We start from the raw sequence: 144,179 nt of genomic DNA on the forward strand, positions 1-144,179 counted from the left end.
TGCATGTCTCTAAGAATGTAGCGAGCATCGATGGGTCCATTTCTAGTTCCAGTTTGTCTTTACTTCTTGAAGTGGAGGCATCCGTGAAGCTCTTCTTAGCTTCCATGAATGTCTCCTTAGTGTCCTCTAAATCAAATTTTGGTTCCTTTGTTGGAGCCCTATGAACGCATGCACTCTCCTTGGGCTGCTTGCCTTTGTCATGTCCTATTGTGATACCACTTCAGAGCATGATATTTACATTTGGGTCTTCCTTGCGCGGCTCAGATATCATCATTTGTAGGTTCTGAGTTGGGGGAGGTTGGAGTGCTCCTTTATAGCACAACCTCGCTATCAGTGTGGGACAGTCCTTTGTCTCACGATCAAACTGGGTATAATATAAGAATGATGGTCTTTTCAAACTTGTACAATCGTGGGCATAATGACTCGGTCCTCTGCAATTGTAACATATCAATTGTTTGTGACCTCTTCTTGGTCCCATTCCAGCTTGAACTCGTCAGTGCCCCTAAAATATAGGCCGTGCCATCCCTGCATTTTGATCAAGGGCCCATGTTTCAGTTTGAACTCTGTAGGTAGGAGTCTGATCCATCATTAGTTCATAACTTCTACAGGTGCGCTCATCGTGGCCTACTGACCTGCAGAAATTACAGAACAACTGTTGGGAATTTTGCGTATACTTCTGTAATAGATGGTAGTTATCTGTAGCATGCTTCCCTCCTATCTGACAAATCATGCACCATAATGTAGGCACCGTGCTTGGTCCTGCTTGTGCCTCTGATCTCAATGGCATTGGTCTTCCTCCCACTAGGTAGTTGGCGAAGACTGTCCACAACAATCCTTGTCATGTCCCTGGCCTTTGCACCTTAGGCACAATATCTCCTCACGCGCTTTTGGGTGAGCCATCCTGTCCTGTTTCAAACTCTAAATCTCAAGGCACAAGTTTTTCGACTACGCATGGATCTATTGAACTGCTAGCTTAGGATCTTGCCTCGGAGTCTTGTGTAGTCTCATCGTGATCTCTAAGGACACAGCCTGAGTGGTTATCTTTTGCTGTGACAATGCGTTCTTTAGATGCAGTGTTAGTAATGCTACAAACCATGCATGGTGTTGCCCATCCATCAAGATCATATTGGATTCATGAATTGTACACTTCAGTCTCTGATCCAGCTCCTAGGGGCTCTCGCCTAGAAGCATCACAATTTCCTTAAATCCAATGATGCACAGTGTCTCTAATTTTGGCCTGCTAAATTCCTTGTTTATCGCAGCTTGGATATCTACGATCCTTGTGTTCGGATTATCATTGGAATTCTTAATGTACCAAGTCAGTTCGCGATCCTACAGAGCACTGACTAGCATTTCTTTCTTTATATTGTCATCCATGATTCCCTATGCTTCCCATACAGCCCTTACCACAAACTAAAACTGGTCCGAATATTCATTCCCTACTCCTTTGAACATCTGTAACTTTATCGCGCTTGCCATATTGAACTGTGGTGGTAGCAGAGGTGGTGTGGGTGAAGACGGGGGTGAAGATGGTGAAATTGGTGGTGGTGTAGGTGGGGCTGGTATGCGTGGAATTCACTGCTTTATCAAATTGATCTCACTTCGTGAGCTCTTCCTCACTTTCTCATGGAGGTGAAACTAAGGGGCTGGTTTCTAGTTCTGTGTTACCTTCGTTTCTGTAGATCCTCCCACTTCGCATAGCCCCAAACATCAATTTATTCACATAACCTGCTTTTCACATAGTAGCATTTTAATCCAAGTGTTCAAAGACTTAACGTACTTACCTTACGGTCCTTTGAGGAAGCATCGTTTCGCCTTATTATAGATGACTGAAGTATCTACCATGAACTCGGTGATAAATCCTCCTATATTTCGATCGAGCAAGTGATCCACAACACACGCGATCTTATCTTCTGATGCTTTCAATTTGTGTGCTAAATTTGGAGTCCACATAATAGGTTTGTCAAGCCTACACCTTCCTCGACTATCTGCTAGCTCCGTAATCCACTCATACAACTTAGAGGGGAAGGATGCAAAGAAAATTTCGTGGATTTCCGTATATAAGTAACAATCTAACCATTCTTCGTTTGATAATCATGGGTTCCTATTTTCCTGCGCTGCGAAATCATGAATCTTTCTATCCAACCACTCTTCAATTCTTTTCCTTATCGGATTCCAATGATACGACATCAGACATCCCTATGTAGATCCCATTCCTAACAATGGAACCATTTGTTGGCTTATTGAGGCCTGACCGAGGTTAGCCAAACAAATCCTGGTGCTACTTGCTCTTTCAGCAACAGTCTGCGGAGCGCGGACTGAGAATTCACCCGAAGTAGTATGGGAGGGTGCTAGAACTAGGTTTCCTCACCCCAGAGATGTCTGGTGAGTTCATGTGGTCCACGGTTTGACCCTCCACGTACCTTCCCATACCTCGCAACCCAATATACTGTCTTTGTGCAGCCCTACCCAGGGGCTAAACATCGCGCTCTATGCTACTACCCAATACCTTACTAATATTCCAATGTTAGTTGATTATCTTAGCCTACATATGTGCTTTAAGTTATACTTAACAACATAAACCATTCACACACGTGTGCGTAGTAAATAAACAATATATTTTCAAATTATATCAAACATGCATTAACCGAAGAACAAATACATAGAATTATAACAAAAATTCTCTTTATTAATTCCTTCCTCGGTTACAGACTTGACTTCTCCCTACGCACTCAGCTGTAGGGGTTCGCCCACTCAGTTGCGGACTACTAGGCCTCTATGCACTCAGCTGCAGAGCCTTCTCCTACTCTACAACCCAAAGACACACTTCGGCTTATGAATTAGTCACTTAGATTCTTTTCTACTTTTTTCATTATTAGTTAGTTTTCTTTTACAGTTACAGCATCGCTCTATTTATACAATCCCATGGTCCATGGACCATGGGTAGGTCTATCCAGCCAACGTTACATTACGAAACTAGGGCAAAAAACGCTATGACTCTATCATACTTTCGTGCCCCACGCCCGCAATTCGTGAAGCTTTACAACATGACTCAGTCAACACTTGGGATTCGAGCCCCAAAACATGCCTTGAGGGGATTCCATGCCCAATAGTTGCAGAGCATGTTGAAGAGTGCTAAGGTGTGCTAGATAGTGCCAATGCATGATGAGTGTTAGGGAGTAGTGGGACAACACAAGGAAGCACTAGGTCAAAATTAATGGAAGTGAATGAATATGAGGGTGTGTCTATGAGTGCTATCTATCATGCCAAGGAGGGAGTGACAAGGTATACTGAGCATTGGTAAGGCATGCCAAGGAATACCAAGGCTCGTCAAGAAGTGCTAGAGTGTGCTAGGTAGTTCCGAGGTGTGCTAACATGTGCTAAATAGTGGTAAGGCATCCCAAGATATGCCAGGTGCTAAGACATGCCACAATGTGCAGGGTGCCAGAGTATGCCAATATGATTCAAGGAGTTCCAAGGAAAAAATGAATAACCAATCAAAATGGAAGGAAATGAACACATAATAGGGTTAATAAGTCGAGACTTTATATTTCTCAAAAGGGGCATGCTAAGCACACTAATAATAGGTTCCAATACATGCCAAGTGCTAATGTACATCAATGCAATATTATGCCAAGATGTTCCAGGGCATGCTAGGGACTACGGGGCATGCCAACACATGCTAAAGGAGTGCTATGCTATGCTAGGGCATGCCAACATGTGCTTGGGCATCCTAATCATGGAAATGTGTTCTAGGTACAAAGATGTTCCAAGGCATACGGGGTGCCAAGGAGCATTAGTGTGTGCCAAAGCATGTTAAGGTGTGCCATGAGAGTTGACGAGTGCTAGGTCTATCTCATTAATGTAATTGAAAAAGATTGATTATGTATTAAATAGTATAGTTCATACACACACTAGTGGAACTTTGTTTAAAGAGAATTTTCTATATAATAAACCTAATAGAGATGAACCATGTGTTGAATCATAGGAAAACTATACTCTTTTTACTTGAGGGAAATGATACACAGTAATTACCTCTTAACAAATTGATTGAATCTAACTACTATGGCCTTGGACACACAATGAAAATCACTCCACAGCAATGGTCTTAAATCATTATTTTTTGACAAGAAAAATAGTAACAAGTAAATAGCGTCATCAAAAACTCATTGGAATGATCAATGATGATGAACATTTTTTTACCATCACCAAAAGTAACCAAAAAGATCATTGGTGAGGGTCAATAAAATATCGTCACTAGAAGTGTCACCAAAGAGATAATTAGTGATGGGCCTTTAACAACTCTCACCAAAAGTGTCACCAAAGAGAGAATTAGTGACGGGCCTTTAATGACCCTCACTAAAAGTGTCATGGAAAACAGATTTGGTGAAAAACCTTAAAGGACCATAACTATATACACTTACAACAATGTTTTTTTAAGGATCGTCACCATATGTGACATTGGTGATGGACCTTAAAGGTTTGTCATAGGTATGACCATCACCAATGACCTTTTTCCTTGTAGTGATTGTCTCACTTTTTGTGGTGCTAGAATGTTCATAATAACTGCGATATTCATGGGATCCATCATTAATCCCTACTTACAAACTACATGTTCCAACAGTATACCTAAGGGTGCACATAAGATACAATGTTTTAAGTTCAATGATATATGGTAATGTCTACATGTTTCCAGAATCAACATCAAGCCCTCCACATGCTTCATCAACATCCCAAAGGCTATCCAATCGTCGAAGTAAACTTCCAAATTTTTTTGTATATATTCTTTGAATACTGCAACTACAACTCTGGAAAAGATGGTAGGAGAATTCTTTAAACTAAAAGGCACATTGTGTACTAGTAAGAGTTGCATTCTGTAGAAAATGTTTTCTTATGTCTATCCTCTCATGCAATTCTGATCTGATGGTACACCAAAAGGCCATCTATGGAAGAATAGGCCTTCATTCCTCCTACATTGTCCAATAATTCGTATGTAAATGGTGTAGGGAAGGGGTCATGTAGACATGCATCATTTAATTTCCTCAAGTCCACATGATTTTTGATTTCCCCTTTCTCCTTCTTTTCCTAAACCACCATAGGTCTTACCCATTCAGACTCTTTGCCAAGTTCAATGATCCTAGTTGCTAACATTTTGTCTAATTTTTACTTCACCGTTTCCTTATATTTTGGATTCAAGCTATAAGGTATCTTCTCAACAGGCGTCTCATCATGCTTAAGAGGAATCTTCATAACTTCCAAGTCTCCTACTATGCCCTTCATATCTGAGAACTTTGTGGGAAGCAACTCTTAGTAATCATGAAAAATATTTGTTATCTTGTTGAATGTGTCTTCATCCCAGTAATCTCCTATTGTTGTAAACTTTTTCTCGTCTTCTGACCCTATATTCACCTTATTCATATTTAATGGCTTCGTTATATTAGGAATCTCTATTTTAGGTCCATTATCTTTGCAGTGACCTGCATATTCTATGATGTCGATATTGCAAGGGTCTTCCTCCTCTTATACAATGATATTGTATCATTCCATTACATTATGTAACTGGATGGCTGAATCAGGTTTCCAAATGACTGGAACTTCTTTCTCAAAAATATTCTTCTTAATTATCTAAATGGCTTCATCTATATGTGGACAATCATCTTCAAAACTAAATATGATTATAAATCGATCAACCATCTTTACCTAGCCAACAGTACCATGTTGTAGTTTTCTTTCCAAATACCAATTTTGAGGAATTGTTTCTAAGGTATGGTTGAAGCCATGCACCCATTCTTCTAACAAAATTTCTTCCCATGTTGTTATATACAGCTCTATTTGTTCTCTAGGATTAGTTTGACCATCATACTTATCTACCATTTTTGTTTCCACTTGAACAAACCTTACCCACATCAACCTTTGACATCGTTGCCAATATCCTATATTTTTCTTATGTGTAACCCACTGTCTACTAGGAGTAGCTCTTAGGGCTAGATCCAGAGCTAATAGCCTCTCACATTCTAGCACCTATATTTCATAATATCTAAAGAAAGTACTAACATTACCCAAATCATCATAAAAAGGTATATCACATACCCCTATTGTCATACAATGTACTACTTTAGTGATCCTTTCACATCGCCTCGTAGATACTTCATGTAACCTATTTTTTTAGTTTTATAATTATTCTTCTGAATCTGAATTGGAGGAACTATATTTCTCCCAACCCAATTTCCATCAAAAGTGGGGTTGATGCATTCTTCTCCTTTTTCTATTATCTGGTAATTGTTGTCGATGTCGTCTGTGCTACACTACTCTTTAACAGGTTCAATATACGTCACTCTGTTTGATGGATCTAATAGAACAATGAGTCTGAAATTATTGATTTCAAATATCATTTGCCTTTCCTTCAAGTTAATTATAGCCACCTTAGAAAATTCCAAATCCAATCCAAGCAATGCAGGATAGGGATTACTATCATCCACAACTTTGATCATTTCAAAGGTAGTAGTAGTGTGCACTCCTTCAATGTATACCATGATACCTAACAACCTTCCTAGAGGAACAATCTTCTCTTGGTTCGACATCTTTAGTTCGATTAGTGACCATTGCAACTTCAACTTACCCATCAATTCCCAAGTCTACTTCAACAAGACATTGGCATGAGATCCTAGATCCAGGATAACCTGATCCATGTCATATTCTCCAATCTATGCAGTAAGCCTCATTTCTTTTCTAGTCCTCTTCTTGTGTCGATGTAGGTTGTTTACTACACACATATCGCTCTATGGTACTTCCTTAGAAGCACAAGAGTCTATCAATTCCTGCAATCCTTCCACAGCTTTTTGGTTTCTTAACAATTTCATGCAAGTCTGTAGAGAAGACCTCAGAATATCTGGATCCACATCTTGTGTCATAGCTAGTACTATCTTGTAGTTATTCTACTATTTTGGTTGTGAAGTAGAGGTTGAAGCCTCATCATCCATAAAGCTTCACCTCGCCTCCATGAATACTTGCTTTTACTTCTGAATATCAAACGTAGGGGATTTTCTATTAGTTCTTCTAACCCATGTAGCTTCACCTTCCTTTTTCCTGTCAGCTTTATCATTTCTAGTTGCAGCTCTGCTTCTTGTTACAATGTTGATGTGCGGTTGATCCTCCCTTGGCTTAGTGGTCATCGTTTGAATTTTTTTTGCAGGTTGTTGGTTCCTTTTCTCCTAAATATTCGCGATAAGCATGAGAAATTATTCTATCATGTCATCAAAATACTTAGAGTAGCTATAGGTTGTCATAGGGTTCTGACAATCTCCTGCGAAGTGCCCTCCCTATCCACAGTTATAATAGATAATCTAGCCACATCCTTGACTAGATCCTCCTCGTCCCTATCCTCCTCATCCTTTTGAAACCTCCTCGAACAACATGTTACCTGGCTCTTCATGTGTATGTCCTTCAACTTGTAGTTTATAAGAATTAGTAGTGCATTCCATCATCAAGTCATAACTTCGATAATTTATCTCATCATGGCCTGCTAATTTAGAAAAGTTACAAAACATCAACTTTGGGGTCTGTTTATACTTCTATAATAAATAAAAATATTTATAGTGATGGTTTCCTCTCGTTCTACAAATCTTTCACCACAAACTTGATCCCGGGTTTACTGGAGTAGCTGCTCTAGTTGTCAAATAATCTCCGAACACACGGAAATGATCATTATAATGGCCCTCTACTTTGAATTTTGTACACCATAATTCTGATCTGGTTTCCTTACCTTTGATAGTTAGGTCAAATTTTAGAGCTGGATCTAAATCTATTATACTCTTGCATGAGTATCTATGATCAGTGAAGCTTTTAGCTTCATCGCAATCTCCAATGCTTCAGCTTGAGTTGCGATCTTCTGTTGCGTAAGGGTAACTTGACATGTGGCAGTAATGTGTCTATAAGCCACTCCTTATGTTTTTCTTTGGTAATGTTAAGGCTTACTTGTCCCATTAATACCTTGAATCATTTCTCCAACTGCCACATGGACTCAGTAGCCAACTTTTGATTTCCTTCATCTCCATGATGCACTGTGATTCTGACTTCAGCTTCTTAAATTTTGATATCAGAACTTTCTTAATATCATCCATAAAAGTAGACGGATTAGTCATAGAGTACTTCATGTACCATGTTATCTCTCTTTGTCCTAGCCTCATGACAAGTTGTGCCTTCTTTACATAGTCTTCAGTGATCTGTCTTCCTTTACATATTACATCAACTACAAACCATAACTGGTCAAGATCCTCTGGTCCAAGTCCTTTAAAGATAAGTAGCCTAATGTCATCGACTGGTTTTCTTCTTGGGTAGTTAGGGGGAGGGGGATGGGGAGGTGTTGTAGGGGAATTATGGGGAGGGGGATGGGGGTAAGGGTAGTAGATGGATGGGGAATCCCAAAGACACCCTGATTTTTCTCAACTCCTAACTTTGAAGCAACATTAACATGGAAAGGGCAATGCCTCGGGGTTGTGGGATCACTTCCTTCTTCTTCACTCTCAGATCCACCTAACAAGGGTCTATAGTTAGTCTCAATAAAGTTCTTTGGTTTGTGCTCTACTCTATATTTCTTCCCAGTTCATGTAGATCCTAGCTCAGAATTATTCCCTCTTCGTCCAAACATTAGTTTGTCTTCATTCTTAGTATGCCCTTTTCACATAAAATGATTTTAATCCACAACTTCAAAGAGTTCAAATACTTGCCTTACGGACCCTTGAAAAATCTTCGCTTAGTTTCATTGTAAGATACAATCACATCTATTGTGAATTTAATAATAAATCCTCCTAGGATACTGCTAATCCAAAAATCAACCACTCTTGAGATCCTGTTATTGATGTTCTTGAGTGAATGTATCAATTCAGGATTCCACTCAGTTTCATCTCCTTTAAAATAAGTCTTATGGTCGGTCAACATTGACAACCACTCATACAGTGCAACGTGAAACAAACGAAAGAATATTAAGTGTTGTTTTGTATAGAGATACTTCTGCATCCAGGCTTCAGTTGACAATCGCGGGTTTCTGTTTTCCTGAACTGCAAATTATCACTGTTTTTGTTCAACCCACTACTGGATTTCCTTCTTCGACGGATGCCAAAACACATCATTCAAACAAATACCATTCCTCACAACGGAACCATTTGTTGGCTTAATGGGGCTTGAACCAGATTGAAAGTGTACTATGCATGAACAAAACCCTCAACCACTGGCTCCTTCAACAACGACCTACAGGAAGATTGCAGTCTCACTAGAAGCGGTTATGGGAGGTTGCAGAACCAGGTTTTTGGAGTGAGAGGGATATGAACATTTTTGCACACTTGTGTTTACTTATGTTTTATACTTATCTACAACTTCACATACATAAATAACTTCACGCTGATGATTTACTTCACATATTTTCACTTATCACATAAAGATATCATAGAATAATATAACATGTATTCTTTTTCATAATTCAGTAAAAAGACATGCATAGGTTTATCTATAAACAATTATAATGAACACGAATAAACAAAAATTTACCAAAACTTCTTATTATTTATTAAGATAGATCTTCAATACATAAACCTTCTTTACCTATGCAACCAACTGTAGGTGGTTTTCGCACTCAGCTACAAACTCTTCGAGACCTCTGTGCACTCAGCTATGAAGCCTTCCCTTAAGGCCCAAAAATACAAACTAAAGATAGAAAATATGATCAATGATTCATCTATGACTTCTCTAATTCTTAACAAAGTATTAGATCTCCTTATATAAATTTCATTACTACAAGATGATCATCCACATACCATGGATCCGACAAAAAAATGAACTAACACCCCATGCCCGTTACAAAATAAGGGGCTTCGAACCACCCAAATCTCCTAAAAATCGCGCACTGAATATAACTTCACAGACTTTGCATGCTCTGCTTCTCAAAATGCGGAGTCTTTAACCAAAACTGGACCAACTTGGGTTGTGCCCAAAACCCCCTAGCCAAGCTTAAGACCTCTCATAGGTCTGTCTTGCACTAGGATGAATGCTCACAATATGCTAGGAAAAATTACTTATGGGAACACAGTTATGGGACAAAGTTGGAGGTAGAAAGTCTAATATTCATTCGTTGAGGTAAAACTACTATGATTAGACTGGTTCGGGTTATAAAGAAAGGTGGAAAAGCCAAAGAAGAATATTGAATTAAGTATGTAAATGGTTGTTTATTATTAAGTAGATTTTTGAAACCAGCTCATAAAAAGATAGAAAATACAGATCAATGCCTTAGAATTTAGCCTCTTCAAGGGGGAAACCTCCTTTACATTACACAAATTAACAATTCTTGGATGATTCAAATGAAAAAACCTCCTTTCTATATATAGGAGTCTAAGGGGTCACAATATAACCAAGTTGACCTAACAATAATAATATAAAGGAACAAAAATAACAATAGAGGGGTTCTATGGGGCACAATAACAACAATATGGGGACAATAGGGGCACAAAAATAATAATAAGGGATACAATGATAATAGTAATGGGGGAATCACTAGTATTATAGGGACCTAACATGACCCTCTCCTTCAAAAAAGTGTTTTCCTCAACGCTTGAGTAGTTCTGGATGCTTCTATATAAAATTCTCATCCTCCCATGTGTAATCTTCAATGGGTAAGTTATTCCACTTGATGAAATACTCTGAAATTGTTCAATTTCATAGTTGTTGAGTTCTTATTTCTTTGACTGCTTCAAGTTCCAATATGATTTTTCTTTCCTCATCAAGTGTTGGCATTATTGTTTGAGCTCGAAGCTTGTCACCTATAACCTTCTTTAAGCATTAAACTTGGAAAATTCGGTGCACTCGGGAAGCTGTAGGAAGCTCCAATTTGTATGCCATAGCACTTATCTTTTGCAACACCTTGTACATACCATAATATGTTGGTGATAATCTATTATCCTTCCTAGCTTTCTTGAGGGACATTTGTTTATATGGTTGTAGTCATAGGAATACCCAATCACCAAAATCAAAACTTCTTTCACTGCAATGTTGATCTACCTGCTGTTTCATTATATTCTGCACCAAGGTAAGGTTATCTGTTAAGAGTTGGAGAAATTGTTGTTGATGCTCGATGTGATCTTCCATTGCTTGAACCATAGAATTTTCTCTTAAATATGATGTGATGGATGGTGGATGATATCCATAAAGTTCCATAAATGGAGTCATTTTTGTTGTAGTATAGAAGGAAGTGTTATACGACCATTCAACCGGAGGAAACCATTTGACCCATTATGTTTGTTTATCAGATACAAAGCAATGAAGATATCCTTCCAAACATTTGTTTACTATCTTAGTTTTCCCATCATATTGAGGATGATAAGATGAGCTATGAGCTAATTGAGTACCAAGACAAGAAAATAATTATGTCCAAAAACTTCCAGTGAAAATGGGATCTCTGTCACTTACAATAATCTTTGGGTTCCCACGTAGCTTTTGAATTGTTTCCATAAATGCAGTAGAAACTGTAATTGCTTTAAATGGATGAGGTAATGTACAAAAGTGTGCATACTTGGTAAGTCTGTCAACTACCACCATGATAACATTCTTTCCTTAAGACTTGGGTAAACCTGTGATAAAATCCATTGAAACCTCCTCACAACGTTGGCTTGGAATGGATAAAGGTTGTAATAGTCCTGGGGTCTTAACTATTTCAAATTTATTTTGTTAGAAAACCAAACATTCTGCCACATACTTTTGAATACCCAAGTTAAGGCCATCCCAAAAAAATCCTTCTTAACCCTGTGGTAGGTTTTTATAATTCCTAAGTTCCCTCCTAAGGGATAGGTGTGCAATTCCCTAAGAATCTTTTGTTTGAGTTGGGAATTCTTACATAGGTATAATGAATCCTTTTTCCATAACGACTCCTTTTTCTAGCTAAATGTATCAGATATACTGGGATCTTGTTGTATCTTTTGAATGAGTGCCCACACTTCCTCATCATTCTTCCATTCATCCCTTGCTTCGTTTATCCAATATGGTTGGATAATAGAAATGGCGCAAAGAAATGCTCCCACATCCTCATCCTTTCTTGAGAGTGCATCTGTCACAACATTTTTCTTCCCTTTTTTGGATATGATTTCAAATTCATAACCCAACATCTTTGTGACCCATTTCTACCGCTCTTCTGAAGATAATATTTGTTCTAAAAAGGATTTAAGACTATCGTGATCTGTTTTTACCTTGAAGTTTCTTCCCATTAGGTAGGTTTTCCATTTCTTCAGTACATGTAGTATTGCCAACATTTGCTTCTCATAAATAGCTTTGAGTAAATACTTTCCTTTGATTGGACGACTTTCAAAAGAAATGGGTATTTCTTCTTGCATTGAAACAACACCAATTCCATTTCCTGAGGCATCACATTCCACAATAAAGGTTTTTCTGAAGTCTGGTGTAGCTAAAACTGGTGCTTGGCACATTTCCTCTTTAAGATGTTCAAAGGCATTGTTTGCTTGTGGAGTCCATGAAAATGCATCTTTCTTCAATAATGTTGTTAGAGGTGCTGATATTATCCCATAATTCTTAACAAAATTGTAATAATATCCTATCAACCAGAGAAATCCTTATAGATGATTTATGGGTGTGGGGATTTTCCATTCCTTAATGGTTTTAATTTTTCTAGGGTCTACCTTAACACCTTCATGAGATACAATATGACCCAGATATTCCACCTCTTGTACTCCAAAGAAATATTTGGATATTTTTGCATATTATTGTTTCTCCTCCAATAATTTGAGCACCATGTCAATATGTTGGACATGATCCTTCCAAGACTTGGTATAGATTACTATATCATCGAAAAATACTAACACAAATTTTCTAAGGAAGGGTTTGAAAATGGAATTCATCAAACCTTGAAATGTAGAAGGTGCATTAGTAAGGCCAAAAGGCATGACCAAAAATTCATAATGACCCTCATGAGTTGTAAATGTTGTTTCTGGAATGTCTTCAGTCTTCATTATGATTTGATGATATCCTGAACGAAGATCCAACTTGGTGAAATAAATTGATCCATGCAATTCATCCAATCATTCATCAATGACAGGAATGGGAAATTTATCTTTAATAGTGAGCTTGTTGAGATCCCTATAATCTAGACACATGCGCCATGATCCATCCTTCTTGTGAACCAATACTACTCGAGCAGAGAAAGAATTTTGACTAGGTTGAATTATACCAGCCTCTAGCATTTCTGCAACCATATGTTCAATTTCACTCTTTCGGGCATCGAGATATCTGTAAGGCCTGATGTCTGGATGAACACTTCCTGGAAGAAAATTAATAACATGATCATGATCATGAATAGGTGGGAGGCCTTTGGACATATGAAATACCTTGGAATGATTGTGTAAGGCTTTTTGGAGATCTAGAGAAATGGATGATTTCGACGTGGGAACCTCTAGTGAACATAATTGTGCAATTAGGCCTCATTGTTCTTTATTTAGAATCTTTGTCATTCCGTTAGAGCTGATTATCTTTCGTGGTTTCCCTGCGATGCACCTTAATTCAACTTCCTTTCCTTCTTAAGAGAATTTCATAAAAATTTCTTGAAAATTTTAGGCTATTGTACCTAACGATTGTAGCCATTGGACTCCTAGTACAACATCAACACCACCCATTGGAATGGAAAGCATTGGGATATTCAATACATATTCTCCCATGGATATCTTGATATTATAGCACTTACTTGAGCAATTTATGGTTCCTCCACTTGCAACCATCACTTGACACTTTGGTGGTGGATATAAGAAGAAATTCAATTCCTTGACTATCTTGCAACGAATAAAATTATGGGTACTTCTTGAATCAATCAACACTATTACCTTTTTCTTCTTGATATTCCCTTCTATCTTGATACTCTGAGGAGTGATAATTCCAGCTAATGCATTACAAGATATGGTCAGATTCATTTCTTCTTTTTCTAGGGTTTGTTCCTGGTGTATATCCTCTTCTTTTGATGTTCCTTGTTCGTTTTCTTCCTCCTCTTCACAATCTATGTAAAATAATTTCTTCTCGGCACACTTATGACCTTTAGTGTATTTGCTATCACAACAGCAATAAAGTCCTTTTGCTCCTTTTTCTTCCAATTTTTGTGGTGTCAACCTTGTAGGTTGTGGATGGCTAGGGGCAAAAACACTTCCATCTTTATGATTGTGAGTGGTAGGATTCCTTATTGCCATAATTTTGCTTTCCCCTTTCCTTTCCAACCTAAATGCCTTCTCCAATGAATCTGGTTCCCAAAGGCGAACCTCATTTTGGATGATATCTTTTAAAGTCCCTATGAACACATCAATCATATGCTCCTCTGGAATATATTTTACCCTTATATTCAATTTTTGGAGGTCCACAATGTGCTCCATCATTGAACCTTTTTTTTTTAGATTTATCAATTGGCTACAAAAGGTGTTGCTTTTTGTATCCTCATAATGTGCTATCATTTCATCCGTAAAAATAGCCCAAGTGACAATTTGCTTACGAGAGCAAAGCCATCGATACCATACAAACTGATTTGGTTCCAAATATAAAGTTACAATGCGTACCTTTTGTGTGTTTTGCATGTTATGGAGATCAAAAAATTGCTCCATCTGTAGTATCCATGTTCAGGGATCCTTGCCTTCAAACATCCTCATATCGATCTTTGGAACATGTTGGTTCTTTGATCCAATGTTAGAGTCTATGAAATCATGATTAACATTTATTTTTTTCTCATCATGAGTTTCCTTTACTACCCTTTCACCATTAATAAGCATTTCTTGTAGAAAATTTGTCAAATATGTCTTCAAATCTATCTTCAAATCTTCCATGCCTTTCTTTAAATCATCCATCTTAGCTTCCATGCCATCCATCTTAGCTTTTGTGCCGTCCATCTTAGCTTCCACGCCGTCTATCTTAGCTTCCACACCATCAATCTTAGCTTCCACGTCATTCATCTTAGCTTCTACGCCTTTCTTTAAACCATCCATCTTAGCTTCCACGCCTTTCTCTAAACCATCCATCTTAGCTTCTACATCTTTCTTTAAACCATTGATCTTATTTTCTATTAGTTTTTGTGCGAGTGAAATTTGTTGCTTGGTCTCGTAATTTTGATATATCATGCTGCATTTCTTCCTCTTCTTCATAAGTCATGCTAGAGCTTACAGGTTGTTTAGTAGGTCTTTCCATTTTCCTTCTTTGGGGCATCAAGTATTGATAATAATTTTTCACTATGCCCTTTGAATTCCTTCAAACTAATTTTTCAAACCAAGTATATCCAAAAATTTAAAAAAACTACACACCTTTTTTCACTTTGTAGGAGATCTATATTGAATGTGATGTATCTATATAATTTTCGATCCCTCAAGTCTAAAACTTCTTCCTATGGTAACCCTATGAGTAGTATTTCTAACCCCGCAAGTCTGGTCGAGATTGGATTCTCCAATGAAGAGTTATGGAAAATCTCCCATGATGACCTGAGTATAGACTGGTTCAGCAGAGCGAACTTGTATGATGTTCCGCGGGTCACTGTTTCAACCTTAGGTTTAGAAAATGATACCTAAAAAATCCACAGTCCATCCTCTTTCTATATCTCCTTATGAAAATTCAATCTGATGCTCAAAGCAAAAGTTATGACGATTTTCCCAAAGTGACCTTTTCGGAATGTCATTTGGGCGTCTAGAAAAACCCAAAACTCCTCAGATTATATCTCTGAAAATATACTGAGATAGGATCTGAAATTCATAGCAGAGGTTCTGAATGATTTCTTCTCAAATGGTTTTTTTTAGCTTCTGAAACTTTGTAGCAAAACAGTTATAGCAAAAATTCCACGATGACCTGTTTTAGATGAAATTCTGGAGCTTCCAAAAACCCTAACTTCCTCAAATCATATCTCCAAAAATATACCGAGACAAAATCTAAAATTTGGACTTGAGGTTCAGAATGATTTAGTATCAAATGGGTTTTTTTGTTAGCTTCTGAAACGTTGCAGAAAAAGAAATTCCACGATGACTTGTTTGGAGCAGTGAAACCATAGAATCCAAAGCTATGATACCAAATGTTATGAAACCAGCTCACAAAAAGATAGAAAAGATAGATCAACACCTTAGAATTCAGCTTCCTTGAGGGGGAAACCTCCTTTACATTACACAAATGAAAAATTCTTTGATGATTCAGATGACAAAACCTCCTTTCTATATATAGGAGTTTAAGGGGTCACAATATAACCAAGCCGACTTAACAATAATAATATAAAGGCACGAAAATAACAATAGAGGGATTCTATCGGGCACAATAATAACGATATGGGGACAATAGGGGCACAACAATAATAATAAGGGATACAAAGACAATAGTAATGGGGGAATCACTAGTATTATAGGGACATAATAGAAAATGATGAGTATTTACTAGGGAATGCGACACCGAAAAGCACACTCTTGCGAAATAAATTAAAGATAAAGCTCATTGATAAATGAGATTTGATATTAATTCATGATAAGTAATCTAGAATAAAATTCTAGATAAGATTAACAAATGGGAGAGATATCCATTAAGTTTCTTAGCTAGGGAAATATGCTAAGCTTAGAAAAAACCTAAAAGCACCGCGGGAGAGAAAGGTGGGCTTTTATGGAAAATCCTAGGCAAATGGATAAGAATATCCACAAAAGTGGGACACCACTAAAAGGAAACATTATCATGAAAGACAAGTATTTTAATACTTGAGAAGGGGATCAATGGAGGATCATTGATTCATGGCAAGGAGATCTCATCTCGAGGGTGAACTGGAGGAAATCAGTTCTAGGTTGGGTGGAAAATGGTGTTAGCTTCCCAATGTTGCTCTTACCACAAGGATTTCTCGTTAGAGTGTTTGTTGTTATTTTTTAAGTTGGTAATGCATAAAATTTTGAATAGATGCTACAATTGTTTCGAAGGTAGCTGTAATATTTCCAATTTAATTGAGAATTGATAATATGATTATAGTATAGAATAAATGTTATGAGGATGTTATATATAGTTGTAAGAAGAACTTCGGCGTAAATCACATGAGGAAAGACCTTTTTTGACGCGTTTTGAACCAACTAGTGTGGTTCATCATCAGGACAAGTTGAAGAAACAGATCCAACTATGCAAGTTAAATAGTCTGAGCAGAGCCCCCAACGGCTATCTTGACCAACGGCTAATTTTGACTTTGGGACCAGAGTTAAAAAGTCATTTTTATAATATAGTTATATTCGATGACCATTCCTTTAAAATATGAAAAAAAAAAAAAAAAAAATTAGATAAATAAAATAATTTAATAGGTGCAAATAAAGATTACCTTCTCCCTGGTCAGCAGCGCTATTCCTATTGGTAATCGAGCAACTTCTCCCCAACTGAATTGGAGAACCATGAGCGAGGTTATGCAGCGAATTCTGATAGTTGTGAAAAAATAGTTAATAATGGCTATGCATGAAACTTTCATAAGTGAATGGACGAACATAAAGGTATTCAATGGAACACTTGAATGATAACTTAGATATATAGGTAACCTGGTGCGGATGATTTTTGTGACTGTGATAGTTTAATCACACATATTATACAAAATCTAGAATCATGGATATAGTAAATAGAGAGGTTTCAAGGGTATGGTAAAGGATACCAGATTATATCTACGTTGAACCTACTTGGCTATCGTATTGATCCACTTAATTTCTATGATAGTGGACTCATAATGAATATGGGGTAAAGTGGTGGGATGAAAACAATTGTGAACTTATAATAGAGTCATGCATGTATTTTTTTCGGTAGTCATAGAGACAAAATTTAAATTCTGATGGCTCAATTACCAAGAAAGAATTTCAAGGTCACGAGCACCAAGTATATGGAGGGTCATTTCACTGAATAGTCTCCTACGAAGGCCAGGATCTATTCCAAATTTTTATAACATGAATGCTCTTTTTTCCCATGTTTCTATCTCATAGGGAGGAAATCCCACCCCTTAATTCTCTTCAATTGTTTTCTTCTGAAGGACATTAATGTACTTGGTTGCAGAAATTTACTAGGCCACAGCAGGAACAAGAGAATTGTTAATTGGAAGTAAGGTATAAATCTATATTATAAACCCAAATGATGGTTGATTCTCTGTTAGCACTATGTCACAACGAGTATCTAGCATAAATAATAAACATCTTGTTCCTCCGTGTATCCTTGATACCACAATCTAGTTTAAGTAGCTGGATTAAGAGTATTAACAAGTAAAAAGCACATGAAGATAATGTTAAAATGGAGGAAGGAGAGAAAGAGGTTGAAAGTGATTTGCAATCATAATGGCCCATATATGCCATCTGTATATTCTCTTAGGGCTATAGAGCCTTAAATACAATTGGTGAATGGAGCATTCGGATACCGAAATTTGTTGCAAGCGATTTTGTTATGAATATCATACTTGCAAATGTTGTTGAAGTAGGCTATATGCAAGCAGTTAAGTTTCCCGCATAAATAATTGTTTACAATATTTCATGTATGTATACCTTGTATTAATTGGAAAGCATGTCTATTTGATTCGAGTTTCAGACAATCTTGAATAGTATGTTTATAATATATATAGAACGAATCAAGTCTTTTATCAATGGAGGTGTGGAACCAAATATTAGTCTGTGGAATACATGTTTAATAAAAAATTATATATAACCATTATTGTTTCTCTTGGAAGTGTAGATAATAAGATCTATGGAAATTCTTCCAATTTGTTGATGCTTAAATTATATGCTGCTATAGAGAGTGTGGCAATGTTTCTGGCTCCATGCAATATGGTTTGCAATATAACAATGAATTAACAAAAGTCAAATTAAAAGTGACTTCCCTCTCCTGTGTGGCTGAGAAACTGTGACACAACAGAGAGATATTCAAGGTGAGCATGTTACCAAATCTCTTGTCCTATTTGAGAGATAGTCATGCCATCTTTGATAATTTCCCTCAAATATAGCTATTGCTTGTCATATAGCTTAGGAGATTAACAAAAATGCCCACGTCATTGAGCACTATGGCCACTCTTTTATCTTGGCTCTAGTAAGTTTGTTTTGTTGTTAAATTTAAAGAACAACATCACATTCCCTATTTGATTGATGGAGAAACTCACATTATTGACTTCTTTTTCCTTTCAAGTCCATAATGTCACTCTTTTTTATTTCCTCATCCACTAGTCTAAAGGTGTTTTGGGTACAATAGCTTATCAAGTTACGCCCCTGCAGCAGTACCAAATAATGAAATACCAATTTAAAAAGCAATTACATTCCATAGAATATTATACCTCCGAAAAGAATTCAATTAGATAATGTTTGTCCATATTTTCATATTGACAATGCATTTAAGCTTCATATTTCCTTTACATTGGGATTCTGAACACATACGTTATGTGTATTCAATATTGACACGATTGTTTAGCCAATTAATCTGTTGGTAGATTATTTAGTGTAAATACCACCTATATTCATTATGTTATTCTATCTAAATTTTACTGGCATCTGGTTTTACCTTCTTTTGTGACAGAACCATGTGAGGTATCATCTTTGTTTAGACAATCCTTTTGAATTCTTCCACAGGTGATTGCATTCGCTAGGGAAAAGAGATGGATGGAATTTGTTGATTTATTTGTACCGATATTGGATAAGTCCAAGGATTATTTAGCTGGAGAAATTTGTGTATCCCACTTCTAAAATTACCGGGGAAAATATAGAGAAAATACAAATAAGCACAACAACTAGATTTTAGGATCAACCCATAATATAAAATTACACTATGTTTTATTTGTTGGTCTAAGAAGGGTTAACTGATAATGTTGGGTGAATTCACTTCTCTTCATTGATTAGGGTTAGTTATGTTTTTAATTAGAACAAGATTTTTATTGGAAGCTTAATGTTGTAAAGGCATTTGCCTAAACCCGCATATCTATGTAAAAGAAATGGATTTAAAAATCCTCGGTGTAGAGGAATTCAAAAATGAATATAAGAGGGATGGTATTGAGAATAGCTTCCTCATGGATAGTTAATCCAGTAAAGGTGATAAATGATGATAATGCATGGGCAGGAGGGGAAGCATAACTTATATCATGGGTTGGTCAATAATTCATGTCGTAAGGTTTTGAGAGGCCTGAGTTGACCAAGCAAGGTCTGACCATCCCGTTAGCCTGCAATTGGTAGGGTGTCATTTGGAAATGAGGTATTTTAAATGAGCACAACCACCACTTCTCGAATGAAGTGACGACATAGATCAGTGGTTTGGATACATGGAAACCAAAATTTTGGGATAAATTGTTAATAAACAAACCACACAATGGTCTCCACCATGTAATACGTGTTGACAAAACCTCCAACCATTGTGCCAAGTAGTTGTATAGGTAATAATTTAAATGTTTTGGCTCTTAGTTATCTAGTTATCAATGCCATGGGATTTATATCAAACATACTTTAGATGGCTAGCAAGGGTTTCAACGGAGGACTATAGATGAACACTGTGGAAAATATTGGCACCATAAAAATGGTTTTGAAGGATTATTTGAAAAATCCTTCAATTGTTCTATATGAAATAATTTTCAAGTCATATTTTACATACATGTAAATACCCATTTGACATTTGTACAATTGCCTTGCCCCTTCCTTGAGAAACAAGTCATATACTTTGAAGGTATTAGAGGCACTCAATCATGCCCCAGAAGATTGATCACGCTAGGAATTTGTAACCTACGTTCTTAGGGATAGGAACAAACTATTGGAAGATTAGACTTAAATTATGAGTTGTACGATTTCTATGCATAGTACATCCAAGGACATAACTTAATGGGATACAATTAATGCTTGTAGTGATCTTAAGAAATGATGAAATACAAAGGGAAGAAATGTTGAAATCTTATAGATAAAAATATTTCCTTCTTATCAGATAATCTATATGTACAGTCATAAAAAAAAAGAGATACTGGTCTAGAAGAGGTACATGAAAGTGGTATCAAAGCATAGATTCAACACTAGAACCTATGTCTACCCACAACTGCAAGATAGAAATCATTAACAACTAGGTTATATTTGAAAGGAATTGGTTATGGATTGGAATAGTTAAATCGGAAAAGATCAAGATCAGTTGTGATACACATAACAACACAGTAAGCTGACCTGAGAATTTAGGCGCAAACCTGTCATTTTAATCATTAGTGGACATCTGGAGTAAAAAAAAAAATCCATTTAAAATATAACTTCACTCAAGCTATGGACTACCCCCGCATATGGTTACGAAGTATATGGGCATGACTCTCCCATGCTAATAACTAATTTGGCTACCTTGAATTTTGTTGTTTTAGTGATAGGTTCCCTGTTACATATCCCCAAAGAAACTTCGTCACCCATAGATATCTCTATGTAATTTAGGGTCAAATCAGGTGGTTTAAGAGGACTTTGATGAGGTATCTTAAGGTAGACATTGTGTCATTCTGTGATACCAATCAACTTCATGCTGTGGCAGTAGAGCTCTATTGCATCTTGGATGCAGGGGTTAACCATGGCACTATGCATAAGTTGTATGTAAGAGACGAGGAAGGTGGAGGTGGGGGTTATAATTTTGTTACAAAGCAAGCTTGTGTGATGGGAACAAATTAAGTATTTGGGGACCTAAGTCGGGATTGGTTTAACATGCTTGGAAATAACCAAGAGTAGTAAGAATCATGAATCCAAAAAACAAAACCAGGAGCAACACCTAAAGGATTTTTTATACCTAAGAAAATTTCACTATGGTGTACGCAAAATTCCATTAAGGTTGAATACTTGATCATCACCTTAAATAATATCTTCAAGCATTTGTTGCACTACTATGCATGGCTCCACTGAGACAAATTAATATTGAGCTCCAATCCTAATGGCATTTTTGTCTAGCACCATCAATGTAGGTGCATTATTATGTGTCTTGGGTTCATCAAAAAATCATTATTCATATGGTGTGTGTATTGTATAAACGATTCCTAGAATTATAATGGCTTTCTTATTCATTAGTTTGAGGAATATTTCCCTTATTTGGCACTATTCTTCATGTAGGTGTAGTCATGCAACAACTATGTGGATGGATGATTTTATATATACACAAATATGAGTTACAGAAATTCGATTATCCTCTCTCATCCACTAGTAAGATTATAGTCTCCTACGAATACCCAGTCACGTTAAAAAAAAAAAGGGTAACCACAAGTGTGGAAGAAAAAAAGTAGGAGGGTTCCAATTCAAACATTTCCCAAATTTGAAGGCAATCTTCTTTGATTATATTAGGTAATGGGAAATAATCATGGGATTCCATAAACAATTAAAAAGTTCATCGCTATGCTCTAGTGCACCAATTTAGAACATCAGTTGAGTTGGGTGTACAAAATTTATGTAAGAATGAGTTGATATATCCTCAAATGAGAAAACAATAACATTTTTTTGGGAATGTCCATAAGTCTCATTTGAGCATATAATGTATGAATCTTATAGCTACAAAATCACACACCATGCGATAGGTACCTCGAGGATTCATTCACACTCCACTAGGTGTACAGTTGAGATGGTTGAGCATACATTTCAAAAACCCATCTTCAACATGTTCAATACTGTTTTTTTGAGGATCAAAATTCAATTTTTAAGCAGACAAGGGAAACCTAAGGAAATTAATTTGCAATATAATGATGGAATATGGTTTATCATAAGATTTTTCGCATGGCAATAGTATTTCATATATTGGTATAATAGTATGTTTTGCTTTTTTAAATTCATTGGAATAATTTTTTGTTTGGTCATATCAGCAAGATAAGACAGTTCTTGGGTGAAAGAGTTGACTGGGATGTTGTTACTGGAGGATCCTTTCAATAAGCATTAGGCAATTCATCAAGCAAGGTATTCTAGAAACCTACCACCTAGTAACCATCGTTTCTTTTTTTATTTGTCAACCATGGTTGCAGTGACTAAAGCACTTATACTCCTATGGTACCAATTATGAAACTGAAATATTTTACCTTATTCAAAAAAATAAATGTCACACAATGGTTGTGGCTCTAGTTCTCATCAAAATACAAGTGGTATAGTGTAACTCATCCAAAAACACTATGAAAGGTAGCGAAGGATAAAGATCTAGGTAGCTAGCTAAAAGACAAGGTATTAGTATATGATAAATACTAAAGCTCAGAAACAAAATTCTTAAATAATCAGGAGTTACAATAGATTTGTTTGCTACATTATTTCCCCAGAAAAATGTTGACCCTATTATCTTATTATCAAATGCTAAAACAAAAATTAACATATACTTATGATCTAGCATCGCTAAACTAAAAACTAGATAGATGACAAGGAAAGAATACTGGTAGTCATAATTGAAAATAAGTCAATAATGAAGATATAATCATAAGTGACAAGCTACTAAGGGTACCTACTTGATACTTGAATTTTATTTTAAAAATTATTAAATAATGATAATGTATAATGGTACCACAACCTTAGTGGTGAATCAAAAGTATAATGAGTTACTGATAGAAATTGTGAATGTCTAACTGCTGAAATTGGCTTTAATGGTATAAGTTATTGAGGAAATCACATGTCTTGTTTATACTCTTAGTACATTCAATACATTAAAGAAATTACGAATGTGTATTAAAATGATATGCCAACTTCATTAGTATATTAATGTGTCCATGAAATAATAGTGTCCTTTTAAACATCTACATACATACAAGGGAATGAGATAAAGATAAAAAATATAGAGTGATTCAAAAAAAATGTATAGAATTGTATAGATACAAATAATGTTATAAACTCTATATTTTAACTACAACATATAAAACTCACAAAATTTGTGTGAAGGATTAGATGAAAAGCATATGAGACATAGTATTGTTATAATGTTATACTAGTACTAATCTTGTTTAGATCTGTGTGAATAGTTGTTGAGTGTGGATGGAATGCACATAACAGCAAGTAGCATGTGTAAACACCTACCAAGAAACAAGCATGACATATATGGAAATGAAATATATATGTTCAAAGTGAAGCAAGGGGAAACACTTGAGACCCAAGTGATCCTAGGATAGTACTAAATAAAATACCACAGATGGTATTGTCAACAAAAGTTCATGCTTTTGGGTATAGGTGTAAATTAGCACTACAAGTTGTGAACCATGTGTAATGGGTTGTTGCTATGAACTGTATTAGTTAGAATTACTAGTGATAAGGTAATTATAACATTTAATGTATCAAAACTTAAGAATGCATGTACATAGTGGACCTTATGTGTGTGATTGATAAATGTTGTAGGGGAAACCCAAGGGGGAGACCTGCGAACATAACTTTCCTATCTCCTGGAGGAGAAGGAGATAGTATTTTTCCATCGAAAAATAGTTCAGAAGTAAGTACGATGGAAGTATTTAACATTCAATAGGGATACTTGGCAGCATGAATAAGGAAGGCATGAAAAGGAAAAGTTACATAGAAAAGTTTAGGAACAAGGAACTGGACTACAAACACCGAGCACAAAGTTAACAAAAGGGGAGGAGAATGTAATATCCCTTCATTAAGGTATAACCACTCTAGTTAGACTGGTTTGGGTTAGAAACAATGATGGAAAAGGGAAAGAAGAATATCGAATTAAGTATGTAAATCATTGTTTATTATTAAGTAAATAAAGGAGGAGTACATAGATGGGAAAGAGACACCGAAAACAAGACTGTTTCCAAATAAATTAAAGATAAATCTCATTAATAAATGAGATTTGATATAAATTCATGATAAGTAATCTGGAATAAAATTCTAGATAAGCTTAATGGATGGGAGAGAGATCCATCAAGTTTCTTAGTCACTGAAAGATGCTAATCTTAGAAAAAGAATAAAAGCACCATGGGAGAGAAAGGAAGACTTTTATGGAAAAGCCTATCCAAATGGATAGAACATCCCAAAAAGTGGGATGCTACTAAAAGGAAACCTTACAATGAATCACGTGTATTTTAATACTTTAGAAGGGGATCAATGGAGGATCATTGATTCCTTGCAAGGAGATCTGAGCTCCAGGGTGAACTGGATGAAATCAGTTCCAGGTTGGGTGGAAAATAGTGTCAACTTCCCAATGTTTCTCTTTCCCAATGGATTTCTGTTTAGATTGTTTGTTTTTCTTATTTAAGTTGGTAATGCATAAAATTTTTAATAGATCCTGCAATTGTTTGGAAGGTAGTTGTAATATTTCAGATTTAATTGAGAATTGGTAATATGATAATAGTATAGAATAAATGTTACAAGGATATTATGTATAGATGCTAAAAAATAGTTAATAATGGCTATGCATGCAACTTGTAGAAGTTAATGGAGGAACATAAAGGTATTTAATGGAACACTTGAATGATAACTTAGATATATAGGCAACCTGGGGCGGATGATTTTCACCACTATGATAGTTTAATCACACATATTATACTAAATCTAGAACCATGGATATGGTAAATAGAGAGGTTTCAAGGGTATGGTAAAGGCTACCAGATTATCCTTATGGTGAACCTACTTGGGTATGGTATTGATCCACTTAATTTCTAAGATACTAGACCCGTAATGAATATGGGAAAAAGTGGTGGGATGAAAACAATTGTGTAGTTATAATATCATCATGCGTATATTTATTTCGGCAATCATTGAGAAAAAATTGAAATTCTAGTGGCTCAAATCCCAAGAAGAAATTTCAGGGGCACGAGCTCCAGGTATATGGAGGGTCATTGCACTGAATAATTTCCTATAGAGGCCAGGACCCATTCTAAATATTTATAATTTGAATTCTCCTTTTTTTCTAAGCTTCAATCTCATGGGGTGTAAATTCCATGGCTCAATTCTCGTCAACTGTTTGCTTGTGAGGGACATTACTGTACCTTGCTGCACAAATTTACTAGGTCACAACAGGAATAGCGGAATTGTTAATTGAAGTAAGGTATAAATTCGTATTATAAACCCAAATGATGGCTTATTCTCTATTAGCACTGTCTCCAAACGAGTATCTAGCGTAAATGATAAACATCTTGTTCCTCCATGTAGCCTCAGACCGAAATCCGGTTTAAGTACTTGGAGTAAGAATATTAACTAGTAAAAAGAACATCAAGATAATGCTAAAATGAGGGAAGGAGAGGTAGATGTTGAAAGTGATTTGCAATCTAAACGACCCATATATGCCATCTATATATTCTCTTGGGTCTACAAAGCCTTAAAAACAATTGGTGAATGGAGGATTCGGATACTGAAATTTATTGCAAGTGATTTTGTTATAAATATCATACTTATAAATGCTGTTGAATTAGGCTATATGCAAGTTGTTAAGTTTCCCGCATGAAGAATTTCTCACAATATTTCATGTATGTCTACCTTGTATTAATTGGCAAGCATGTCTAAGTGATTTGAGATTTAGAAAATGTTGAATAATAATTTTATAATATATATAGGATGAACGAATTCTTTTATCATTTGAGGTGTGCAACCAAATATTAGTCTGTTGAATATAGGTTTAATAAAAAACTATATATAACCATTTTTGTTTCTCTTGGAAGTGTATATCAGAAGATCTGTGGAGATTCTTACAAGTTGTTGATGCTTAATTATATGCTTCTATACAGAGTGTGACAAAGTTTTTGGCCCCATTCAATATGGATTCCAATATAACAATGAATTAATGAAGTCAAATTAAAAGTCACTTCCCTCTACTGTGCACCTGAGAAACCATGACGCTCCAGAGAGATAGTCAAGACAATGATGTTACCAAATATCTTGTTCTATTTGAGAGAGAGTCATCCTATCTTTGACAATTTCGTTCAAATTGAGTTGTTTCTTGTGAGATAGTTCAAGAGATTTACAACAACCCCCGCATCATTTAGCTTTACGGAATGCTCTGTTATGTAAGCTTTTGTATGCCTGTTTTATTGGTAAATTTAAATCACAACATCACATTCCTTGTTTGATTGACAGAGAAAATAACATTAATGAATGTCTTTTCCTTTTCGATCCACAATGTTTGTCTTCTTTCTTACCTCATCCACTAATCTAAAGGTGTTTTCAGTATAATAGCTTATGAAGTTATCCACCTACAGTAGTACCAACTAATGGATTACCAATTTCGAAAGAAGCTACATTATGGGGAATATTATACCTCCGAAAAAAATTCAATTGGATAATGTTTATCCATATTTTCATATTGAAAACGTATTTTAGCTTCATCTCACCTTTGCGTTGTAATTCTGAACACGAAGGCTACGCGTATTCAAGATCCATTCAATCGTTTAATGAATTAATTGATTGGTAGCTTCTTCATGTAGAGACTACCTATATCCATTATGTTATTCTATCTAAAGTTTATTGGCATTGGGTTTTAACCTATTTTGTGAGGGAATCATGTGATGTGTCATCTTTGTTTAGAAAAATCCTTTGGAATTCTTCGTAGGTAAGTGCATCCACTGGGGAAAAGAGATAGATGAAATTCACTAATTTATGTGTGTCTATACTGGATAAGTCTGAGGATTATTTAGCTAGAGAAATCTGTGTATCCCACTTTTGAAATCACCAGGTAAAATATACAGAAAATATAAATAAACCTAGTAACTAGATTTCAGGTTGAACCCATAATAGAAAAATTACTCTCTATTTTGTTTGTTGGTCTCCGAAGGGTTAGATGATAATGTTGGGTGAATTCACTTCTCTTCATTGATTGGGGTCAGTTATGTTTCTAATTATAATGGGATTTCTATTGAAAGCCTAATGTCATAAAGGCTTTTGCCTAAACCCACATATCTATGTAAAAGCAATGAATTTGAAAATTCTTGGTGCTGAGGAATTCAAAAATTAATCTAAGAGGGGCAGTACTGAGAATATATTCCTCGTGGATATTTAATCGAACAAAGTTTGATCAATTGTTATAATGTGTGTGCAAGATGAGAATCATAACTTATATCCTAGGTTGGTCAAAAATTCATGCTGTAAGGTTCTGATAGGCCTCAGTTAACACAGAGAGGTTTGACCATCTCGTTAGCCTGCAATTATGTACGGTGTGATTTGGCAATGAGGTATTATGAATGAGCACAACCACTGCTTCCCCAATGAAGGGATGACATAAATCAATGGTTTGGATACATGGACAACAAAATTGTGTGATAATTTTTTCATAAATAAACCACACAGTGGTCTCTGCAAAGTAAACCATGTTGACACAATCTCCAACCATTGTTCCAAGTAATTGTATTGGTAATAATATATATGTTTTGGTTTTTAGTTATCTGGATATTGATTCCATGGTATTTATATCACACATAATTTAGATGGCTAGCAAGGGGGTTAATGGAGAACTATGGATGAACATTGTGGAGAACCTTGGCATCATAGAAATGGTTTTCAAGGATTCTTCGAAAAATCCTTCGATTATTCTATATGAATTAATTTTTAGGGTCATGTTTTATATATATGTGAATACCGATTTTAATTTTATATAGATTAATTTACCCTTCCTTGAGAAATAGGTTAGATGCTTGGAAGTCATTAATGGCACTCAACCCTGCTTAGGAACATTTATCGGGTTAGGAATTGGAAACTTATGTTTTTAGGGATAGAAATGGACTATTGGAAGATTAGAGTTAAATTATGAGTTGTACAATTTCTATGAATAGTCTATCCAAGGACATAACTTAATGGGATGCAATTAATTCTTGTATATCATAAGAAAGGATGAAATGCAAAAGGAAGAAATGTTGAACTCTTATAGATAAAAATATTTCCTTCTTATAAGATAAACTATATGTATAGTTATAAACAGAAGAAGAGCCTGGTCTAGAAGAGGTACATGACATAAAGAGATGATGGAGGAGACTAACATTGAAGTGGTACAACTGCCCTTTCTTGCACATCAACATAGCGAAGCAATCAATCACATGCATTTATCCATTGATCTTTAACAAAGTGAGATAATCTAAGATGGAAAATTTGATTTGAATTTAAATGACACATATATTATGCCATAATGCTAATAAAATCACTAAATGGGCTTCTAAGATACATAAAGCAAATTTAAAGCAGAACAACTAACATTCATGTATTTGCAAGAAATTATAAAGACAATATTTTTGGGCTGAGGTTGTGAATCCTTCCGCTCATTCTCCCACAAGAGAGGTGATGTAGAGGCTGAAATCATAAGATTTTATAGCTCAATCTCTATTGAAAATAAATAAACTATTTACTTTCTAGAATCAAGAAGGAACATAAGTAGAAAATAGTTACCAAAGTCTATAGGTTGGGGCTAAGCCCATAGGTCTTAGCCCTGTGAAACTAACTCAAATGTATCTTAATATCAAACTCCTCATTATAAAAAATTAAAGGTCTCATACATCACATAAAATCTCAAAGTGACAATGGCAAGCTTCAAGCTCAATAGTTATACCTAGCTAGACAGAAACATCAAATCCTAATAAGATTTTATTTTTGTTTATGTATACAAAAGGGAAACTGATAGCATATCCCTTGAAAATAGGAGTTATTCCCTCCCTGATCTCAGAAATAATGGATCTTGTCCCTCTTGAGCTTCACTTGGCTGAGGAGTCACTCGGCTGCTAAATAATTAGAGCTGGTGAGAGAGCAAGTTGTGATCCCAAGCTGAGGTAGGGTGTTAAGGAGGTGGAAAAACCCCCTAGATTCTCTCATAGTTGTCTCCATCAAGCCCCTACATAGTAATCTCCTCAAAAGTGCTTATTTTTTCTATACCACATTAGGCTTCATACTATTAAAAATATCTTTTACTTCTCTTACTAAGAAAAATATAACAAAAAATGTTAATTAATATGAGAGAAGGATAGTTTTAAGGCTGGAGGATGGCATAATGATATTCAAAATATATCTATTGATGGCACTCATCAACATTATCTAGAAAAATGAAGAGATAAAAATTACAATAGATCCATTGTAATTTCCACTTCGCTCTGACACAACCTCCTCTCTCTCTCGCTCAAAATAATGCTACGCAACCAAAATACAATTACTTCATATAAACTAAGGGTTTCCTTATAGGGAAAAAAACCCTTAATTAATATAACTTCTACCTTCAGATGATCCACCTTATGAATGACCCAGATTGACTACAAAATTACAATATTTTACAAGGAAAATTTTCATCTATGTTTACCACCCCCCTTGGACCCCCCTACAGGAGATTAAATAAGCAACATTGTAGCCATGTTTGGAACAAAGATCTAATGCAGTTGAACAAAAACCTTTGAACAATTAGGAAGATAATTAGGCCCCACACCCAACAATACCATTTAAAGAATTATTTTTTCGTGAACCATTTTACAAATACCTTAAAAGATATTGGATCTATTTGTCTTGGGGAATGCGGATTATTTTCTCTCTTAGAGAAATGTGGTTCACAAAAATACGAATGGGTTATGCTAAGGAATATATATGAAAACATGCAACCACATTTTTTTGATATGCAATACCATTGATATGGTCTGGAAGAGGACAAAACTTCCTTAAGGTGGCATAGTTCCTCCAAAGGAAGTGGTCTTCAAAAATGGAAAAGTTTATTGGTTTTATGTACATGAATATTACAAAGATTACCATATATATGAGTACATTATATATTGGTTTCCTCTTAGGAATAATATGTGGGGTTTCTCATTCATTCCTATCAGTGACATACGATGCATGCCATTGGTGTCATACAAGAACCAACTAATTTCTGGCATTAATAATGGTTCTACTTTTGTTCGTTTAATTAAGGAAGTCGACAATTTTCAATTTGGTCAACCTTGCAATGAATGATGCCTCGAGTGTTTTGAAGATGATTGGGGATTCTGATAAAGGTTTTTGGATGATATTTCTACATATATTAATAATACATACCCTTGATTCCTTTCCCTTTATATAGTTCAAGGAAAATTACTTATGTTCAAATATGTGTAAGTTCCATTCAAGTTATATGATTTTTTACTGGATTTTGTGCAATGGAAATTGCAAATAGGATATCCATCTTGGAGAAATAAGGGTTCCATGTGCCATTGCTTCAACATTGCAATTCTCTAATTGAAAGTGGAAATGTTTTCAAATGTATTCCAAATAAAAATTGTATTTGTGGAACACAACCACTTCCTTTGGATATCACGCCTTAACATTTAAGGCTTCTAAAATTTTCTCTTATATATTCACAAATATGTCATATTTCTTTAATATTTTTCTAAATATACTGAAGATTATTGTTTCACCAATTCGAAATATAAACTCAAAAATATAGTCATATCAATTATTGATATGTTTTCTAGACATTACATACATTATTCTCGTACTTGGAGATGGAATGAAGTACTTGATATTTGATTGTATATTACGATGTATTGAATTTTTCTTGCATTATGAACTATAAAAGTTATTCAATGGGTTTATTGAGTGAAGTGATGAGATCCATTATATGTCAAACTTAATGGTTTGGATTAGTATACAACTTTTTTAAGAATTAAAAATTAAAGTCCTAATATTATTTAAAGCTTTTGTAGATATGCGAAGTGAATAAATAAGAAACCTTATTTTGAAAAGGGTTCATTCTCATCCTTCACGGGAGACAACAAATGAATATCAGAGACAATGGTATTGACAAAATGAAGAAGCAATAAATAAGTGAAGGAGAGTTACATACCACATAAGAAAGAGATATTCAACAGGTGTTAGTAATATTGAATTTGTTAATCATAAGAATAAAAAATTAGTTGATATAATGTGAAGAACATTCCCTACAAATTTTCCTTTCCCTTCACATTATGCATCTAAAAAATTTCTTAGTGTGGGAAAACATCCAAACAAAAGTCTTGCTTGGGAACATTGTTTTTATAAAGAGAACTTGCATAGAAGCGAAAACTATCAATCTTCTACAAATGATGGAAGAGAAGCGAGTTTGGGGGACATGTACATTGATGAAATTCAACAACTGAAAACATCTACTTTTTTTTGTTGGTAGTAATATGCTCGCCCAAATGGTTGACAATTTACAACATTTTATTACCAATGTGGAATCTTTCATTTGTTTGCAAAAATCTATGGGTAATATTGTTGGAACAAAAAAATTAGTGCATAATTAATCTCTTGGAACAACACAGGTTCTAATAAATTTCTTTTCATGGTGTTTAAGGATTTCCATGTACTGTATTTATTGTTTCAGCAATATCTTATTTTCTCCCTTTTACAGAATAATATTCAAATGAATATTTATCAAGAAATAACTTCACAATGAGTACAACGCTCATTCCTTCCTGTAGTTGAACCTGGAACATATAACTGACAAGAGAATGCAAATATTGTATGTTTTTAATGTATTATTCTTTTCAAGAATTGAAATTATCAGTTTTTTCACGCGTCATTGTAACATTAGGATTTCTATCATCGTATGAGAATAACATAGATAGATGTAACCTATTTACAGGAACGGAATCCCATGATATTATGGAAACACATGTTGAAAATGATCACTAAACAAGAGAATGTGCTTCATATCATCGTAAACCTAGAGTAGTTGTTGATATAACAAACACAATTAGTTATATTCACTTTATTAGAGTGATGATTGTAGTTCATAAAGAATCTTGCTCCACAATTGATAACCTTTTTATTATCCAAATGTGCCAAGTATGCATTGAATTTTATCCTAGTAAACAAGTTGTTAGATGGCATGAAGGCCTGATTTGTAAAAGATGTAACAATGGGAAAGGATCAACCATTTCTCCCATTCAAAAAATATTATCTTGGTTAACAACCTAATGTTCTAAGAGTTCTTATGCAAGTTGAGGAGATGCTAATAGTGTGGGTTAATCCAGCATTACAAGTGATGCATACTAATGGTGGGAATTATAAATATAGTTGGGACACAATAAGTTTTCCTCAAGATATTTATTTGATTGCAAAGAAGCTTCCATGATGTGTTGACCAACGTGACTTCCTAATTGTGAGGAGATATTGTGTCTAGTCCAAATCTTTTTTATGTTTTGTGAAAAGACAATGGGTGATGGATGTGTTTATTTAAAAATTCATGTGAATAAATATTACAAGGATGTTGAAATTGACATGCAATTAGTTGATCATGTCCCTAAAAGACCAAGTTATGTGTTAATAAAGCTACAATTTGTAGATTTTGATATCGATGAAACATAGATAAGTGATGAAGGAGACAAAATGTGGGTGAATAAGTCTTTGCACTCTCATAATTCATATTTTGTTAGTCACCAACCCGATGGATGGAGGGAAGTGGATCAAATAAGAATATTGTTTGAAAATGCATATTCTACATCTTTTCACCCATTAGATTGGACAAACATTGGTTCATATCCCATCAATGAGTATAATACACAAGGATTATTAGACATCAAATTTGTCACTATATTTCCCATTGGTGATATTGATCGGTTGCGTTCATGTATTTTTAATGTTGATTTTAGGCCAGAAGTAAGTCCATGAATGAAATTTTTTATTTTCATTAAGAGACAATATGAATATATAGAAGGATAGGGAGGCTATTAGGTTTCATCTACAAATGTCTCTTCATGTTTGAAATTCCTTTATTTTTCTATTGATAATATTTACATAGATTTTCATAGTCCCAAAGATTACATGTCAACATTCCCCCCTTAATCTGAAGGGTTTTTGGTGAGTCCAAGAATCATTCTAAATACTTTAAACTTTTCTCTACCAAGCACTTTGATAAACATATCTGTAAGTTACCCACTTGTGGAACAATGTCCTAGGTGGATTATGTTGGCCTCAACATGATGTTGAATCATATGGTATTTTGTATTGATGTGCTTCATCTGATCACATAATTTTTGGTTCATGGCCAAATTCATTGGAAAATTGTTATCAATCAAAAGATGAGTTGAATGCACCTGTTTATCCTACAATTATTACAGAATTTTTGTGAGCCACAATTTCCTTTTTTTCTTTAGCGACTACCACAAATTCTGCCTAAACTGTGGAATTTGGTGGAACTGACTATTTCTTTGACCTTCAAGAGACAAATCCTAATCCAAGACTCATAACATGGCCTAAAGTAGATAATATTATTTCTTTATTTCCATTGAAATCTAAATCAGAGTATCTAACCAAGATAAAGTCATCCAGATGTGTATACTTGAATCCAAATTATTGAGTTCCCTTCAAGTATTTTAGAACTCTTTTTGCAGTAGACCAATGAACCTCACAACACTTGTGTAAACCTATAGAGGATTCCAACAAGAAATGAAACTTTTGGTATGGAAGTAGTCAGCTAGTTGAGACTTCCTACAAGTTGTTTGTACTTTGTTGCATGCTCAAATTCTTTTCCTTTAGTGGATGTAAGATTTAAATTTTGTTCCATTGGAGTAGTCAAAGGATTCCATTAAACCATGCCAAACATGTTGAACATGTCTCCATTGTACTTCTTCTGAGAGAGGAATATAAACTTCATATGTTGAGTTACTTCAATAGAAAGATAGTTGCAAACATAGCCCAAATTTACAATTTCAGAACTTTTCCTTAGTTCATTATTTATGGATGCAATGTAGTTCTCATTGTTCCATGTCATAAGAATATCATCTATATACACCATAAGATATAAAAATGTTTTTCTAAATTTCTTGACAGCAAAATTTTCATCATCAAGATCATAAGTTTTGAAATTGAGTTTCGGAAGATGCTCAATCAATTTCTTGTACTAAGCTCACGGAGCTTGCTTTAATCCATACAAGGATTTTACAAGTTTTCATATTTTTACTTCCGACCATTCAGAACAAATCCTTTTGGTTAAGACATAAAAACATTCTCTTTTATATATCCATAAACAAAGTAGTTTTTACATCCATTGGATGAACTTTCGAACTATTATGGGTTGCCAAGGCAACGAGTGTTTGGAAGGTAGTCCATTTTTATGAGGGGGAAAAGGTCTCCTCATAATAAACACCTTCCTTCAATGTAAAACGTTTTTCCACAAGCCTAGATTTATAATTGTCAAGTGATCCATCTACTTTATACTTGTCCTTGAAGACCCACTTGTAGCCTATTGGTTTGGTTCCCAATGGAGGATCAACTAGCTTCCATGTGCCATTCTTTAGCAAAGCATCATATTATTTTTGCACCACTTCTTTCCATTCCTCATGATAAGTGGCTTCTCTGAAGGAAGCTAATTCAAATTTGTGAACAAATTTATTTCATAATCATACGAAAAATCCGTATCAACAAGTTAATATTGATTTTATACACACCTCCATTTTATCTAATAAAACTCCTTCCTCATGTCTTTATAACCTCATTAGGACAAACAATTTCAAGTGTCTTTATCAACCATTTTGGAGTTCCTTTCTAAGATGTCCTATGTTTCTCGGTTGACTAAGATGGGGCTGAATCAAGATTTAGCCTCCCAATTTTGTGAATCAAATCATTCGAAGTGCCATTTTAATTAGTGGTTGGAGATTCATGTTGGGGGGAGAGTGCTTCAAAAAGAGATTCCATAGATTGATCTAGTATAGGGATCCCCCCATGATGCAGTGGAATCTCATTGTCAAACTCTTGAAAAGACTTTTCCTCTCTAAATATATCTAAGAAATCAAGCTGCCACTCAACAACATTACTAGTCTTAGAAGATTCAAGAAATATAACATATCTATATATTATAAAATTCTTATTCACTTCATCATAGAGACAATATGCTTTAGAGGTTTTTTAGTACCTGAAGAAGATATATTTTTGACTCCTTGCACCGAGTTTGTTTATCTGTTCGTTAGGTATCAAGGCATAGTAGGTGGAACCAAAAACCTGGAGATGTCACACTAAATGAATATGGCCATACCGCGTTTCATAGGGAGTCTTGTTTTTAATAGCATGAGATGGACACATATTCTTTATATAAGCATCACATAGAACTACATTAACCAAAAACTTAGCTTATCTTTCTTGAAAAACATATTCAAATGTACCATATTTATGATTTTCATGTTTATTCTTTCAGCTACTTCCTTTTGTTGGGGATTATAAGCCATGGTTGTTTAATGTTTGATCCCATGCTGAAAGAGATAGTTTTCAAATTCATTTCAAGTATATTATTTTCCATTATCAATAAGAATAGAGCCAATATGATATTGTGCATCATTTTCAATGCATGCATGAAAGTTATTGAATGTTTCAAAATATTTGTATTTGTTCTTCAATAAATAAACTCATCAAATTCTGATGTAGTCATCAATAAATATCATTATATATTTATTAAAATTTGCAAAATGAAAAGGCATTGGGCCCCATAGATCCAAATGAATGATTCCAATTTCTCTATGCGCTCTCAAATAAGAATCATGAAATTATTGTTTGTTGTGCTTTCCTAAGAATCAAGCATCACATTCCTTAGGTTTCCTAGGAATTGAAGGTAAACAATTAACACCATTTTTCTTCAACAAACAAATGTTTTCATGTCCATGCATGAAAATGTAACATTCCATAAGAGTCTTCATGGAAGTGTACCTTCATCATGGTGATAAATTTATGAAAGGTTATGTGCACGAGAACCCGTTCCTTGAAACTTCAATAGTCTTTCTTCTTCTATCCTAGTCATGACAAGTGAGTGATCTCAGTCTTTTTTGACATCAACCTTGCCATCAAATATGTGAATGGAGTGTAGTTTTTGTTGGATGTGGACCAAAGACAACAAGTTTATCCTTAACTCTGGGAGGTATATAACATCATTTACAAGAAATTTTGCAAGACAGTTCAATTTAAGCCTGGTGGTGCCAAGCCCTAATGGCTTGAGTTTTGACTTGTTTGTATAGTAGGTTGCTACATAAAAATTATGAGTGAATTATTCAAATAAATCTCTTCTAAAAGTCATTTGGCAAGTTTCTCCTAAATCAAGCAATCAAAAGTATTTCCATGAAGCAAGTGAAGCATTGAATAAGTATTTAGTTACTCCAGTGTTGCAATGTGCCATAACATAATGAGTGATATCGGCTTCTTTTCCTTTTACCGGGTATTTTACCTTTATCTTCATTTCTTTCCTCCTCGATTATGTCCCAAGGAAGCTTACATTTGGAAGCATTATGTCGATTTCCATAACATCATATGTAATGAATATTAGACCTTTCTCCTATGAAATGTCTCCCCCCCCCCCCCACCTCTAAAATTATTCCTCCCTCTTACTCTTCATCCACCTCTTCCTCTAGAAGAACATTTTGCATAATTATTCTCTTTATATGCAAGTCACACAACTTATTCAAAAGACTGAGGATATGTATTCTTCCCAAATTCCTTCTCTCCCTCAACAAACTTCTCCTCAACGGAGTCAAACGAAATATCCTTAAGTTTTCCACTTCCTTGCAACAACTCAAGATAATGTGAAGAAGTGGGATATAGTTCCTTAATGTAAAATATGAGAGGAAAATCTATTTCAATAATACTTGATTTCATGTCATGCATAATTGATCTTATTTCTAATTATAATAAAAGAGGGTCGTCATTTTTTAACTCAACATTGAACAACTTGATCGTCAATTGAACAACTTCAAGCTGAGTGTGTGAGTCATATAATTATTTCAGATTGCTCAAGGCTTTGAAGGAATTTGAAACTGGAGAAATATGACAACTCACCTCTTCATTTACTATCACTTCAATCAAGGCATAAGCCTTGTTGTTCTCATTTTCCCTAATGGAAAATTCTTTGTCTGAAGTAGGCTTTTTAGGTGCATTGTCTCCTTCTCCTTAACAAACTCCTTTCCACAACTAATTGAAAATCAAGGTATGTTTTTATCTTCTGGTACCACTCATGATAGTTTTCTTTGCCATAGAGAACTACTCTCATAATGCATATGAGTGAATGCATCATAAAATCTAAATTAGGCCGAAAATACTTGGAAAAAAAACTGAAACGTGTTCAAAAAATCTTCGACTAAAAATAGACTCTAAATATACCTTCATGCCATATGACATAATACTTACATACCACATATGGTATTTATAAATTAGATGGGAACATGAATATGTTGTATGGTCAATATATATTATTTATATATATATATATATATATATATATATATATATATATATATATATATATATATACCATTTATGTTTATAGAAACACATTAAAGCACAAAATTTGAAAACCTCAATGCATGCACCATGGATACCATACATGTCTCATATTTAAAATCCAATGCACCAAGGCATTCAATGCATACACAATTCACACTACATCACCATATCATTCTATACTATACGCTCACCATACTAATAAATGAATGTCATTCAACCAACATATAATATGAACAGTGCATGCATTCAACACATTATAAACTGTCATACGAACATACCAATAAACATGGTTATTGCAATGCTACATATACCATACAACCATTCAATGGAAAAGCCATGGTCTCCATTACACGGTCTCCAACACCATATGTAACATTCCACTCATAGAATGAATTAGTACCATAAAAATCTATTCACCAACTCGCATATCATTCTCTCTATATATGAGGGATATGTTTCAAGTTTTGACTTGTCCCTCTGTATACCACTGAAACACACATACAGTCTTCAAACTAGTTGGAATGATACCTGGTTACAAGGAATAAGTTGAGTTTTGAATAGTGTTCAAGTTAATGTACAATAGATGACCTTCAACACACAATCATCAAGAGTTCAAATGCACCGAATAGAAATTCAATTGCATGTTTTAAACAATGCATAGGAGATAATTAAATTCATAAGAAATATAGACTTCATATCGATTATAGTGCAATGAGAATAGATTATAGAAATGTAAAAGAAGTTGAGAAAATTGGATAGTTATTAGACAACCAGAGGAGTTACAATAATCAAATATCTAAATTTGGGAGTTGGCTCTCATACCATGTTAGGACAGGAGTATCTCCACGAATGAAATTTTGTATTTGCATTAAGAGATAATATAAATATATAAAAGGAGAGGGATACTATTAGGTTTCATCTCCAAATGTCTCTTTGTCTTCCAACTTACATTACCTTTCCATTTTCGATATTTCGATATATTTTCCTAATCCCAAAGATTAGGTGTCAATGATTGAAATGCATGAATACATTTTCATATCCAAGGGACAAATTCCTTCTTTTTGAAAAATAGTATCCATGGAAATTCACCTACAACTATTTGAGGACTTGCATCAACAACTTCGTGATTTACCTTAGAATAAGTTAGTTGAGAAATTAATGCATTTTGGTTCATATCTTAGGGGCACAAGGTCCTATTAGATGCATTTTCATATAAAACTCAGTGGTATGATTCCCCAATTATGTTATCAAACTTTTTTTTTTACCTTAAGTGTAGTGGACAGTAAGTGGTGTGACTTGCATAGTCTTATGCCATCAAATGTGAATTTTGGTCAAGGAAATCTACATGCAAAAAAAATGAAAATTATATTAAGTATCTACATATAATTTTCATGTATATGCAACAAATATTTATTTTATTCCATGTATTATTTCTTTAAAAATATCTTGGAGCTAGATAATTTGGGTATAGGTTCACATTTATCCCTTTTGTATGATTCTTTATCATTTTGGAACAAGTTTTTTATTGTTTTGATTTCTTCTGATGTGTTGACTATACATTAATTTTTGTTAGGTATCAGTGGAAACATATAGGTTCTTCCCACATCCATGGTTCCCTACCTTTTCTAGGTGCTCTAAACATGGAAACATTAGACTGGTCTAATCCTTCAAATGTCCATCCAACAAATAGTTTCTTTGACAAATATGTGACATCTTGGAATCCACATGACATCCATAACAGAAATGTGATGATTCCTCAAAGCTTAAATGATGATCCATGCATTTTCATAACTTCACATATTTTTTCTTGCAATCCTCATGAATATTATTGGAATTCCATGAACTGAATGTAGAGACATAAAAAATGTAGTGTTGATTCTTGTTTATGGAAAAAGAGGTGCATCCTTTGATGTCACTACAATGCTCCATGACAAGTTCGTGATGACTCTATATTTTTCATGGATGAAAATGGAAAAAGAAATATGAACCAACACATAATTATTACATATTTAATGTTCATAATGTTTATCTCCTCACAATGTACTGAGAAAATGTTGATTGTCATCCAATTGTTTCTTGACATGAAGTTTTGAAATATATTGCAAAATATGCTTGAAAAGTGGAAAAAATATTTGAAATTTATCATGACACATTGACAAGAGTTTCGAATGCAAGTGTATGTGAAGCTCATGCGTTGTCTACATATAGAATGTTCCTTATAGAAAAACTTGTTGATCGTGGCATTGGAGCAGAAGAAACGCGCCATATGCTATTAAAGATACCTCTAGTTGTCTGTAGTCACATATCTTTTCCGTTGAATGTTGGGAAGAAACAATTAGAAAGTATACAAGTGCATTGTGATGAAAAGTCCTATCAGAATAGTTTTGTTCAGATTTATGAAACTCAACCCCATTTTCTAGAACATTTGTGTTTGATAGAAACAACAATATATTGGACATTTAATGATAGTCATAAGCAAGATCCATGGATATATCAATATGGGCATGCTATTGTTTGAGTGTGGCCATGGATTTATGTTATTCCCAATGAGGATTCATAAGAGTTTGAGTCATTTTTCTGGACTAAGTTTCTTTTTTCCAATCCATTATGTGACATTACTTCAAATATATGGCTTTCAAGTGAAATTATCATTCAACATTGGAGAAATTTAGGATATTTTTGATGGCATGATGATCGAGATTCTTTGTTAGATGAAACTAAACAAGAATATGTTGATTACCGTGTACATGAAGAAAATGTTGAACAAGATTACGAAGAGGTAACTTTTTTCCCAAACAGTTTCTGCAAAGAATCTCAACATTTCTAATCTTGACAATATTGGTTGAAGGGACTTTGATATTCATTATGATTGGCAACAAAGAATGGTGTCATATGATATTATAGAACAAGATATACATTTTATAAAATATGCCCAACCTATGGGTGTTGTTAATGACAACTCAATTGGGGAGATGATTTTGTCACCATATTCTTTATCATATAAATAATGAGTGGCTTTTAATATCATTTTAGACCACTCTATTGATAATGGAAATGATCCTCATTTGAAAATGATTATTCAAGGAACAAATGGAATTGAAAAGTCCTCTCTTATTCATTGCATTTCTCATTCTCTTTATGATTCACCAACGAATGACATAAGTCCATTGTTATTTCTCTCTCTAACTAGTATTGTTTCCTGTAATATACATGTAAAGACAAAACAGTTCTTTGAAAATTCCTATCAAAGATATGACACCAGTAAATGGCCAGGCTCTAGAAATTTTTCAAGAAGAAATGATGCATGTTTGATATATCTTGATTGATGAAATGATATTTATAGCTATAATGTTATTCATACAAATAGATTCACATTTGGGAGAAAATTTCCATAATTAGAAGTCTTCTACTTTTAGTGGTGGGCCCATGATTCTTGTGGGTGACCTGGGGTAGCTCCATCTTGTCAACGATAAACCTTTGTATGTAGGTAAAGATTCAACAATGTTGTGACTTTGTATAAAAAATTTAGGCAATATGGAGATGATATCAAACAATCCTATTTTCATAATATTTTAAGTAATATCATAAATTCATAACCTTTTATGCATGATTGGGATCTTCCCATTTCACATCTTGACAACTGCTTGAATCCAATGGAAAAGAGCCTATTTGATTTTGTGGTTCATTTGTTTGGAATGAATAATTTGGTCAGTCTGAACAACTGGAAAATGTTAAGATCATTGAATTATCCAATTGCAAGATGTGTTGTAGAACAAACTAAAAGAACAAAAATATTTTACAATGATGATGATTTCGTGGAACATGAAGCCTTATTATGTTGTGGATAATGTGTCATGATGACATGTGATTTGTGTGTTGAATCTAGGTTGGTTAATGGTTCACTTTAATATATTCAAGATATCTTCCATATGTCTAGTTCAACGCCTCCTCAACTTCCACTATGCGTTATAGTTAATTTTGAAAGGTGTGCATGTGTTTCATTTGACATAAGTTGTTCAAAAATTGTTCCTATAACACTAGTTGTACCCTTGAAAATGACATATTCCCTCACTATACAAAAATCATAGGGGCTGAATTTAGAATGAGCTAATGTAGATATTCAACATAAAGAGAGGAAGGGTTTGACATTTACATCTATATCAAGAGTGAAATACATTGATGGTCTACGGATTTCACCAGCTCTCTCCTTCTAGTGTTATGCAAAAAATAAATATAATGTATATGATACGCTCAGGAAGAAAGAGGAACAATTTTTTAACTCCATATCATTATAACATGCATATGTTCATTTGAATGGTTTATCATAGTTTGGAAATTATATGACTAAGTTTTAGTATTTATTGTTATAACTTCCAATAATTTCTATACATATGAATAAGTTTTTCATTGTATTTCTCAATAATTTCAATTGATTTTTCATTAAGATTATTGCATTTTTCGAATAATTTTTTTAATATTTTTTAATGTGGTTATCTATTTCATCTTTATTTTCGAAATAAAATTTATGATGTAAAGACATAAATATTTCCCCATATAAAATTCTCATTTTACTTCTAATGTTTGAAATGAAGATTATATCCCTTTAATATGGTTATGCTACAATGGAAATATTGATTGTCTTGGTATTTCTATGGTTGTGTTTTTTATTTTCTTCCATTCCTATCCATTCAATTCTACCTATTATTCTTTGTTATATCATTTTGTTTCAACATTATTTTAAATTTATGTTTTCTTTTTATTTATTTAATTTTTTGTTTAGTTTTATTTGTTTCAATTTCACTCACGCACACACACACACATGCACACACATATAGATACTATTTATCTTTTATTTTTTTCTCATTGACCTACAAATATGGAAAATATCGATGCTATATATTAGGTCTTAGCAGTTTGTGCTATAACTAAAGAAATAATTTTTTTTCTCTGTACTCGAAATAAGATGAATAGAAAACATGTCTTTCATCCTAATTTTATTGATGATCACTTGCGACTTCTGGATGAAATGAAGTTAAATGTGAAATATTTTTTTCATGTGCATCAAAGAGAATTAGGAAGAAAGATAAGAAGAGATTGGTTGGAAAGCATTAAGGGTCATGATCATTACAATATTGATTTGAATTGGTGTTGTTTTTGTAATCAATCTGGGTCTCTTTTGGATTTTTTTTTAATATTTAACTTTTGATGAAGTATTTAAACTCGATTTTTGAAAAATAATGTTCTAATGTAAAGATAAATGTTTTTTAAATAAAAATCTTCTTTTGTTTTTAACCTCCACCTATTAATTGTTTCCTGGTCATGTGCTTATGTTAAAATTTATATATGAATGAGGTTGAAATTTATATGGTTGTGTCTTTTGTTAAATTTCAATGCTATCAATTGAAATATACTTATTCTTCCATCTTACAACCTTCTATTTTAATTATATTATGTAATTGATTGATTTTGATATGTGGTTATGTTATATTTGTATTTTAAATGTAAAATGGAAAGAAACCACATTTTAATGTCTTAAGAGATAGAGATAATTCATTTATTTTATTCAATAACTGTACGAAATAGATGGTTGCATATTTTTACATTGAAGTTATCATAGGAAAGATATATATCCATTTTATAAAAAAATTTGATTTTCACACACTCACTATGAAAATTTCAAAATGTTTATTTAAGACAATAAAATATTAATAAACTTGAATATTAATAATAATAATATTGTGATGTCAAAATGGTATATGAATGCATGCAATGTTGTAGTATCTAAATTTTTGTCAGTATATTATATTAGATTATAATTTATTTAGTTTAATCACTCGAGTTTATTAATTTATTGGGTTTATAATATTAAGTCCTCAAATTTATAGTCAAAGATACTTAACTACATTATTGGTAGTCCTTTAAGTTTATAAATCCCTCGGGTTTGTAATGTTTTTCACTTATATATGTAATAATATATTAGGGTTTACAATGTTAGTGCAACTGATGATATTATTGTTGGGTTAGGTGTATTAATGTTTGGGTTTATAATAATAATCTTGGGGTTCAATATTGATCCTCGGGTTTTTTTATATCAATCTCGTGGGTTTAATATTAATCCATTAGGTTTTTAATATTGATCCATTAGGTTTATTGATGCCTTGGATTTTCTAAAAAAATTGGTTTATTATATCAATTACAAGGTTCTATAATATTTATCCTTTGATTTTATAATGCTTATCCTAGGGTTTATAGTACCTCGGGTTTAAAATATCAATAATCCCTTTGGTTTATATTATTAATTGGTACTATGTATACGAATATATTTTGGTTTATAATCCTTGGCTTTAATACCTTGATCCCTTGGGTTTATAATCCATTTGGTTTAATATTTATCCCTTCCACTTATAATATTTATTCCTTGGTTTTATAATATTAATGTTGGTTGGTTCCATGCATGTATTTGTAATGTTTAAATACATGAGTATGGTTTACATGTACTCACATATTTTGATTGTTTATTTGGAAGCCATCCTTAGTTTTGATGTTTGTTCCTGAATATGATTTTCCATCATTGTTTTCAAGGAACAACATCGTTCCTTTTGAAGTAGAGTATCCATGAAAATACATGTACGACTATTAAAGACTTATGTCAACAACTTGGTGATTTAAATTACATTTAAATTGATCCAAAGTTGCAATGCTACAATGGGACTTCAAATTTCGACATTAGATTGTTACAAAATTTAATCCAACTTCACACTGCATGAAACATTGTTGCAAGATAACAATCAATTTGATACTCATTATCACAATTTTACATTACATTATAATTTATTCAATGTATCCTATTCACATTACCAAATTAAGGTTTAAAATCAGGGATTTCAATATTGCTTTCCATATTGGGTTTATGAAACCCAATATGAAATAGCTTAGCTGGTTCCATTGTTGTATTAGAAACTATGGTTTAATATGGGGGTTTAAGATGTTGGATTAAATATTAGGTTTTATAATATTTCTTTTATATTGCCAAGGTCTAAAATATCTCGTATAACATTTAGGTTTAGGTTGTGAAGTTTGAATGGTGAAAAAATATATCCAATGTCACATTATGACAAACCTTGTTGTAATGTGACAAGGAATATGAAAATCATTGTTGGAACCTAACATTGCATTGCAATTTATTTCAAGATCACATTCAAAGACTACAAATGGGTTTGTATTATCAAATTGGCATGGTACAAAAATCAATCTAACGTTGTCTTGTGAAAAACATCATCATGATATGACAATTGATGTGATACTCGTTGCTAAAATGTTACAACACATTGCAATTTATCCAATGTTTCCTCTCAAGATAGTCAAAGTAGTGTCTATAAAGTCCTTGGGTTTATAATTGAACCATTTATGAATAATGTAATAACATGGGTTTATAATTACTTTCTTTGATAAATCCATCTATTTTATAATATTGATCCCTTTTTGAACAATACAATCACTTCAATTTATAATCACTTGGGTTTATAAAGCTCTTTTGTTTATAATTATAATCTCATGGGTTTATAATGTTACTTTCTCATGTCTATTTAACCCTTGTGTGATTCCCCTACTATAAAATTCCATAAAAACTCATAGATTTACAAACAATTTTTTTTATAAATTTAATACATATATATTTGTTGATGAAAATGTGAACATAAAGGTGGAACCATTGGTACACAACAATTAATTACAACCTAATTTCACATTCATAAAATATTATTTAATTAGTGGTTCAATATGAAGAATTTGTTTGTCTTCTCAAACAACTTGAAGTTACCTTATGATCCATTGATAATGGAGGGTACTAATGGTTTACTTTATGTTTTTCTCCACCTTGAATATATATTGTATTCTTCAGGAATTTTATGAAAGGAAGGGGAATTTTCCTTCCGAAAAAAATAAAAAAAATATATCGTTGTTGCATATCGAAGGAGAAATTTCTTTAGAGAACAAACTCCAAGTTTGATTGCGGATTGAAACAGTGGTAGCCATGAGAGAAATGGACATCAAATCCTTCAAATGTTTGTTTTGAAATCTCATCAGACAGAGCAAATAAAATAAATATAATCCATTGATATTGTTTCAAAGGATGATTGATTGAGGGTTTGCTTAACACAAGTCTTCACTGATGAGAGGCAAGAAGTAATTGGCATGGCTATTAGTAAAACTAGCTGCTAATGAATGGAGAACCATGCCAGCTTAGAAACATGCAACTGATTGTGTTTAACTTCCATTTTATATTGCTTCTTGAAAGGATAATAAATTTTGGGATGGGGCTCATTGGCTATAATGGCCTTAAAGAGAAGTAAGCAATCATTTCATTAAATTACTACACTTGAACCTTATGTATGAATGTAATAGGACCAACACCATTCTACATTGATATTGAGAACGTCAGTGTATGTGAAAGTGAAATAAATTATGAATGTATTTGAAAAATGTTTGTGCATAATAGTATTTTTTGGAAGGTATGGTTTTATTGAAAATAATTGTGATTAATGTTGTTGGTGTGATTAAGTAGAGGTAATTTAATGGCAACACAGGAGCCTATCAAAGGTAGACATTTCAATGTAATTTGCAACTGTAAATTAAAAAGTACAATGTTATGAAATATAGAATACGATAATGTTTTTCTAAATTACGTTATGGTTATCTTGAAATGAATATTACCTGTATAAGATGAGATGCTTGTTATGAACTCTTATGAAACATCCTTTTACAGATTATGGGACACATGTTGAGGGTCAATTACGAATGCATGATGTACATAAATGTCCCCTTTTCTTTAACAATAATTTGGATATGGTATGTTATGTAAATTATAGTGGGAAAAGTTGTTAAAGAGGGTTTCACATGCCAGAGAGTTATGAATAGCTGTGTTATGAAAAAACTCACAAAACGATAGAATAGATAGATCAATGCCTTATAAATAAGCCTCTTTGAGGGGGCAACCTCCTTTACATTTCACAAATGAATAATTCTTAGACGATACAAATGACAAGATCTCCTTTCTATATATAGGAGTCTAAGGGGTCATAATATAATCAGAGCCGACATAATAATAATAATGTAAGGGCACAATAATAACAATAGTGGGCTTCTATGGGGCACAATAATAACAATATGGGGACTACATGGGCACAATAATATAATAAGGGGGTTGTACTAATAACAATAAGGGGTTACACTAGTAGTATAGGGACCTAACGTGCTCCTCTCCTTAAAAAAGTGTTGTCCTCAATGCTTGAGTAGTTCTTTATGCTTATGTATAAAATTCTTGTCCTCCCATGTGGAATCTTCATCGGGTATGTTATTCCACTTGATGAGATACTCTGAAACTGGTTGATTTCCTAGCTTTCGAGTTTTTGTTTCTATGACTGCTCCAGGTTCCAATATGATTTTCTCTTCCTCGTCAAGTTCTAGAAATATTGTTTGAACTGGGATATTCTGCAACTTTTGAATGAGCGGCCACACTTCTTCATCCTTCTTCCCTTCATCCCTTGGTTCGTTTATCCAATCTAGCTAGATCATACAAATAGCACAAGACAATGATTCCACATCCTTATCCTTTCTTGAGAGTGAATTTGCAACAAATTTTTTCTTCCCTTTTTTGTAGATGATTTCAAAGTCACAACCCAACATGTTTGTGAACCATTTTTCCTATTCTTCTAAAGATAATATTTTTTCTAAAAAGTATTTAAGACTATCATGATCCATTTTTACCTTAAAGTGTCTTCCCATTAGGTAAGGTCACCATTTCTTAAGTGTGTGTACCATTGCCAACATTTCCTTCTCATAAATAGCTGGGTTGAGATGTAACCATAAAAATAGCCAATCGCCTACATCAAAAATTCTTTGACTGCAATGCTAATCTGCTTATTGTTTCATTTGATTAGGCACCAAAGTGGAGTTATCCTTTAAAATTTGGAGAACTTGTTGTTGATGCCTGATGTGATCTTTCACTGCTTGAATCTTTTTCTTCTTGATATGTCCTTGTATCTTGAGAGTTTCAGTAGTGTTAATTTATTCCAATGCATTACAAGATATGCTTAGATTTATTTCTTGATGCTCTATGTGATCTTTCACTTCTTAAACATTTTTCTTCTTGATATGTCCTTTTATCTTGATAGTTTGAAGAGTGGTAATTCTAGCCAATGCATTACAAGATATGGTCGGATTCATTTCTTCTTTCTTCATGTGATCTTTCACTTCCTGAACCTTTTTCTTCTTGATATGTCCCTCTATCTTGAGAGTTTGAGGAGTGGTAATTCTTGCCAATGCTTTACAAGATATGGTAGGATTCATTTCTTCTTTCTCTGGGGTTGGTTCCTGGTGTATATCCTCCTCTTTTGAGGTTTCTTGATCCTTTTCTTCCTCCTCTTCATAATCTATGTAAAATAATTTTTTCTCAGCACACTTATGACCTTTAGTGTATTTGCTATCACAATTGTAGCAAATCCCTTTTTCTATTTTTTCTTCCAATTGTTGTGGTGTAAACCTTGTAGGTTGTGGAAGGCTAGGAGGAAAAACACTTCCATAATTATAGTCATGACTGGTGGGATTCCTTGTTTCCATAATTTCACTTTCAATTTTTCTTGCCAACCTGAATGTCTTCTCTAATGAATCAGGTTCCCAAAGACAAACCACATGTTGAATGTTATCCTTCAAGGTACCTATGAAGACATCAATCCTTTGCTTCTCTAGAATATCGTTTACCCTTATATTCAATTTTTGAAAGTCCTCAATGTGCTCTGCCATTGAGCCCTTTTGTTTGAGATTTATCAATTGGCTATAGAAGGTGTTTCTCTTTGTATCCTCATAATGTGCTATCATTTCTTGTGTGAAAATTGACCATGTGACAAGTGGCTTATGAGAACAAAGCCCTTCATACCATAAAAATTGATTTGGTTCTAAATATAAAAATGCAATACATACCTTTTGTAACAATTGCACCTCATGTAGATCAAAATATTGCTCCATATGTAGTATCCAATTTATCGGATGCTTGCCATCAAACTTCCTCATATCACCTTTTCTTGATTTTAGGAGCTCTATCTTGAAATGACTGTAACTTTGTAATTTCGGATCTCCTAGTTCTAAAATTTCGACCTGCGGTAGCCCACTTTGTCATCTTTCCAATGCCACTAATCTGATCAAAATTGGATTCTCCAAGAAAGTGTTATGCACAATATCCCAAGATGACATGATTATATACCTTTTAAGAAGAGCGAACTTGTACAAAGTTCCATGTGTCACTGGTTCGACCATCGGCTATGAAAAAGTTACACAAAAAACTAAAATCCATCCTATTTTTGTAATTTATTACGAAATTTCAATCCGATGCTCAGCAAGAAAGTTATGACGACTTTCCCCAGGTCACCTGTTTGGTATGTAATTTGGGAGCCTGTAGAAATGCTAAATGTCTTGGACTGTATCTCAGAAAATATAACAAAAAAGACCTAAAATTCATACCCATGGATCAGACTGATTTGTTCTCAAACGGGTTCTTTGTTTAGGTTCTGAAACTTTGTAGCGAAAACATTATAGCGAACATTCCATGATGACCTGTTTTAGGTCAAATTCTAGAGATTGCAAAAATCCTAACTTCCACAGATCATATCTCTGAAAATATAGAGAGACAAGTTCTAAAATTCGGGCCCAAAGTTCGGCGTGATTTCATCTCAAATGGGTTTTCTTGTTAGCTTCTGAAATGTCGCAGAAAAAAGGTTATAGAAAAAATTCCACAATGACCTATTTGGATCAGCGAAACACTAGAATCCAAAGCTCTGATACCAAATCTTATGAAACCAGCTCACAAAAGGATAGAAAAGATAGATCAACACCTTAGAAATAAGACTCTTCGAGGGGGAAACCTCCTTTACATTACACAAATGAAAAATTCTTAGATGATACAAATGACAAGACCTCCTTTCTATATATAGGAGTCTAAGGGGTCACAATATAATCAAAACCGACATAACAATAATAATGTAAGGGCATAATAATAACAATAGTGGGCTTCTATGGGGCATAACAATAACAATATAGGGGACTACATGCAAACAACAATATAACAAGGGGGTTGTACTAATAACAATACGTGGTTACACTAGTAGTATACCGACCTAACAAGTTGAGAAAGGCCAAGGAGGCCTAGGGAGTGAGTTGTTAAGTTGTAAATTCCTCACGGACTAGAGATAAATGTCTAGAGATAAAAACCATGAGTCTAGGTTTGGCTGGAATTATTGTTTCAGAGAAGGACAATAATCTCCAAACAACACTAGTGGGAGAGAAAGACTGGTGGAACCATCAAATGAAAGGAACAACACTACTGGGGGAATAGGAAAGACACTGCTAGGAGGAATGCTAGATTATACCAAGTGTGGTGGCTATCAAGGAACAATATTGGATGTGGAAATGACTTGATCTGGTTGTGAAAAATAGTTCCCATTGGTTGGGAGGATAATTATTTTACCACTATGGTTCCCATGATAGAAAAAATTAAATAATTAGCTATGTATTATGTTAAAAATGAATTTTCCATACAATTATGTACAAATTTTATGTATATCTTGATAGGAAAGGAACCTAGTCCTCAAAATACAAGTACTGGAAGCATACATTTCTTTATTGTATTACCAATCTTGTGAATGTATTTTGCAGTAGCTAACACACTTTGGACTTGATGAAATTAATGGTTGTTTCAATGATTAGAGAGCTAGGTGTTGTCTAAGTACTTACAGAAGTATTGCGAAGATATCTTTAGTGGGAGCTAAGGAAATGTGCACATGGTGCCATGATTTCTCATTTTTATAATTAGAGGGTCAGTTCTCTCTATGTACTTGTAAAATTACTGTGGTTAAAATATAACCCGACATTGCATAAATAATTAACGATTGAAAATATTGTGATTAATGTGATTATGTTTGATTTGTTTATCATTCACAATAGGGTGCTTTCCATGGAGGTTGTGAAAACACCCTAGTTGATTATTTTCATGCTGATAAACCACCTATAATAAAAACCTTCTGCATAAAAGTGACCATGATTTCCAATAACAAATGGCAAGGAACAATAAGTTGGTATAGAGACTATATTTTGTTTCTATAAAATTGAATAATCGATAAGTTATGGAAACTAGAAATTGTAGATTTTACAGCTATAAATTCTTATGACTATTCATAAAACATTATTTATTTTTTTTACTGATATTTCCTAGAAACAAGATCCTTCATTTCAAAATGGAATGATTCCCTTTTTTTGTTTAAATTACTATATCATGAAAAAAAATTAATGATAAACACTGAGGACACTGTTTTCTTTAAGGGAGGGAGGATGTACTACCCATACTGTAAAATTCTATAAAAACTCAAATGTTTGCTAACAAAAAATATTATAAATTTGATATATATATATATATATATATATATATCTTTGAATCAAAATGTGACCATAAAGGTGGAGCTATTGGTACCCAATAATTACTTACAACATAATTTACAATCATAAAATGTCACATACCTGATTTGACCTAAATCATATCTATTTATATACCTCTCTCTCTCTTTATCTCTGTTTGTGTGTGTGTGTGTGTGTGTGTGTGTGTGTGTATTTAAAATAACTGAAACTATATACAGCATATCATGGTATAATTATAATAGACTAGTTTAGAGTACAAACATAATGTTGGTTTATTCCATGTTCTGGAGGATAGACATCTTTGTATTTGACATGTTTTCCCTCTTTATTTTTTTGTCAAATTTTATTCCTAAATAATTTGGCAAGTTCCATTATCCACTTAAATATTTTTAGTGACATAAATTTTTTGGTAAACCCATATTTATGTCGTTTTTCCTACACTCGTAAGCTTTGGAGTCTATGATGGTAGGTAATACCAAACTTTGCCATTGGTGGTTAACTATTTACTCTCATGTATTTTTAATGAACCTATAATTTTTTTGGCATCTAATTATTTTTCCTTTAACCATAGTGCATTTAAATTAAAAATGGTTATTGGATTCCTTCTCGGTGGAACATGTGTGTAACCTAAGGGATCACTACCCCATTTCTTGTATTTTTGTGCTCCAACTAGATCATGCCACACCTCTAAGATCCATGTAATGCACACATGCACCTTAGTACTAGGATATCATGGATGACAAGGATTTGTTTCACCTGGTCTAGCAGTGAAGATGCCTATCACTCTCACCTACCCTAACTTAAGGTTTGAGTTATTACAACTCATTAGAGATTCTTCCTTTGTTGTCGCAGTTGGTGTCATGACTATAGAGCACCATCATGAAGCCGATTGGTTTATCGATAATTATATATGAATTTCCCACTTCGTGGCAAGTATATATCCTTTCCAGACCTGAATTATCCATCAATACAACTGCTAGGTAAGGTTTAAATTTAGTTCATCTTCGTTGTTATTGGTAAAACCTAACTAGAATTCGCGGTATTCTCAGATAATGTATGTCATAATCCTTGTTTCATTGTGTTAGGAAATGTTGAATTTTATTGTATCTCTATGCATTATTCTCATGGTGAAATGAACTAATTGTTGCTTCTTTTAACGATGGTAGTGTAGTGCTCTTTATTAGGTACATGGTTTATATCATTTTTTATGAACTTCTCCTTCTAATTATGGCCTAGGTTGCCACTCCATTCCTATATATTAGGTGTTACACATCCACAGGTTCGTGCCTTCTAGCTCTGTTTTCTCTTCTTTCCAAGGTCTCATAAACATTCTAAGGAGATTATTTTTGGTAATTTAACAAAGAGTTTCACAAATTCTCTTTTCCATGAAGGGTTATATGAGCAGAATTGTCCTAGCCCTTAGTTCCTTTTTTTGGGGCTTTTGATGATTTCAGAGTTTGTATACATTTGTAAATTTTGTTACATGTTTCCACTTCAATACATGGTTACTATTTACTTGCTCTATACGTTGAGTGAAATCTCTCCATTTATGTAAGGATGAGTGTTAGGACTCTCAAAAATACAAGTATAGATTATGGGTATTATTTGATAAAAATGTATTATGTTTTTTTTATATTGATGTTTTTTTTCTCCATCTCACTTCTTCATTCAACGTGTTCAATTGTAGGTATGTTGTTATGATGCCCTTTGGAATTCCTAATTGAAAAAGAAATATCCCACGCTAATATTTGGTTAATCAGTTCTATAGGTTAGTCTCACCCTTTTCCTTCTTGGTTCTCCCTTATGGGTTGACACAATGGTTGGTTAAATTCTAATTGCATCTTTAGTGCACTGGCTTAGTATTATGCCTAGGCTAAAATAATCTATAATGTTAGTTTGTCATTATAGATTATGCCCTTATTGGTAATCTTGATAATATTTCTATATGTATCTAATACCATGGTTCGATACCACTAAAAGGTTATTGTCATTTTACATTTGGTAACTTATTTAATGGATTGGAACCCTTTGGGGTTTATTAGTATTTTTTTCTATAATTATACACAATGTGTATTTTCCTTCTTGGAAGCACATTGCATGTAATAGTCATGGAGAATGGGTTTGTGTATATAGTTTTTCCTCTATAATTTGAGACCATGTATATCCTTTGAGGGCTTCTCCCACCAGTGATGAGTTTATTGTTTTATAGCCTCTTGTTCCTAGTTGTTAAGAGTATTTAATATGGTAAAAATAAAGGCTTCCTCCTAGTTATGATAAGTTTTATTGTTCCCTTATATGCAGTATATAAAAAATTTGTTGAGTATTACATTTATATTACGACCCTATTTCCTCTTTATCGATGTTGTAGTTCATAAATAAATATACATGTTCTGTTTATGTGTGATTAATACATAAGACAGAACTTTGAAACATGCCTTTGTGCACTGATCCAACCAATGGATGGGGTTATTACTAAAGGAATCTTGTCTTCAATTATTGATGTTTTCCCTCCTAGTTGAGGGGTAGTGATATTAAATAGAAGGATGTCTGGAATGGCTCCAGTTATTTCTCACCTATTGGGTATACGACCAAAGTCCCACATTGACTAGAAGTGGGGAGGATCATGGGTATATAAGGATGGACAAATATCTCCATTGGTATGAGGCCTTTTGGGGTAAAGCCCAAAAACAAATCCATGAGGGCTTAGGCCCAAAGTGGACAATATCATACCATTGTGGAGATATGTGGTGTCAACAGTCCTAACAAGTGGTATCAGAGCCATGCCCCGAAGTTAGCCAAGTGGATGAATTCTCGGAATGTCGAACGAAGGTGGTGGGCCCCGGTAATATCACGATGGGATCCGTGGATGAGCTCGGTTAGACAGGCGGTGTGCTCCGGATTCTTCATGGACGTGTCCTGGTCCCAACATGGTGAAGAGGAGTTGACCTGGGAAGAGCAAGCTCTCGAGGCAGGTGGTGCTTCCATGTAAGGCGTGTGATTCCAACACATTGGAGCGGAGAATCCTGGTTGGTAGAGAGTGGACGAATAATCGTTTGAGGGGAGGCTCAATGGTCCTTTGTTTGAGGGGAGGATTGTTGGGTATACGACCAAAGTCCCACATTGACTAGAAGTGGGGAGGATCATGGGTATATAAGGATGGACAAATATCTCCATTTGTATGAGGCATTTTGGGGTAAAGCCCAAAAACAAATCCATGAGGGCTTAGGCCCAAAGTGGACAATATCATACCATTGTGGAGATATGTGGTGTCCAGAGTCCTAACATTATCAACACTAATCGTGGCATAATCTACCTAGTAGTAGGGATATACATTGTTTTCATTTCTTTAAAATTGTAAAACATGGAGGATGTCTGTTGGTATAGTGGTTTTTTTGCCCTATTGTTCTACTATTTCATTTCCCTATATTTTAATATTGCACACTTATTTACATAAAAAATAAAGGTATCTACTCTCTCCCAATGAGTTTTAGTACCCTGCCTATGTCAATATAAAAATGACATTTTTTATTTTCAATTTATAGGTCATATTTACTAATTAGGTAACTGTATTGTTCTTTCTCTCATGCAGTTAAAACATTCAACCAATCAAGCTTAATCTCGTTATTTTCTTTGGGTAGATTCTCATAGTACCTATACTAAAATTTTCTTTGTTAGTTGTAATTTAGATGCTCCTTTGTCTTCCTATTTACTTTGAATAGAATCAATATGCAATTTATCTCTCCCTATACCACTCTTAATCTGAGAAACAATTAACTCATGTTCTAAATAGGCCTTATCATGTGATTACTATCGCAGAAGGAATTTTTATCTTACATATTACACTATTTATAATTGGTGTTCCTCACCCATAATAATTAGAAGTATGATTCCACCACACCTACAAACCTCTAGTTATGGGCTTGGAAGTCTACTACTATTGAGAATAAAGTACAAATATCTTATATGAATGTTCAACATCTCATATTTATGCTTTTATCTCTTCTATCATACTATTTATGATTTTTTTTTTCTTAAGAATAATATCACACTTTCATTAGGAATTTCCCGTAACTAGGAGATACATATATATTACACTTCTAACATTTATTTCTTGTCACCATATTTATCATGAAAAATTACCAATATATTCAAGTGTTGGACAATAATCATACATAATAAAAGAGAAAAACAGTAGCTTTGCTGGGGATTTATAATTAGAATTTGTTGAGATACATAATCAGAATGTGATCTCATGCTTACTTTCATACAATTCTTCACATGTTTCATATATGAAATTAGTCAACCATAATTTAAATGTAAAACAAAATTTCCAACTGTATAGTCTGCTAGAAATACACCCGGGAAACACACTTTCCTCCAAAGCATGAACTGAACCCACCAGTTCCCCCCTAGTCGAGATATGCTTTACACTAGAATCAACAACCTTATTGATTCTTGAATGCTACATTTTATAATTTTCCTCCCCAAATTATTTTCTCGGCAACATTGTGCCTTTATGGTTTAACAACACAATTGTTTGGGATTTATTTCTTTTATTTTTTGAAAAGGGTACTTTTCCTCTTTCCTTAAAACTCTCCATTCTATGCCATGACGCTTTATTCCACCAATAGTTAGTGGTTTTCTTCAAGAAATTGGTTTAATTTATCTTTCTCTCCCATCATATTAAATCTTGTATATCACCTCCTAGGGATTTTTAGAAGCCATTTAAGAGAATTTTTATTTTGATCTCATATACCAATAATGGTTTCCAAATCTTGGCAAGAATCTCTTAACTGTAGTGTTTATTTCCCAAGTAATTTCAACTTTTATTTATAAATACAAATCTATTCATTACATCATAGTAAGTTTATTTTTCACATTCATCTCAAATCCAAAATTTCTTCCGAGACAACAAATATAAAAATAATCTTGTCTAAAAATAACATGAAATTAACATAAACAGTAGAGGGATATTACATCTTGACCCCTTTTTTAATTCAACTTTGTCCTCATTGTTTATGTTCAATTTTTTCCCTTTTGAAATAGTGTTAGATACACTCCTCCCATTTTATACTCTAGCTCCCATGTAGCCTCTTTAGGTGTAAGGTGCTTCCATTTCACTTTAACTTGAACGATGCCTCAATTCCATATCAAGATCTCTTTATGATCTAATATTTGAAGTGTCTCTACCAAGAAGTCACCTTCTAGTTCCACATTTATCAAATTCCAATCAATTATGCGATATTTATCATGGATATAATTTTTTAACAAAGATACATGAAAATAACTGTGCACTTTAATATGGTTGGGAAATGCTAGCTCATATGCTACTCGCCCAACTATCTCCAAAACCTTAAAAGGCCCACAAAATCATGGTGCTAGTATGATATAGGTTTAAGTCCTTAAGCCACTTTTCGTCGGTTTCACTCTTAAATGTGCATGATCTCCAATATTGAATCCCTTGTCAGTTCTCATTTTATCAACATAAATTTTTCTGTGTTCCTTTGAAGTTTTTATGTTATGTCTAATTTTCTGCAGCACCTGTTCCATTCTTGTAATGCATCTTGCCTGAGTATTAACCTATCCTTTCCTCTGGCCAACTCTAGCTAAGAGGTGTTTGGCACTTTCTGCCATATAAAACCTCAGAGGGACTCATTTTTATTAAAGCTTGATAATTGTTATTGTAGGAAAATTTTCCTAATTGTAGAAAATATTCCCATTTTGTAGGCCTGTCCATGACATACATTCTGAGCATGTCCTTTAGAATCAAATTAGTTATCTCCGTTTTCCCATCATTTTGGGGGTGATATGGAGTGCTAAAATTTCGGTGTGTGCATGTGCCTCTAACTAAGTTTTTCCAAAATTTGAAAGTGAATTTAGCATCCCTATTGAACAATATCATTTTTGGTACTTCATGTAGTGAGAAAATATACTTCATGAAGATTTTGGCTATTGGAGTTGTTCAATAGGTAGATTTTATAGGTATAAAGTGTGTTTCTTTACTTAAGGTGCCCACCACCACCATAATTGAGTCAAGTTTTTATGTTGCTTTTGGAAATCTTGTAATAAAATCCAACGAAATTTCTTCCCATTTCAATTAAGGAATGGGTAGGGGATTTAACAATCCAACAATGTGTTGTGTTTCCACCTTCACCTCCTAACATTCTAGAGATTTTGACAATTATTCAACTACCTCCTTTTTCATGCCCGACCAAAAAGATTATTTTCTTAATGTTGTTATGATCTTCTGATATTCAGGATGTGCAACATACAGTTTCTTATGATAGTCATCTAATCGTAGCTACTTTAACGCACTTACATTTGGAACATAAAATCTGTTTTTGTAACTTAGAAATTTTTCTGAGTTTTCTCCATAGCCTGGAATTTCTGCTTACTACATTTTTTGTTGAATTTCGAGTTAGTTAGAATCTTCCCGTGTTGAATTTTTTATCTATTTCCATGAAATTTGTGCTAAAAATTCTAACATATATTCTCATTATAGCATGTGAATGTCTACTTAAAGCATCTTCTATTTTGTTTTCTTTGGCTTTGATGTGTTTAGTATCAAATTCGAATTCAGTAAGAAAGGCCATCCATCTAGCTTATCTATAATTAAGTTCTGGTTGGCTGAAAAAAATATGTAATGCTGATAATGTTATGAAGCCAGCTCAAGAAAAGATAGAAAAGATAGATCAACGCCTTAGAATCTAGCCTCTTCGAGGGGGAAACCTCCTTTACATTGTTGGAAATAATACTGAGAGGGGGGGGGGGGGGGTGTGAATCAGTATTATCAGATCATTAAAACTTTTTCAATGCTCAAAAACATATACGCTACTTAAGTTAAGTGAACCCACGTGTACACGTTGCTGTGTCTAAAGCAACTAGCGTATATCCAAAAATCTTATGATTCAGTTAGCTTATCTTCAGTAAATGCATCAGAACATTATTAACCATATTAACAGTAAACAGGTGCAGTATAACAGAACAGATCATCACACAAAAGCCACGCACATGAACACAAAGATATAAGGTGGAAACCCAATGTGGGTGAAAACCACCTGCTGCAAGTCATCTCAATCTTCTTCTTAATAAGATAATCCTTTTACAATGTTTGTACTGGTGCAGTCTTATCATAGTACAGGAGCTAGAACCCCCTTTGCTCTTGTACTAGCCGATCCATTTACTAGTACACAGGCTGCTACCTGCTACAATGCTCCAAAGATCTCTCTTAGCTTTTGTACTAGCTTAGATACTAGTACGTAGGTGCTTGCCTACAATCTTCTCTCCTCCAGGTACCACGTTTTATCAATTTTCAAACTGGATACATTGAAGCACAACACATAATCTGAAAGGCCACTTTTCATCCAATTTTCATACTGGACCCATAACTATCATTGAAGCTCAAAACAATCATCAAACTTTGAATCACTGAAACCCTATTAACAACACCGTCACCAGAACACAGAGCAGACACAGAACTCTGTAATAACCATCAGACCCATCTGCAACTTCAAATATCAAGCTTTACAATGTATACGCTACTTCGATGAATCAAACCCGCGTGTATACGCGCTTTTGCCAAAGACAACCCACGTACAGATCTAAAAATAATTTCTCATAACTTGCAGCTGTACCAGACATCAGTCATACTCATAACACTTATAGAACAATACATGCGTCAGTATGTAGATCTAGAATAAGCATCATAAAGATAGTTCATTTCAAACCATTTGATCCCGATCTCTCCTTAGATCTTGTTCTCAATCAGCCAGTGAGATCCCTCCTTAGGTCAAATCAAGCAATGCATCATCAACCCATAACCTGCATACTGGATCTCATGCTTCTTCAGATATTCAAGACATTTCAGATACATTTGCCTAATGATCTTCTTCTCCTTATATAGCCTTAGGACTTGCTCAATACCACGAGCCAAAACCATAGAAATCCAAAACCATCAACTTCAAAACTAGGGATCGACACGTCCGTCGAGACACCATGGTCCAAAACCATAGGCACAACTTCCAAGGAATAACCGCCACGGACCAAAGATAAGTTTTCCACATACACGCTCTTTTACTGAAGCCAACCTGCGTGTACACGCGACTTGGTATATAGCGAACCTGCGCATACGCGACTTGGTATATAGTGAACCTGCTTGTATACGCGACTTAGTATATAGTGAACCAGCGTGTATGAACTTTCTCTTCTTCTTATAGTCTGATCATCAATTCCTTGCTGCTGACCTTCTGCACTATGATTTGTCATCAGTGTGTTTTGCCATCAAGGACAACACTTATCTCATAATGCCAACAATCTCCCCCTTTGGACTTGATGGCAAAGCTAACTTGTCACACTTAGAACTATCATCTGATTCCTTTGAGCTGTCCTCCATCAGTCACATCTGATATCTCTTCTGAAGATTCATCCAGTTATACATAAGTGAGCTATTCTTCTATGAGAGGGTTGCCATCAAGTACAACACATGCGTCATAATGCCAACAATCTCCCCCTTTGGACTTGATGGCAACAACACCAAATCACTCTCCCCCTTTGACATCAAGGGCAAAGGGTGGACCAAGATATTCTCTTCCTTTGCTGAATCATTCCACTGTCCATACTCCCCCTAAGTACCTGCTGAAATCTCTGAATAATCTCCCCCTTTCTATATGCCAAGGTGTACCAATCTGTCCATGCTCCCTCTGAGTACATGCTGAATCTCTATACCGCTGAAGTGTGCTATTCATGCTCTTCCTGACTGTAGGCAAGATCTGCAAAAGATGTTCTTCAAGAAGAACATGACTCTATACATCATAAAAGACCTTCCTATCACCAAAGACTCATACATTCATCCATCTCTCAACTAAGTGAGGATATACAAAAATTGACTCATCCACCCAACCAAGTGGGGATACATCAAAAGTTTACATATGACAACCAATCACATTGCATCAATCATCCCAGGCATAGTGGGGAAACCAAAATAGGCCGTTACATGACCTTGACACCATGAAAGAGATACTACAGAAGAGATATATGATATAGAGACGAAAGAACTAGACCAAGACTTATGAAAGTCACCAGCAGCATCTGATAATCACCATTCAGATCAGCAACCAAGAGATCCTTCTGTTCTCCTTTCGCCTTTGTTCCTCCTGAAATCAACACCAAATGTGAACTAGAACCAAAAGCTTTAAGATAATGCCAACAATGCATCATTGGAAGATTATCTGCTCCCCCTGAACCTGTGCCAGATGATCTCTGTCAGACCCATATCAGACTTTCTGCAACCAACATCTGTCCCTGCTGATTTCCTTCAAAACTCCATATACGCATCTGCATCCACATAAACAAGCGTATATACACGGATAGGCCTTATGAAACTCGCATACAACTATTTTCATATCAGCAACCTGTAAATGTCCTGCAGCAAGGTATGTCTGAACATAGATGTCAACTCCTCCTTTTAAACATCATCATGAAATCATTCACATTACATGTGAAACCACCATAGCCATTTCATCAACGTCAAGATCCAAGTATCATTACTTGGCAACATCTACATCAACCAACATATGTAAGTATAAACCTATCATCATATAGACACGAACTCATCATCATGTCTCCAACAAAGTGACTTTGAGGAGTCATCCATGTATCAGCACTATGTATCTTGAGCTCAAACTCTTTTGACAAAGCTTCTTGATATCATCATCAGCAACAATCCTTATCCACATGAGTGCCTGCATCATAACTGTATGATCTTTATGCATATGACAACAGCAGTATATAAGTGACTCATCATCAAGTGAGGAAGATGTGTATTCAAGCTTTGTACTTCTCCTTGTCCTTATGAAGATCACCATATATGCATCATCAAAGAATCAACCATAAATCTGATCTGAACATCTTCTATGTAACTTCAAGAATCATATGAGAGTTTATCATAGACAACTCACAACCACATCATAGAAAGATATATCATTTAGCCATATAAGAATCATCACCAAGGATTATTAACCATAATGCCAACAATGAATTACTAAAGGCATATGCTCCCCCTCAACCAGTGCCATCTGTTAGATCTGATCATGCATATATCAGCAATAAGCATCAAAACATCATCATCCTCAAGTTAGGATCAAAACACTTCTAGACATCATACAAGTAACAAAACATTTCCACACATCCTCAGCAGACTGTAACCAATAGAGCAAATAATAGACTGAATCATATCAGATCCTTTTTCTGATCCTGTCCCCACTGCTTTTCCTCAGACTGACATATACGCAACTTTGCAGTGTCTAACTTGCGTATGTACGTGACTTCCCTTTAAGGAACTTACGTATGAGATTCAGAACGCTGGAGTTTTACACTTTCAGCTCCCCCTGAGTCTGATATGTCTGTGCTGTGCTGTGTCTCAGTACATTGTGCTAACTGTACTTCCTTCTTCCTCCATATCTTCAAGTGTGATGAGGTTTTCGCCTTTTGGTGTGATGCCCATCCTTTGTTCCTGCATTCCTTTGCTATATGTGCAAGCTTGTTACATGCATAACATCTTACATGTTTCATATTCCTCCTGTAGCAATCAGCAGCTTTGTGACCAAACATATTGCAAGCAAAGCAATATCCATTAAAGTACCTTGAGTGTGATGATCTTTCTGCATGATGGTCTTGAACCCTTCTTCTTCTACATCTAGCTGCAACATGTCCAAGATTATGACATACATAACATTCAACATTATTCATAGGAGGAGTAAAAGATTTTCTTTGAGGAGTCTCTTTCCTTGATTGTTGATGGGGTTGACCTTTCATCTCCTTGTTGATCATTTTAGATTTCTCTTTAGAGTTCCTTGCCTCACCTTGTGAACTAGATTCACCTTCAACAGATTCATGAAAACCAAGACCAGTCTTGATAGCAGGAGACCTTTGACTACTAAGAATATCATCCAAGACTTTAGAACTATCTTGAAATCGTAAAAGCTTATCCTTTTCTTCTAGTTTACCTTTCAAGATATTTACCTCAACCTGAAGCTGTTTCCTTTTCAAGAGATTGCTTTTTCAAATATTCTTCATCTTTCCTTCCTTCTTCCATTTGTTCCCTTAGTTTGAGAATCTCCTTTTCTTGTTCTTCATTCAGATCCTGCTGCATTTGACGAACTCGGAAGGCACATTCTAGTTGAGATTTTAAGCTGGTGGCTTCGTTTTCTTGTATTGCAATAGCTTGGAGTAGATCTGTATTCTGCTTCTTTGATTCTTCAAGATCTCCTTTTAGTGCGAGGATTGTAGCTTCAAGATTTTCATAGTAGCTGGATCTATCTTTGAGTTTCTTGATGGTTGTGCTTCTTTCGTTGACTTCTTTTCTTAATGATGTCACTTCATGCTGCAATTTTTGACATTGGTCTTCCTTGTCCTTGAGAAGCTTTCTTACCTTGTTTCCTTCTTCTAGTTGGGCCTTTAGTTTGGTAACTTCTTCTTTGAAAGCACATTCCCTTTTGTTCAATAGATCTTGTTGATCTTTAACTTTGTCTGCAAGCCTTCTAAATACTGCCTCTATTTGATACTTTTCTTGCTCACCCATAAAAGCATGTTCAGTAGTTTCACTCTCACTTCCATCACTTTCACAAGGAAATATAGCAGGAACATCAGAGGATAACACATTCATACCTGATAATGATTCTGAATCTGATTCTGAATCTGAAGAACTTCTTATACCTAATCCCCAATCGACTCTCCCACTGTCATAGATCTTCTGAGATGTCTTCTTCTTCTTATGAGCTTTCTTCTTAAGCTTCTTTCCCATTGTTCCACGGATCTCCTTCAAGCGATCAAGCTTCTACCAAAGGACCTGCTCTGATACCAATTGTTGGAAATAATACTGAGAGGGCGGGGGTGAATCAGTATTATCAGATCATTAAAACTTTTTCAATGCTCAAAAACATATACGCTACTTAAGTTAAGTGAACCCGCGTGTACACGCTGCTGTGTCTAAAGCAACTAGCGTATATCCAGAAATATTATGATTCAGTTACCTTCTCTTCAGTAAATGCATCAGAACATTATTAACCATATTAACAGTAAACAGGTGCAGTATAACAGAACAGATCATCATACAAAAGCCACACACATGAACACAAAAATATAAGGTGGAAACCCAATGTGGGTGAAAACCACCTGCTGCAAGTCATCTCAATCTTCTTATTAATAAGAAAATCCTTTTACAATATTTGTACTGGTGCAGTCTTATACCAGTACGGGAGCTACAACCCCCTTTGCTCTTGTACTAGCCGATCCATTTACTAGTACACAGGCTGCTACCTGCTACAATGCTCCAAAGATCTCTCTTAGTTTTTGTACTAGCTTAGATACTAGTACGTAGGTGCTTGCCTACAATCTTCTCTCCTCCAGGTACCACGTTTCATCAATTTTCAAACTGGATACACTGAAGCACAACACATAATCTGAAAGGCCACTTTTCATCCAATTTTCATATTGGACCCATAACTATCATTGAAGCTCAAAACAATCATCAAACTCTAAATCACTGAAACCCTGTTAACAACACCGTCACCAGAACACAGAGCAGACACAGAACTCTGTAATAACCATCAGACCCATCTGCAACTTCAAATATCAAGCTTTACAATGTATACGCTACTTCGATGAATCAAACCCGCGTGTATACGCGCTTTTGCCAAAGACAACCCGCGTACAGATCTAAAAATAATTTCTCATAACTTGCAGCTGTACTAGACATCAGTCATCCTCATAACACTTATAGAACAATACATGCGTCGGTATGTAGATCTAGAATAAGCATCAAAAAGATAGTTCATTTCAAACCATTTGATCCCGATCTCTCCTTAGATCTTGTTCTCAATCAGCCAGTGAGATCCCTCGTTAGCTCAAATCAAGCAATGCATCATCAACCCATAACCTGCATACTGGATCTCATGCTTCTTCAAATATTCAAGACATTTCAGATACATTTGCCTAATGATCTTCTTCTCCTTATATAGCCTTAGGACTTGCTCAATACCACGAGCCAAAACCATAGAAATCCAAAACCATCAACTTCAAAACTAGGGATCGACACGTCCGTCGAGACACCATGGTCCAAAACCATAGGCACAACTTCCAAGGAATAACCGCCACGGACCAAAGATAAGTTTTCCACATACACGCTCTTTTACTAAAGCCAACCTACGTGTACATGCGACTTGGTATATAGCGAACCTGCGTATACGCGACTTGGTATATAGTGAACCTGCTTGTATACGCGACTTGGTATATAGTGAACCAGCGTGTATGAACTTTCTCTTCTTCTTATAGTTTGATCATCAATTCCTTGCTGCTGACCTTCTACACTATGATTTGTCATCAGTGTGGTTTGCCATCAAGGACAACACTTATCTCATAATGCCAACATACATTACATAAATGAACAATTCTTCGATGATTCAAATGACAAAACCTCCTTTCTATATATAGGAGTCTAAGGAGTCACAATATAATTCAACCGACCTAACAATAATAATATAAAGTCACAAAAATAACAATAGAGGGATTCCATGGGGCACAGAAATAACAGCATGGGGGTAATAGGGGCACAACAATATAAATAAGGGGTATAACTACAATGGTAATGGGGTAATCACCAGTATTATAGGGACCCAACATGCCCCTCTCCTTCAAAAAAGTGTTGTCCTCAACGCTTGGATACTTCTCCATAAAATTCTCATCCTCCCGTGTGGAATCTTCAGAGGATAAGTTCTTCCACTTGATAAGATACTCTGAAATTGATCGATTTCATAGCTGTCGAGTTCTTGTTTCTGTGACTGCTTCCGGTTCTAATATAATTTTTCCTTCCTCGTCAAGTTCTGGCAATATTGTTTGAACTGGGAGCTTGTCGCCTATAACCTTCTTTAAACATGAAACATGGAAAACTGGGTGCAATCGAGAAGCTGCAGGAAGCTCCAATTTGTATGCCATAGTACCAATCTTTAGCAACACCTTGTACGGACCATAATACTTTGGTGATAATTTATTATCCTTCTTAGCTTACTTTAGGGACATTTGCTTGTATGGTTGTAGCCGTAGGAATACCCAAGCACCTATATCAAAACTTCTTTCACTGCGATGTAGATCTGCCTATTGCTTCATTCTATTTTGTGCCAACACGAGGTTATCATTTAAGAGTTGGAGGACTTGTTGTTGATGTTCAATGTGATGTTCCACTGCGTGAACCTTAGAATTTTCTCTTAAATATTATGTGATGGATGGTGGTTGATACCCATAAAGTGCCATAAATGGGGTCATTTTTGTTGCTGTATGGAAGGAAGTGTTATACCACCATTCAGCTAGAGGCAACCATTTGACCCATTGTGTCTGTTTATCAGATACAAAGCAACGAAGATATCCTTCCGAACATTTGTTTACTATCTCAGTTTGCCCATCAGATTGAGGATGATAAGATGAGTTATGAGCTAACTGAGTACCAAGACAAGAAAATAATTCTGTCCAAAAATTTCCAGTGAAAATGGGATCTCTGTCACTTACAATAATCTTTGGGTTTCCATGTAGCTTTTGAATTGTTTCCATAAATGCAGTAGAAACTGTACTGGCTTTAAATGGATGTGATAATGCACAAAAGTGTGCATACTTGGTAAGTCTGACAACTACCACCATGATTACACTCTTTCCCTCAGACTTGGGCAAACCTGTGATAAAATCCATTGAAACCTCCTCCCAACGTTGGCTTGGAATGGATAAAGGTTGTAATAGACCCGGTGTCTTAATTGTTTCAACTTTATTTTGTTGGCAAACCAAACATTCCGCCACAAACTTTTGAATATCTGATTTAAGGCCATCCCAAAAAAATTCCTTCTTAACCTTGTGGTAAGTTTTTAAAAATCCTGAGTGCCCTCCTAAGGGAGAAGTGTGCAATTCCATAAGAATGTTTTGTTTTAGCTGGGAATTCTTACAGAGGTATAAGCAATCTTTGTACCATAACGAATCATTTTTCCAGCTAAATGTATCAGACGTACCGGAATCATGTTGTAGCTTTTGAATAAGTGCCCACACTTCTTCATCATTCTTCCATTCCTCCCTTGCTTCGTTTATCCAATCTGGTTGGATAATAGAAATGGCGCACAACAATGCTTCCACATCCTCATCCTTTCTTGAGAGTGCATCTGCCACCACATTTTGCTTCCCTTTTTTGTAGATGATTTCAAAGTCATAACCCAACATCTTTGTGACCCACTTTTGTTGCTCTTCAGAGGATAATCTTTGTTCTAAAAAGTATTTAAGGCTATCATGATCCGTTTTTACCTTGAAGTGTCTTTCCATTAGGTAGGGTCGCCATTTCTTAAGTGCATGGAGTATTGCCAACATTTCCTTCTCATAAATAGCTTTGCTTAAAAACTTTCCCTTGATTGGATGACTTTCAAAAGCAATGGGTCTTTCATCTTGAATTAGAACAACACCAATTCCATTTCCTGAAGCATCACATTCCACAATAAAGGTTTTTGTGAAGTCCGGTGTAGCTAAGACCAGTGCTTGGCACATTGCCTCTTTAAGATGTTCAAAGGCCTTTGTTGCTTCCAGAGTCCATGAAAATCCATCTTTCTTCAATAATGTTGTTAGAGGTGCTGCTATTCTCCCATAATTCTTAACAAATTTGCGATAATACCCTGTCAACCCAAGAAATCCTCGCAGATGCTTTATGGATGTGGGGATTTTCCATTCCTTAATGGCTTTAATTTTTCTAGGGTCTACCTTAACTCCTTCATGAGATACAATATGACCCAAATATTCCACCTCCTGGACTCCAAAGAAACATTTGGATCTTTTTTCATATAATTGTTTCTCCTCCAATAGTTGTAGCACCTTGTCAACATGTTCAACATGATCCTTCCAAGACTTGCTGTAGATTGGTATATCATCAAAAAATACTAACACAAATTTTCTAAGGAATGGTTTGAAAATTGAATTCATCAAACCTTTAAATGTTGAAGGTGCATTGGTAAGGCCAAAAGGCATGACCAAAAATTCATAATGACACTCATGAGTTCTAAATTTCGTTTTCGGAATGTCTTCAATATTCATTCTGATTTGATGATATCCCGAACGAAGATCCAACTTGGTGAAGTAAATTGATCCATGCAATTCATCCAGTAATTCATTAATGACAAGATTGGGGAACTTATATTTAATAGTGAGCTTGTTGAGCTCCCTATAATCTGGACACATGTGCCATGATCCATCCTTCTTGTGCACCAATACTATTGGAGCAGAGAAAGAACTTTGACTTGGTTGAATTATACCAGCCTCTAGCATTTTTGCAACCATACGTTCAATTTCACTTTTTTGGACATAGGGATATCTGTACGGCCTGATGTTTGGAGGAACACTTCCTGGAATCAGATGGATAGCATGATCATGATCACACATAGGTGGGAGACCTTTGGGAGTCTCAAATACCTTGGAATGATTGTCCAAGACTTTTTTGGAGATCTGGAGAAATAGATGATTCCGATGTGGAAACATCTAGCGAACATAATTGTGCAATTACACCTCTTTGCACCTTTTTTAGAAGCTTTTTCATACAATTAGAGCTGATTATCTTTCCTGGTTTCCCTGCAATACCCCTTAATTCAACTTCCTTTCCTTCTGTAGAAAATTTGATGAAAAGTTCTTGAAAATTAAAAGCTATTGTACCCAAGGATTGTAGCCATTGGACTCCTAGTACAACATCAGCACCTCCCATTGGAATGGAAAGCATTGGGCTAGTCAATACATATTCTCCCATGGATAGCTTGATATTATGGCACCTTCCAGAGCAATTTATTGTTCCTCCATTTGCAATCATCACTTGACACTTTGGTGCTGGATATAGGAAGCAATTCAATTCTTTTGCTACCCTACAATGAATAAAATTGTGGGTGCTTCCTGAATCAATCAACACTATTACCTTTTTCTTCTTGATTTGTCCTTCATCTTGATGGTTTGAGGAGTGGTAATTCCCGCCAATGCATTACAAGATATGGTTGGATTTATTTGTTCTTCATCTAGGCTTTGTTGCTGGAGTATATCTTCTTCTTTTGACCTTTCTTGCTCCTTTTCTTCTTCCCCTTCACGATCTATGTAGAATAATTTCTTCTCAACACACTTATGACCTTTAGTGTATTTGCTATCACAACTGTAACAAAGCCCTTTTACTCCTTTTTCTTCCAATTGTTGTGGTGTCAACCTTATAGGTTGTGGAAGACTAGGGGCGACAACACTTCCATCTTTATAGTTGTGAGTGGTATGCTTCCTGGTTGCCATAATTTTGCTTTCTATTTTTCTTGCTAACCTGAATGCCTTCTCTAATGAATCAGGTTCCCAAAGGCGAACATCATTTTTGATATTATCCTTTAAAGGCCCTATGAACACATCAATCCTATGCTCCTCTGGAATATCTTTTACCCTTATGTTCAATTTTTGGAACTCCTCAATGTGCTCCATTACTGAACCCTTTTGTTTGAGACTTATCAATTGGCTAAAAAAAGTGTTGCTTTTTTTATCTTCATAATGTGCTATCAATTCTTCCATAAAAATTGCCCAAGTGATAAATTGTTTACGAGAGCAAAGCCATTGATACCATACAAACTGATTTGGTTCCAAATATACAGTTGCCATACGTACCTTTTGTGTGTTTTGCACATTATTGAGATCGAAGAACTGCTCCATCTGTAATATCCATGTGGCAGGATCCTTGCCATCAAACTTCCTCATATCGATTTTTGGAATATGGTGAGTCTTCAATCCAACATTAGCGTCTATGGAATCATGATTAACATTTTTTTTGTTCTCATCATGAGTTTCCTTTAGTACCCTTTCACCCTTAGGGACCATTTCTTTTATTCATATTTATCTTCAATTCGTCCATGTCTGTCTTCAAATCTATCTTCAAATCATCCACCTTAGCTTCCACGTCAATCATCTTAGCTTGTACGCCTTTCTTTAAATAGTCCATCTTAGCTTCTACACCTTTCTTTAAACCATCCATCTTCACTTCTACATCTTTCTTTAAACCATCCATCTTAGATTCTGTTCATTTTTGTGCAAGGGACATTTGTTGCACTTGGTCTTGTAATTTTAATATATCATGTTGCATTTCTTCCTCTTCCTCATGAGTCATGCTAGAGATTTCAGGTTCCTTACTATGTGTTTGCATTTTCTTTCCTTGGGGCATCAGTTACCGATAATAATGCTCTACTATGCCCTTTGAATTCCTTCAAAATAAATTTTCAAACCAAGCTTAAGCAAAAATTTAGGAAAATATACACACCTTTTTTCACTTTGTAGGAGCTCGATATTGCCTCTGATGTATCTCTGTACTTTCCAATCATCTACTTTTGAATTTGTGAGCTATAGTAGCCCTCTGTGTTCTCTTTCCAATGCCACAAGTCTGACCTAAATTGGATTCTCCAAGGAAGAGTTATGTGAAATCTCCCACAGTGACTTGCTTATAGAATAGTTCAGTAGAGCGAAATTGTACGACGTGCCACGAGTCACTGTTTCGACCTTTAGATCTGAAACATGCATACAAGAAACTATAGTCCGTCTTCTTTCTATACCTTATTACGAAATTTCAATCCGTTCCCCAGAGAGAGAGTTATGACGATTTTCCCCAGGTCACCTGTTTTGAATGTAATTCAGGAGTCTGCAAAAATACCAACTTCCTCAGATCATATCTCCAAAAATATCGTGCAAAAAGCTCTGAACTTCGCACCCAAGGTTTAGCGCGATTTCTTCTCAAATGGGTTTTTTTTTCAACTTCTGAAACATCACAAAAAAAGCGTTATAGCAAAAATGCCACGATAACCTGTTTGGAGCAGCGAAACCCTAGAATGCAAAGCTTCGATACCAAATGTTATGAAAGCAGCTCAAGAAAAGATAGAAAAGATAGATCAACGCCTTAGAATTTAGCCTCTTCAAGGGGGCAACCTTCTTTACATTACATAAATGAGCAATTCTTCGATGATTGAAATGACAAAACCTCATTTCTATATATAGGAGTCTAAGGAGTCACAATATAATCCAACCGACATAACAATAATAATATAAAGCCACAGAAATAACAATAGAGGGATTCCATGGGGCACAAAAATAACAACATGGGGGTAATAGGGGCACAACAATATAAATAAGGGGTATAACTACAATGGTAATGGGGTAATCACTAGTATTATAGGGACCCAACAGATATGATCTGCTACTAAGATGAATTTCTTCCCCAATAGGTTGTGTCTCCACATTTTTGGAGCATGTAATACAACAACCAACTCTAAATCATATATTTCATAATTATTTCATGTGTTTTCGGCTTCCTAGAATCATAAGCCACTATTGAATTTTTGTGCACCAAAACTCCCCATAAACCATCCAAGAAAGAATTTGTGCATATAAGAAACTATTTATATGGGTTTGCAATTTTTAAAGCAGAGTCCATTGTAAGAAAACATTTTAATTTGTCAAAACTTTCTTGAGATTTGACTATCCATTCAAACTTTTTTCCTTTCTTTTGTAAGGATGTAATATGATAGGCCAGATTACATGACCCTTCTATAATATTTGGTAGTAACCTCTAATTACGATAAAAGATCAGACGTCTGACACATATTTAGGTGTGGGCCAATTCATTATATCCATGACCCTCTTCAGATCAACAAACAATATTTTTTTTGAAATAACATTGCAAAAACATTGTATTTTGTCCTCATAGAACTCACATATACTAAAATTAGCATATAAGTTATGTGCCCTTAAAGTTTGCAGTACTAATCTCATATGTTCCTTATGTTCTTATTGATTCTTAGAATACACTAGAATGGCATCCATAAATACCAACACGAATTTATGAAGGTACTTATTAAGTATGTTGTTCATGAAGAACATAAATGGTGTTGGTGCATTAGTTAGGATGAATGGTAACACTACAGATTCGTAGTGACCATATCTTGTTTGAAAATTTGTGTTATAAATGTCTTCATCTTTTATTATGAGCTGATGATACCTAGTCCGCATGTCAATTTTTGAGAATATCGTTTCCCCCCTTACTTGATAGAATAGGTCATCAATACGGGGAAACATGTATTTGTTTTTAATGGTTAACTTGTTTAATTGTCCATAATTGATGCACATTATAAATGTCCCATATTTTTTCATAAGAAATAGCATAATAGCCCCCCATGGTGAGACATTGGTTCTAGTATATGCCTTTTATACTAGTTCTTGTAATTACATATTCAACTCTAATAATTCAGGGATACTCATTCTATAAGGAGTTTTAGACACTTGGGTTTCACCTAGTGCTAGATGAATAGAAAAATATATATCTATGAAGGGAGGTAAGCCTAGAATTTCATCCAGAAAGAAAACCTGAAATTATTTAATGATTTGCAGTTTCTCTAATTATTGTTGTGTTGTTTTTCTTCAATGGTTTCAACGTGTATCACAAATAACTGACACCCTCTTCTTGCATTCCATTTTATTTTTACATCTGAAATCCCTGTAAATGATATTGGTTTTGGTATTTCGATGATTAGCTGAGCTTGTCCCCTTTGACTTACACCACTTATCATCTTCTCTAAATAGTTTATGACAACTGCATGTTTTTACAATGAGTCCATACCTATTAGAACAACATAGGGCCCTAAGGAAGGTATATTTAAGTTTACTTCTATGGAACAACAACTTAAATTAAGGGAACACCATTTCAATTGCTCTTTATACTAGTTGCTAATTGCACCAACCCTATAGTATTAAATATTTCAAATTTTAGTTCACATTTTTCCACAATCCAAGGACTAATGTAACTTAAACTAGCCCCTGAATCAATTATGACATAAAAAATTAGGTAGAAATGGTACCTTCAATCTCAATCATAGTATCTTGGTGCCTCACTTATTTATCCTCCATCATTGCACTTATTTAGGGAATATTTCTAGCAATATCATTAACTGTTGTTGCCTCATGCATATCTAGAATATTTTGAATGGAATAGGGATTATGCGGAAGATCCATTAACAAATGAGGTTAACCACACCCCTAGCATGTCAATGGTTCTCTCACTTTGACTCCACTTGCCTTTTCATTGTTCAAATCCACGGCTTTGGTCCCAGTTTGGGACTGTGCAGGCTGGGTTGAAATTTTCAGATAAATAGGTTTCTGTCTTTTTAACCCCATTTCATATTTGATTTTGTTCTTATTTTGCCAAGGTTTTGAACCTTCTTCCCTATTCTTAAACTACTAATAAGACAAAATTTCTTTTCTTACTTCTTTATCCATTATTTTAGGATTGTCAAACTCAATCCTTTACTTGTAAGGGCCTGGTAGGAAGTTCACAAATCATTGTACCTTGGCTTTATCTTCTTTAATATAAGGGACATACAATAAAAAATTTGTGAGTTTATTCATGAACTGATCCATAATGAACTGTGCTAGTCTTAACTCATGGAACTCCTTTTCTTGACCACCATAATATCATTCATTCATATATCAAGGATTAAACTATTTTTGTAACTCCTCCAAGGACATTGTATTTTCTTCCAATGTATGTATAGTTTTGACCTCTTCCCACTAGAGATAATTTTATCCTTGCTGTTGATAAATGGTCAATCTGGGCTTCCTATTGCTCCCATATTCATAAACTAGGAAATACTTTTTCATGTTAAGGAGCCTTGCTTTTTCATCCTTCTCCTTTTCACCATTAAAGATAGGGGGTTTTATTTTTATTAAGTCCCCTTGCAACTCTATCTTATTCTTCCTTTTATGTGTTTCTCGGTGGGTTTTTTTCTAAATGACCTCTACTTCCATACTTTTCAAATTCTCTCTCGCCATTCCACTTTTTCAATGGTTTCGTCTCTATTTTTTTATGGCTAGACTTTTCAGTAAATTCCCAAATCATCCTTTCTTTCTATTCACTTTCTTTTAGCATACATTCATTGTTGGATCTCAAATGGGATAACTCTTGCTGTAGACCTCTAATCACATCCAAAAACTGAGTTGTTGGTGGGGTTTTTCCTCCCCCGAACACCACATATAGTCCTTCTCACTATACCATCATTGGAGCAGGGCCATAAACCACACTACACTATAACCTTGCTTCACTAGAGTAGCTTATAATCAACACAAATGTGTAGTAGCATAACAATTCTTAAATAAAATTCCTAATTCCACACATAACCATATTTTAGTGTGGTGATTCAGTGAAGCCTAGTGTTGAAACCACGGTTATGATACCATCTCTCACATACCCATTTTGACTTAATGTTTTTCTTTTTAATAAGTGAAACTATATATAGCATCCTGATGTATCATTGTAATAGACTAGTTTAGAGTAAAAATATAATGTTGGTTTATTCCATTATCTACATGTTTGTACTGGAGAAGTTTTCCCTATTTATTTTTTCTTCAAAGTTTATACGTAAATAAACTGGCGAGTTCTGTTATCTACCTAAATATTTAACCCACATAAAAAATTAGGTAAACCCATATTTATGTCATTTCCCCCCATACCTAAGGTTTATAATCTACGATGGTAAGTAATACTAAAATTTAGAATTGGTGGTTAATGATTTACTATCATGTATTTTTCATGAACCTACAATTGTTATGGTGGCTACTTTATTTTCATTTAATCATGATGTGTTCAACTAACAAATGTTTATTGGCTTCCTTCTAAGTGGAATACGTGTATAACCTAAAGATTTGTTACCCTATTTTTTGTATTTTCATGCTCCAACTAGATCATGCCATGCGTCCAAGATCCATGTGATGCCCACTTGCACCTCAGTACTGGGATATCATGGATGACTCTAATTTGTTTCATCTCATTTAGCAGTGGTGATGGATATGGCTCTACCCTACCCTATCTTAAGCTTTGATTTCTTTCCACTCATTAGAGTTTCTTCTATTGTTTCTAGGGTTAGTGTCATGCTAATAGAGCACTCCTATGAAGCCTGCTCGTTTACCAGTAGTTGTAAGTGCACTTCACAATTCAAGGAAAGTATAAAACCTCTCTACCCCTGAATTATCAATTAATACAGCTTCTAGGCAAGGTTTAAATTCATTTATTCTTTGTTTTTATTTGTAAAACCTTATTACAATTCTTAGTATTCTTAGATAATGTATGCCTCAATCCTTCTTTCACTGTGTTCGAGAATATTGAGCTTTATTGTATCTCTGAATGTTATACTCAGGGTGGACTACTTATTACTACACTAAGCAATGTTGGCGTAGTGGTATTTTTTAGGTACATGGTTTCTATCCCATCTTATTAACTTCTAGTTCTAATTCCAGCCTAGGTTACCACTTTATTTCTACCTATTGGGAATTACACCTCCACATATTCATGAATTTAGGATTTATTTTTTATTTTTTTCCAAGGTCTAGATACCATTCCACAGATATTACTGCGGGCAATTTGATAGAGGATTTCACTGGTTCTCTTTTCCATGAAGTGTTATGTGACCTTAACTATCCCAACCCTCTGTTTGTTTTTCTCAGTTTTCAATGATTCTATAGTTTTATGCTATTGTAGGTTTAGTTATGTTTTTAGATTTCGCTACATGTTGCCATTTAATTTCTCTATATGGTGATTGAAATGTGTCCATTTATGCAGGTATGAGCGCCAAGATGCTCTAAGATATAGCTATACATTCTACAAATTATTTGATAAAACTTGTATTACGTGTTTCTTTATCTTGATGTTTTTTTTCTTCTTCAGCTCACTTCTTCATTCAACATGTTCGGTTCTAGGTATGATGCTATTCCATCCTTTATCATTCCTAATTGACAAAGAAATTTCCTATGCTAATCTCTGGTTAATCGGTTCTACAGGTTTTCTCGCCCTTTTCCTTTTGGGTTCTCCCTTCTCGTTCGATGTGACGACTGGTCAAATTGTAGGTGCATCTTTTGTGCACTCTCTCAGCATTATGCCTAGGCTAAAATAGCTCTATAATTCTAGTTTTCCCTTTTGGCTTATGCCCTTATGGGTAACCTTGATCAAATTTCTCTATGTTTATAGGACTATGGTTTGATACGACTAAAAGGTTATTGTCATTTTACATTTGGTAACTTATTTGATGGATTGGAACCTTTTGGGGTTTATTGGTATTTCTGCTTCGATAACTATACACAATTTTTAGTTTCCTTCTTCGAGGCATGTTGCGAGTGATAATCATTGTGAATGGGTTTGTATATATATATATATATATATATATATATATATATATATATATATATATATATATATATATATATATATATATGTTTTCTCTATAGTTGAAGAGTTGGTATATCCTTTAACGGATTGGTATATCCTTTAACGGATTTTTCCCATCTAGTGATGAATTTAGTGTTTGATAACCTCTTGTTCCTAGTTCTTAAGAGTATTTAATTTGATAAATATAAAGGGTTCCTCTTATCTATGAGAATCTTTCTTGTTCTCTTATCTATAGTATTTAAAAATTTGGTGGATTATTACAGTCAGGTTATGACCCTATTTCCTCTTTGTTGGTGCATGGGTTCATAAATGCATATATATGTTTTGCTTATGTGTGATTAATACATATAGATGGAACTATGAAACAAGCCTTTGTGCACCTATCCAGCTAATGTATAGTGTTATTAATAAAGAACTCTTGTCTTAAATTATTGATGTTTGGTCTCCCAATTGAGGGGTAGTGCTCTTAAACATAAGGATGACCATAATGGCTCTATTCATTTCTCATCATCATTGGTCCTCACATAATTTACCTAGTAGTAGGGCTATAGTTTATTTTGCATTTCTTTACAATTATAAAACACGGGATATGCTTATTAGCACAGGGGGTTTCTCCCCTTGTTGTTCTACTCTTTCCTTTCCCTATATTGTAATATTGCAGACTTATTTACATCGCAACTAAAATCATATCCTCTCTCCCACTAAGTTTGATGACCCCACCTATGTCAATCTAAAAATACGATTTTCGGTTTTCAATTTACAATTTTTTCGTTACTATTTAGGAAACTATATTTTCTTTTCTCATGCAATTGTAACATTAAACCAATCAAGCTTAATCCCGTTATTTTGTTGGGGTGAATTCTCACCATACCTATACTATTAGTTTGTCGGTTAGTTATCATTTAGGTTCACCTCTAACTTCCTAATTACTTTGACTAGAATCGATATGCAGTTTATCTCTCCCTATACTGCTCATAATATGACAAATTGTTAATTCATGTTCTAAATTTGCCTTATCATTTCATTACTATCCCAAAAGAAGATTTTCTCTTACATATTAGATTATTTAAAATAGGTGTTCCTCACCCAGAATAATTAGAACTATGATTCGACCATGCCTACAAGCCTCTACTAATGCGATCGAAAGTTTACTACTACTGAGAATAAAGTACAAATCTCTGATCTAAATGTTCAACATCTCATAGTTAGGCTTTTATCACTTCTATCATACTATTTATGGTTTATTATTATTAATAGTGATATCATACTTCAATTAAGAATTTCCCTTAACCAAGAGAAACATCTATATTACACTTCTAAAATCCAATTCTCGTCACCATATTTATCAAGAAAACTTACCAAGATATTCAAGTGTTTGACAATAAGCATACATAATCAAAGAAAAACACGGTTCAACTACATAACCAGAATGTGCTCTCATACTGATTTTCATACAATTCCTCACCTATTTCATATATCCAACTAATCAACCATAATTTAAATGTAAAACAAAATTTTTAGTCATATAGTCTACTAGAAATACACTTGGGAAACACACTTTCCTCCTGACCGTGAACTGAATCCACGAGTTCCCCCTCAGATGAGATATCATTGCCATGGGAATCGATAACCTCATTGATGCCTGAATGGTATATTTTATAATCTTACTTCCAAGCATATTTTCTTAGCACCATCCTGCCTTTTTGTGTTTGCCAACCCAACTTGCTATGCTTTCTTTATTTCCTTTCTTGGAAATGGTTATTTTCCTTTTTCTTTAAAGCTCGCCTTTCTCTCCGAGGGCACTTTATTCCACCTATAGTTAGTGTTTTTATTCAACTAAGTGATTTAATAGATATTTCTCTCCCATCATATTAAATATTGTCTATTATCTCCTAGGGATTTTTAGGAGTCATTTAAGGGAAGATTTATTTTGATCTCATCCACCAATAATGGTTTCCAAATCTTTGCAATAATCTCTTAACTCTAGTGTTTCTTTCCCATGTAATTTCCAACTTTTATTTATTAATAAAAATATATTCATTACACCATTGTAACTTTATTGTTCACATTCATCTCAAATCCAACATGTCTTTCTAGCCATGAAATCCAAAAAATGTTGAGTCTAAAAATAGCATAATATAACCATAAATAATAAAGGGATATTACATAAAATATTACTTTATTATTGGTTCAATATCCAAAATTCATTAGAGTTTTCAAACAACTTGAATTTACATTATGATCCATTAATAATGGAAGGTAATAGCAATTTACATTGCGATTTTCTCCATCTTGAATATATTTTATATTCTTCATGGGTTTTATGGAGAAAAGAGAACTCTGCATTCCAAAAAAAAAAAAGTCTATCTTTGTTGCACATCGAAGTAGAATTTTCTTCAAAGAATAAAAGTAAAGTTTGATTAAGGATTGAAACAATGTAAACCATCACATAAATGGAAACTAAATCCTTCATTTATTTTATACTAAAGCTCACCTAAGAGAGAATATACATTCAATATAATTCATCGGTCTTGTTCTAAAGGAAGAATGAATGGGGGTTTTCTTAGTGCTAGTCTTCATTGATGAGAGGAAAGAAGTAGTTTGGGTGGTTGTTAGTAAAAATAACTACGAATGAATGGATACATATGCCACCTCAGAAACATGCAAGCGACGGAATTCTAATTATTTTTTATAACTTTTATAGAAAGGAGAATTGATTTTGGCATGGTACTTATTGGCTATAATGGTTGTAATTATAAGTAACTAAAAATTTCTTGAAAGTATTGAACTTGAATCTTGTGTGTCAAATACAAATAACCCTGTCATTCTCTTAAAAGGTTACATGTGATTCATGTGGGTTACAAACTTAGTAGACGTGATGATATCTTAAAAAAAATGCATGTGATCCTCGTATGTAGAGAAACCATGTAAGATTTAGGAGACAATCATATGCGAAGTAGCCATGCTTATTTTTAAAAAAGAGTAACTCTTTACCTGGATAATATCTCGAAGAAAAGAAGATTTTTTTAGGTGTGTGATTATCTGAACTATTTTACTTGGAATGTATTGTGTTTATGCACAAAATAGTAGGTATTATGATAGTTTATCACATGCATGTTAAACTGCACATAGATAATAGTTATTTTAACAATTTTTTTTGTTTTCGAGAGATTGTGCATATAATAGCTATGATGACAATTTTTTCTTGAGGAAAGAAATATGTATTTGTACACACAAAAGGGAAAAAAATTTCTAGATCTTTCAGGAAAAAATATGCATATATTTGCATGCAACAAATAAATAAGTTATTGTGTTATTTTTTTGAAAGGAAATAGATAATTGAATGAAAAAAAATAATTATTGTGTTATTTCTTGGAAAAGAAATATATGATTGCAGGAAGAAAAATAGATAATTATTGCGTTAGTTCTTTGAAAATAAATATATGTTGCATTTATAAAAGAATAATTATGATATATTTATTTTAAAATATTTCCATGGAAAATACATTATATACTTAGCATAATTGCATTGTACGTTGAATAAAGTTGCTACATGAAAATACAACAATGATGTTGTGATAGTTCTTGCATTCATAAATAAAATGTTACCTTGAACACACTTTCCATATTTACCTTATTCTTTTGAAGTATGAATAAAAGAAAAGATTTATTAAACTCTTTAAGATTTATATAAGCTTTTATATTACGAAAATATTCAATGCATGAGAAACATGGATAGATAAGATTTTACATTGGATGTAAACACGCATAATGGATAGATAAGATTTTACATTGGATGTAAACACGCATAAAATAATAGTTATTTTCCTAGATATGTTGAAAACGAAATATGTATTTATATGCACAAAATTATTGCACATAAGTATCACTCGCATAAAAATATTTTCCATTTTTTCCCCTTGAAAAGTACTTCATGGTATAAGGTAATTAACTCTGTTAATCATTCGGAATGGAAAAAATATGGATTCCTGTGTATGAAATAATAAGAGTCAAGATTATTTAGGAAAATTGTGCATTAAGCGGTAAAAATAATGATTATTTTGTTCAAAACATTATTATAAGTCTTGTCCATGCAAATATAAGAACCCATGTTTGTCTTCTCGAATATATTATGTAAATAGAAGCAATGGTGATTATGTTAAAAATAACATGTATACATATCCATAGAAACAATTGGTATTGCACTATCTTTAGTGAAAACAATGTGTTTACGTATATAAATATGTATAACTATTCAGTTAGAATCATTGAGGAGGAAACAACTATTGCACGCATGAAAGAATAACGATTATGAATTAGAGTTATTGAAAAATAGATATACGTTTACATGCAGGAATATTAACTATTATGATTAAGTTTCTTTTAGACGAAAATTGTGGTAACATGAATGAGTAATATCTAATGTGTTATGATTTCTTTTGGAAATATTCTTTCGGAAATTTATGTGCATTTGCATACAGATGAAAAGTATACATTGTGTTAGTTTTTTTTTTAATGCATTTGCATACACCAAAAAGTAATTGCTCAGGGGCTAGATTCTTCTGAATAAAGTTTATATAAATACATGCATAAGAAGAATAATTACTATTTTTTACTTCTTTAAAAGAACAAGTGAATATGTGTTTGTATGCATATAATGTACGACTTCTTGAAAAGATAGGAGAGTGTATTTGAATGTGCAAAAAGAATAACTATTTTTTGGAAAGATAATATGTTATTACATGATAATAGTTGATGAGTGCGATATTTTTTATGATATTTGTGTAATCACATGGAAGAAGATCATAATCGATGTGTTAGTTTCCTTTAAAGGAATGTATGGATAATTGTAGTGATTTTCCTTGGAATTCAAGTATGCTTGTGCAAGGGGAATAATACTTAATGTGGTATTTATTTATAGACATGATTTGATAGTTATATGCTTATAATTAATGTATGTGTATTGTTGTTAAAAGAAGCATGTCACAATATTTTGTTTGCATTTCATGAATGCACATGAATAGAGGATGAAGCATCACTAGTATATATTTATAATTAGTTTGATTAATTGTTGGTCTAATCATGATATCAAAGGTTGGTGACATTAGCAGTTGCAGGAAAAGACTACAACATATGAAAAGATGGATGATGTTCAAGGTTATGGAAGGAAATAGGCTATTAGTCTATGAATATTGAAAGAATGTCATATGCAAGATAATCCACTCATGGGAACATCGAGGCCTCAAATACATAAAGTTTGAGGATTGTAAGAGCTTCATGATTGTAATAGTTTGATGATTGTAATAGCTTCTAGCTAGGTATGTTGTATTTAAATGATATTTCTTTGTAATATTTTAGGACAATGGTCATGGGATGAGCTTGATTAGAATTCATTGAGTGAGGGGTGAAGACCCTCATGAGTGTTTAATAACAAAATTGAACATTTGTTGGTTTTCACCCTATGGGCTTTCCATACACCAGTGTGTAATGATGTGGTTGCATGTTGTGACATTTTTATGATGTTGTTTCCTTGTATGATGTGATGTTTATACTATAAAGAATGTGATTAACTAATTAAGTTAAAATAATCACAAAATTAATCCAAGGTTATAACAATAAGTTTATGTTAATGCGTTGTAACATTAGGTGTTATGCTTTGTATCTTGTTATTCCTTTACTAAATATTACTCTATATAATTATGATCGTTTCTCTAATGGTAATTGAAGGAATATGGGAAGTAAATCACAAAGTTACACATTGGAAAATGCTATTAAAAAATTCTAACTTCATGAATTTTCGTTCTAGGTTAGTGGGGTAGTTTGCAATTGGTATCATAGTTAAAGTTTGAACACTAACACCTTTTTTGGGATTGGTAAGTGGAAAATAAGTAGAGATACAATGCTAGTGGGAATCAACTCATGCATGATTCTAAAAAATGACATAATGATACATACAATATACTACTTTTGACATGAGATGCATGATCCATGTTTATAACTACATTGAACAGTAGTAAGTAATAAATTTGTTTTAAAATGTTGCTCATGACATTTGAATCTTGATGGGGATAAAAGATAATAAAACCTTTGTTGCACCTATGAACAATATTGAGTCACTCACTAGTAAAAGTGAGAATTGAATAGAAATATTTTCATATATGAGAAGGCTAATGATATATTTAATGAACATGAATAAAGTTACAACACATTATTTCTAAAGAATGAATGTGTGAATGTAAAAGGTGGGGGGATTTTTCCATGAAGAGGACAATAGGAAGTTTTAAAAGATATTGAAAGAACCCCTTTGGATGTTAGAGGTAGATAATAAGTCAAGCAATAAGTCTTGACTACAATGGCTAAAAGATGATTGAGTGGTGTCATTGTCAAATTTAATATTATGGGTAAAATTGATTAGTTAGCTTTGCATGGGTAATTAATAAAACCTATCTTCATGAATCAATTTGATTAAAACTTATTTCAAGTTGGAAACAAGTAATTATGTTAGTTACTTCATGTGTTCATCTGTTGGCAACAATACATGGTTGAAATTTGGAATGTTTGGATTGTTACACTAATAGTTATTGAAACTTACACATTGATAATAAATCAATATATTTGAATGAATATAGTTATTTTTAAGATTTTATGCACATGCAAGAAAAATATAATTATTTCAAAAGTGAATACTAGCCTAAACATGCACTCCTATGACAGCAAATTATTGACAGTTATAAACAACTTGGATTATGATACATTAGTTTCAGTAAAATCGTTTATTTTATGGTTTCATCAAATTAATTATAGTAGTAATCATATGATCATCATTACCTTATTTTTTTAAACTTCCTAACATTATTAATTGATTGTTCGATGTTAATGTTAGCTGATATGCATTAATAATTGATTAGATGCATAAGCTTAAATAGAATAACATGTTTTGTGAGTTATAATGTATGGGAATGTTAATGATTAAAGTATTATTCCCCTAATCATTGTTTTGGAAAAACAACTTTATGGAAACTTCATAGGAAGATGCATCATTATTTGTTATATTAATTTTTATGCATAAAAATCATGTTTATATATATATTCCCTCTTATGAGGACATTTGGAATAATGGATATACATGGTCCTATTCTAATCATGTTGACTTATTATTAGTATTTTGTTTTACCGTTCCAACATGAGGGCATTTGGTATAACCACTTGTGGTATAAAAATATTAGAAAGGTATTAATTTACTATATGGTATTCTTGCACAATATCCTTTCTCTTATATTACACAAATGACAAGTTAGGTTCTTAGATTGTAGAACATCAACTGTCAGACCAGGAGTAACTCCAGACTTGGCAGAACAATTCAGAAAAACTGATTGGTGTATTTCATTAGGTAGCTATTGTTTATATACATGAATGTGACTGATCAGTTCATCTTCTTGATGACTGTTCACATTCCGGGTACACCCAACCGCTGAGGATTAGGTGTCAACAATTCCCCCCCTTAATCTGAAGGGATGTTGGTGAGTCCAAGCATCGTTCTGAATCTTTCAAGCTTTTCTCTTCCAAGCGCTTTGGTGAAGATGTCTGCAATTTGCTCATTTGTGGAACAATGACGGAGATGGATTGTTTTGGCCTCAACATGATGTCGGATCAGATGATATTTAGTATTGATGTGCTTAGTACGATCATGGATCTTTGGGTTCTTGGCCAACTTTATTGCAGAGGTGTTATCAGTCATGAGTGGAGTTGATTGTACTTGTTTTACCTGCAAATCTTCAAGAATTCTCCTGAGCCACACAATTTCTTTCGTTGCTTCAGCTGCTGCCACGTATTCTGCTTCTGTTGTGGAATCTGCTGGAACTGATTGTTTGCGTGATCTCCAGGAGACAGCTCCTGATCCAAGACTCACAGCATATCCTGAAGTAGATACCCCAGTTTCTTTGTCTCCATCGAAGTCTGAATCAGAGTATCCAATCAAGCTGAAGTCGTCCACCTGTGTATACTTGATTCCAAGGTCTTGAGTTCCCTTCAAGAACCTTAGAACTCTTTTTCCAGCAGACCAATGTCCCTCACAAGGCTTTTGCATAAACCTAGAGAGAATTCCAATAGCAAATGAAATGTCTGGTATGGTAGTAGTGAGGTAGATGAGACTTCCTACAAGCTGTCTATACTTTGTTGCATCCTCAAATTCTTTTCCTTCAATAGATGTGAGCTTTAAGTTTTGTTCCATTGGAGTAGAAAGAGGATTGCACTTTGTCATGCCAAATCTGTTTAACAAATCTCCAATGTATTTCTTTTGAGAAAGAAATATGGATTTTGGATGTTGGGTTACTTCAATGCCAAGATAGTAATGAACATAGCCCAAATCAGTCATTTCAAAAAAATTTCCTAATTCTTTCTTTATGGATGCAATATAGCTTTCATTGTTCCCTGTCATTAAAAGATCATCTACATATACCACAAGATATACAACTGTTTTGCCAACTTTCTTGACAAATAAAGTTGCATCATCAAGATCAAAATGATTGAAGTTGAGTTTCAGAAGATGCTCAGTTAGTTTTTCATACCAGGCTCGTGGTGCTTGTTTGGGGCCATACAAGGACTTCACAAGTTTGCATATTTTATGTTCATGTCCTTTCACAGCAAATCCTTCAGGCTGGGACATAAAAACATTCTCTTTTAGATCTCCATTCAAGAATGCAGATTTTACATCCATTTGGCGGACTTTCCAACCGTTCTGAGCAGCTAGTGCAAAGAGTGTCCGGATGGTGGCCCATTTTGCTATGGGGGCAAAAGTTTCCTCATAATCGACCCCTTCCTTCTCTGCAAAACCTTTTGCCACAAGCCTAGCTTTGTGCTTGTCAAGTGAGCCATCAGCTTTGTATTTGTTCTTGTAGACCCACTTGCAGCCAATTGGTTTGGTTCCAAATGGAGGATCAACCAGCTTCCAAGTGCCATTCTTTATGAGGGCATCATACTCCTTTTGCATCACTTCTTTCCATTCATCATGAGAAGCAACTTCTTTGAAGGAAGTTAGTTCAAAATCTGTAGACAAGTTCAATTCACAATCATAAGTAACATCCATATCAATAGGTGAATTAGAGTCATCTACATCACCTCCATTTTGTTGGTTTGAATTTCTGGTTCCTGTTTTTCCAATTTCATCGGGATGAACACTTTCAAGTGTCTTTGTCAGCCGCTTTGGGGGACCTTTCTGAGATGGTCCAGGCTACTCTGTTGATTGAGTTGGGACTGAATCAAGATTGAGTCTCCCAATTCTATCAATTACATCACTTAAAGGATCATCCGTTGTTGGAGTTTCATGTAGGGGAGATTGTTCTTTAGAAGAATATTCCACATGTTGTTCTAGTATAGGAATCCCCCCTTCAAGATGTGGAATCTTATTATCAAATTCTTGAAATGATTTCATTTTTGTGAATCTATCCAAGCGATCAAGTTGCCGCTCAACAACACTGTCAGATTTGGATGATTCAAGAAAAATGACATCTCTAGATACAACAAACTTTTTATTTACTTCATCATAGAGACAGTATGCTTTAGAGGTGTTTGAATACCCCAGGAAGATACACTTACGACTTCTAGCACCAAGTTTGTTTCTATGTACCTTTGGTATTAAAGCATAACAAGTGGAACCAAAGATCATGAGATGTTTTACCGAAGGAACATGTCCATACCACAATTCATAAGGAGTCTTGTTTCTTATAGCACTAGATGGACATCTATTCTTTATATATGCATCACATAGAACAACATCAGCCCAAAACATTATCTTTACATTTTTGAAGAAAAGCATGGATCGTACCATATTCAAGATTGTTCTATTCATTCTTTCTGCTACACCATTCTGTTGGGGATTATAAGGTACAATTGTTTGATGTTTGATCCCATGTTGGCGAAGATAGTTTTCAAATTCATTTGATGTATATTCTTTTCCATTATCAGTGCAAATAGACCCAATATGAGATTGTGCATCATTTTCAATCCACTTATGAAAATTCTTGAATGTTTGAAAAGCATCAGATTTGTTCTTCAATAAATAAACCCAACACATTCTGGTGTAATCATCAATAAATGTCATGATATATTTATTTCCATTTGCAGAAGGAACAAGCATTGGACCACATAAATCTGAATGAATGAGTTCAAGCTTCCTATGTGCTCTTGAATGTGAATCATGAAAAGACTGTTTGCTATGCTTTCCTAGAATGCAAGCATCACATTGCCTATGTTTTCTAGGAATTGTAGGCAAACCAGCAACACCATTTTTCTTCAATAAGCAGAGACTGTCATAGTTTAAATGTCCAAATCTAGCATGCCATAATAAACTTGATGGAAGTGTACCTTCTTCATGATGAGAAATATATGAGAAATTTTGTGCATGAACAGAGGTTCCTTGCAGTTTGAGAAGCCTTTCTTCTTCTATTCCCCTCATGACAAGTGAGTGGTCAGAAGCTTTTCTTACCTCAAGCTTGCCATCAAACATATGAATGGAGTGACCTTGCTGGCGGATGTGGACCAAGGACAACAAGTTTCTCTTGAGCTGTGGGAGATATAGAACATGATCCAGAAGAAAGTCTGGAAGACCAGGCAGTTTAAGCCTGATTGTGCCAAGCCCTGATGGCTTGATTTTTGACTAATCTGCGAAGTATACTGCTCCATCAACATTGTCAGTGAAATCTTCAAAAAAATCTTTCCTATGAGTCATATGACAGGTTGCTCCTGAATCAAGCAACCAATCATTTTCCGAAGAAGCAAGTGAAGCATTAAACAAATCTTCATTTACTCCAATGTTACATTGTGCGTCAATATAGTGAGCAGATTCAGGTGCTTTACCTTTGTCTGTATCATCAATTTTACCTTTCTGCTGGTTTCTTTTCTGCTCAATTTGGTCCCATGGTAGTTTGCATGTAGAAGCATCATGTGATCCATTTCGTTTGCAGTGAATGCAATGCAGATCTGCCTTTTCTCCCTGAGAGGTTCTGTCCCCCCTACCTCTGAAGTATCTTCCTCTTCCTCTTCGTCCACCTCTTCCTCTTGTAGAATCTTGAGCAGGATGCTTTTATTTATGAGCAAGGCAAACAATCTCTTCAGAAGATTCAGGGACTGTCTTCTTTCCAAAGGATTTCTCTCTTTCAGCAAACTTTTTCACAAGAGAGTCAAAGGTTATATCTTTAAGATTTCCATTTGCTTGTAAAGACTCAAGATAATTGGAGTAAGTAGGATAGAGTGCCTTGAGAAAAGCAATAAGAGGGATATCCAACTCAACCTTAGTGGATTTGATATCATGCATTATGGATTTTACTTCAGATGCAAGAGCAAGAGGATCATTATTTTTTAGTTCAAGAGCGAAGAGTTTAATCATGAGCTGAACAACTTCAAGTGCAGAATGTGAGTCATAAAGTTCTTTCAGCTTTTGTAAATCTTCAAAGGCAGTTGAATATGATGAAATATGGCGACTTACTTCTTCATTTACAGATGTTGCGATTAATGCATAGGCTTTGCTGTTCTTGTTTTCCCAAATGACAAGCTCTTTATCTGATGTAGGCTGCACAGGGTCTTTGTCTTCTTCTCCGACACACACTCCTTTCCACAACTCATTGTAGATGAGAGTGTGTTTTACCATCCGGGACCATTCAGGATAGTTCTCCTTGCCAGTGAGAACTATTCCTACCATAGAGACGATTGAATGCATTCTGTAAAAAAAATTACTTCTGCTGATAAAAAAAAATTCCTTACGTTACAGCCTTCAAATCCCTCTAATGTTTGCTAGAAGCATTTCATATCACTTCAATATATCATGCAATACTACTATGTTTTAAAAAATGCGCAAGGGATCACTTCAATATATCACTTCAATGTATTAATATATCACTTCAATATATCATGTAATACTACTTTGAAAGCAGCGCAATATATAAATGCTTTGAATGATATAAATGTTTTGAATGATACTGCACAATACTCAACACTTTCAACTATCCCAGCAGCTTCGTGTCCAAGAATGCATGGAAAAAGACCCTCTGGATCCTTTCCGCTCCAAGTATAAGCATCTGTGTGGCATAGAGCCACATACAATATCTTTATGCGGACCTCCCCAGCCTGAGGTGTTGCGACTTGGACATCTTCAATATACGCGCGTCAGCTGTATCCATTCATTTGATCTCTGTTTCTGTGTATATAACCCTCGGCGATGTCGACACAGGGTCAGGTCATCACATGCAAAGCTGTTGTTGCATGTTGGTGAGGGTGTTACTGAGGTTCAACCATAGAGAGAGGGCTCGGATAGGTCGGGAGCGTGGACAAGCAGAGGCTTACCACCTCTGCTCTTGACTTCACTGGTGTAGAGAAATACGGAAGCGGATTCTCTGTCAAGAAAAGCACAAGATGTAGCTAAAGGTACCTTGATCTCGGAAGAAAAGATACGGGCATGTATCAATTTCTGAAACCAGCTTTTGAATATTTTAACATTAGTGGACGGCCTCGAATCCGGCAAGGGGCTCGTGGAGGGAGTGGATGCCCGATACAAGATAGGAGAAATAGATGGGATCGTTCACTGTTACGAGAGATGTCAACGGAGACCCGGATGAAAGAGGGGCAGAAAGACATCTATTATGTCACCGGCGAGAGCAAGAAGGCGGTGGATGCTATCGATGAATATGCCATAGGGAAGCTCAAGGAGTACGACGGGGGAATGTACCTGAGAACAACGAGCTGCAAGTCGGCGTCGGAGGAGAGGAAGGTGCCGTAGAGCCAACGGCAGAGGCGGTCTGAGGTGGAGCCAGAGGAGGCCTCCTTGACAGTCAGGAGGTCGTGTACGCCGTCTCCTTTGAAATCTCCTCAACGGAAGGATTTGGATTATTCTTCAGTATTTCCACAACGTCCTCGATGATCTGTTGCAGAGCCGGTGCATCTGGTGTGGAGAGGCAGCGAATCAATGAAACGCAGGACAATCAATGACTTTTAACCGATGCGCAGAGAATCAATGACACGCAGGACAGAGGCAGCGCTCAGGTATTCATGCGCAGAGAATCAATGAAAGGAGTTACGACTATTCTTAGGACTGGCTCTGATACCATGTCAGACCAGGAGTAACTCCAGACTTGGCAGAACAATTCAGAAAAACTGATTGGTGTATTTCATTAGGTAGCTATTGTTTATATACATGAATGTGACTGATCAGTTCATCTTCTTGATGACTGTTCACATTCTGAGTACACCCAACTGCTGAGGATTAGGTGTCAACATCAACTAATGGTGATCTTCATTTCAATACATTATCCTAATTCCACTTGGGTTGTCCTAAATAGAATTATTTTCAAAGGACGTTAATAATTTATCATTAGTCATCATTCCATTTCCTTTTTAAATATATCCTATATCAGATTGTAAATTTGACACATCTAAATGTCTTTATATGTATATGTTAAAAATTCCCATTATCTATGGTTATTTGAACATAATGTGTATTTAATTTATTTATGGATAGACATTTTGATATATGGGTATGCGACTAAGAGAATTTGACCTTCCATGGATCCTACAAGGGAAACCATTACTAATTCCATTATCTCCATTATTATTAGCTCTTATTAGGATTACCATATCTTAGTAGCATAGCAGTCGATTAATTACTTATTTCTCGTAAGTGTGAAGTTATTGTTGTCGATGTGTAGCTCACAGAGAAAATTAACTTATGTTTCTCAGTTTTATGATATGCTGTTACGCAGGATTGGTCTTAAGTTGTAATGTTTGATTAGCTGGTTAAGTCATTGATATGGTGTGTGGCGCGCCCTTTTCTTGCTAAAACATGAACTGTGATTTCATTCCTATATAATGCTTTTTATTTTTGAATCAGCGTTTAATTTCTGCAATTGGTCTAGTGGCATTGCTTTCTGTCCATTATTTATATCCTTGGTTTTTATGCATCGACACAGATAGTGCAGACACATTAGAAATAAACGTACCTACCATGATTGACAATTAAATGGTTGTGCTTCTAGCAATTAAACAATGATTAAGTAGGCATAACACCCAGAACCATCATGGTAAGGTTAGTTCGCTTTCTTCTCCAAGGAATATATCAACTTATTGGGAATACCTCCCGACTTTATCTCCTGTTAATTTCAATCTTTGCTCTACTTTAATGCACTTTTTTTCATGGTTATGAATTTCTACATTTGGGATTTTTTTTTGCATTTACTCCTGTTATTTTATGAGCCTTAAGTTTCCCATTTTCTTTTCCATGCAGGGTTAAATTGATTTCTCTGGAGAAGAGATTTGACAGGGCGACAAGAATGGTGTGTTTCTAAGGATTCCTTCCTTCACCCCCCCCCCCCCCCCCCCCCCCCCCCCAAGGTTTACTGAAGAAATTTCTACCTCGGTGAGGTCTCTATTTATACATGGGATTTTTTTTTTGGTTTCTTTCTCATTATGAATAGGGTTGGGTGAATTAGCCTTCATACACCTACTAGTTTGGTATTATAGGAGAACCCATTATTCTCGGATACCTAATATCTGGTTGTGTGGTTTTTATTTTTTTCTCCTTTTCTTCTCGGTACATTAGTAATGAAATTCGACCAAATCCCTAGATGGAATTGACAACCCATGTCGATCCTTTTGGCATTAACGGTAATTCTAATATTATGAAAGGGAAAAATACTAGGATTTATATTCATTACGGGAATCTAATTTCTATTTAGGTGTAACGTGTCTCATGGATTGACCCTAGACGCTCTTACCCTTAATACACCAGCACTAATTTCCTTCCTAAATGACTTCTACAGTTATGTGCACACTTGGGTTTAATGAAAGCATCTTGAGTAATTAGGGAACAATTCATCCACCTCTAGTTTTGTTTTACATCTGTACATGTTAGTGGTAACATCACTTTTTAACTCAAGGCTAGTATTGTCAAAGGTGAACAGGTATGTGTTTGACGTGTTTTGCTCCACTCCTAGTAGTGAGAGGAATTCCTGTCGACCCCCCTCTATTGGAGTTATATGCTTGTTAATGGAATCTTGTCATAATGATCGCATAAAATATTGAGAATGGACCTCAAGTTATCTTCCCTGTGTATTTAACCCTTAATATAATTAATGTTAATGTTTGGATGACTCACATCATATAGAAGGTATACGCCCTGTTGGTGTTGTATCTCAGTATGTCCTAAGGCATCTCTTGTGAATTGGATTTATTAATATATTTTGGATTGTGTCTCAGTTAGATGATTTGAAGTGGTCATTTTTTTTCCTTTTTTAGTAATACTATTGTGGATGCATTTCTTTTTCACTACTGCATATTTCTTTTTGGATTCCATTGTTGGGATATCTCCTTGTAGATTTATTTCCTTAATTCAAATTTGTTTAAAAATATAACGAGTGTATACATATATATATTTGTTTTTTTAATTTATAAAACTAAATGAACAACCTCCTTTTATATGATTTCATTTCTAGTTTGAATATGCGCCATTATTCGGTATTTAGTTGAATATTTGCATCCAAATAAGACTTGTTAATCTATGACTTTGGGACTATTGGTGCTATTAACTTTGTATAGTCCCTTAAATAAATATTGATGCGTCATTTTTATTAAATTTTACTATGTTTTTTAACGCTAAAATGTTTTATTTAATGTGTCCTAGCTCTTGTTGGATGAAAATATACCTAAATCGATTATCATATGTTAACATGATTATTGCTGATGTTCAGTCCTATCCTTAGTGTAGTGACAACCAATTGTTAATTTCACTCTATGGTTTTACTTTATTTTTTTAATTGAAACTTGGTCGATTCAGTATCTTCTTCTAATACTCACCCCAACTAGTGGAATTTTTTCTCTACTAAGGTACTATCTTCTCCTCTGGTATAATTTTTTCATACTCAGACACTCTCCAAACTATAAATCATGCGTTTATTCCTTCCTTGTATCACAATGGTTTACAACTAGTTCTTTCTAACCAAATAATGAACTAAACTAATATTATTCCTAGATTATCACAAAGAAGATGGATTTTGGTTACCGAGGTACATCTCTATGTTACTGAAAACTAATTTGTAACTTTTCCTAAATAATTCAGTACCTACTTAAATCTATGTTTACATCATACTCTTGGTCTTGCATGTGATTAGTTAAAGGTTTCATGACATTTTTTAAAAATTACCATATACCTACTTATAAACTTCCATCTCATCGCTACATAACCATATACAACACATACTACATAAATCATTATTCTATGAGAAGCTATAAAATTTATCCTTTCTCTAGTGCAAATAGAACCTTAAATTTAACATGAAATTAAACCCACGAACGATAATTCTAATGAGAATTCCCATTGGAAAATTACTTTGGGATTGTGTAGTAATTTACAAGATAAGTTCCTTAGAGAGAACACAATAGGACACCACTCACAAACATATCACATATCAGTAGAGTAGTATTAGTTATGTGGTTAAAATCCTCAAAGAGGGAAATAGTCCACGACGTGGGCCAGCATGACCATTTTAGGCAATTTATTAATTTAAAAAGAAAATTTACATAATCTTCTCTCATGAATGGTCACCTAGCAAATGACCCTTCATTCTCTTTAAATAGATATCAAGGACCAATCGGGTGTTAAGCCATGGATCAAGTGTCGGTAATACCGAGGAGAGAATGAATTGCTAGATCACTTCATGTCTAGAACATATTGTGGCTTTGAGATTGTAAGTTACAAAAAGTACATACTAAAGGAACAAACTTTACCTAACTATACAGTAGACAAGGTTATACTAATTATTTCCTATGTACCGGAATGCGTACTAATTTACAGGGTACGTTCCTTACATAGAACACCAAAGGACACCACTCACAAACAGATCACAGATCATTACACCAGTATTCTTGATGTTGTTAAAACACTCAAAGAGGGAAATAGTCCATGGACTAAGCCAACACGACCACTTCAGGAAATTTATTAATGTAAAAGAAAGAAAAATTACATAAGCTTCTCTCATGAATGATCACCTAAAAAATGGCCCTCCCTGCTTTTTAAATACAGATAATGTAGCAATCAGGTGTTAAGCATGGATCAAGTGTCAGTAATACCGAGGAGAGAATGAACAGTCAGATCACTTCATGTCTAGAAAATATCGTGACCGTCACATTGTAAGTTACAAAAAGTACATACTAAAGAAACACACTTTACCTAACTATACACTAGACCAAGTTATACTTAAGTATTTCCTATGTGTCGAAATATCCTAACATCTCCCTTAAGAAACAATTGAGATAGAACTGAAGGATGTAAAAAGATGACACAATAGAAGAAGGAAGGAGGAATTAGAGCCTATCCACACTTAGTGACAACTTCCTGAACTCTAAACATAAATCGAATTTTAGTAAACTTCACCTCTGTGAGAGCCTTTGTAAAGATGTCTACAACTTGAGCATCAGTTGAACAATATTGCACTTTAAGAACATGGTCATGAATGTGCTTTCTGATGAAGTGCATGTGTAGTTCAATGTGTTTTCTTCTTTGATGTTGGACTCGATGTTTGCATATTTTAATGGAACTTTGATTATCACACCAAAGTGTATCCAGATGTTGCTACTGAAAACCAAACTCTAACAAGGTTTGACGAAGCCACAGGGCTTCCTTACTAGCTTCAACGATGCTGCGATACCCTTCTTCCCCTGAAGAAAGAGAAATGGCACTTTGTTTCTTGAAAGCCCATGTAATAGGTCCAGAACCAAGAGTGAGTACATAACCTGTAGTAGACTTACAATCATGAGGGTCACCAACCCAATCAGAATCAGTGTAACCAACAAATAGAGGAGATTCTTTTTGCACTATAATGAATCCCAAACTGAACTATACCTAAAACATAACGAAGTATTATTTTAGCTTCTTTCCAATGAACTTCATGTGGGTTTTTCATAAACTAAGCAAAAAGGCCAACAAAAAAGGAAAGTTTAGGACGATTATGGGTTAGATACAAACATTTTCCAACTAGTTGACAATATAAGGTAGCATCAACTTTTGGTGAAGTACAAGTCAATGAATTTTTGGCTCTAGACTAAAAGGAAGAAGGGGCTATCTTACAGTCTTTGATGTGAAAGTCACATAGAATATTATAGGCATACTTGGACTAGGAGAGGGAAATACCTTCTTTGGATTGCAAGACTTCAAGACCAAGAAAATAATGCAAGTCTCCTAAGTCTGTCATTTCAAACTAGTTTTTTAGGATGGAATCAACACGGTTTATAATGTATGGATCACTACTGGTAAAGATAAGATCATCAACATAAATAACAAGAATGATATCAGAATTTTCCACTTTCTTAGTGTAGACAATATTATTAGAACGACACCTATAAAAGCAGGTATCTAAAAGAAAGCTATCCATTTTGGCATACCAAGCCCAAGGGGCTTGGTTGAGGCCGTAAAGGAATTTCCTAAGCTCACATATATGGTTGGAGTTTGTTTGTATAAATACAGGAGGTTGTTCCATATATATTTCCTCATGCAAGTCCCCAACAAGAAGGTGTATATAACATCCATCTGATGGAATTCCCATTTGAAAGAGGTAGCAAGGTAAATAACAAGGTAGATAGAGTTCATTTTGGAAACAAGGGAGAAGGTTTTGATATAGCCAATGACTTCAAATTGTGAAAAACCCTTAGAAAAAAGATAAGTTTTATGTTTATCAACTTTTCCATCTCCTCCAAACTTGGTTTTGTAAACCCAGTTGCATCTAACAAGTTTTTGTCCCTTTGGAAGAGGAACAAGGTCCCATGTATTGTTTTCCAATAGTGAAAGATATTCTTCATTCATAGCTATGTCCCAATATAGATGGCCTAAAGCTTCTGCAAATGTGTTAGGATCATAATTCGCTCAAGCTTGAATTAGTAAAGAAGAGGCTCTAGCGAATTCAGAACATGTATGACATTGATCTGTAGGATCACCTACAAGAGAACCTACTACATCCCGAGTAGCGTGGACCCATTTTGAAAGTTGAGGAGTTGAAGGAGGACCCCAAGAAAGTGGGAGAGGATTGTCATCCTCGGTGTCATCATATGAAGAAGGAATATTTTCAAAAGTATAAGGGATAGAGAGAGGGGGCACATTCGCCAAACTAGGCTCGTAGATACACATATTTTCAACAAACTTTACATCTCTTCTAATGATAATGGTTTTGAATTTAGGTTGAAGAAGTTAATATCCTTTAGCATCTTTAAAATATCCAACAAGAATACATTTTTCACTCTTAGATTCTAATGCTTTATGTTTCTCATCTAGAATATGGGCCCATTCTCCACTTCCAAAAACATGAAATCGACTTACCTCTGGTTTAATTGAGCTCCATGTTTCTTCTGGAGTGATATTCTTTAAAACCTTAGTAGGAGTGTGATTTATTATGTAATTTACACAGTTAATTCCTTCTACCCAAAAATGAAGACTAAATCCTTTAGATTGAAGCATACAATTAGCCATTTCCTTTAAGGTGTGACTCGTCCTTTCAGCTACACCATTTTGCTATGGAGTATATGGAACAATATGTTGCAATTGAATTCTATGCTCAGTGCAAAAGATTATGAATTTGTTGTTAACATATTCTATGCCATTATTAGATCTTAGCTTATGAATTTGATGTCCATATTATTTCTCAACAAAGGCCTTAAAGGCCAAGAACATGTTAAATACTTCACTCTTGAGTTTCAAGAAGTATACCCAAGTGTATGTGGAGAAATCATCAATGAAAGTTATCAAATACTTGTAGACAATGAATGAAACAATTGGAAGTGGACCACATAAATCACTATGTAGAAGTTGTAAAGGGGTTGAGGCATACCAAGAGACACGTTTTAAAAAAATATCCCAATGATGTTTTCCGAGTACACATCTACAACAAACACCATCTCTGTAGGATACCATAGGGAGACTTGTCACCATATTTTATTTACATAAAGTTTGAAGGGAGATATAGTTTAAGTGACCAAATGTTTCCTCACTTAATCATTATGAGAAAAAAATATAAAGGGAAGATTTTATGACCCAAAGTTGTTAAACTTATAGAAACTTGTACAATCATTAGCAATATCAGTAGCTAAAATATGTCTAGGATCTCCTAGGTCCTTAATTACAACATCATGAGGTGAAAATTCAATGGCTTTACCTTCACCTGAATGAGTTATTTGATATACAGATAGAAGGTTGTAGGATAAGGTAGGAACACATAATACATCATTAAATTGACCATTATCTAGCTAATAGTTCCAGTCCCTATAACACTAACAGTTATATCATCACCAACATATATATTTTTGGTGTTACAATCATTTAAGCAATAAACCATGACTTAGATTTTTGCCATGTGATAAGAAGCTCCACAATCTATGAGCCACACATGAGAATGAGAAGAAGGAGATACATTTAGTGCATAACCATACTGAGATGTTTGACAACCACATGCAAAAAAGTCTATTCCTGAAGATGAAGTTGAAGTTGAAGTTGAAGAGTGCTCCAAATGGATGTTATGTGTCTTCATTGTTGCTTCCAAGGCTTCCCTCTTCTTAAAGAATTTGGATTTTAAGTGGCCATCGCAATTACAAAATTTACAATGTCTATCAATCTTATTCACTTTGTTTTTAGTTGCCTTATCATTTTGTTGAGTTGTTTTTTCATTCTGAGACTAAATTTGCTTAGGACCCTTGTTTGGTTTATGACCATTCTTTTTCGGATGTTTCTTCTTATGATTCTTTGAACTTGGTTGTTGCTGGGCTGCTAAGGCTTTATTAGAAGAGCTTACAATATTAAGAAGACCAAGATGTAACAGTTTTTATTGCTCTCCTATTAAAGAATCACAAAAGGCATAAAAAGAGGGGGACTTGTAGTCTTTTCCTTGAGAAATAAAGGCTTCTATAGTAGAATGGAAGGTGGAAACAAACACAATGTAGTCTCGTCCTAACTTTGTAAGAATGGAATAGATAAGGATACCATCGTCTTTCTTAACCTTAACACCTTCCAAGAGAAGTCTAAGGGTCTTGAACTTGGACAAAAGATATTCAATGGAAGAAAAATTATTGGTGTCCAATGTAAGAAACTCATTTTTAAGTTGATGGGCTCTAATTTCATTTTTAATTCCAAAAACTTTAGTGATCTTTTTCAGTGCTTCATCGGGGCTATCAATTTCTATGATATGGAATATAAGGTCTAGATAAGTAGACATCCCTATCAACCCACGTGTTTGATAATTATTATTTACCCATTTGTCTTGCTTATCTTCATCTTGAGGTTTAAACTCTTGGCCTGAGGCTATTCTATAAAGAACTTTACTTCTAAGTAAATCCACCATGTAGGATAGCCATTAGATGTAGTTGGTGTTGCCAAGAATAACTAGGCAAGGAATTTCCATTTTCAAATAAATTGAAGTTGTGTATGCTAAAACTAACTGTTCCAATGGAAAGATCTTGAAAAATTAGGCAGATTAAAAAAACGACTTCCGGATGAAGAGGTTATGGATTTTTGAATAAAAGTTTTTCAAGATGCAAAAAAACCATGTGAATGTTTGGAAGTTGATGATAATGTTATATTTAGAAGAAAAATCCCCTCCTTTCCAAACTTAATCTAATTAGCTAACTTTAGAGAAAAGATTACTTTAAGTGACCCACTTTTATAAATACGCGAAAGTCACTTTTACAATTGTACTTTATGAACTCTCCACTAAATTGTAACTTAAATAAAAGTTAAAGTGACCTTACAATTATAAGTGACTCACCTTTTATAATGGGTGAGAACAGTTTTACATAAAGTAACTTTGAAACATAAGTTACACCTGTTTTTTGAAAAGGTAACTCAACAAAAGGAAAGACTTGAACCCAACACCTCTATTCTCATAAAGTAAGTTTGGACCAAGTGAACTAGGTTAAAAGGTTAGTAATTTTTGAAAAGGAGGAAGGAGAGGTTATTTTTCTTTTTCCCTTTTCTTTTTTCTCTCTGAAGAATTGGGGTGCGTGCTTACTTGAACAACCCCTTTTTCCTCAAGATCTTAAAAATGATGTATCTAGGGCTACAGAAAACCATTTCGCATTAAACGAAATGGGTTCCTCACTAGAACAGATGATACTAACATAATAGAGGAGCCCTCGCTACCCAAAATAGGTAAGAAAGAGTAGATCTACGAAACCATAGTCAGATGCAATTGTATGGGCTTCAGATTTGGATCACCAACGGATGCGTCCCTCGAATAGCTTTGATACCACGTAGTAAATTACAGGGAAAGCTCCTTAGATAGAACACCAAAGGACACCACTCACAAACATATCACAAATTAGTACACCAATATTCTTGATGTGGTTAAAACCCTCAAAGAGGGAGGCAATCCATAGCCTGAGCAAACACAACCACTTCACATGATTTATTATTGTAAAAGAAAGAAAAATTACATAAGCTTCTCTGATGAACAATCACCTAAAAAATGACCCTCCATGCTCTTTAAATAGAGATCATGGACCAATCGGGTTTTGAGCCATAGATCAATTGTTGGTAATACCAAGGAGAGAATGAACTGTTAGTTCAGTTCATGTCTAGAACATATCATGACCATTGGATTGTAAGTTACCGAAAGTACATACTAAAGAAACACACTTTACCAAAATATACACTAGACCAAGCTATACTTAATTATTTCCTATGTGTCGAAATATCCTAACAAGCTGAGCATGTTCCTCTCGACTATGATATATATCCTCTAGTTCTCCCTCAAGCAAATATTTATAGCTATTAGAATGAATAAGCTCGTTGGTTCCTAGGTGCTTTATTTTATAAATTTTCCACCCCGTAGTTTTGAAGTAACATTGTGCTCTAAGTTCTCCTAACATTTTTCCTAGGCGCTTCGTTTTAGTTTTTCTTAAGAATATGTTTTTCTTGTTATTTAAAGATGGATTTTATCTCTGGTGGTGTTTTATTCCACCCCACTCAGTATTTCACTCCAACTAACTGATTACCATAATTTTTCTCTCCTATTATGTTATTTTATTTTATTTTATTTTATTTTTTTCCTAGGGATTTTTAGGAGACTTCTTTTGGGAAGGTCCATTATGTGGAAATGATCACCACAACATTTTATAAGTTTGAAAGAATTATTATAAACTATAGTTCTCTTTCCTCAATATTTCCAACTATTTTTTTTATTAACTCAAATAATACTAAACTAATTACATCATCACATCAGTCTCATCATAAATTCCACCACGATTAAATCTAAAAATATTAAATGTTTAAGAAGTAGAGACACAAGGAGTCTTATATCTCCCCCCCCCCCCCTCCTGAGGTAAACATCATCCTTGGTGTTTCATCGATTCAATCTTTTTTGGTAATCTCTCTGTACTAAGGTTTCTTCATTGCACTTTATTTTGAGTGATGGTTCAGGTCTAAAGTAAATCATACTATGATATTCATTTCATGCTCATTTTGTAGCATGATTTAACCATGCTAACCAGTGCCTTCGCTTTCTCACTGATGCATTCCACCAAAAGTGCCATTAACATGCACCCAACAATCTATCCCGATGCACCCAAATAAGATTACTAACATTGATATAACATCAAAAAAATACCATAGATCTTTTTTGTTCCTTTATTGACAATTATATCAAGTGAGATGGGTGTTGCCTAATGTGACACTTAGAATATGGAATTACCACTTTTATTTTCATATTACTTACAAAGGGGAGATAATAATTACTCGACTACATGCATCATTTCATTTTATGTTGCTATTTTGATACCATTGTATCAAATACGCAACTATCATGCATACCTAAGCACAGGGAAAATTTTAAGAACCCCACTAAATTTATATATATAATAAATGTGCGAATCTCCATGATACATAGGAAACATGGAAGGTGATTTTATCAATAATATAATATGTATATATAATTTTTTTGACGAATATCTCACCAAATTATATTATCTTGTAAAATCATGGTGAATCTTTCTTTGGATTATAAAATCTTGTAAGATCTTGGAGAATATTTCACTGAATAATAAAGGCTTTGTATAGGGCTAACAAAGTTCATAATGAGTATTTCTTGTAATGGCTTGAATCCTTACTAATCAATCCATCAAGAACCAAAACAAGTATATTCCTTATATGGAAAATAATAATATTTCTCATGGAAAGTCAATTAGGTTTAGCGCAGGTGGTAGGGAGAAATCCTACATGTGACAATGTGTTGGACTCATAATGAGTATTTCTTGTAATGACTATGAGCCTTGTTTTCTAAGTAATCCCTCGAGGATTGAAATATGTATATTACTCATATGGAATATAAATATATTTCTCATGTATTGGAATATAAATATATGAGTGAGGAGTGGGAAATGAGCCACAATAAGTCCTTAGAAAATTGACATGAAGAAGATAAGTGCAAAAAATAAAAAAGGTGAAAATGGCAAAATTGAGAAGAAATACAAGGGAAAAATGGTGAAACAACAAATTAGTAATCCTTGGGAGGAACAATGATTAGAGATAGTGAGGGAAGATGTTCCCTTAGCCTAGGGTTAACAAAGGTAGACATTAGAACTCTCACTTATGCAAGTGTAGCTAAACAAACATTAAGCTCTATGCCAGTTATGAGAGGGAGGAAATCTGGGAAAGAAATGTGAGAACAAGAATTTAAATGGAGCAAAGCAATTGGATTACAATCCTTGCTCGTTGAGTTTGGGTACTTCCTTTGAGGCCTATTGAAAAATTAGGAATGATCTATCTATGTATCTTGTTATATAATTAGTTTGTAAAATAGTTGCCAAGTAGCTATGTTAGAGCATGGATTTTGTGAAATGTTTTTTACTCATCCTACCTATCTTTAGATGGAGATGAACAAATATTAGTATTGGAGATAGAATTCTCAATTTTTTTTTTTGTAACAAATTGTACAGGTATAGCCATGTCCATCATAATGTATGCCCCAACTGTATCAACAATATTCCCAAACCAAAAACTCTTTAGTGCTAAAAAGCATAAAAAATCCAACATTACATAGTAAAAGAACATATTAATAAAATCCGCATGGTGAAAATTAGCACAAAAGGTTATAGCGCATAAGGATTTGTAATAAAAATCAGCCTTAAAACTCCTGTGGCAAAGCAAAACAATGATAATAAGCCCGCGTCCCCCTTGGAATTTTATGTATCAAGATGAAACCCCAAAACGCAAGGCCCTAGCCGAAAATAAGTGAGAACCCCTCGCATTAGTCAAAGAAGAGGTTTCTACCCTGCAAAAATGCTCAACATTTCAAAGCGATGTCCTTAAAATGTAGAGCCCTACATATATTCATAAGAGCTAAGAAGGAAGATGAGGTTTTACTATTTGTGAGTAGCTAAATAGCCTGATCATGAATTAAGTAATGTTTTGTTAAATTTCAAGGGTTGTGGCTTGCAATTCAACTCAAAAAAATCATAATGTAATTAACTTATTTATTCTTTATCTTATAGTATTTTTTGAATTGCCAGTTTTTACATCTTAGTATCATCCTCCCAGCAATCTGAGCACAAAGAAGCCTATCATGTGCCAAGGAATCCTTTTTTCTACTTGGGTTTTGGATTTTAGACCATCATTGGAAAACTTGACTTGGTGTGAATAAAAATAAGTTTTGAATATTTAGTTTTTAAATATGTACTAATTAAAAAAGATTTTATATAACATTTGAAACTAAGGAGAGATTTAGTTTTCAGTTTTGAATATTTGTTTTTTAAATGTATATTAATTACAAAAGTCTAGGGAGAGATGTAGTTTTGAGAGAGATTAGTAGATAAGTGTTGTTATGATTTTTCTTAGTCAATTTCAATTTTAAAATTGTCTATATTGACAAAAATTATTACCAAATATTTAAATTTTAAAATGACTATACATGGTCACCTTAGGTACTATGATTGTTTCCTTAACATGATAAAAAATGAACTAACTAAAATCTAACAACACTTTATGATACCTCTAAGGACACATACAAAATAATAATTAGAGTTATCATATTAAAATAATAATTTATGTCTTAATTTAACGGAGTCAACATAATATTATATTGCGTGATGGTTAATATATATATATATAAATCATACCAAACCTTGTAGCTTGAAATGACCTCTTCAGTTTTGGAATTAAATAATATATTTTTTTTCATTATGTTTTGTGAGTGACCTCCTTGTGGAAAAATACCATGTTTGAGTGATGATTATATAAATAAAGCATTACAAATTTAATTATATCTCAATTCAGAAATTGAAAGTGGAGATAATCATTCACTCACAAATTTGGACAACTTGTAATTATAATTATCAAATCACTTTCCATTTATATAATATTGTCTCATCAATAATTTTTATATCAAGTTAATTAATTATAATTTAAATGAATTTAAAAAAAATAACCATTAAGGTAGATGGTGATTAAGTCATTAATATACCATATTTTACTGTACACAGACTATAAAATATAAAGCAACAAAAAAAACATTTTTCTCATGATATTAGGAAACCTGAAATCTCCCAACAACTACTAGTGCTTCTAGCTTTTTTTTAGCCCCATAATTGATATTTTTCATATTATTGACTTTTATTTTTATTTAAAATGAAAAAAAAATATTAATTAAGTGGATAGATGTATTTGTTTTGGAATAGGGTTTCAAAATCATAATCAACCTTTGAAAACCTCCCAAGTGATATGTAGAATATGGGCACTTAATAGGAAAGGGTCATAGATGCTTCACATGATGAAAACCATAATCAAAAGTAAACCATATCCCTATATAAAAAAACCTTAAATTTTGCAAATCCAATAAACTATATGCCTATGTAAAATAACCTTACATTTTGCAAATCAGAGTATACTACTTTAAGAATTCACAATATAGCTCTCTTTTGATACACACCAACCTGGATCCATCCTTAGTTAAGGTGAATGGGAAATGAGAATAAAAAACAAGGGTTTCGAGGGATACCCAAAGGAAGAGGGAGAAAATGGATATAGGCTAGTTTATGAGAATCAAAAGCTAGTGAATGGGAAATGAGAATCAAAACTGATGGTTTCCACGCATAGGAAGAGGAAGAGGGAGAAGATGGATCTAGGGTAGTTTAATTGCCTCGTTAAAAAGACTATATTCCACATGAATATCATGGGAAAGACCATGGGTTCTCATAAACCTAGAGCTCAAAAACCACTGGTAACTTCAGAGAACAAGACAGCATCCTTGGATGTAATAAAAAAACCTCCCGAACGATAGCTATAATATGGGCACTTAATAAAAAGGGTCATAGACACTTCACGTGCTCAAAACTAGAATATAGACACTTAACAGAAAAGGGTCATAGAAGTTGCACCTGATCAAAACCATAATCAAAACTCATCAAAACCAGAATATGGGCACTTAATAGGCAAGACCATAATCAAAAGTAAATGATATCCCTATGGAAAAAAAATATTACATTTTGTAAATCCAAGTATACTACTTTAAGATATCCCTATGTAAAAAAAATCTTACATTTTGAAAATTCAAGTATACTACTTTAAGAATTCATAGCATACCTCTCTTTAGATATACACGAGCCAAGATCCATCCCTCTCTAAGCTTGAGAGATCGACAGTTAAGGCTAATGCGAAATGTGAATCAAAACTGAGGGAGAGAGAGAGAAAGAGGGAGAATGAGAAGTTGGATTTAGGATGGTATAATTCCCCCCTTTAAATAGACTATATTCCACATGAATAGCATGGGTTCTTATAAACCTTGAGCTCAAAAACCACTAATGGACAAAACAATATCTCTTGATATAATAAAAAAATAATAATGTAGAATTTTCATTTTTACATAGAGTTATTTTTATTTTTATTTCAAAATTACCTTCGCTCAACAAAAATTGATTAAAAAAAATAATAACCTAAAAGTTTTACATAAAATAATAACGTAGACTTTTGATTTTAACATAGGGTTATTAATTATCAAATCTCTAGATAGATCCAAAGTTAAAATGGATCTAGGTTTGTTTAATTATTAATTATTATAATTATTAATTTTATTTTTTGAATGTAATTTCTATTTTTATGTAATTTCATTGAGTCATAATGTTTAGATAACATAACATGACATTACAATATCTTTTCCATACCAAAAATGTAATAAAATTAAATTAAGAAAAAAAAAACTATAAAATATTTTAATTGTAAAATCAGAGATGGTTTTTGGGCATGTGGTATTGATGAGTCATGGTATTGGCCCATGGTATTGTAACAGAGAATGTTCACAACTTAATAATGTCCATGGTAAAGTGGGGTGAATATCCATGGTTAAAAAAAATTGTTATATTATAAGTATTAAATTTTTATGTGCTTATTAATAAAGTTTAAATATGGTTACAAAATTATTAGACTAACTTATATGCTAAAATGGATCTTAATTTATAACTATTATTTATATCTCATATATGTGATAAGGGATTTAGATATATATTAAAAGTAATTATAATATTTTTGCTTTTACATTTAATTAGAAAATGCTATAAAATTAAATTCAAATAAAATATTTATAAATATTTTGATTGTGAAGTGAGAGATGGTTTTTGGGCATGTGGTATTGGCCCATGGTATTAAAAAAAATTGCCCCAATGTAAGGTATTAAATCATTTAATCTCCCAAACCAAGGGCAAATATCAAAATTCGAAGATTTTAAGGGAATACGAATTCCCAAAACTAGCGAATCGGGCCAAGTGAAGGTTCGGTTAGTTTATCCGTCCATTTTTTATTTTGGGCTAAAATAAAAAAATTAATTAATTTTTAAGTAAAATTGGGGCTAATTATATGAAAAAGGTTTTTAATAAAAAAATCTCCCTCTTAAAATGAAAAAACCCTCAAATTTCACCTTTGGGCTACAATTCGTCCCTAAAATTTACCATGCCTAAGCGTAAGACAACCTAGACCTAGTCACATCCATTGTGATCATTTCGCCACTTATTTTCATACCCTTCCCTAAACTCATAAAAGTATGAGGACAAAAATATGAAATTCAAAAAACCAACATTAATAATCAAGGAGTGTTTTGATATACTTAAGTTTCATGATTTAAGTGACAAGTGTAATTTCCCAAATCTACAACACTTCTTTTCCCTTTTGTTTTTCCATGTGCATGAATGCAAAATATGTTTGTAAAGTTGTATGCATTGATTCTAGACATATTCACTCCTATTCTATATATTTATATTAAAATAATACATTACTAGCAAATGTTAAGTTTAGGGATTTTCATTCATGGTTTGGCTAGACACTTTAACAATTTTTGTCTTATTGTTTTTCAACTCTTTTAGGTCACTCCAGGCTTCCCTATCAATATTCCTTTTTTATCCAGTGATGTCATTATAATCCACCACTTTATAGTCACTTTTGGTTAAATTATGATCTAATTTGTGAATTTTTTGATGAAAACCCAATACTGATATCTAATTCAACAAATGTTTTGAGGACATTTTACTTTTTATATTGATGCCCCATCAAGGAATTCTTTGCCCATTTTACGGTCTACTCAATTCCACTTGATGGATTTCATGTTTTCACTCTTGATTTTAGCTTGGGACATTTTACCCTTATTCATTTATGTGTAAGGTTAATGGTCCCCGCATCATTTATGCACTATCTTTCAGTGATTTCATGTTTTTCTAGTTATTTGGGGCACTTAAAATTCCAATATTACAATTATTCCCAACTTAACAATCTCTAATTATTTTATATACTTTTTTATTTTTGTTATTGATTTTCTCATTAACCAAATTCTTTTGTTTATATTATATCTTGTCCCATGTATATACTACATATTTAGTATATCCCTCACATATGTTTTTATCCACATCTTCGTAAGGTCTCTTCTTATAAACCAAATTTCTTGGTTACAAATTCATTATATTTTATTCCACATATACATTTTGAAGGAGTCTTGCAATAATATTTTTTCACGAAGTTTTGCATCCTAAACTTCTATTTAATTTTATTTTTTTCATTATAACATAATGGACTTATTTAGTTAGGTAGTCATTCCTTCTCTTACCAGTAGGAATAGGGTATCTAGGATCATGATTTACCTATTTGATTATTCATGTTGATTTTGTTTGCTTGTTTTGTTACTCATTTCATGAACTTAAATATTATCCAATGAATATATGAAATATGTGGGTGCACTCAATTCGGAGGAAATTTGTACCAATGTTATGTTTTATCCTCTACTTAACTCTTTCTTGCTCTCTTATATGTTTTATCCTCTACTTAACTATTTCTTGCTCTCTTATATGTTTTTTGGGTATGCTCATTGATATATTCCTTACAGAGTATCTCAATTTCTAGCAGCATCTTCACAACATTTTCCTTTTGCCATACCATGTGTGCCATACAGTTTTGGTACAACTAATTATTTCAATGATGCATCTTTCTATTGGCTTACTAGGCCATAAGACCAACCACAATCCTTTTATTTGATTACATTTTGATTGGATGTTTGTTTTTCTTAACCCTTGTTGCCTAGTATTTATAGATTAAAAATTATATTCTCCCTTTTATTTTTCACCATATTCTGAGCTACCTATACAAGACAATCTTCTTGAATTACATCCTTGTAGAGGCAACTTCAATATAATAATTCTAGTTTACCCCAACTTAACTTTTGAATAATGAATTCCAAGAGTAGGTTTGTTGTGATGAGTTTTCCTAACCTACTTCATTAAATCATGTCAAAAACTATTTCTGAAAACCTTTAAGAAAATTTTGTCAAAAATATCTTAGAGATATCGTAACACATCTATTAATTTCCATTGGTAAAGAGAGAATGATGCATAATTATTTTTATTTATTTTATTTATTTTGGAAGGGTACTGAGGTCAATATCCTTTTTGACATTTCGTCTAATTGGAGGCTTATTAATATAGATAATTTCTTGAAAATAACTCCAACAAAACCCCTCCTATTTCAAATCATATTCCACACAAAAGCTCCTAATGTTGACAAAATCAAGACTAAATATCACGTGAGGTAGAAAAAAATGGAAACCAAAAAGAGGCCAGACATCACACATCATATACAAGGTGTTAACTATCCACAAGGCCCCACATTTATATTCATAATTAAAGTTCAATCATGATCATCGATGTACCCCAATTATCCGCCTCTGATGTGATCTATAGTTCACCTATAATCTTCATTCATGTCATGAATTCACTATAATGGTTCAATAGAATAATCATATGACATTAGGATTTTTTACTCCGTGAATTTCTAACACTTTGATTTCAATAGAAATTTCCTATAGTTTAATACGATAATCCCCTTGGGTATAGAGATATCCACTAATGAAAACCTAATTCAAATAGGGCCACCACTTTGCCATAAGTGGATTTGTTGTTCTCTTGAGAAAAACTATGTATGCCTCAGAACTACTCCATGTGCAATTTCTTTAGATAAAAAATAAATTGTTATCCTTGTGCTAGTTCTATTGTAATTTATAAGTACCTATTCTATGCAGGTTATACATAGTTTAAAATAGTCTTTGTTACTAGACTTATGTCAATAGTTGCTTGACTACCCAGTATTATGCAATATTTACAGGCATAACATCCCTGTCTATTTTTTTTCCAAAGCAATGTATGCCTCACGTGTTTTTTTTATTTTTATAGTTGTTTAGTCCTGTGTTACTTCCCTCAATTTCTCTCTCTACCCCAACTAATCCACTTTTACATATCTCCTTTGTATAGTTCTTACATTTGACATATACGAGATTATTTTCCTCCGATGAGTTCCTTATATGTGGTAGTAACTTATCAGAAACCATAACTATTTTTTATATAATAATAGGACTTAAACATTTACAACTTCTACTCCAATAGATAATTCTGTGTGTAACAATCTATTTAATCCATTTCTGATATTTCCTTATAATAGTTTCTTCCACCCTTTGGTGGCCCTTATTTGGGGTTTGAGTGTTATTAATTTATTAGTCTATTTATATGTTCAAATACTAACCTTTTATGTATGACAATAGAATTTGTATTTAATTTCTTTATGGATGGACATTCCCATACATGGGTATGCTGCTAGGGGAATTCAAATTTCTTAGGCTCCTACTAGGGAGACCATTACCAATTCCATTATCTACATTGTTATTGATTTTGGCGAGGACGACCACATCTTAGCTTAGTATAATAGTGAGGTATTTTCTTTACATATTTCACTAATACATATGCCAAGGCTTTACATCAAAAGTGTAATAAAATAATTTCTTCTCTCTAGTGTGTACCATTGAAGAGTAAGGTATATTGGTGTATATTTTATTCCCTTTCCCTAATTGGAAAGGAAACACAATATTGTGTGATGATATATATATATATATATATACATATATATATATATATATATATATATATATATATATATATATATATATATATATATATATATATATAACTAGCACAACCACATTTGCCAATGTGATTGTTAAACATCGATAGGCATATATGAAACATATATACAACCACATTTTCCAAAGTGATTGATATACGCCGATAGGCTTATATCAACCACATTAATAATTATTATCGGTATTTAGGATTATTAATAACTATATAAATATTAACAACCATATTATTTCTAAATATTATTATATAAGTATTATATTAATATTATAATAATAATATGAACTCCTAATATATAATAATTAATAATAACAACCCCGGATGCGGGTGCTTATACTGCTAATTAAGGTGATGGGACAGGGGTGCGGCAAGGCTGGACAACACTTGCCTGCCCAGCACCACTTGGTTTATAGCCGGACACGACCTCGACAGAGGTATGGGAGTTCAATTAGTTTCATGTATTGGGGCGCTGATATGCACAACCTGCACTCTGATCTTTCCATCACTTCTGCATGCTTTAGCCCAAGTTGGGCATCGGCTCCATTCAATGCTAGAGCAATGGTGGGGGCAACCCCAGGAGAGGCAGTTGATGTTAAATTTAGGCACAACTATGGACTCGTTTGGAAGCTCTTGGTGCACAGCTAGTGTGGCAAAGTTGTGTTATGGGAGGCTGCTTGGTTATGCTTGGCTAATTCTATGTCGCGCCTCCGCCTGCTTCCAATTTGCTTTTCTTTCCTCCCTCAAATTACCCTAGTGCTCTCTTCGTTCCTCATCCCATCATGGTTCGACAACTTTTGATTAGTAGAAGGGGTGGATCGCGGGGTGAGAGCTCTCGGCATCACGTCAGGAGGTGAAGCACCTTGGGCTCTCTGTCTTCCTTGGTGGAAAACCCCCGCTATCCCGATACTAGAAGCGGCCGTGGTAGAGCAAGCCTTCGCTCTTCTCCCTTCCCTCTACGCCAACATCACTCCCCCCATACCACCCAATTCCACTTCCGAAGCACTCCCATTAAATCGATCATCACCCCAACCATTTCCATCTCCTTTTCTGAGGAAGCGAAGCAGAGCATCCCGATGACCTTCCCCAGGGACGATAAGCATAGAGATGGACCGAGTCAAAACAAAGCTGGACCGAGTCGAAACAGAGATAAGGAGGATGAGCATGAAGGGAACTCAGAACCACAGCTTGCCACGGTAGCCATGGAGAGGCGCATGATGGACGGGTCGGACCTGCAGCTAGACGTAGGTAGTAGAGAAGGCGAGCAACATGACAGGGGCCAAGCTAAGCCAGACAACCCAAATAACTGGGGTTGCCTGATAGTGGAGGAACCTGTCACTTAGGAGTTCATCACCAAAATCACTAATTCCAGGTGGCACTTCATCTAACTTTTGGTTTTTCTTCGTCCTTTTTGTCCACGTAAGAGCTCCAAGGAGGATGAATTGGTGGTTTTATGTGGGTTTATGGGCACTTTTCAGAAAACTATGGAAAATTTTCAGTGATGTCTTCTTTTTTGTATCTCCCTCACTATCAAACTAGTTTCCCCTCTGTTGGGGCAGTCCTAGATCTAGTTCTTTGGCAAGTTGAGATAGGTTGTATTCCTTCACAGCCAGAACCCCTTTGTAAATATATTTTTATTTTCTTTTAATAGATTAAACTTACTTAGCCAAAGAAAAATAATTAATAATAAGAATAGCTCATAATAATATTATATTATCATTATATTATTTAAACAATATAATAATATAAAATTATAAAAAAAATAATAACAATTATACCGTGTAATAATAATAATAATAGTATTTGATTATAATATTATAATAATATTATATTATTATAATATTATACAAATATAATTATTGTTATAATAATAATATAATCAATATTATTATAATATTATTAGGAGTTTATATTATTATTATTATTATTATATTAATATAATAAGATATATAAATAATCTGGTTGTTAATATTTATATAGTTATTAATAATCCTAAATCTAGTTGTTGATAATATTAATACTATTTGATTATAATATTATAATAATATTATATTATTGTTATATTATTATAATAATATACAAATATAATTATGATTATTATTATTATTATTATTATTATTATTAGGCTTTAGTCTTTTTAATATTTATCTTAGGGTTTGTATACATAGGGTTAATTATTATCAGTATTTAAGATTATTAATAACTATATAAATATTAACAACCAAATTATTTATATATATTATTATATTAATATTGTATTAATATTATAATAATTATATAAAATCCTAATATATATTAATTAATAATAAGAATAACTCATAATAATATTAGAGAGGAATAGAAGAATAGAGAGGAATGAGATGGATCATTGAATCCATTTGAGGAACCAAGTAATGTTTTGGAGGGACATTAATTAAAGAACCAGCAGAGTTAAGCTCAGGAGGGAGTCGCATTGCGTAATGGCGGAAGGACAAGGAAACCAAAATAGACCAAGCCATAGAGAAATCATTCAAGAGTGGCGTAAAAACCAAGCAAAGCGAAGTGAAGCGCTAATGCTTATCAACCATTGGATCTTTACTATTAACAGTCAGGATGAGATCGCAAGAGCAGAGCGAAGTTTAATATCGCATCGAAGGAAAGTAGTGGGAACAAAGAACCCCTGCCCCAAGCCTGAGTGATTGCGCTAATGAGATGAAGCATGGACCATTAGATCAAATAGTTGATCAATGGCAGAGATCTAATCGTCGATCGCATATCGGTTAAGTTAAGTGACAGCGGTAATGGAATGCCAACATGCAAAGTTACGATGGGTCGATTAAGAGATATCCGATAGCGATAGATCGAAGATCAGAGTGATCGGAGATCAAGATGTAAAGGTGCAGTGCGCGAAAAGGCTTCAGGGAGCCTACCTGAAAAAGTTATAGATGCGGGTTTATAATATTTGAGTTTACAAACTTGGCGTTATCGCAAATCAGAAGTGGAAGGGTTCATGAGTAATATGATCGCGAGGGAGCCATTGCAATTAGCAATAAAGCTAAGCCTCTGAAACTATGCAAAGGCTTTGGAAAAGGCTGAAAAGGTGAGTTCATATACGTTTATGTGTATTCTTTTATAAATTGATGAAAGCGCGATAGAGGGTTTTGTGGTTAAGTCGGAGATAGTCAAAGCTATAGTGTGGGTATTGGTTATATGTGCGGCATAAGGATTAACACAGGTTTATAAGGGTGAATGAGTCCTCATATCAAAGTTAAAGAAGTTTATGTTGAGCTATAGATGAGAAGAATAGAGAGGAATGAAATGGATAATTGAATCCATTTAAAGAACCAAGTAATATTTTGGAGGGACATTAATTAAAGAACCTGTAGAGTTAAGCTCACGAGAGTGTCGCATCACATAATGGCAGAAGGATGAGGAAACCAAAAATAAACAAAACCACAGAGAAATCGTTGAAGAGTGGCATAAAAACCAAGTGAAGAGAAGTGAAGCGCTAATTCTCAACAACCGTTGGATTTGTACGATCAACGGTTAGGATGAGATGGTAAGAGTGGAGCGGAGTTTAATATTGCATCAGAGGAAAGCAATGGGAACAAAGGACCCCAGCCCCAAGCCTAAGTGATTGCATTAATGTGATGAAGCATGGAGCATTGGTTCACATAGTTGATCAACGACAGAGATCTAATCGTCGATCTCATATTCGGTAAGTTAAGTGATAGTGGTAATGGAATTCTGACATGCAAAGTTGCGATGGATAGATTAAGCGATAGTCGATAATGATAGATTAGAGATCGGAGTGATCAGAGATCGGGATGTAAAGGAGCAGCGCGTGGAAAGGCTTCAGGGAGTAGACTTGACAAAGTTATAGATGTGGGTTTATAATATTTGAGTTTACAAACCTAACGTTATCGCAAATCGGAAGTGGAAGGGTTCATGAGTAGTATGACTGCGAAGGAGCTATTGCGATTGGCAATAAAGCTAAGCCCTGGAAACTATGCAAAGGCTTTGGAAAAGGCGGAAAAGGTGAGTTCACATATTTTTATGTGTACTCTTTTATAAATGGATTAAAGCATGATAGAGGGTTTTGTGGTTAAGTCTGGGATAATCAAAGCTATACTGTGGGAATTGGTTATATGTGCGGCATAAGGATTAACAAAGGTTTATAAGGGTGAATGAGTCCCGATATCAAAGGTAAAGAAGGTTATCTTGAGTTATAAGTCCCGATAGAAAGGGAATGAAGGATTAGATTATAAATGGGGCTTAATAAAGCATTCCGCATAGGGATTTATGAAATGGGCCTTAAACCATTAAGTATTGAAGATTTAACTCCTTAGAGAGTTAAAAAAATCCTGGGGATAATAGAATTTGTGCATGATCTATGTACACTGTGTGTATTCGCCCGTTTCCTGCATCAAATAACTATATAAATATTATCAAACACATTTAAGATTATTAATAACTATATAGGATTATTAATAACTATATAAATATTAACAACCAGATTATTTATATATATTATTATATAAATATTATATTGATAATATAAACTCCTAATATATATTAATTAATAATAAGAACACAAGAGAAATGCAAAGATGATCATGACTGATATTATAAACCCAAGTTAATAATAAACAAAAAGGATTAATACTAAAACCCCAAGGGATTATGAACCGAAGAAAATAATGTTAAACCCAAGGGACTAATATTATAAACCCACATTGGTAAACCCTAATATAAATATTAGAAAGAAAAAAATAAACATGGTTTATTTTCATGGTGAGAGAATCCTTGTCACAATGTGAAATTCAACCATGGTTGGCCATGGTTACCTATCATTGACAATGGTTGACCATGATCGATATTATAAACCTAAGGGAATAATAAACCTAAGGCATTGATATTATAAACCCCAAGGAATAATAAAACTAAGGTATTAATACGAAAATCCCAAGGGATTATGAACCGAAGGGAATAATATTAAACCCATGGGACTAATATTATAAACCCAACATTGTTAAACCCAAATATAAACACTACAAACACTAAAATAAACATGGTTTATTTTCATTGTGAGTCAATCTTTGTCAAAATGCAACATTCAACCAAGGGACTAATATTATAAAACCAACATTGGTAAACCAAAATATAAATACTACAAATACTAAAATAAACATGGTTTATTTTGACTCTGAGACAATTCTTGTCACAATGCGACATTCAACCATCGTTGACGATGTTTGGCTATGATTGACAATGGTTTACTGTGATTTATATTATCAACCAAAGGGAATAATAAACCCAAGGAATTGATATTATAAACCCAAATGAATAATAAACCCAACGGATAAATACTAAAAACCAAGGGATTATGAAGCCAAGGGAATAAAAATAAACCCATGGGATTAATATTATAAAATTCACATCGAGTAAAGTCAAATATCAATACTACAAATGCTAAAATAAACATAGTTTATTTTGATGGTGAGACAATCCTTGTCACAATGCGACATTCAAACATGGTTCACCATGTTTGGCTACGATTTATATTATAAACCTAAGGGAATAAAACAACCCAAATTTTGATATTATAAACCCAAATGAATAATAAACCGAACGGAGTAATACCAAAACCCCAAGGGAATATGGACCCAACGGAACAATATTAAGCCCAAGAAACTAATGTTATAAACCCAATATTCGCAAACCCAATTATAAATATTACAAACACTAAAATAAGCATGTTTTATTTTGATGGTGAGACAATGTTTGTCAAAATGTGACATTCAAACATGGGACTAATATTATAAACCCAACATTGGTAAACCCAAATATAAATACTACAAACACTAAAATAAACATGGTTTATTTTGATGGTGAGACAATTCTTGTCACAATGCGACATTCAACCATGATTGACCATATTTGGCTATGATTGACAATGGTTTACAATGATTGATATTATAAACCAAATGGAATAATAAATCCAAACGTTTGATATTATAAAGCCAAATGAAAAATAAACCCAAGGGATTAATATTAAAACCCCAATGAACAATAAACCCAAGTGATTAATACTAAAACCCCAAGGGATTATGAACCCAATGGAATAATATTAAACCTAAGGGCCTAATACTATAGACCCAACAATCGTAAACCCAAATGTAAATATTACAAAGGCCAAAATAAACATGATTTATTTTCATGGTGAGACAATATTTGCCAAAATGGGACATTCAACCATGGGACTAATATGGTAAACCCAAATATAAATATTACAAACACTAAAATAAACATGGTTTATTTTCATGGTCAGACAATCTTTGTCAAAATGAGACATTCAACCATGGGACTAATATTATAAACCTGAATTTGGTAAACCCAAATATGATTACTAGAAACACTAAAATAAACATGATTTATTTTGACGGTGAGACAATCCTTGTCACAATGCAAGAATCAACCATGGTTGAACATGATTGATATTATAAACCAAAGGGACTAGTAAGCCCAAGGGATTGATATTATAAACCCAAAGGAATAATAAAAATAAGGGATTAATATTAAAACCCCAAGGGATTATGAACCGAAGGGAATAATATTAAACCCATGGGACTAATATTACAAACCCAATATTGATAAACCCAAATATAAATACTACGAACACTAAAATAATCATGGTTTATTTTGATGGTGAGATAATCCTTGTTACAATGGAGCATTCAAACATGGTTGACCATGGTTGGCTATGATTGACAATGGTTGACCATGATTGGTATTATTAACCTAAGGGAATAGTAAACGCAACTTACTTACATTATAAACCCAAATGAATAATAAACCCAAGGGATTAATACTAAAACACCAAGGGATTATGAACCCAAGGGAATAATATTAAGCCCAATGGACTAATATTATAAACCCAAATATAAATATTACAAATACCGAAATAAATATCATTTATTCATGGTGAGACAATGTGAAATTCAACCATGGTTTAGCATGATTGATATTATAAACATGAGGTAATAATAAACCCAAGGGATGGATATTATAAACCCAAATGAATAATAAGCCCAAGGGATTAATACAAGAACCCCAAGGGATTATGAACCCAAGGGAATAATATTAAACCCAAGGGACTAATATTATAAACCCAACATTCGTAAACCCAAATATAAATATTACAAACACTAAAGTAAACATCATTTATTTTCATGGTTAGAAAATCCTTTTGACAATGTGACATTCAAGCATGGTTGACCATGGTTGGCTATGATTGACAATGGTTTACCATGATCGATATTATAAACCTAAGGGAATAATAAACCCAAGGGATTAATATGAGAAACCGAAAGGAATAATAAAACGAAGGGATTAGTACTAAAACCCCAAGGGGTTATGAACCAAAGGGAATAATATTAAACCCAAACGACTAATATTATAAACCCAACGTATATAAACCTTAAGACATATATGATAAGCATTGAAATAAACATGATGGACCATCATTGATTTTCATATTGAGACAATCCTTATGACAATTCCATGTTGGACCATGGTCGACATCATAATAAACCATGTTTGACTCAGGAATAATAAACCCAAGCGATTGATATTATAAACCCAAGGGATTAATACTAAAACCCCAAGGGATTATGAATCAAAGGGAATATTATTAAACAAAAAGGACTACTAATATAAACCCAAGGGAATAGTAAACCCAAGGGATTGATATAATAAACCCAAAGGAATAATAAACCCAAGGGATTATGAACCCAAGGGAATAATATTAAATCCAATGGACTAATATTATAAACATTAAAATAAACATGATCGATCATCATTGATTTATATATTGAGACAATTCCTATATCAATTCCATGTTGGGCCATGGTCGACATTATAATAAACCATGTTTGACTCGGGAATAATAAACCCAAGCGATTGATATTATAAACCCACGTGACTATGAATATTATAAACCTAATGGATCAATAAACCCTACGGATTGTTAATATTATGAAAGTAGCACGTCAATAAATTGAAGGAATAAAATATTAAACCTTAGCACTATTATTTAAACCTTAATATTGGGGATTAATAAAACAAAGGGAATAAATGATAAACCGAAGGAATTATTAATATTACAAACTTAAAGAACAAATAAACCTAATCATTTAATATTATAAACCCAAGGAAATCGTAAACTGAACCAAAGCCCTAAATCCATGGCATCAATGTATAAACATAAATAATGCTATAACACAAAAAAATAATAAAAAACATAAACCAAAACCAATATAAGAACCATATTGCAAACCTTAAAGCACTAAAGCATGATAAATCATCATTACATTGATAATAACACATTTATATCACTACATTATAAACAATAAATAGAATTTAAGGCATAAATACATTGATATCAATACATGAATGTATTAATAGTATAAATCTCAAGAATATTTATATAAACACCTAGACCATGAAATCCCAACAATAATATTATAAATGTAAACAATATTTTCATTTATGAAAGACATGAACAAAGTGAAGGGATATACACAAAAGACCACAACAATCAAAAATGCAAGAGAAAGATATAAAATAGTAACACTCCCATTGGAGCAAAGCGACATAAATGAAAAAAACACATCTAGATTGCACACATTGGATTTAAAGAAGAACATCATAATAGGACGTTTTAAGACTAGAGATATACAATTTTGTACATAAAAGTAACATTAGTGTTTAAAATAATCAATTTAACAAACATTACAACCACAAAAAGAACTTCGAGTCTTAAGATATATATTTTTTTCTTTACATCAAATAATTCCACTACAAAATTGAAGTTCAAACAATGTTTCAAAAGTCATCTATGGTGGCCTCTTCCAAAACACAACCAGACCAATGACAAAAGCATCACAAATTCAAATCAATAAGATAATGATCATGATACTTAACACTTTACAACCAATTCCTTCTTTTTATCCTCCCAAACTCCCTCTAGTGCACATGTTTCAAGTATTTTATGTGTGTTTTTCTTTATCTATCTCACGAATATGATCATCAAGAAATGCATGGTGGAACCCATGTTTTCTATCAAACTTGTTATGAAGATAGGAAAGAAAGCTTATAGCTCTAGTAATATTCCGTATTGTTTTGGAATAATATATGACATCATTATTGTCCATATCTGCATTTGAAAGACACAAAAACTAAAGAAAAATCAACAAAGACATGCACAAATGAATAAGCATAGACATATATATATATGTATATACATAAAGCATAACACCACTTTTTTATTTATGTTAAAAAAATTAATGTTATGGTGTTACATGAAAAAAAACATCTAGTGTTACATGAACCAAACGATATAAAAATTTCTACAAATATAACCCTCATTTCAAAATGCAATAGAAAAAATTGTAGAAATAGAATAAAACCATGGCCAATATTCAAAAAATGAATATTGGCCATGGTGATGGCCAATATTCAAAACCTCCATTTTTTCATTTCATGATGTAATACGAATCCACAATATTAATATCAATACGAACTAGTTATAGAAATGATTTGGAATGATTGGTTCATATAACTCATTGTTTATGTTTGAATGGTTTGTTGCAAAGAAAAGAGCAATAGGCACTTAAAAAAAAATAATTAAAATGAACAACATGAAAAACGATGTAAACAAATTTCTCAAATATTACTATCAATATGATGAATTTATTAATATAATAAATATATGAAAATTATTATTATATTAAAAGTAAATCAAGGGAATAATAAAGGAAATTCAACAAACATACTATAAATAAGGTCACAATGTTATTAGTTGTATTTCTTAGTGATATGGACTTCAATCACTCCTCTTCCTTCTTCCTAATTGTAAAATATGCACTGTCTTTCATCTTGGCATAACGTTGGAAAGAAAAAGGTGGTGCAATGTGTAAACCATATATTGATTTCACTCTTGATATGGCTGTGAAGGTAAGACCTTGTTGCTCTTTATTCCCTATATCAACTGACGCTCGTTCTAAAGTCAATCCCTGTGACTTTTGGATTATAAGAGCCAATGCCATATTCAAAGGAATTTGTTTTCAATTTCCTTTTATCACTGGGGTGATAGGGACAATGTTTGGATTGCTTGCATCAAATGGAACACCAACATACTTATCAAAAACAACAGTTGTGAACATTGGAAGTTTAGGTGGCTTAGAGGTAGGCGGATAGAATATATCCTTAACAAAACCAAGTGCACCATTCACCAAGCTAGCTTCAACCCATAAATTACATGTCAACATAACACGCTGACCATGACACAACAAAACTTCATGGTCCAATTGATCATCATCAACACCACTTATTTCTGAATGCCTTGAACGCTTAGAAACACATCATGTAATTGGATAATTTAGTGATGTTAACATATGCCTATTATGGAAGGAGACCAAATTATTTGTTGGAAACATGTGAACTGCTGCACTAAATAAATCTCTTTCTCTAGGATGCAACCTCATATCATCCCGTGACATAAGAAACTCCCAATCTTCAAGAATAGGTACTACATTTATTATGTTATTGAGGACTCTAAGAAAACAAGATTGTTTCTCATTATTCCCTTCTTGTTGAAATATTGTGTCAAGAGTAACAACAATGTTGAATTTGTTCCACAAGACTTACCCTACTGTATTACCTGCATACAAAGGCTTATCTCTGACAGGAGGTAGTTGGCCGAGGTCACCCACAAGGATGACGGATCTCCCACCAAAAGGACAATTTTTTTTCTCTGGAAATGCTTCTCGTAATCGAGCATCTATTTTCATAAACAACCTTGATCCTAGAAAGCTCATTTCATCAATCAATATATATCCAACATGTCACATTTCTTCTTGGAATACTACAACTGACTGCCCCTATAGTCCCTGCATATCATTAATTAGAATTTTTAGAGTTGAGTGTATTGTTTTTACATGTATATTAAAAGCAGCTATTCCTGTTGGGGCAAGAATAAGTAAAGGGCTTCTTCCATTAGTTGACATATTAGAAAGAGCTTCAAAAATACAATGCATAAGGAAAGACTTCCCAATGCCCGCAGTGCCCTGAATAATCATAAGAAGAGCTTCATCAATCTCATATTCAGCAAAGTGCCTTAAGACAATTTCAAAAGTAAGTCGTTGTTTTTTCGATAAAGAATCTGGAGATGCAAATTTTATGTTTCAAAGGTCAACAATATCACCTGTTGATTTTTCATTCCTTATAAAATTAATAGCTTCTTCTACAACATCATCATAAATAGTTGTACATTCCCAGTCAAAGGATATATCAAAGTCCCTTCGACCAAGGGTGTGAAGATAAGAAACATTCACATCATTTGGTGGAACCAAATTAGAGAAAATCTACCATTCTTGAAAATCATCTTCAAGATTCATTTCCTGGTTATAAAATCACCATCTTCTTCATCCTCAATATTGTCTATGATTGATGGATGTCCATCAACATGCCATGCTCGATATCGAAAATTCCTCCAACTTTCAATAATAATTTTAGCTGAAAGGCCAATCTCTGTAGGAATGTCACGAAATGGCTTGTACAATAGCAATTTTTTTTTTTTTCTAAGTAAAGCTAAACTATTATATTACAGCAAGAGCAGAGTTACATTGTGAAAATTACAACGGGGCCGCGGCCCTGTAAAATTTGTCCAAGGACAGACAGTAGACACCTGAGAATTCATGCCAGAATTACATAGGACACATGGACAAAGACTTTGAGCTACACTCATGTAGCTGACACATGGACAAAAACACTTGAAGAACATCGACACAGAACAGAGATAACATAAAACCGACACAATTACATAGAGACAGAGTGACAGACTCATATATAACCGCATTGGAAGCTGACTGAGAAAAATTCTTGCTGTAAAACCTGGAGCGTGAGCTGGGCATGTCAATCTTCATCAGTGGTCTGCGGTTCATCTTCTGCCTTGCAGCATGGAGGCTGTAGGATAGCTTTACCAAGGTTGCGCGTTCCATGGTCGCTTGGGCCAGTGCCTGAGTCACAAACAGGTTCTCTCAGGCTCGCTCCCGGGTCATGTAAGGGCCGCATCATCTCAATAGCAGGGAATTCCATATCCACCGTAGGAACAATCCCAGGAACACGCGGAGGGTTGGCCCGTGGGTTGCCATCCTCATCTTCCCTGGGATTGCTGCAATGCTCCACAGAGACAGTCACAAAGAAAGTAGAATTGGCTAAGGTGCAGGGGAGGCGGTATCTCACCATTGGGTGTTCCGTATGCCCACAGTCCATGTGCGCAGGAGGTTCCCCCAGTCTGCCTCTGCCCGGGGGCCTTCCCCTCGGCCTTCTGCACTCAGAGGTTTCCTCAATTGAGGAAGAAGTCGAGGGGGCTCTGCCACTATAACCTCCCCTACCACTGTTGCCCCTTCCGCGATTGCGATGCATGCTGGTCTTCTGAACAGAGCGCACAATTCCACAATGTAACAACGTTGTTGGCACAGAAATACTGCTAGACCAGTTCTTTGTTTCCCAATTGCCAAAAGCTGTGGCCGCAGAGCCTTGACCCTCTTTCTCAAAGCTTGAATGAGAGCTGAGACTCTGTGCCTCCACACCTTCTAACGAAGCCAGAACAGGAGCTAACGATAGACGCGGATAAGAGCTGAGACTCTGTGCCTCCACACCTTCTAACGAAGCCAGAACAGGAGCTAACGATAGACGCGGATAGATAGGCGCTGCCAAATTCTCAGAGGCGCAATTGGCTTGCTTGTGAGCTTGCCAATTGCCCCACTCTTCAGGAGCAACACACCCACATTCACATTCTGGGCAAGAATGACAGTCGAAGTTCAGAACCTCCGTCACCTCCGGTAAGAACATAACAGTTGCGGAAAGGAATGGCGGAAGAATGTCCGAGAGAATGCGGTTATGAAGTGCCATGTTGCGCTTCTCAAGACTCGCCTTGAATGTCGACAGGACGCCTCTGTCAACTCCCTTTACTCCCTTCCTTAAATGCTGCAGGTTGGTGAATTGATGGTGTGTCCTCCCGTCATGCGTGGCTCGTCCGGGCGGACACCTGCCCTTTGGACGAGCCTTATACGCCAAGTGTCTAGTGACCACCCACATCCGGGGGCTTGTACAATAGCAATTATGTCCAAAAAAAGGATTCAAATTCCTCTAAAACCTCACCAGGAATAGAATAAAACTGTGGCCAAACACGAACAACAACATGAACATTTCTAGGCTTCCATGGATCTTGTTTACGTTTGCTATCAAATGTCCAAGATCTTGTTGTTTCTATCATAGATAGATGTTTAAGGAAAAAATGTCTCTTCTGATAATGTTGAACAAAAGTATTCTCAGATGAACATTGCAAGCCTTACCTTGATATTTTCCTAAAAACCTCTCTTCCAACATTTAAGGAAACAAATTTCTCACTACAAACAATAAGAGGTAGCTTAAGAAAAATACGGCATGTTTCTTATGCTCCAATGTCACGGTCAACAATTGTTTCTGCAAGAAACTTTCTATATGAACATAAAGCATGATCCTTAGAGCCAATAGAATTTGAAATTCTAGTTAACATATGATGATAACTTCTAGACCTTTTTTCTATTTTCGATGCATACTTAGCAATGTATTTCAACACAGCATAGCGAGAAAGCACTGGTTGGCAATCAACATTTGCACGCCACATTGTTAGAAGGTCAATGTTATGTACATTAAGCCTGTCATCATTTCTTGTTGGCTCATATTTTTTTATTCCTTGATCATCTATGAACAATATTGATTCATCACAAAGATCCCATGGAGCATTGTACTGACATGTTAGAATAGTTCCCTTTTTGCACCAACAAGAATCCATAATACACTTTGTTTTCCTTTGGATATAGTTTAAAAATTCTTCATTATGAGCATTATAAGAGAAAATCTAACCAGTATTCAATAGGCAAGGGTCATCATTGAGGTTTTCTGGAACCATTATATTGCGACGATGTATGTCACACGGATTCCATGCAGTTACATATTTGTCGAAGAATATCTTTGCGAGTTGTACATCGGAACTATTTGACCAATCAAGTATTTCCATGTCAAGAGCACCTTCTAACCATATGAAACCATGGATATGTGCTGAAACTTTATGTTGCCAATCATATCTGAAATAAATGAAGATATAGTTACTACAAACAATATAAATAGAATCATAATAAAAGTTTAAAAAGTATAGAAAAAAATTGAACACAAACTTATACCAAATGTATTTAGCTTTAAGATATTTTTGGATAACTTCCTCTTGAAAAATATTGAATCTATGGTGCAAAAATGTCGTAACAATATGAGGGTACTGGATAACATTCTCAATTTTCATATGATGCTCATTTGAAGAATGAGAATGTGAATGTATGGGCATGAGGTTATGCAACTCTGGCCACTTTGTGTCAGCTGCACTCAAAGTAAAAAATAAAGATGGACATCCTAATTGAGTAATCATGTCCATCAATTCAGATCAAAACTTAGTCCAGTATGCCCTTATACCTCTCAGAGAAGAGCCAAACTACATAAGATTCTTAGCCAACTTATTATCCGGTAAATTAGATAGTTGGTGACGCAACTCCTCAATTGTTGTAAGTGAGTTATCATGTAAATGTTTCTTTGTAAAAACTGCAACAGTTGCTTGGCTCCGATGCCACATTATCATGTTTAATAGGTAATATCGAAAGCGAGGATGGCTTCCAAATCTCTGATCATAGTACCTAAGAAGATGCAATGCATACTCATGAAGTTCAACACTACAAATACGTGGTTGCAACCAATCAACATCACTAGTGGGGAACAATGTTGGGAATTCCATATCTAATAACCCCTCTGTATTATATTCATTCACTGGAGAGGTTCCAATATTGGGCCAATCCATGTCTTGAACATGTGAAGAATCAACATTATCAAGAAATTCTCAAACTGCTTCCACTACTCTTTGTTCATTTGGTAGGCAAGCAAAAAAGGAAGAAGGATGAGAGGGCAAATGGTTAGCATGAAACCCTTCATTATTAGTTTCATTGATCTCAGATTCTTCAATATCATAATCAACAAATTAAATCCTGGAGGAGACATCTGTTGATCTTTCAGGCAGAGCATTCACTGAATCATAATCAATTACAACATCTCGATAATATTGATCATGTTGGATTTTGAAAAGCAATGCAGCCATCACTCGAGATCTTTTGACATAACATTCATAATATTTAAACTAAGTGCCATGTCTCCTCACAATTAGAAAGTCAATATCTTTAACATGTCGGGGAATGCTTTGTACAACTATACAAATATCTTGAGGAAAGCCAATTGTATGACCACTATACTTATATTGCCCACCTCGAGCATGTGTCACTTGCAAAATAGGATTCACACGTGCTATTAGCATTTCTTCAACTTGAGTAAGAACTCTTAAAATATGAGGTTTCTCACCAGGATCCATGTTATTATATCGACAAAAATGATGGGCTCCTCTTTCACTCTTACATCATCTGCAAATAGATCCTTCAAAATGTCTCACAACAAGGATTCCAGGATATGGTTCTTAGCAAATGTGGCACATTTGGACAACTGAGAGGCTACCTATCTTTACTCGAAACCTTTTATGCACTAAAATCATGTTTTCATCCAAAATGAATATGATCTCTACTCACTGAACCATGTTGAAAACCATTTGGATGAGTAAAATCTCTTCTAACATTTACTTCATCTTCAAGAACATGAGATTCCCTTCGCAAATTTGAAGCATGTGGAATGGATCTATGAGAATGTCTTTACAAATTTATGGTGTGCATTTCATGAACCTGAGAGGATGTAAAGGTCTCTTTGTCCTAAAAGACTTTAAAATTTAATTTCCAACTAATTATAAATGAAGAAAATGAAAAAGAATCAAAATGCATTCAAAATTTACATTTGTGTCTTCATGTGCATGATGGTTATGACATGGTTACTCTTGGATTCTAAGATCAGTGAATGGAAAATTTCTGGAATTAGTTTCTTCGCCTCTATTCAAAGGAGTTATTTCTTGTTTCAAAAAAATAAAATACATCAAAAAAAGGAAGATTCAAAATTTGAAAATAAATCAAATACATTGAACATCTACATTAGTTTTACAATTTGATGTTTTGGATTACAATTCTCCAACCTAATGAGATGAGATCATGGTTTCTCTATGAAAGGTTACAAAACACAATTTCCAGGCAACTGTAAATGAAAAAATTAGAAAAATATCAAATGCACTCAACATTTGCATTTTTTTGGCGATGTGGATGAACGCTATGAGATGGTTCCTCTTCACCTCTAACATTAGTAGATGGAACATCTACAAAGTTAATTTGTATGCCTCTATTGAAATGATTTGTGTCCTATTCAAAGACAATAAAATACACCATAAAATTCAATGTATAAGAAATTAGAAATTTAAAAAATGAAAAGAAAATAAAAAAATTGAAAATTTACATTAGTTTGGCAATTTGATCTTCAAGGAGAATGCACAGGAAGATTATGAGATGCTTCATCTTCACTTCTTATATTAGTATATGGAACACTTTGGTAGTTAATTTCTAGACCTCTATTAAAACAAGTTGCATCCTATCCGAAGAGAATAAAATAACATAAGTTTAGTAAACAAAACTTTGTAAATATGGGAATGTAGTAGAACAACCACTATTGCAACGAAATCAAAATATAATTGTGTTACCTCCATTGTGCCACAGGAAATGCTATCTGGGACGCATAATTCTCTTGGTGGGACCACATTACTTTGAGAAGCAGGATTTGAAGGTCATTTGTTTCAAGCAACTGGTTCCAAATTATCAAACAAATGGCCAAGTAAACTATCATCCAAATCATCACACAAAATGTCATCATTACCTCCACCATGGATGTTTTGCAACCTTTGGCCATCAAAACATGCAATTGTACATGTGGAATGGCTAGGGTGGACATTTTCATGCACAATATCAATATGGCGTTCTTCCATAATTTCCCTAATGTTATGAACATTTTCAGAAGAGCATCGAAACAACAAGATTATGCTAAGGAGGAGCATATCCTGATAATGAACTATCAACAAGAAATGTTCTTTCCATTATATCGTCCATAGTATGATACTTACAAGGAATTATAGAATCATTTTGAAGAGTGGCTTCACTCGTTTTTCTATTATATGTAGCTCTCCTACGCTCATTTATGGCATCCTTATTTTGTTGATACTGTAAATGACGACTTTCATTAGACCTCTCACGTGATTGTGGTGACAAATTTCTTTTTCTTGTACGCTTGCTTGTGCCTTCAGATGACATGTCTACAATGAATAATAAAATATTCATTATGGAATCATAAACATGGAACATAAAAAGTGTATATGTTATTTTTTTCCAACCATATAAACTTATCAAAATGTATAAGGCTTTTTCCAAATGGCTAAAAACAAAAACAAAAAATTTCAAAATGGCAAAAAAAAGAAATGAATTCTTCCAAATGGCTTAAACAAAAAAGTATAAATTTCCATGTATCATATTATAATCAAAATGAAACCCATACTATTGGGACACAATAATCAAAAAATTTGGAACTATATATACTATCAAAGTATAAATATAAATATTAAAATCAACATAAACATATAACATTGTTTGAGAATCAATGACAAAAACCAATACAAATAATATGTATAACATAAATCATAGAAATTATAATTATACAAACAAATAAAAATGAATAACATCAAGAAAAATTTACATGTAAATAAAAAAACTTTAGGGGAAACAATATTAAATATTTTACATCAGAAAGATCAATACAAACATAATTTTAAAGTATTAGCATAAAGACACATAGTATGTATAGAGGAAAAAATGGAAATATTTTCCACAACCATAAAGAGTATTTAAAATGGAAATATTTATAAGAACTCCTAATAATACTAATATCCTAAGAATCCATCACCATATCCAATGGTGGAATCTCATCAACAGAACCCATACGGGCAACAATTGCAAAAACATCTCCATACTCAACCAAATCATTGCAATCCTCCAATGTTGGGTACCAAAACTGAGACATATGCTTATTAGTTGAATTATCAAGATCTATTGGAAAATAGATGCGAGTTACCATGTCATATAATACGAAAGGAGTTTCACTACAATTGCACATAAGAAAGAGACCATGGACTATTTGGAACGGAAGATAGCGAGGACATTTGCTATTTATATCTGCGGAAATTTCTTCCAACAACTTCCATATAAAACCACAATTATCTTCAAAGTAGTCAATTCTTCGTTCAACACATGGTTGACCAAATACGAAATGATCTAATTCTTCAAGTGACCATACAAAAGTGAAGCCATCATTGACAAGGCATATCAACTGATTCTTGTATATTGCTAATGACATACAACGTATGTCACTAATTGGAACAAATGAAAAACCCCACTAATTTTTTATTACGTCAAACCAGTAGATTGTATACCCATACCGAGGATAATATTCATACTCCTTGTCGATATACATCCAAAACAATTTAATTTTATAAAACTCTACATTCTTAGGGGGTGAAGTGCCACCAAATGCAACAACAACCCTTTGCCATACCCTATCAAGAATACTACAAACATAAAATTCAGACTGCATTATGTCATAGATAAGTTTTAGAACAACCCAGTCATATTTTCTGCTGTTTACATTTTCCAATAATGAAAAGAATCCCAAGTCTCCAATTCGTATCTGTCCTATGTTTTTAAATGCCTTTGTAAATGGATTCGTTATAAAATAGTTGTGTGTTTGGGAGCATTCTGTTCGTAAGGATAAAACCACCATTGGTCCAACAATACACTCTACTTTGTATCTTGAATCCATGAATCCCAAATGAAATTGATATATGTGGCCATTCTGATTAAGGTATTGAGCAACAAAACAATTGTCTTCACTATTAAGGAACGAGAAATCCAAATTCGTTCATAGAGACATTCTTGCAACGTAAAAAGAAAGAAGGGTTTTGCAAATCATTCTTCCATTTATTACAAACAGTGCCAAACTTTATCACAATCAATAAAGGGAGCCACAAGAAGACAAGTTCAAGAACTTCGAATGGAAGACAACTCCAAATAGCTCGATCCATGATGAAATAATGAAATCACCTAATAGTAAAAAAAAGAAAGGCATTTGATATCAACAAAACAATTTAATGTTGAATAAAATTAAAAGTAACATAAATACATAATTTACCATACACAATTTTCCATTTTGTTAAGGATAAGAAATGTTAATGGTTGTGTAAGAGTGAAATTTGAACCAATAAAAAATAGTTGGTGAACAACTTGGTTTTTTTTCTAGATTCAAGATCACATGGCTACTTGTTTTGTATAGTAGTGAATTTATTTTAGTTATATGTTTTAATTATGTATGTAATGTGAATGACCTAAATAATTTTTGGTTGGAATTTGACAAAAAAAAAATTGACTCAATCATAATGAATCCAAAAATATCAAATTAAAATTATATTACTAAATTTCTAAAACAACATATTAGTATATATTAATTTTTTTCATATTTAGAATTAATCTAAAATCATTTTACTTATTTATTAATAAAACAATAGATTGTTAATATGATAAGATAATCCTTGTAATGGACTGCATTAATATCACAACCTAAGCATTCCAATGGACTACATTAATATCTACATGATTATGATTATGTGGTATATGGAGGTTAAATTAATAAATATTAGGAAATTTAAATAACAAAAAATGTAATATGTTTTATGTTTGTGAGATTTTTCAACATAATTATATATATTTATAACTTTTTTTAATTATTTGAATTTCTTAATATTTATTAAAATACTATTTCTTACTTAATAATGTAATTTTTAACGATACACTAATCATAATAGTTATAATTTAAATGTTCTTAACCATTAAGAAAATGTGTTTTCTAAAACAATTTATTCAATATGTCTCCATTGTCTTAAAAAAATAATGATATATAACTTGATCTTAATAGGTTGTCTAACAAGTAGATGTTAACCAATTTTTTGTTGGAGCTAACTACATTATACTTGTCATTCCAAACAATCTTTACTCAAATTTACTTGTAATTTTTTTTTTTTGAATCAAATTTACTTGTAATTCCAAAGAATTTTCGCCAAATTAAAAACAATAGAAAATCTAAAAACACATGAATTTAAACATATATTAAGTAAGGTGTTTAAAGTTTCTTTAAAAAAAAATTGAAAAGATTTGTTTTATTGAATTAATCTATTCCTATACATAATTTTAGTATATGTGTAATTATAATTTATGAAAGAATAAAAAAAATGTGTTTAAAGTTTTCTACAAAAAATTGAAAATATTTGTTTTACTAAATTAATCTATTCTTATACATATTTTTATTATACAATGTTTTTTTTGTAATTATAATTTATGAAAAAAGAAAAAAAAGGTTACAATAAGAGATTTAATAAAACTTTTTATAATATAATTTTATAAAATCCATATCTTATTTTTCTAATATATTCTAATATATATGTAATACAATGAGAAGAGTTTTTTCATTACTCTCTTATATAATTATATTATTCTATTTCTTTCAAAAAAAATATGTTTAAACCATTCTCAAATAGTGGTCCCACATAGTTAATTTATAGTGAACAATTATAGTGAACAATTAATTAGGTTAATTATGAGTAATTTAAATATATTTACAAATAATATAAACTTATTCATAAAGTAATATGAATATAAAGACAATATTGATATGCAAAAAACACTCAAAACAAACTACAAAATTACATTTGATAAACCATCTCTACCTAATCTTATGCTATTGATTTAAGTAGATCAAGTGCAACTTCCATACACATTTTTTTTTAAATATGAACAATGGATGTCATAAATCTATATATTATTTCATTTTCATGCTTCGTAATAGAAAAACATAGAGTTAATCAAAATCGTGGCCTTTTCTATAAATGTCATTGTTTGTTGCAGATTTAAATCCCAGTCGTTGGATCACCAATATCGGATCGGCGAAGTTTATTTACATGGTTTTGGTCCTGCAAGCAAAAATCCAAGTTACACTAACAATTAGCGCAAACACTTAGTAGATCCGAAATTTGGATTTGAAATGTTATACACCAAACTTTTTTAACTTGTCGGTTCCATGAATTGTTACCTATCGCATCGCAAGTTTGTTTAAGAGGAAGGTGGACCCCAAGTCTTCATGAGTTGCGATTAGCGACTGCCGACATATTGCATCAGAACATTTGAGTGGGGGCGATAAGGCCTTAAGCTGGGGGGAAGCAGTGATTACCGATAAGCGATCGGCACGATAAATTGCATCAGGACTTTAACAAAGGGAAGCTCCGGATCAAGACCCTTGCGACTTGCGACTTGTGACTTGCGATGATATGATTTAATCTAGATTGTCAGTTCTGTTAGATCATGATCTCCGGTGAATTGTGGAAATTTCTATTTATAAAGCGCAAATGCATTATTTTGGCCTTGTTCCAAAGGCATTCCGGTTCTAAAAGCAAGAGGCAGAATTGTGTAAAAGGGTGAACAGTGGGGTGATTTTTGAAATTTCTGAAGCCACTGTTTCCACCTGTGTCAATGACATTAATGACAGAGTGAATGGATCAATAACTACCTCATAAATAAATGTCGAGATACACTACAACTAGACTTATGGTCCACTAAGCAAAACTTAAACGCTTGCAACTTTATGGATTTTAATAACAATGAAAGATGAAAAGACCATGAAAGTTTGATGGTAAACCATATATCAAATAATGATTCATAATCCCTGAAACATATTTTCCCAATTAATGACATTAATGACAGAGTGAATGGATCAGCAACTGCCTCGTAAATAAATGCCAAGATACACTACAACTAGACTTATGGTCCACTAAGAAAAACTTAAACGCTTGCAGCTTTAGGGATTTTAATAACAATGAAAGACCAAAAGACCATGAAAGTTTGATGGTAAACCCTATATCAAATAACCAATGTGTAGTTTTCCATCGTGAAAATTCCAAATTTTCGTGGGTTAAAAAGAAGACAATGCTTTCATATGAGTGAAACCAAATACAAAATGCAGAAAGTGGTTTGATAGTATAATCACAGGTTCTATTATAACATTCCTTTATTACTTTAACCTAAACCTAAAATATGCACCCATTGGAACTGGGTAATTAAAGTCTTATAATAATTGACGGTTGGCTGGAGTCTCAATAACATCGGCTTCTTGTAGTGATTCTTCATCCGCCATCAACAGAAACTTTGAGACTTTGAGAGTGTAAATGCGACGCAGGGCAGAGTATATATAAAATTATTAGACCATAGCATTTAAAAAAAACCACAACCTAAATAGTGTCTTTTAAGATCTGCCGTGCATAAACTACACCCACAGAAATTAAATACAAAATTATTAAACCATTAAAAATTTTGGGAGAGCGTTTAAAAAAAAGACCAAAACCTTCTTTTTCTACAGGCTAGTCATATCATGGAGAATTTATACACAATCAATTCCCTTCTTTTTTCTATGGGCTAGTCATCTCATTTGAATCAAAGTGGAAAAATATCGCGGAAGGAAAATGTGTAGATACCTGTAAGATGAGATGGTGGCTCTTATTGTCTATCCATTATGAATCCTTCGATCATACTTGATTCTCTGCACCTTCTCCACAGCTACTTCATTTCCCAAACTCTTGCATTCCTTCTTTCCTTCATGTAATGAAATTTAACATCAGAATTTAGGGAATAATTCAATCAGACACCAACTACACCAAATTATCAGAGACAACTGGGAGAGGATGGAAACAATTAAAAACGCAATCACTAAGAAAGGGTTTCTCCAATGCTGAAACCTGAAAAAATAATAGGTAGAGAAAAGGAAGGCTATGAAAGATTTGTCACCTTTTTTACCAGATAGAAGCCAAGAGAAGCCCTTCAAATCTTTAGAGTAATCCTTCCAACATTCCAGTAATCCTTCAACAATTCCAACAACCCTAAGTGCTAACAAAGAAATGCATGCATCCACGGAGCGTTTGATTATAATATATGGAATGGTAATGAATAATAAGTACAATAAATATTTAATGACAATTTGAAATGCTCAAGATGGAGTGGCGGTGTTATTCTATCGGGCATGGAGTGGGAGAGTTATTTCCATTGCGGATTAATGGAACGATGGGTGGAATGGTGAAATTGATGGACACTTGTTCTTTGGAAAAAAACACTTGGAAAATGGTTGAAGAGGCATAAGTTTAAGAATGTGAATAGACATACGTTTCAGAATCGGGTTTGAATATATGTTTTATAATTTGTTTTAAATATATTTCTCAGTGCTAAAAAAACACTTGGCAAATGGTTGAAGAGGCATAAGTTTAAGAATGTAAACAGACATACGTTTTAGAATCAATGTTGGTTTGAATATATATTTTATAATTTTTTTAAATACATTTCTCACTAATGAACATACGTGGTTATCAACAAGAGGTACAATAAATTTTTAATCATTCTTTGTAAAAAATTAATTTAAGTATGCTTTAAACATGTGATTTAGACATGCAAGTAAGTTAGTGGTGTGAATTCTATCCATTGATATAGTGGCAACCACTAGAATATGTTGGCATCTTTTAATTTAGTCCATCCAATCAAAAAGATTAATGAAGAAAATGATTAAAGTGCCCAACTCCAATAGGAGGGACGCCTATCGATGTAATTATTTTGATTTATTCAACCCACACCCCCCTTTTTATTAAATTCCAATGATATTCAACAGTTTGGAGGTGACAGTCATTGGGTTGTGAGAACAAATGGAAATTGGCCGCCTCATCACAAATAATGTGAGCATCACATTTTGTTCATTCCTACTAGAAACGATGGGGATCCTGTCATACCCATCCAATGCCCATTATCCTTCCACTAAATCCTAATGTAAGGTTTCAAGATAATTTACCTCTTCTTTGGATTTTTTTTCGCTCGTCACGTCATGTCAAAATATCATAATGTGGCCATGAGAGGCATTGGTATCCTAGAAAATTTATGTTCTTACCATTTTTCGAGGCCTTCACAAAATCATGCTCAACCTCTGAATGACACTTGTATGTTCAGCTATACATTTACATTACTTGTATGTAATACAAATTCTCTATATATTAGTTTGTAATGGTTCTACCTCTTTTAGGTTGCACTAGGGTGTCCACATAACCACTATGGTAAGCTTAGTTCACTTTCTTCTCTAAGGAATACATTAACTTATTGGGAATACCTCCCCACTTTCTCTCGTGGGAATTTTAAAATTTTCTATACTTCGATGCACATTTTTTTCATGGTTATTGATCTCTCCGTTTGGGATTTTTCTTTTGCCTTTAATATTCATTTCCTCCAAAATCTCGAAGTGTCCCATTTTTTTTTCCATTCAGGGTTATATTGATTTCTTTGGAGAGGATATTTTCCAAGGCACCAAGATAGGTATGTTTCTAGGGATTCCTTCCCTTTTTCCCCAAATATTTACTAAAGAAATTTCTATCTCATCAACATATCTATTTATACATGGGATTTTGTTTATGTGTTTTTTTTATTTTTTGGTTTTTCCATTATGAATAGGGATGGGTGAACTAGCTTATGCCTACTAGTTCGGTAATAGATGACCACCCGCCATTATTTGATACTTGATATACGATTTTGTGTGTTTTTTTCTCCTTTTCTTCTCACTACTTGAGTATGAAATTCTCCCAAATCCCTAGATAAAACAAGAAACCCATGTTGGTCCTTTTGGCATTAATGGTACTTTCGTTATTGTGGACGGGAAAACTACCAGGATTCCTCATCATTATAGGTACTCTAACTTGTATTTAGCTATAACTCATCCAATTGGTTGATCCTAGTCGCTCTTACGCTTAATACACCAGTGCTAATTTCCTACATGAATGACTTCTAAATGTATGTGTGCACTTGTCTCTAGTGTAAGGGTCCTCAATAATTAGGGAACGAGTAATCCACCTCTAATTTCATTTTACATTGGTACAGGTTGGTGGTAACATAATTTTTTAGCTCTAGGCTGGTATTCGAAAAGGCCCAAGGGAATAGGTTTGAAGTGTTTTGCTCCACTCATAGTATTAAGAGAAATTTCCTTCAACACCCCTTTATTGGAGTGATATGCTTCTTCAGAGAATTTTTTCATAATGATGGCGTAAAAGGTTGAGACTGACCCTAAATTTCTTGTGTCCATGTATTTAACCCTCAATATAATTAATACTAACATTTGGATTACTCATATGGTATAGAATCTATATGCCTCATTGGTGTTTTATTTTAGTATGCCCCAAGGCTTCTCCTAGGAATGATATTTATTAATATTTTTGTGATTGCATCTCAGTTACATTATTTGAGGAGTTTCTCACATTTTTTATAAGAATACTACTATGGATACATTTTTTTTCACTAAATGTCATGAAATACATATGTTTTTTTGTATTCCACTATCGTGATATATCTCGATAGACTTATTTCCTTAATCGACGTTGATTTAAAAATATAACTAGTGGATACATTTTATTTCTTTTTATAAAAATAAATGAATAACCTCCTTTTATATGATTTCCACTCCATTTTGAATATGCTCCATTATATTGTATTTATTTGAATGTTCACATCCAAATAAGACTCGTTAGTCTATGACTTTTGGACTACCGACACTATTAACCTTGTATAGTCCCTTAAATAAATATGGATGCATCATGTTTATTAAATTTCACTATGTTGTTGAACCCTGAAATATTTTATTTATTGTGACCTTCCTCTTGTTGGATGAAAATATACCTACATCAATTTTGATACATTAAATATGCTTACTTTTGATATTAAGCTCTATCGTTATGGTAGCAACAACAACTTCTTAATTTCATTCAATGGTTTTATTTTTTCTTTTTTTATTTAAACTTTGTCAATTGTGTATCTTATTCTAATATGACCCCAACTAGTACAAATATGCCTCTAGTAAGGTATTATCTTCTCCTCTTGTATAATATGGTGCTACTGGGACACTCTCCAGATTCTAATTCCTGCGTTTATTCCTTCCTTATTTCATGATTGAGTAAAACTAGTTACTTTTTTACGAAAAAATGAATTAACTTAAGCTTATTCCAAGATTATCCTGAACAAGAGGGATTCTAGTTACCGAGCTACCTCTCTCTGTTATTAAAAATTATATTGTTAACTTTGATCAATTATTTAGTACCTACTTAAATCATTGTTTACATCATAATCTTGATCATGCATGTGCTATGTTAAAGGTTTCATGATATTTTTTTAAAATGACCATCTACCTACTTATACAATTCCATCTCATCACTACATAACCATATAGAAGAGATATTTTATAAATCATTATTCTACAAGAAAATATATAATTTGTCCTTTCACTAGAGTAAATAGTCCCTCAAATTTGACATGTAATTTAATCCATGAAGAATAATCCTAAATAGAATTCTCGTTGGATAATTTCTCAGGAACTTAGCACATTCCTCCTGATCGTGAACTATCTCCTTTAGTTCTCCCACGAGCTAATCTTTATTCACATCAAAATCAACAACCTCATTGATTCCCGGGTGGTTTATTTTATCAATTTTTGTCCCTGTAGATTTATAACAGCGTCGTTCTTCAATGTCTCACAATTTGTTTCCTACACCTTTTTCTTTTAATTTTTTTGAAAAATATGCTTTTATTTTTCTTTAAAGCCTGTTTTTCTCTCCAACAATGATTTATTCCACCCCACTTAGTATTTGTCTCCAACTAAGTGATTAACATAATTTTTCACTCCCATTATGTTAATTTAATTTATTTTATTTTTCTCCTAGGGATTTTAGGAGATTTTTTGTGGAAGGTCCAACATATGCACGTTACCACAACAATGTTTTCTAAGCTAGAAAAAATGTTATAAAATCTACTGCTCTTTCGTGAATATTTCCAAGAATTTTATCTATCAACTCAACCAATGCTAAAATAATTACATCATCACATAAGTTTCGTCATAGCTTCCATCACCACTAAATGTCAAAAAGTTAAATGTTTAAAAAGTAGAGACGTAGGGGGTGTTATATGTTAGGTCCCTATAATACTAGTGATTTCAACATTACTATTATCATTGTAGCCTTATTGTTATTATTGTGCCCCTATTGTCACCATTTTGTTATTGTTGTGCCCCATAGAAGCCCACTATTGTTATTGTTGTGCCCTTATATTATTTTTGTTATGTCAGCTCTCATTATATTGTGACCCCTCAGAATCCTATATATAGAAAGGAGGTTTTTTCATTTGTATCATCCAAGAATCATTCATTTGTGTAATTTGAAGGAGGTCCACTCCTCGAAGAGGCTGATTCTAAAGTCATTGATCTATCTTTTCTATCTTTTTGGGAGCTAGTTTCATAACATTTGGTATTAGAGCCTTGCATTCTAGGATTTCTCTAGTCCAAACAGGTCATCGTGGAATTTTCACTATAATTTTGTCTCTACAAAGCTTGAGAAGCTAAAAAAAAATCAATTTGAGCTGAAATCGTTCTAAACCTTGGATCAAAATTTAAGATCTTGTCTCCCTATAAGTTGAGCTATTGCATGCAGGACTTCAGTTAGAACTCATGTGGTTGAGTTTGGTGGAGTTGATGGAGTTGTGTTCAGTTTGACTTGGTTGAAGTAGTTGTATTTAGTCTAACTGTAGAATATACTAGTGATGAGTGATGTGAATTAATTGTTAAATTAATTCACTAATTATTAACTCATAAAGCAACTAAAGAATACATCAGTTAACTTAGTGCATGGACAGTTCAGTGGAGACAGGTGTTAGAGGTTGAGATTGCTATCAGTTGTGACTATAGTTGTGCATGAGATCTTGCACAATTGGTGGGATTGGGTAATGCTAATGAGGATTGCGTGGTTTAACCAAGGAAATACGATTTTGCTTCAGCCATTCGTCATTATTCTCTTGCAGGATTGCGCAGTGGAGTTACGCAAACAGTGGAGGAGATTTGAGGCATCAGATCTGAGCTAGTTTGTGTGTAACAGGTGGAGATAGTACTGAGTACTTGTGAGGAGTATTGTACTATGTATTATTACATGTTCTCAATCAATATAATATGCATATAGTGTGGGGTTTTCAGCTATATGCTTTCCCCGGGTTACATACTGTGTTAATGTGTGCATGCGATTGATGTTTCATTGATTTTAATGCTGCTAAATTGATGATCAACGTAGAGGAGGTTATGTATTATGCATGTATTCTGCAATAGTGTATAATCGGGATAATCTCTGTGAATAAGTGTCATATGATTCAAAATTTCTACATGGTATCAGAGCAGTTGATCATCAGATCTATTATTCAGAAAGTGTTTACATTTTATTTCTTCAGGCAGAGTCTGTAATCAGGTCAGGTAGCCTCTGGATTCATCCTTCCTTTGGAAGGTGAGATATCCGGTAAAAGCCCTTACATTCAATCTCTGTACGAGAAATAATTTTTTCTCACGAATTTTAGATCAGAGGTAGTTGAGTTTTGAGTTGGTAGAATTCGAATTTGCAGCAATGTTTTCTTGGTGTCAACGTTACAATGTCTTTCAATGGATTGCACATGATTGAAGTATGGTCTTGAGGGCAGCTCAAGCTATATTGCATGGAAGGATAGGATGGAGGTGGTGTCAGATGATAATGGGCTAAAGGAGTTCATAGAGGCTGAGGTCCCAAAGCCTACTGATACTGCGCAAGTTGATGCTTGGCAAAAGAAGACAACAAAGTGTCGAAGGATTCTATTGGAGGGCATGAAGGATCACATTGTGTCTAGCCTGCATGGAAAGGCTTCTCCATAATTGATGTGGAAAGCATTGACGGATCTATTCCAAAGCAAGAGCGATCAGAGGAAGCTGGTGCTCAAGGATAAACTCAGAAACATTAAGTGCGAGAAGGGAGATAGTATGCCCAAGTATGTCACGAAGCTCACTCAGTGCAGGGATGAGCTGGGAACTGTGGGGGTGATTGTCAATGATGAGGACTTGGTGAGCTTGGCTCTCCTTGGTCTTCCAAAGAGTTAGCATTCCTATCAGGACTCTGTCAATGGTCGAGAGAAATTGCCAGGATGGGAGAGACTTTGGTCAGATCTTGTGTAGGAGGAGATCAGGCGGAATACCAGGGACGAATCTTCATCAAAGGGACCTGATGAAGAAAATTTCACTTTGGCTGCCAAATCAAAGAAGGAGAAGAACAAGAAATCTTCTCATTCTGGTGTGAAAGGCAACAAGCAGGACATGTCAAAGGTGAAGTGCTTCCACTATCACCAGCACAGACACTGTGCCACTAATTGTCCACAGAAGAAGAAGAACAAGCAAGCTGCTGGATCTGTAGTGGGAGAGGCCTTAGCCTTGTAGTTTGAGCTTGATTTTTCATTGATCGCATGCTTGGTTTCAAGTGTGATGGGATCGGTATGGTTCTTGGACAGTGGTGAGTCTTTTCACATGACAGGAGATCGAGATTTGTTTTCTGATCTGGAGGAGAAAGATCTTGGAGTGCACATCGAGATGGGCGATGATGGTAGATACAGTGCGACCGGTATCGGTACCATTTCCTTTGATAGGGAGTCTGGTAAACCCTTCGTATTGAAGGAAGTGATGCATGTTCCAGGATTGAAGAAGAATCTTATCTTTGTGGTGATGTTAGAAGACAAGGGATATGATGTTGTTTTTAGCGATGGAAAGGCTTTCCTGCGCAGCAAGACAACTGGAGAAACCCAGAAGATAGGGGTTCGAGTCAGGAACCTTTATCAGTTGCATGTAGATGGCTGCACAGCAATGGCATGCAAGGCAGAAGGATTGGTGAGTGAGGATGATGGCGAGCTGTGGCACAGGAGATTGGGTCACCTTCACCATGGAGCCTTGAAGATATCGCAACAGATTACTACAAGGCTTCCTAAAGGCACTCTTGCGCAATCAGATCAGTGCAAGGGGTGTACTTTAGGAAAGTTTGTGAAAGCCACCTTTCATGAGAAGGATAGTCACGCCACGACGATCCTTGAGAGAATTCACACAGACGTGTGTGGACCTTTCTCAGTAGCTTCAACAACAAAGCACAGGTATTATGTGATCTTTGTTGATGATTTCTCTCGAAAGTGTTGGATCTTCTTCATGTAGAAGAAGAGCGAGACATACTCAAAGTTTTGTGAATTCAAAGCATTGGTCGAGAAGTAGTCGGGGAAGAAGGACAAGGCCCTTAGGAACGACAATGGTGGTGAATACATCTCTGGTGAGTTCAAGGACGTCCGCAGTGCAGAAGGGATTCGAAGAGAGCGCATAGCTCCCCATAACCCACAGCAGAACGAGGTTGCTGAGCAGAATGATTGTGGGTGCTGCATGGGTGATGTTGCATGATAGGGGCCTACCCCTTCACTTGTGGGCGGAAGCATGCAATACTGCAGTATATGTGTAGAACCGTTGTCCTCACAGGATACTTGGCATGAGTACACCCGAGGAGGCTTATTCTGGTAAGAAGCCTGATCTTTCTCATTTGAGGATTTTTGGTGCTAACATTTATATGCATGTGACAAACGATGTCAGGAAGAAGCTGGAGCCAACTGTAGAGGCTGGGATATTTGTGGGGTACACTGATACGCCCCACAACTATCATGTGTATTTTACAGACAATGGAAAGACTGTTGTGCGATGGGATATATAATTTCAGGAGGAGAAAGCCATGAAGTGTTCGCTTGAGAGGGAGCCACACTTGCATGCAGATGAGGAGCTATTAGTTCCTAAGGATGAGCTTAAATATGTGGATCAGCCACAGGACGAAGTTCATGGAGTGGAAGAGACCACTCATGCAGCGCCAACCATCAGAGGGCGAAAGCGCTTGACAGAAGCTGAGCGTCTGGCTCAAGATGTAGAGAAGGTTGGAGGACCACCTACAACTTAACATAGACAGAGACAGTCACCCGATCGGTACATTGGATACATGGCTCTTGTGAGCAAATGTGTTGTGATTGAGCCATCCTCTTTTGAGGAAGCTGTGGAGGATCCTGCATGGGTAGATGCCATGGTGGAAGAGTATGATTCGATTGTCAGAAACAGTGCATGGGAGATTGTCCCAAGACCAGAAGGGAAATCAGTGGTGGGCTTGATATGGATCTACAAAGTTAAGCGGGCAGCTGACGGGAGTGTGGAGAAGTACAAGGCAAGATTTGTTTCCTGAGGCTTTTCGCAGATAGAGGGGATCGATTATGAGGAGACCTTTTCACCTTTCACAAGGTATTCTTCTATACGGATGATTCTTGCTCTCTCAGCGCAGATGGGGTGGCACATTCATCAGATGGATATGAAGACTGCGTTCCTCAATGGAGTCATTGAGGAGGAGGTGTACATAGAGTAGCCCAAAGGTTTCAAGATCTTCAGCAGCAAGTCACATATGTGCAAGCTCAATAGAGTGTTGTATGGGTTGAAACAAGCACCACGTGCTTGGTACACATAGATAGACAGTTATTTCACCGAACTTGGATTCTCCAAGAGTGAGGCTAATCCTAACCTATACCAGATTGTGGTGGAGGGTAAGTTGCTTATCATTGTACTTTATGTAGATGATTTGATTCTAACAGGTGATGAGTTGTTGATACTTTCATGCAAGGATGATCTTGATAAGGAGTTTGAGATGAAGGACTTAGGCCTCCTTCATTATTTCCTGGGATTGGAGATTTGGTAGCGCAGTGATGGACTATTTGTTTCTTAGGGTAAGTATGCTCAGGAGATACTGGAGAAGTTCAACATGCATGGCTGCAAGCCTGTTGATACTCCTTTTCCTGGAGGTTGGAGGAAGGAGGATGCTACTTCGGTGGAAGTAGTGGATGCCACTGTTTATCGACAGTTTGTAGGATCACTTATGTATCTGGTCAATACACGACCCGCTATATGCTATGCTGTTAACCAGCTTTCACAAGCTATGGTTAAGCCAACCAAGCTCTTCTGGAAGGCAGGCAAGCATGTATTGCGTTATCTCAGAGGCACATCGGGATATGGATTATGGTACAGACAGGAGGATGAGGTGAAGCTATGTGGCTTCACAGATGCAGATTGGGCAGGTAGCCCAACGGACAGAAAGGGCACATCTGGAGGGGTCTTCAATATCCTATTGACAACAGTTTCTTGGTACAGTAGGAAGCAGAGATCCATGGCACTCAGTTCAACAGAGGTCGAGTATATGGCAGCAATTTTGGCTGCATGCGAGGCTATATGGATGAGGAAGATCCTAGTCGGGTTTTTCGGTTCATACTTGGAGCCTACTATGATTTACTGTGATAACCAAAGTTGCATTAAACTCTCAGCTAATCCAGTATTTCATGACAGATCTAAATATATTGACATCAGGTACCATCATATCAGAGATTGTGTGCAGCGGAGAATCATGTTACTTTCATACATTCCAACGGAGGATCAGGATGTTGATATCTTGACGAAGGCGCTAACCAAGAGCAAAATTGAATACCACTGAGGCAGGATAGGGGTTGCTGATAATCCATATCTTGTTTAGAGGGAGTGTTGAGAATGCAACAAGATGATGGAGCTTAGTGGAAAGAAGTTGCCTTCACTAAGTGGGCCCACAGACTATTTTTGGCGCAAAGTCTATTTTTAGACATATGGATCATGGTCTATGAGTTGCAGGATGCTATTTGTGGATGATTGGTCATGTTGGTAAAAATAGATGGACTTCTATTTTTAGACATATGGGCGGTTTCTATTTTTAGACTGCTAGGCTAAAAATAGAACAATCAAATATTATTAGCTCATAATAATATTTGGACTATAAACATTATCTTATCCTCTTGGAGCACTTCATTTTGAGCTATAGATGTGGCACATGCAGGTGTCAGAAGGAAATACGCTTTCCTTGTGGGTCAGTTGAGCTATTGCATGCAGGGCTTCAGTTAGAACTCATGTGGTTGAGTTTGGTGGAGTTGATTGTGGAGTTGATGGAGTTGTGTTCAGTTTGACTTGGTTGAACTAGTTGTATTTAGTCTAACTGCATAATACACTAGTGATGAGTGATGTGAATTAATTGTTAAATTAATTCATTAATTATTAACTCATAAAGCAACTAAAGAATACATCAGTTAACTCAGTGCATGGATAGTTCAGTGGAGACAAGTGTTAGAGGTTGAGATTGCTATTAGTTGTGACTATAGTTGTGCATGAGATCTTGCACAATCAGTGGGATTGAGTAATGCCAATGAGGATTGCATGGTTCAGCCAAGGAAATACGAGTTTTCTTCATCCATTCATCATTATTCTCTTGCAGGATTGCGTAGTGGAGGCAGGCAAACAGTGGAGGAGATTTGAGGCATCAGATCTAAGCTAGTTTGTGTGTAACAGGTGGAGATAGTACTGAGTACTTGTGAGGAGTATTGTACTATGTATTGTTACATGTTCTCAATCAATATAATATACAGATAGTGTGGGGTTTTCAGCTATATGCTTTCCCCAGGTTACATACTGTGTTAATGTGTGCATGCGATTGATGTTTCATTGATTTTAATGCTGCTAAATTGATGATCAATGTAGAGGAGGTTATGTATTATGCATGTATTCCGCAATAGTGTATAATCAGGATAATCTCTGTGAATAAGTGTGATATTATTCAAAATTTCTACATAGCTCGCTGGATATTTGGCTCTGTATTGCTCCGGCTTATGTCACTGTAGCTCTGCGATCTATCAGTATTTCAAGTGCTTCTTTGCGTACTTAGGCTCTCATGCTTCTATGTAGCTCTGCGGCTCTGTGGATTGAAGTGCTACTCTAGCTTCATGCTTCTTTGCGTACTTAGGCTCTCGGGCCTCTATCCACGCAGCCTCTCCGCACAATCTCTGTAGTTCTCTGTTACACCGCTCTCGCTCTCTGTTTCACAGCATTCCCCCCCCCCCCCCCCCACAACTCTCTGTCACCATCGTGTTTTATATCAGTTTTGGATCAAAGCTGCGCTTAAAAATTGGAGGTCAGTTTTGTTCAGGAAAAGAATGTTGTAGAATGGAAAGATCGACTGGTGTAACAAAATCACAGGAATGCCTTTTTTCTGTTAAACATACAAATACACTGAAAAGCTGATAAATCTATAGAAATTTCTTTAAAGCTGGACTTCAGAACATTTAAATCAGCCCTACAGACCCTATTGGGTCTGCCTTTAGACGCTTATCGCAATCGGTGGTCCGCAGTAGGTATCAGCAATTGATATGGGCACTGATCACGTTTATCGGTGTGATTCCTCGGATGTCGCCAATATTTATATCAGTGATATTACAATTGGTGATCGGCGCGACATTGTTATTGGTTCTTTTATCGGGGCTTCACCAATATACATATCGACAATATTATATGGGCGACATATATTTCGAGTCGGGGCGATATATGTTATGCGGCATATAACATATAAATCAGTGCATATATATATATATATATATATATATATATATATATATATATATATATATATATATATATATATATATGGTTGATCATTGGGGTTTGGGCCGGGTGCACCACCGGTGGCCCGTGCCCGCCCATTAATACATTGTTTTAAACAATATATATATATATATATATATATATATATATATATATATATATATATATATATATATATAGTCAGACATATGTGCAGGATATGTGGAGAAGGGTTCAGCGTGGGTTATTTCCGCCGATCCCGATCCCATAAATAAATGTGTTTATTACTGTGATGAGGTGGTTTTAAAGGGTTCGGTGGGGTTTGTTATCGCCGATCCTGAAACCATGTGTTGTATTGTTTGATATAGTTATTTTAATAACTATTGAAACATTTTGTTATATGATTATTTATTTAACCATTTCCCATGATTTTGTCTCTTATGCAAGTTTAGGAGACAAATGAGAGAATGCCATGTGTCAATGGTTGATGGGCTACCATGAGGGTCCCACTTTCTTACTGGGATGCCATGTGGCACATTATGGGTCCCACTTTTCCTCTGTCATGTCAAACTTTAAAGAGCTCTGTCTTTTGGATACGAGCTCGGTTTGATGATCTGTTTGCACCTCCACGATCAGGACGACAAGGTCTTCGATCTGATCCTGGTTTGAGCACAATCCAAATACTTTGATTTTTGAGCCATCTTTTTCCATTTTGTCTCTCTGGAGCCTCCTGGATCACTCTAAATCAAAATGGTATGGGCATTCAATTGTTTCTTTTGACTCCAACAAAAGAATTTATTTCCTCAGATCAAGAGGAAAAACATCAAAAAATGTTCCAACTGAGTCATAGGAAAAAACTCAAATTCTCTTGAATCCAACATTGCCCACACTAACCCTCCTGCTCATCATTCTCTGATGAGGAGGCACGATGACTATAGTAAGGGAGATGGAAAACAGGTACAAGAACCATGACCTATGAAACAAGAAAATCAATAGAACATTGACCCTTGAACCCCTGGTTAAAGGACCAACAAATCGTCCCCGAAGTGCCACACCAGAGGACCAAATTCAAACCAATTGCCCAATTGAGGAGAACACAAAGACATAGAAAACCCAATCCTATAAAACCATGCCAAACTATGAAAGATCGCAATACCCAAACTCTCAACAAGAACAACTCCTTCGTCCATAACACAAAACGTCCTCCCCAAAGTGAGAACCCAACTAATTAAACAAAGTAGAACTAACATAAGATGTAAGAAACCCTAGTACATTGAGTCCAAGTAATCTAGGAACATAAACCAAATAAAACCCAAAAACTCTTGAAGAAAAATGACACTTTAAAAGACTGAGAAATAATCTTGTTATATTCAAAGAAACAAAAAAACATA

The sequence above is a fragment of the Pinus tabuliformis genome, chromosome 7 (assembly GCF_031772625.1).
Source record: "Pinus tabuliformis cultivar Carrire ecotype Pingquan chromosome 7, CPIR1, whole genome shotgun sequence".
Taxonomy (NCBI): domain Eukaryota; kingdom Viridiplantae; phylum Streptophyta; class Pinopsida; order Pinales; family Pinaceae; genus Pinus; species Pinus tabuliformis.